At 37.4% G+C, this 144,179-nt stretch overlaps 1 protein-coding gene across 1 annotated transcript; it reads right to left on the bottom strand.

The window, feature by feature from the left end:
* Positions 1-77,121: 77,121 nt before the first annotated feature.
* HSD17B4 (hydroxysteroid 17-beta dehydrogenase 4) lies at positions 77,122-139,492 on the bottom strand. Its single transcript, XM_062513279.1, has 24 exons — positions 139,389-139,492; positions 136,511-136,564; positions 132,314-132,421; positions 131,734-131,793; positions 130,717-130,738; positions 130,565-130,611; positions 129,709-129,793; positions 126,771-126,958; positions 124,275-124,366; positions 123,657-123,681; positions 121,888-122,016; positions 116,028-116,134; positions 115,171-115,404; positions 114,674-114,725; positions 113,305-113,376; positions 111,698-111,801; positions 108,904-108,969; positions 98,786-98,855; positions 94,754-94,860; positions 94,356-94,442; positions 91,911-92,000; positions 89,175-89,313; positions 79,470-79,597; positions 77,122-77,530 (listed from the first exon to the last, which is right to left on the bottom strand). Exons 1-24 carry the CDS (start codon positions 139,441-139,443, stop codon positions 77,441-77,443), a joined length of 2,211 nt encoding a protein of 736 aa, XP_062369263.1. The 5' UTR covers positions 139,444-139,492; the 3' UTR covers positions 77,122-77,440.
* Between the last annotated feature and the right edge of the window lie 4,687 nt (positions 139,493-144,179).

The raw sequence follows: 144,179 nt of genomic DNA, 5'->3' as shown, positions 1-144,179 counted from the left end.
AATAAAAACAAATAACAATGGAGCAGTCTACAGAGATTAAATCCAGTGCATTGCTACAGTCTATAATTTGATAATTCTGTTGGGCATATACATAAATATAAACGTGTTCTAATTCAGGCATCAAGGATGTGGTGACCTCATAAGCATATTTTACCAGCTCACATAGAAGATCACCATTCAGACAGTATTTCCCTCCACAGCTGTCCAAACCAGCAACAGCTGCATTCACTGGAACCACCAAGAAGATGGTGGTTGAATTAGCTTTGAATCCCTACATATAAAAGCCAAATTAGGGGGAAATGAAGAAAATTAATTACTGCAGCTCAATATTCCATAATGGGTTTAGCTCTCTGGAAATTCCCCCCATGGGATAGTTTCCTGTCAGAGAATGATGCTTCTACAGAGTTAAAGCATTTTGCAGGAAAACATAGGTTTCTTCAAAAAGTGCAATGAATAGTCACTGAAATATTTACCTTTCATTACAGCATACTCAATTAAAAATGAAATTATATCAGAACACAATACTGATGACCTATCAGAGGTAAATATTTAACCTCAAAGAAATGGAACATTTTAATATAGTTAAAATTAGTTTTGGTGTATTTTATTTCATCCTGGATATCATAACCTTTCCATTCCTACTGAAGTAGGAATGGAAAAGAACATGTCTCCTTCCAGTCAGCAAAAATCACTCATCAAGGTTGGATGAAATACAGAATAGTAATTAAATTAAATAATAAAGTAATTAAATATGGAATGGTAATTAAAATGGGCAACACTGTGAAGGTTTTTTTAAACAAATGCATGTTTCTCATAGAGCAGGAACATAATAGGCATTTTCTAGGAGTGCTTGTGTAAAGATGTCATAAAAGAACTGAGTTATCTCAGAGAGAACAAGCAACCACTGGGAACAGATTCGGAAATTATGTTACCTGAAGTTGTTCTAGTGTTGGTCTAAAACCCTTACCAAGCTGGTTGTATCAGAGTGCACCAGAAAATTGAAGGTAAAGAAGCAGAATTTCCTCCGAACCAGAAGACAATGGTAAGGAAACAAATTTGTGTTGGAATGCTGCAGATACTGTATAATAAAGTAATGGTTAATTTGAAAACAACAGCGAGGTTGATTTTCAGGAATGAATAAAAATGAATTCTCATTTGTGTGGTGTTGGTTTTTCCCCTTTTCCCTCTGTGGACTTTTCCCCATTGTCATGATAAGATACCTCTTGACGGCCCTGGTGGTAAGGGGGAGGGGAGAGAAGAGGGAAACCCCTCGATATCCAAACATCCAGAAGAGGAACCGGAAGGCCCTTGCTTAGCCCATTTCTCCGTGGAGTTCAGACGAGAAGGACGATCGCCGCCTGTGTCCCATCCCTGCCATCCCAGCGCTGGGAGCCATCCTCACTGCTGTCAGACCCTGCCCTGCTGCCTTCTCGCTGTAACCTGCCACCATCCAGCACTCTGCTGAGCACTGGGACCCACACCATGAGTGGAGGGCTCTCTCCATCTCTCTCTCCCCCTGGGACAGCTCTGCCATCACCCCCAGCCCTCCTGCAGCTCTGCGGGACCCGCCCGCCCTCAGCACTGGGAACTGCAGCTCAGGGAAAAGGTGCCTGCAGCCAGAAAGGGACTGGGACTGAGTTACTGTCCTGTTTGTGGCTAATTTCATAGCTGTTGTTGTTCTTGTTTGTCTTGTTAGATATACTAGTAAAGAACTGTTATTCATATCCCCGTATCTTTGCCTGAGAGCTCCCTTAATTTCAAAATTTTAATAATTTGTAGGGAGGAGGGATCACACTCTTAATTTCAAAGGGAGGCTTCTGCCTTTCTTAGTGAATATCTGTATTTCAAACTAGGACATAATTTTCCTCCACTGCTTTCGTTTGTGTTATCAAGATAGAGGTGGTAATACAGGAGCAAGTAGGAAGAAGATGGAATTGCATACACACTGATATAGGAACTATGTACATAACATTCTGATATCTCTTCAATTATTGTCATAAGACTTCATACAGTGATAAATGGGTGATAAACTCAGAGAAAAAGATATCAGAGACTAGAGGAATCAGAAAAAAAACATGTATAGGGAGTTGGAGAGCAGAGACATAAAGTCAGTACAGAAAGTAATATCAGAGGAGTTTTCCTGATGGAGGGATAGAAGTGCAAAGTTACACTGAAGGACATAAACCATTAGAAGAACCTAGATAAATAAAATAATTGTAGCCCATATACTTCCATGTATAATTCACATGGAAGCTCTTTGGTACTTAGACATTGTATCAAAGTAATATCGATAAAGTGTGAAGGAGTATCAAGCAAAAATTCAAGTATTGACTTTCCTAACCTATTATGATACTACACATATATATAATGCACATAACCATACAATTTTAAGAATTTAATTATATTTTCAGTGAAATATGTGGTTTTTTAGTCTCTCCAAATATGTACTCTGCTGTTATGTGTGGTTTGTGTCAATATTGTTGTGCTGAATCATCAATGAATTGGCTGTGATTGGGAAAATATTGGTATAAGATATATACAAGATATATAAATGACCAGCTCATGAGGTTGCCATAAGTAGTGTTTCAAAGTCTGTGCTCTTGCTCTGAAGCCTTTAGTGACTTTCAGATTTTTTGGTGTCTGTGATGCTGAGTTGGAAAATGGCACTGTCCTCCATGCTCTGATCATCTGGTTACTCCTGACATGAATTTAGGTAATACCCAGGGATTGCCTCAGAGAAGTTCTTGGAGCAAGTTGCTGTGCAGCTCCATAATCTTTACTGCTGTGGTGACTGGGAACTGTAGGATCTGTGCCTCTGTGCAGAAGACAGTTCTGATGTCATTTAGAGTCTCTCCAGGGGCCCCATCTCATTGCCTTCTGTTACAAAACAAACAGTTATGCAATGACACGACTGTGTGTAAATACCTACACAGCACAATTGATTAAAAGTCAGGGTGATGCCTTGGGTTCACTAAAGGCCAATTTGAGTTACAAATCCACCTTAATTTTTGTATCCGCTGTAGTGAAAATCACAGAGCTGATATCCCAAAGAGGCTGCATATTTTTGCCCACATTATGTGTCTTTCCTGCTTGGGGATGGCTCCTTTGTCAGCAGCCCTGTACAAGTTGCAATTGCAGCAACGTGACCCTGATGTACTCTAAAAAGCTGGGGTAAATATTTCACTGATTGGTGGATCCTGGGTTCTATGCAGCTGCTGTTCATTGTCTTAGATCCTTGAACATGCTTTCAGGAAATAATTGCTGAGAATTCTGGGATTTTGTTTTTTCCTACTGATAAACACATGTTGTATGTTGGTGTATACCTCTTTGTTCCTGCCCTAGTAGTTTTTGGTTGAAAGTAATAATTGGAATATACATACAAATCCACAGAAAACTGTTGATAAATTCCTTGCAATCCAATTTCCAAGAAGAGTATTTTAAATTTGTGAAAATAATAATTTAAAAAAGGACAAAATCTAAGAACCAATATAAAGCTATAAATTAAAATTTGTCTCTAGTTATATTTGATTTTTTGCAGATTAAGTTCATATTTCTGCTGCTTTCTTATTATCATGCAAGCTAATAAAATTTGACTTCTACATCTCTCTTTTTAAAAATCTTTTCTGCTTCAATAAAAATGCAACTTCCAAAAAAGGAAGTTGCAGAGTTATAAGAAAAAGAAGCCCCTTCCATGCTAGTGAAAAAAGAATGTGAATCAATCATATAATTTTGTTTAGGCCTGTGACTGTACATTTCATTCATGCTCAGTTTTTTTATTTAGTTCTATGTTTATGTTAACATGTTTTGTAGAAAGTTCTAGATATAAATAGACATAAGTATGTCACACACATATAAATATGTATGCAACCATATTTATAGGCATATGTGCGAATGTGCTTATAGGAGCTTTCTCAAGTACATATTATGACTATTGTGGTTTCATATTCAGATTTAAGGGAGTTCACTTTAACAGAACGAAGTATGGTCAGGTAAAAAACCAATCTCCTGTCCTCGTGTTTGCTTCCCTCTCACTCCTTTCAAAACCTAAGGGAGATAATACAATTATGAGATGCCAGTTACGCACATGAACTTCTATTTTGGGCATGCATGACCAGGTTTTGGTAGTGGAGGTTTTCACAAGGGTTACTTCTGTGAGAACCTGCAGAAGTTACCCCCATGTCCCACAGAGCCAGTGCCAGCCAGTTCCAATATGGCCCTGCTGTCTGAGGCTGAGCCCATCAGCAACAGTAGTGGTAAAGCCTCTGTGATTACAGATTTACAAAGAAAAAAAGCATTACTGCACAGAAATATCCAGAGAAGAGAGAATTAGGCTGAAAGAGATAAAGAGCCCTGCAGACAGCAAGACTGGTGAAGAAAGAAGGGAAGGAGGTTCTCCAGGTGCCAGAGATTCCCCTGAAATCAGTTTCATTTTAACAGAACTTTTCTGAGTTTCTCAGCCTTACCCTGGGTACTGTAAGGAAAGGTAAGGAAAAAAGTAGCTACATGAAAGATCAAGAGGAGTCAAATTGCAGTGAATAGAATAGAGTCAAATAATAGAACTCAAACTTCAACATGAATTTCAGAGCACTGCAAAAGAGAGCAGACTGAAGTTTCTTAATGGGATCTCAAACTAATACTTTAATATGTTAAGGCTTTTCTGTTTAAGCACCTATTTAGGCTAGATTTTCTTGCTAACATGGCTATGGAGATAAAACACCTGCTTTTAAGTTTTCAATATACTGTGAAACACACCTATTCTATGAAAGAGCTAGGATCTGAGGATTCATGAAAGCATTGACCATATGGGGTCAGAAGGACAAAGGAAACAACCCTCTCCTTCCCTTAGGTCCTTTGTCTGGATGTAAGTGAAGATTTGGCACATCTCTTTAAGTTTCCTCCATGTCAGGCAGCTGTCAGAGCAATATTTCCAAACCCAAGTCAAATGCCTGGGAGCGGCATTGTGCCAAGCAGTGGCCCCATCACTCCGCCCCAGGACCTCCCCATTGTCCCTGCAGGGCCCCACATCCCAGGCTGCTCTGCACCCTGGCCTTCCCAAAGCTCTCCTGCAGAGTTTGCATCTTTGGTCCATACCAGATTTTCACCCTGGAACAATCTGAGGCCATCTCAGGGGTTCCATGGGCATGTGGCTCCTTCCTCTCCAATAAGGAACCATGAAAGCTTTCTCTCATCTCTCAGGTATGTGCATTTGACAGGCTAAACTCATCACCATTATCTACCTGTCTCTCTCAGCATATTTTGTCTTCAAGAGGTACTTTGTCCCTCAAATAGTATGTCTATTTATTTAGTCATACAGTAATGTGAAATAATTTGGGGGATTAATTAACAAGATGTAAATAAAATATCAAAGAAAGTTACATACTGTGAGGCTCACTGCTTCTTAAAGAGTATGGGTATTTTTACAAAAAAAGGAAGCAGTAAACAAACCACAAATTCCAGTCAAGTTCTATTTATATCTTTGGTAGACAACTCTGTATGTGTTTTGTTATGTTTTGCAGATAAGACAAAAGTTGTCTTCATTAACTTCATGAAGCTTAATTTCTCAATGGAAAAGCCTAGGGTATTCAGTGTGTATTAAATGAGAAAGTAATTTTCAGTTGCATTATTTTGATTAACTAACTGATGTTGCAAAATAAGTTGCTGCATTTATTAGCATCTAAGACATTGCCTGTCTGCAAATACGCACCTGTGTAAGTGTTTTGCAGAGTCACCACCCTGCCCCAGAACCAGCCTGGAAACATGGTACATGCCTTTCTTTATGCCTTGTCTTTACCACAGCCCCCAAGAGCTGGTAAAACCATGTGGAATCAACATTCACCTGGCTCAGGCCAGGCACTACGTGTGCACTGTGCTCATTATTCCAATTACATCCCTCTGCTTTAGAGACAGAGGGCAATACTTCTGTCCTTGCCCTTGTTTCTGAGAGGAAGCCTAAATGTGTCATACCTTTGCAGAAAAGATTCAGAGATCACAGAATTAAGGAATGGTAAGGGTTGGAAGGGACAGTACAGGTCACCTAGTCCCATCCTCTATTGCCATTGGCAGAGACACCTCCGACTTGACCAGGTTGTTCAAAGCCTTATCCAATCTGGCCTTGAACGCTTCCAGGTATGGGGCATCCACAGCTTCTCTGGGAAACCTGTTCTGGAAAACCTGTCGCACCTCCCTCACTGTAAAGAATTGCTTCCCAATATCTAACCATAATTTCCCCCCTTTCAGTTTGTATCCATTACTCCTTGTCCTGTCACTGCAGTTCCTGATGAAGAATCCCTCTCCAGCTTCCCTACAGGCCCCTTCAGATCCTGCAAGGTTGCCATGAGGTCTCCACACAACCTTCCCTTCTTCTGGCTTTGTAGGGGATGTGCCCCAGTCCCTTTATTGACTTCATGACCCTCCTCTGGACTTGTTCCAACAGTTCTGTGTCCTTCTCATGTTGGGGACCCCAGAGCTGGACACAGCACTGCAGTGGGGTCTCACCAGACCCCAAAGTGGAGAAGTAGAATCACCTCCTTTATTTAACCTGCTGGACTAATTAATGCAGCTATTAATGTGTTTATGAAAAGCACTTACCCATAAGGTTTTTTTATTATTTATTTATTTATATTAAAGACATGTAAATTCTTCAAATTTATCTCTGGATGGAAGTCCACCTTTAGGTTTTGGTGACTTTGTTCAAGAATAATATATTAAGTAGCCTATTTTCATCTGCATAATCGTCCTTGCTTTTTTGCTTTGCTTTTCTGCCCATTCTAGCAAGATACATATTCCAACTATTTCAAAATTCAGTGAAAATGGGCCAGGTGACTCTTTTGGAATGTCTTGAAAATTAGTCTTGGTGAAATAAAAATTTGATTGATGTAGATTCAAAGTGCACATTGTTCAAAGACTTTTAGGTTACTAGCAATGACTTACAGGTTACTAGAAGGCTAGATAAAGATCACTGATACATCCTTATTCCTTTTCTAACATCTTAAAAAAGATACATTCACTGACAACTTTTGCCTTTTTTACCAAACACCCTGAGAGCACAAAACTGGTCATGCTGTCTGAGCTTATCAAATCCAACTCCATTATTAAGGCAAATACATCACAATCTTACATAACAGTTTTTCCGCACTGTTGCCCAGAATATTTGTAGATGTTTGCTGTTTGTGCTTTTTTCTTTTGACCTTCTCCATTTCTCTACTTTTTCTCCTTTCCTTTCTTGGCTTCTGGTCCTTTCCTGTTTTGATAGTAATTTTCTCTTTCTTGATCAGCTTCTGGAAGTTTCAACTCTCCCTTTCCTATTTGAATACAGTTGCCTTATTGTTTGTTCCTCTTAGTTTCTACTCCCTTGATGTGTTCTTCCCTCTGTAAGATGGAAAAATATGTAAGATGTAAGAGTCTTGCTGGCTTCATTCTTTGACATTTTCCCCTGGAAAATGGCCAAAGGGGTTTGGGGGTTTCACCCCCAAACAGCGTTATAAATTGAACACTAGGCATGAGTTCCAGATGATTCCATGAAAGTAATCCAAATAAAAACAAACAAAAATATTAGCTCAGATTCTTTAGCTTCTCCCAAGTAGTATATTTCTGACATGCAAAGGAAGTAATATCACCTCAAACTTGTTTACGTAAAATGTAAGCACATAACACTGCTTTAATAGCAAGCCACCTTCCCTTCGCTTGAAGATTTTAAAGGTTCTCTATTATTATTCATTATATTTGTAGGCTGAACACTTTCACATTAATTCATCTACTAAATTTCATTTTTACTTAATTTTACTGTGAAGGAACATAAATTTTAGAACATTAATAAATACAGTCTACCTGTATTTATTAGTTATTAGAGAAATTTAACTTTTTTTTTTTATTTGGGAGAAGGTCGGGCATAAGACTTAGTTTGCACGTCTTTCACATTTCTGCTAATGTAAAATGACAGAGTCTCATAATCCCACCAAAACATAAATTCTTTAGTCTATTAAAGACTAGAAATTGCATCTGTATAAAAATGACAGAATATATCACACTGAAATTGACAGAAGGACTATAGTGCAAGGGAGATGTGGCTTCCTTAGAACTCTCTGCCTAGCTAGACTATGCTTGCCAGTGCAATTGTAATTATTTTTCTCTACTAAATCTCCAGTCACCTATTTCCTATTACTATTGTTATATATCACATCAGAAAAGTACTCCCTTCAGGAAGGCATTTCCACTTTTAACAAAAAAAGTTACTATGCCACCATGCACTTTCTCTTGTCATTAGAGTTTCTGCCAATGTGTTAAATTAAAAACTATTATCCTGCAGAGTACTGCATCCAACAGTGAAACAGGAATGTTTAACATAAGTAATGTGAAAATATTTGCCTGCTAACTGTTAGAAGTGAAATACCAGACTCTGTAGTCCAGACAAATCTACAACTATCTTTGAAGGAAAAAAAGGTGTTTGCTTATCTTTTTTTCTGACCAGTCTTTTCTCATTCATCATATGGAAGGTGATTAACTTATTTTTCTTTAATTTAGTGAGCCCATTTAAAAATCCTGGGTATCCCTACCTTTTTACAAATTGCAGTTGATTAAGAGGGAAATTAGGAAGAATATGCAGAAAATTTGATTTAAACGTATCTAGGAGTCCTTTTTTGTCCTTGTTTGCTGTTTAATTCTGGTGATCTATAACAGTTTCCATCAGTCTCCCTAAACTAATTAACTAACAACAATTGACTCCTGTGCTTGATAAAAGCTACAGCAGCAGTCTGAAAACTCAGCTTCTCTTTCAACTTCTTTGTCATTACACCTACTAAACCTAGGAAAATGTCGGGTACAGAAAGCACTCGACAGCAAACCAGTTGATTGACTCAGTGGGCTCTTCATGCACCTGTATATACTCTCTCTTACCTCAGTGGTAATACCTTTGTAACAAGAGTCAGCTTTCTGCCCAAGATTTGGAGACACTGTGGTTTCCAGTTAAAACAGAGAATAGTAGCAATAGCTATAATACATGGCCAGCCCAACCCCAGAGACCATATGACTCCTGCTGTGAATGAATGTTCCAAATAGACACAGAGAACTATAAATTACAGAGCAATAAACTGAGCAGAACAGTAAGCTATGTGTAAGTAGGAGATAATTATTCCTACTACAACTCAGATAAAATGATTCTGAATAAATGCAAAAAAAATACCAAGCAATTTTTCAGTCATTACTGCTCACAAAATACATGTTGGGAATGAGAAGTTTTAATTACAAAAAGAAAGCAGAAAAAAAGCATTGTCCTGGAGTCTTACACTCAGTGATAGTAGTTGTTCAACAAGGAAGATAACATGAGAATGAGAAACAGAAAGCAACATGTGAAGGGAAAACATTTTAAAAATAAACTATTTATGGTCCTGTGGGATCATCAGATATCAGACTCACAAAGGCACTGCATTGCTTGCTATACAACTCAGAATTTTTTAGAAAGGGCACAGGTGAAATTATGTGCCTTTAAAATATGTCCTTACCAAAATCCAGGTGCCTTTAGCTACCCCATTTTTTGTATAATTCTGACCTTCTGAATCCATGTTTTTGTTTCCAGGGAAGAGAGAGGAACAGTGTCCTGTGTTTATGTGCACATGTACACCAGGCAGGTGGCTGGTTCTGGAGCTGCTGCTCCATGTGATGAGTTCTCCCATGGACCAGCCAGGGCTCTCCCCTCTTCTCCCTCAGCAGCACAGGTGAGACATATTTGTCTTTCCAAGTCCTATCCTTTGATCAAATATTTCTCCTTCCCAGAAAAAGGCAAGGTCTTGATCTCATATGTTTTGTGGGGAGTGTTCAGTACATAGACAGTAAGACCATGTTAGAATGACTCAACCAAATGTCAGGGAAATCCTTTTTAAAGCACAACCTCAGCTGGAGGAGGGGGTTTAAAATTGAACTCTTGTTAAATATTAGAACATAATATGTGCCAGAATGTTTCAATTCAAGCAATTAATGCTGTAGATATTGTCATATTGTTTTTGTTGATGAACAATGAAAAGAAAACCATGTTTGTTTGCATTGATTGTGTATGCCAAAAAATATTAAATAGTTTGGCAGATGCTGTTCAGGCTTCACTGAGTGTTAGATTATTAGTCATTTAATGAAAGATGAAATTTTAAGCTTTTGCAGTTAGAAGAATAATAGTCTGATTAACATCAACAATAAAGAAATAAAATAAACATAATATCATAAAACATACAAAATATACTGCTGAAAGTTATATAACAAGAAATCAGGATTTTATTAATGGAGACCTGAATAAAAAGTCTGGGAATTCTGCAAAGTAAATAAATAAGGACCACGTAGCATTTGTTAATACAGTTTTGTAACTCTTTGCATTCCACATGCTTACTTTTTTGTTTGTTGGTTTCCACCAATTCAATTACTGTGCAGTGCAACCTGAAATCAATTCCCAGCACCAAATGATACTTGCACAAATAAAAGAAGGCTTTCCCTGCTGCAGAAAGATTTAAACTACTGAATGACTAATAAATACAAGTTCTAATATGAAGCTCAGACAGATTAAATAAATAGATTTTTCAGAGACTATCAACATTCAGTATTAACAATTGAAGTAATGGAAGTTCTCAATAAACATATTTTATGCTACCAGCATTGAGCTTTTTTTTCCCCAAATATCCATGACCATGCATGTTTGACCTCAGCTTCCAGTACTCACAGTCAAAAATTACTTTCACAAGTTAAAGTCCATTTTATTATGGAATGCATTTCCCATAACTAAGATACCGAAGATTGAGTAGGGAGGATGAGTTATTAATTATTTTCCAGATAAACCAATAATTTTAGACAGTATGTCTCCCAGGGAAACAAGATTATACTCCTTCAAATGGAGACTCTCAATATTCCTATAGAAATTGCTCCATTTTTTGTTGATAAAATAGACATTGAAATTCAAGTAAGCACCCTAATCAACCTTTTTATTATTCTCAAACTCTAAAAACCAACTAGTATTTCAATACACTAATTTTTATTAAAAAGAAAAAAAAGAAACTGCTTCAACAATGGAATTCATTATTTCTTCCCAATGCCAGCTAAACATATCCTAAGGGCTAAAAGAGTGGAAACAATGTCAGACTGAGGAGGAAACTTGATCTACTTCTCCATCATCATCTGGAAGCATCTTAAATACAATAATTTCAAAAGCAACACCCCTTCATAGTTTTGCAGTTTCAACCTTTACCCATATTTTCAATTCAATTTATTTTTAAATAGCAGTTTCTATTCAGAGTACAACAATCAAGACCACAGGTTTGTGAGTGTTACTACTTTTTGCAAATTCGGTTAAATCTGAAACTGAAAATACATTATACACACAAAAGAAGTGCTAATTCTAATAAGACTTGGTCATTATAATTAATAAATGCCACGGTGAAACTGTCTCCTTCTGTTGCCAGTAACATTGAAAAATTTGATTTCTTTTTATTTAAAGATATATGAATTCTTTGAGAACGCCTATAACAAGCTGATGAGAAACAACACTGCAAACAGTCAATTAACAGTCTCAGGCACTTCTGCCTCAAGATTGCTCCTGGTCACAGTCCAGCAACAGAGTAGATACTTGGCCAATAATACACCTTAAAGCTGAAACTGTAGACTTCCTTTATCCCTGACTTCAAAAGAACAACCTTAATATGAATCAAGTGAGGCTTTTAAGGTCTCTCTTTAAGAAATACAAACATTACTCCTGATCTAAGTAATAACTGTTAAAACTACTTCCAAACAGTAGCAATAAGAATATATAACTCATAAAGAAGGCTGAGTAAACCAAGGAGTAATATTTTAAGCATCTCACGAAGATTCCACTAAAACTTAAAATTCTACTAATATATTCCACATACTTTTCACATATTCATCTTTTCCCAGTAGTAGTTTGCACTTACCATATTACAATATGTTTTAGCACAAAAAATAGGTAGGGTTTAGCTGCACAGAAAGCATCAAATGATAAATGTCATCTTATTATTTTCACTCAGTATCATTAGTTTCACATTCACTAAATTCAATATGGAAAGCAAAGCCACTCATAGAATCAAAAAATCGTTAATCCAAGTTACTTTGGATAATTTCTTACTGTTATTACCTTGCAATGTGAAACCCGTCAGGGGAAGAGAAATCTGATAGACGTAATAAAAAAAGACTACTTTGTCAAACATATTATTACACTGCATGAAAATTCACCATGCATGGATTAGTATTTCCAGGTGTTTCAAAATCCAGAGTCATTGCAAGACAAACTAAGTGTGTATGCTGTAGTTAAACACCATACTTTTTCCCTGGCATGAGAAGATGGGAAAAGAAGGGCAGAATATGCAACTGAGATTTAAGGCCCAGAAAGTACTTAAAAGCCTTGAAAGGAAGCCATTACATGTACTGAAATGCCAAATAATATTTGCAGTTAGAAGTTCACCACCTTTAGCTAAATCTAGATTTCTGTGAAGGCCTAAAAAGAATTTAGATGCAGAACCTTACGGATGAAGTCATGGTAGGATTTCTGAGTTTCACTGAGTTATACTAATTTTGAAAATTTCTGATTCTAATCTATTTGTGGTTTTAAATCTACAGCTGTTTACTAGGGAGAGCAAGCACTAGTAGAAGATAGTGAAACACAGAGGAAAAAGAGCTGTAAGTTAAAACAGGGAAGTATAATAGCAGTGCAATTAAACTTCCAAATAACACATGCATTGACAAAGCTCCCTCTGCTGCTGTAAAAAAAAAAATTATCTTAAATAAAAAGACTTAGCTATTATTTACAAATACTACATGGTAGTAGGTGATTTACTGCAGACAGTTCATATTTCAAATAATATGAAACTAAAAGAACCTAGATACAATTTTATGCTATCAGCAAATACTGAGTCTTGAGATACTGTCCCCACATTTTTGAACATGCATATTTTCACATGCTCTTGGAGTTTTATTTGCAGAATAAACTGTTCACTTTTATTATCAAGGATTTTTTTTCCTCCCAAACTGCTTAAGGGCACTACAATAATTTTTTTTTTTTTTTGCCAGGGAGAACTAAAGCAAAAGCCTTAGGTGCACAAGGAGAGCACTTTCTTTGCCTGTCCCTGTGTGTGTGTATAGCTCTTACAACCATTCTGAGCCTGTGTGTGTGTCCCTCACTTCTCTGTCTTCTCTTCTACATTTGTCTTAGGTGATTATAGGGCGTGTGTTGCAAAGGTTTAGAGATGGTATTAATCTTCTGTGTCAAGTGGTGATCTGAGGAAGTCTTTAGCACACAAAAACACTGGGACTGATTTTTAAACACTGGGACTAAGCAATGAACCTTTTTACTGGAGAAGTTGCAATTCAAACCTTCAGAAATATAGAAAGATTAATAGCTTAAGTATTCTGTTATCACAATACATTTTTTAAGTCTGGTTCCATACATCTAAAGGTGGTTTCGCATGGAAATGAGGCAGAGAAGAAAAATAAAGCACAATCATTAAAACCAGAACCCTCAGGTACTTCAGCATGAACAAAAAAAAGGACTCTAAAGAACCTTTCAGAACCCACAGCTCACTGGAATTATTTCATTTGCAGCTGCCTACTTCAAATTAAGTTTAATGAAATAAAATTAATAGTTGAATTACAACTGTTGAATTTATATCTATCTCCATCAATCAATAGTTGAATTACACCAGGCAGCAAAAAACACAGCATACTGTGTTCCTCAAGATTTCCTTACTACATTCACAGTGTCTGAGAATTATACAGATTATTTAATGAATCTCAAATATGAAATATACAAAAGCATACTTCACTTCAGAAAAATAGCCAGTGGAGAAATTTGTGTAGAAAAAACTAACTTGAAACCGCTTGCTGGTATTTCTTCTTTTTAGATATTAGATCTCCAAATAAGAGACAATTACCAAAACTGTATATTCTGGGCAAGTAAATTCTAAATTTAAATGCAGACAACTATTAGGGTATATTTTACAAAATTAATTCATGTGCAGATCAGTAGTGGTAGGTTATGGCAAAGAAAAAAAATACAAACACTGTTAATATCATATTTATATGACCAAAAATAATTGGGATCAGAAAGCCACACAGAGAGAAATAATTGTCAGCTTCCTAGTCACCTAATTTTCTGCTTAGCAAATATTATACTTTATTCTTTATTCTTTATTATTCTTTAAAAAAATACATTAAATTATGTGTTGACATTCAGAATTATTCTACAGAATAATTGTAATACTCTTCCTCTGTGATATGGTTCAATGGTGGCTATGTGACATAATTAGTCATAGGAGCATTGAGAATGTTAATTTCAATTTTTTGTTTGTTTGCTTTGAAACTTTGTTCTGTTTGCTACTTAGCTACCAACTTTTCCCAAGGAAGTAAAAATGGGTTTGTTTCTGATTAATTATTGGTTTCTAAAACTGATTTTTTCCTGGAAAGGCACAGTAACACAGGTGATCATTTCATTTCTATTATCTACATGAGTTGAATTGTCAGAGAGGTGGCATAAACTATCAAAAAGTAATGATAAGATGAAATGTGCAGGTAAAACAGTAGTTTCATCTTTCCACATATTTAAATTAAGTAATTATTTGTATCTCATAGAAGTATCTCCTACAAAAATGTAGAAAATATTTAATTAAATGGTCTCTGTACTTGCACAGTATTGTGCAAGGGAGTGCATACTGTTGCACTCTGTGTGCCTGTCAGATATGGTCAACAATTACCTTACACTTTAAAATTGGTTGAAATGGGGTTATTTGTCTCAGATGCAATGCTTATATCATGTACAAATTATAATAAACATGAGAACTAAAATCATGTGAGCATTTGTGCCAAGGACTTCACTCAGAACAAATTCACTGAGATCAGAACTCCATCTAGGTCTGGTATTTGTAGCCAGTTGTTCTTAACTTTGTGGACAGGAAAACACTGAACAAATTGCTTCACAATCTGCTTTGTCTTTCTTTTTTAAAAGCGTAAAACACTGACTAAAATTTTCCAGATCTACTTAATACAAAGTACCTAGTGACATTTCCAGTAGCTTGGAGTTACTAGATTTGATTGAAGGTATGAAAGCGGAGTCACAATTTTTTTGGGTCTGATCTTTTAAATCATCATTTCATCACATGCATAATCCACAGCTGAGCTTTTTCCAATTGAGAACTCAAAGTATTTGCAGATAATATTGTATATAAAGAAAAAAAAATGTGCCGTGCTACATCACATTCTAGCACCAGTAACCTAATAAGCATAGCTGTTAAAATTGGAAGCACAATGCTGGCAGCTGACAGACAGCAGCTACTAATCATTTAGCACATGATGTTGCTGTTAGATGCCTAAAGCAAGAGAACCAGCAAATATAATACACAAATGGAAAAAAAAAACCATCAAATATTAACAAGCTTTATGAAATACACAGTAAATACCTGTAGGCCAGGACTTGAAATTGGATCACTGTAAGGGGAACGGCTAAAAAAGGAATCAGCTGAAGGCATGGCTGCTGCAGGTACATGTGCTGTGGGTGCAGCAGGACTGTGCACACCAGCCAGGCCACTGCCAGGACCATGGGCAGCACAGCCACTGTGCACATGGCCACACTGCTCTGCTAAAGAGGAATGGGAACTATGAACCATCAGTTCACCAAGATAAAAATAGCATGTGCTGTCAGCAACCTGCACCACCAGGGCTGCACAGGGCAGAGCTGTTCAGCCACAGATTTGGCACCACATCAATCCCTCCTCACTGGTTCCAGTCACCGTGCTGGAATGAGTGCTTCTGCCCACACACACAGTCTACCAGTGTATTCCTGCCAGATTGGTTACTGCACCTGGCATCACATGTAGATATATATGATGGATAAGGGTAAACTCTTCCTAACATTCAATCTGACTACAAGACTGTTCAGAAATGTGACAGCAAAAAAGAAGGTGTTTCTGGGGAGTCTATTGGGTGTTGTGGCAAATTCTGAAGTACAGCATACTTAAATATGTCAGTCTGAAGAATAATAACAGATTTTTGGTGTGATGAAGCTCTTAAGATTATATAATGGCTAATGAACACCAGAAGTGCATCATCAACTTGTTGATAGGCATATAAGTGAGACAGCCCTGGCAGCAGGCAGAGATTATGACAGTGTAGTGATAATTCCACCACACCAGACGGCAAAAAAACTGAGGAGAAGATGATGGACACTTGACTGGAATGACTGGCCTTCACTATTAATATCTAATTCTTTAGGTCTGTACCCAAATTTGAAAAATCTATTCTATTTTTATGCAGGAAAGCTGCATACAAGAGTTGGTGTTTCTTGTTTTGTTTTTTTTTTCAGGTCATCCAACCCTGATTTTTCAGAATCTACTGATGTTACAGTTATTATGCACAATTAATATGACATCCTTGTTGTAATACATAGATTTGAAGATTGCCTTGTCTTGTCCCATAGCTTCTAAATCTGGGGAGAAGCAAACAATATTTGTGCAAGTCCTAGACAACAGAAGCATTATGAATATCAGTTTAAAATGCTGCTTTAATTTAAGGACTAAAGAATTAACTTTGATTAAATATCTCTTTTTTTCTCACTTTGTCAGCTTTGCAACTGATTCCTTCCCCAGCCCAGACCTGCAGTCCTTTATGCTGTGGTTTCATGACCAGAACAAAACAGAACAGTAAATCTCTAAACCCTCTACTTGTGGAGGAGGAATGAAGAAATTGCTTTATGTTACTGGCTCAGGTTCAGCTGCCAAGATTGAATTGGGAAGGTGTTATTTTTACAGTGAGTAAAGGAAATTCAAGAAGAAATCTGCTAAAACCAAGAAGGAAATAATATATGCTCTCTGATAATCTGATTTGGAGAATTGTACGCAGGCACACCAGCTGACAAGGAAAGAAACTGTGCAAAAACTCAGTCACTGCAACTGAAAGTCCAAGTTTCAGACAAGGTCAAAAAGAATTAACCCAAGGAGAGATATTAATGACCCAGCCTCTCTGTTCCTGTTTGACAACTTTTTTAAATGAAGGTTTTTATAGCACTTTCCAGTTTGGTTCATTCATTCTTCTTTTAATTCAATGTTTAATAAGTCGATAGGTCAGAAAAATTGACTAATAATTCTGAGAATATTGGAGCAATCTGCCACTTTGCATCCACAGCAATATTGTTGACACCCACATACATTTTCCTGCATATGCACATAATGGGCAGAAATAAAATTAATTTAACCTGGTGAAACTGCACTGAATCTGTTGAACTTAACTGGCTCAGGCCCTCTTGTGAAGCTTATACCCAGGCCTGGCACAAGTGTGTACTGTGTTATCTGAATAGGATACACTCCTGACTCTTGATAGCACTGAGAAGAAAAATGTAAAGATTAAAAAAGGATTTTCATGTTGTGAAGGTGAAAAATCACTAATCTCTACCATGTACCCAGTGACAAAACCTGGTTAACAGCAGGTTATGCTTCATCTCCCTCTAAACAGGACCTTATGGATTCCAACAGAAGAGAAGATTTATGTTGATTTCCCCACTGTTTAAATTTTTAAACAGAAAAGGCCCTGGTGCTAGTACAGATATACCCATTGTTTATTGCATTGCCATGTTTGAGATGCCAGACTTCAGCATACCAGGTTTGCAAGCAGGTGTTCTTCTCCCTCTACCAATTCTGAGGACATACCCAGCATGCAGAGAAAAACTTACCTTCTATTCTTTATTTTAGCAATGATTTTACCTAGTCAGATACTAAATTCTCCAAAGATAGGATGATTACATTTTTTAAAAGTAATCTTGCTTCTGACTAAAATTTGAAGGCTGCATGTGTGCATGTGCACAGCTTTACTTCAGGCAATACCAGAGCCAGGCTTATTATTAATTTTCTAGGGAAGATAAAACCATAAACAATGTAATACCAGAGATTTGATCAGAAAAGCTTTAAATAATGCAAAGTGACAAGAATATGTATCTCATTACATACATTATCATTACAAGGTAAAGAGTGTATCACAAGCCAGTATCACAAAATCACCTTGGCTAAAATCAGTCATTGGTTGTTTCATTTCAACCTTGGGGCAGAGGATATTTTCCAGCTTTCATTTTTAAGGGTATTGCTTCCAAAATTGAGAAAAAAAAATAGTGTTTCTTCATTACTAAAATACAAAATCTCACCAGTTATCATTTTCACAGTGAAGCAATATCTGTCCTCACAGGTCATTAGAGACAAGCACAATTTCTGACTTAACAAATGGCCAAGAACATCAAACTGGGACACCAACTGACAAACTATTACTTAAAAACTAATAATAGTAATAATTATATTATTTAGTATCTAGAATTATTTGCATGCAGAGGTCACATTTTCTTGGTATCTGTGTATATATACAGGATACACATGCACAGCTGACACCTGATTTTAAGAGAAAATTCAAATTTTTCTCCAGCACAGGCATTTTCTAGTGCAATACATGGCTACAGATTCTTTCTTATCACAAAATTATCAGAGGCTGCTAATATTTTCCATCCCAAAATAAATCTGGTAAAGGAACTTCTAGCTTTGCATTTGCATCTTTTGTACTGCTAGAGCAATTAGTGCAGCTTTGCACTGATCAGCAATGTTCCAAGGTGAAAAAGCTGACATTTCACCAGAGACTTCTGGTGACACAACAAAATTCAAAGCAATCATCTCTTAAGAGAACATCTCTACAATTCCTTCCACTCAAGCTGTCAATTAAAACATGGCTTTACTGCATAACCAGCATGAAATTCATAACAAAAGAACTGTCTGACCTTAGAGTCATTGTATATGAAAATTTACTGTGTGACACCTTGACAAAAGAAACATTCTATTACCTCAATACCACTGTCTTCAATATCAAACTGCATAATATTGGCAAAAAGGTGCCAACATTGATTTTAAATAAAACCCAAGAGCTGCTGGTTGCTTAGTTTAGATAGGATCCTAGTGCTCAACAAACATAAATGTGATTAAATAGAATTTGAAAGCCCATGTTCAATACTGATTTCCTCATGATAAACAATAAAGATGGGAAATTGGAAGACTTATCCTACCGCAAATTATACAAATGTCTTGTATGACTCTTCTCTGGGTTAGGAATGCCTCAGTAAGTTCAGCAATGGCTTTGACCTTGGTTTGACACTTGGGTTGAATATGTCAAGAGTTGATTCTTATTTTCCTACCTTGAAAATTCTCTCTGAGCATCCTGTCACGAATGCCAAACATTTTGTCCTATCAGTATTAGTTCCTTCTTTCAAATAAACAAAGCAAAAGAAAACCAAACTCAAAAAAATCCACTCATGATAGATGGCAATTCAGCATTTTAGATAGTGTACCTACCCTGCAATGAGAATATGCTACAACAATACACCACTGAAGAATTATGCTTACGAGAAAACTAACCTAATGCATGAATAGACAAAGAATTTGGTAAATTTGGTGCTCTGCTGCTGTGGTGAAAGGCCTCTAGTGAAAACCTAGTCAGCAGAGACAATTATTCCCTAAAAACATGAAGATTTTGACCTAAATAATAATGAGGAACATCCAGATTCATCATTCATTTCAGTTCAAAATATAAAGGCTTTATTCCAAAATATTGACTCTTGACAACAGAAGGATGAGATCCATATCCTTTATCCTTTAAAAATAAGAAAATCACCATCATTACAAGTCAATAAATATATTATGCAATATGAACTTTACATGTGCCTAATAGTAGAATTTATAATATTAAACTAAATATGTGTGAACAAAGAAGTCTTTCAGTATGCAATGTCATTAGCAAAGCCAGTTATTCCAGTCTCAATTTCTAAAATGAGAAAAGGGTTTCTGGAACATAATCCACTGATGTTTTCTAATAAGAAACCCTAATGAGTGCAAAAGTTGCCTTTAAAATGCATGAACATCTGGACCATGCTAAATGAAAACAATGTTACATAAACAAAAGTTTTCTTTCTTTGTCTGTCTCATGTCCTTACTACAGAGAAATAGATTTTCTTGACACAAGTGCGTTAATGTAATTGATAAAAGGTTTAGCTGGCATATTTCTCCATATGTATAACTTGGAACTGGTGCAGCTTTGCTCTTCCAACCCAAATCATTCGATGATCCTGTGATACTAATATCTATTTCAAGACATTTATATAACTTCTCAAAACCAGAAAATGAGTCGGGTTCAGCAAAACATGTTGACAAGGCAGTCAGCTAAAGATGAGTCAAATATCTACTAGTCATATTTGCATCATGTGACATTCTTGAGAGCACACCAGCTGCCAAGAATTTATTATGCTTTGTACCAAATCTACTTCCCCATGCAGATAACTACAATGCATTCAGAAGCTTGAATGCTGAAAACAATATAAAGTGAAATAAACTTCTAGAAGTTCTACTTCCCTAGCAAATTAAGCAAAACTTCACCAACTTGTTTTAATTCTGAAATAGTAGAATGCATACTCATGGTTAGAAGAGGTTTTCTCTACTGTGAATCAAGAAACAGCACATCTAAGAACAAAATAAAACCTGGTACGGACTTGAAGATACTTTTTAACCACACTACATTGATTTTGATACCAGAATCAATATTAAGCATAGAGAAGAATATTTAAGACAATGAGATTTTAAAATAAAGAGTTCTTTCTTCTGAATCATGACATGCTGATAGAATTGAAAAATTAGCCTTTTCTACATATTTAATGGAAGCTGAACCACATTTTATTTTCATTGTGTCCTATCAATTTAAGTCCTATCCATTTCACTGGGTTACTTACACAGGGACTACAATGTAGTTTTGTTGTCACTCAAAAGCAAATGCTGTGCAATTCATATCTCAGCATGTATTCTGGATAAAATGTTGGTACCCAAAGGAGCCCACTGTGATTCCAAGAGCATCTTCCTACCCCTCCCTCCACTGCAGTTTAGATCTATCATTGGCTGGGGGAGGGAGACAGGAAAGAGATCCACAAGTTGTGTGAAATCTCAGCCACTTTCCCCCATAACTTTGCCAAGGCCTGGCTCAGCAACTATAGGATCTTCCCAAATACAGACATTTCTGGGCTGCTGATAGTGCAATCCAGAGAGGTAAATAACCTCCTTCACCTTGAGAGAGGCAGTGAAATGAAGAAAACCACTGCATATTATTTTTCTAGTGCCCAGGCTAATTTTCATTGGAACAGAGAAAAAAAATCTCTAGAAAAACATTACATTTTAAAATGGGGGGTGGGGGGAGGGAGAAGACATCTGCTTGGGACTTTATACCTTCCGTCTTTGGTTCTGTGTGATCTATTGTATTCTAATTTTATCTTCCTATCCAGTACTGCTATTGTAAAGATGAGCCCCACATTAAAAAAAAATTACCTCCTCTGTTTTCTTGGATAATAAAAGAGAGTAACTGTTCTGGAGCAAAGACTCACCTAGCCTCCTTTAAATAGTGAACGGATTAAGAAAGTTACTAGGATAGCACAAGATATTTCTCCAGACTCCAGCCCTTTGAAGTTTTTGGACTTCCTAACCCAATACTCATACAACATTATCTTTTAAAGCTCTTGAAGAACTGATCAGTAAGTATAAGGGGATTCTCCCTTTATAAATCAGCATAACACAGCAGACTGATCTTACAAAATACCTGGAAAATTTAATCTCACTCAATATCCTAGGATTTCTTAGTATTTCATTCTTTCCTCTATGCGATTTTAAAATAATTTCTGTTGAACAGTATAATTTTGCATCTGAATAAAGATTGAGCCACTAGCAACATACAACAACAATAACAACAAAAAGCCAGGAACCCACACTGCCTACACAGCTTCTTACTCACTCCCCACAAGTAGGAAAGGACAAAAATAGGAATAACAAGAGCAAAAAATCGCATGGATCTTACCATCACAGGAAAACAGACTCTACACTGGGAATTCAACTTAGTATAAAACATTAATTACTAAATTGAGGATTGCGGAACAAAAAAAAAGAAACAATTAAATGCCTAAAGAAGACATCTTTCCTCCACTTTTCCCAGTCCCAGCTTCACTCTAGACACTGTTCTCCTCCGCTCCCAGGTTCCACATCTCCCATGATTCCTGCAGGTTATGCTCAGCCCAGTGAGACAACAGGTAGTGCCACTAGTCTTCCTGAGATCTTCCTATCTCTTGGTCTTAATCACAATTTTTGAAATGTATTTTTGCAGAGGCACCACACATTAGGCTGATGGGCTCAGCTGGGTCCTGTGGTGGGCTTCCTGTGAGGCCAGCTGGAACCATCTGTGTCAGAAAAATGCAGTGTCCCTGTGGAAAACTGTTAAAAACAAAACAAAACAAAACTAATTTTAAAATTCTTGGGTCAGATATCCACAGAGAAAAAGCTGATATGAAGGTTATTACAATGGACTATAAGCCTATTTGTTCCATTAAAAAGAACCCCACAATCCATATTTTCAGTAATTCTGACCCATATTTTTATAGTACATTTTACTTAATTATTATCACAAAATAGCTGAGGTTGGAAAGGGCCTCTGGAACTCATGTGTTCCAACTTGCCTGCTCAAGTGGAGTCACCTGGAGCAGGCTGCTCAGAGCCATGTACAAACATCTTTTAAGCAACTCCAAGGGTAGAGACCCCACAGCCTCTTGGGGCATCTGTGCCAGTGCCTAGTGTCCAAGATTATTCAGAGATATTCAATTGGTTCTCCACACTTATAATATTACCTCTTTCAAAAAACTCTCAAAGGTTTCAATTAATTTAATTAATTTAACTAATGTGATATATTTCTATTTATCGTATCTGCAGTAGCAAAAATTTTCAGCTCTGCAACTCAGAACCTCACACTCTGCAGGCCAACAATAAATCTACACTTCTATCCACTTGGTTTTCTCTCAGCTTGCATTCCAATTGACCTGAAATAATATCTTTCCTTTTTTTGCCTTATACAGCATCTCTTCTCATCAGGTCTACTTGAAGTGCTCAACCCTCCACAAGGAGTGCCCTAGATAATTATTTCTAAGAAGTGTATTATGCTTTTAAGCTTTCAATAGATCATTACATTATATTTTGTCAACATTTGCAAGCCTCTGAAGAGTCAGATGTAATGACAACTGCTGTGTTCCTACATGGCATACAACATTCTGACTGGCAGCAGAATGTCAGCTACTTCTATTCCTCTTGGATTTGTATCAATAGCTGTTCACAAGCACCACTAGTTCTTTTTGACCTGTAAACTTACTTCCTAATGGCTGGCTCCGTGGATACTATATGTATTTTTAATTCAAGTACTTCAAAAGTGTTTACAGCTAAGCAGTTTAACATCATAAACTTTATACTGGCATGCTACATTATCTTAAGCATGTTAGATTAGGAATCAGGAGAAATACTTCCTATATTACAGACTTATATTTCAATATCCTGTCCAAGGGATGGGATGATTTGACAATGTTAGCTAGAAAAAATGGACAGAAGGCAATTATTGTGGCTTACATTAATGAAAAAAATGCTCTGAACAGAACATATAATAATTTTACACAATAGGGTCTGTTTAGCTAAAAGAAAATAAAATAAAACATTGCTTCATACTTTGTCAAGCAAATTTTAATATGTTTCTTCGTCTTTTCTCTGATTTTAGTATAAAAACTAGTATTTATTAAGGTCATGTCTTTGTTTAGAGAATTCCTTGACAGAAAAATCACACTTAGTTAATTCAACCTTGGATGGATTTTTTTTCCATTATGGCAGCATTTTAGCTAGAAGGTCTTCATACCAAAAGTTCTGAACCTTGTCACTAACTTTACCTTCCTGTGTCAGACCAAGAGTCCCAGGTAACCCTCACCAAAATTACAGAAATATTCTCACACAATCATTTTCTGTTTCCCATAGCTATATATTTTAAATTGTGTGATTGAACAAAAAGAAAACAGCAGTGGATTTGATAATAGTACACTTTAAGGCAATCAACCATATAATAGTACATCTTTTTAGGCATGGAAATTGAGAATGTACAAAACATAAAAGACTAATGATAAAGAAATTACATAAACATGTATTTCATCAAAATATTTCAACAAATTCTGGTATAGATGTGTGATGCCAGTTATATGGGATTGATTGTTAGATTTTCTACTCTGTACATGTAAAGAGGTGACAGGAGAAAAACCAAATTTATAACTTGCTATTTCTTGGATCTTTTAAATTAATTTCATCATACTAGCACTCATTTTCATCAATTCAGATTACTAAATAGATAATAGCCCAGTATCTGATGCATCATAAATACCTGACCTGTAGAGGAGATTAATTCCTCTGCAAATACCCTTGTGAGGTACCCTTGGTATTCTCTATGAGATAAGAAAAACTACTTAATTAGAATGACTAATGCTAGAAAAATGTAGACCTTCTCTTATCTTTTTAGAATATTAGTGGTTAGAATTGATTTTTTTATAATTGTTTGTCTTACACAAAGAAACACTAATGTAATTGGCTAAAAGCTTCAATTTTGTACCCTACTGGCTTACTTTTGATCCCCCCAGAACCCTATAAAAGTACCTGTAAGTAACCCACGTATTCGGATTGCTGCTGGACCCCTTCATGGAAGAAATAAAGCCTGTGAAAAAAGTCTGAGCTGCTCTCCCAATCTCTTATGTTGGCTGAAGAAGGACCCTGTAAGTGAAGATGAAACTACAACAGAGCTGATGGCCCAACGAGCCAGCGCTTACAAACCTTGTAGCTGAAACCTGACGGAAAAAAGAGGGGTAGGGGAAAAGTTACAGTGACCTATTAATATCTTATCTAATGCAGGAAGGCTAGGCCTCAGGAAACACAGAGCAAACCACTGAAGGCCCATTTAGAGGACTGAAGTTGGCAATCAATATTTTGAAACAAGTTTAATACTCTTCAATGCAGCAAAAAACTGAGAGTCTGACATCCTTCTCAGTTGTGTTTGGAGGAACTGTATTGTTGTTACTCAAAGGTTAGTACAGTCCAGTATTGGGTTTTATCATGATGTCTTCACTTGTCAGGATAATCATGGTATTTCATGACTCAGTATAGAAACCTTGGATAATAACTCTTATTACGTGTTTTTCCGCACAACATCTCCTCTTGGAAACACAGACAGTTGTGAGTCTCCTCACCTCAAAGACGGTGTGTGCTTTAAAGTACAAAACTGAACAGAATGTTATCAACTGCTGCCACGTATTCTGGAATTTTGTTATACCCTGGACTACCTATTGGATTATTCTAGTAATTTCTTATACTGTGCAGCTCAAAGCTGAAGATAAACTGACTCCATTATCAGGGTATTAAGAAGTCTTTGCACAAAACAAAAGGACACATTCAACTTCTAAGAATGCAGTGTAGTGTATTACCTGTTTTAAATGGAATAGCTACTTTCTCATGAATAAATATTAATCTTAGTGTCAAGTTTATCAAAATTCTACACACAGATAACAGTATTGTAAGAAAATTAAAAATAAGTACAATAAAAAATGAACAGTTAAATGACAGTTTCCCACCAGTTTCTTTAAAAACAGCAAAATGCCATATTTAAATTACTGATAAAACTTATTGTATATAGACATTTAAACTATCATAAGGAGATTGTTTCCCCTTTCCCTGAAGCAAATTTTCCCAGTCTAATAAATTGTTTAACAAATTCTAGCAGAAAAAGACATAGCAAGCCAGTATGTATTTATGGCTTAAAAGATGTCCCAATAGTGGAATGGTAGAATTACTCATTGGGGAAAAAAAAATATCATAAATATAATACTTTAAATTCTACAAAACTAAAAAATTAAAGAATCAAAAATAGAAATCAATGCAAAGCAATGATTTTAAAATTATCTACTTGTCACTAGGAAATTCCTTTACCTCAATTAGTATACAAATCTCATGTCTTACAGAGACTGGTTTTGGAAGTGATGGCAAATGCACACATCCTGCTTACTCACAGCAGGATTATTCAAGAAAGTGGACATCTACAATTTAGAACCATGCAGTTGTCACCATAGTAACATGTCTATCTTTAGAACAAAAATAGTTTTTACAGTGTTTACATTTATCAAAAATCTGATCTCTATGAACCTAATCTTACATCACAGCATCTTTTCTCCATCCTCCATATTTGCTGTTCAAATCTTTTATTTAACGTAGACCCAAATACTATCTTGATACTTATATCTTGCCTATAGCAAGCCCTAGTCTCTTTCAGAATATAAAATTTATTACTTTACTCTTGTTGCACTGGGACCATACTAGACCCTTGTGGGCCAGCACATTGGTTAACATTCTTCACTGAATTGTTCTGAAGGAAAGTATTTATTGTTCTCTTCTCCAATAACAAGCCATTACAAGGATGTCTTAAGTGGGCACCTAATCTGAAGCCCCAAACAGGATTCTAATCTTCCAACTGATATCTTCATGAGCCCTTTTTCATGATGTTTCACCCGTTTTCAAATAAAGCTTTGCTCAGCAAGCCCACCAAAGAAGCTGCCCACAAAACACATAAATCCACAGAGCTGATTGAGTCCAGAATTGGAAAGTAAATCTAAGCAATTTATATCCAAAGTGAGATTATTTATTTTTAAAATCATGATCTCCAAATATACATCTTGCACTTGTCAGTTGTTTTTTTTAAATTATGTATCTTGTGGCACAAACATATCAGTCTCACACAAAGCAAGAAATACCTTTCCACATTCTAATTCATATTTCTTACAGATTTTCCTTAAATTACAATATACTCCCACCTCTCAATTATTTTTGCATGCATCACATTCTTTCAGATCACAATCTCATCCATTGAAGGACCACTCTGTGGCTGTTTTTTGGATTTTTCTTTATTTTGAATGTTTTTGCTGGTTTGTCAGCAGAAAAAATTGTCAAAATACATATTCTTACCAAGATAAATTATATTCTATTTTAGGTTGTAAGATAAACCTTAAATCTAAAAGCAAGGATGAGGCGGGGAAAAAAGTATTTGGAGAAAGAAAAAACAAAAACAAAACAAAACAAAACAATTTTTTTTCATTTTGAAAGTACTAGAGTTATTTTTTTCAGGTAAATAAAATATAGAGATGGATACACATATTTTCATGTGTAATCTATATAATTTAGTTACTACCTACTTTTTTTAATAATTTTGTGAAAGGTATTAGCCTTTACAACTTCATTTTTCTGTTTCATATCAACAAACTTTTTAATTTTAAATGGGGGATAGCTTTTTCATCAGCTGCTTAAATTTTTAATTAGAGTAAATGAGAAAAGGAAGACTTAAACAGTCTGAATAAGCACTTCCTCCTTTCTCTTTTACTAAGTCAGACATGTCAAACTATCAAGGTTCTTAAGTTCAATAGCATCCTCCTTGTTTTTAAATACATTTTCAGTTATAACAACATTTTTTGTCCTTCTGAAGCTATGTGTACTGTCCATAATATCACCATGAAGCAAGGTGGCTAAGCTAGCAAATATGGCCAATAATGAGGTAAAATTAGCAAAATATTATTTTTCGTATCCCTTTAATATATCTATTATGTTGTCCTAAAGTTTCATAAATTTTTCCTGAAAAAAAAACTTCACCCTTCAATGTAATCTTTGCTGATATATACTGTAAGAAACATTCATAAGTGTGAGCTAGTGGGAGAAATGCTAAAGAGGAAACAAACTAAATATATTCAGAGCACATTTCATATTCTCAGGGAAAATCAAATTGTCCTGACAAAACATGAAACATGACCAGAAATCAAAAGAATTATTACATTAACACAGTTCATCAATATCTGGCTTTTAGAGGTGATTACAAGTAATGTAATAGAAAGTTAAAGTAATTTTGTAAAATTAAATTCTCCTTTTCCAAAATATGAGCAACTACATACCAGTGATGTTTAATTTCACAGGCTATAAATCTCAGAGTAAATTGCTCTGCATTGCTTTTCGCACAAGTACTGAGAAAATACATAATATTGAGATTTTGATTACTGATAATGAACTGTCTTTAGACTATAAGCAGCATTTTATTTGCAAAAATTACACTGAACGCTTAAATCTACATCAGCAGTTGGATGCAAGAGCTACTCTGATTTGGTAAGTGTGAATAATTTACAAATACATGACAGAAAGGCATATAAAAAGTTTAAAATTATGAAAGTGTTCATCCAAAATGCATGAAAAGGATAAGAAAACTTTACAGCTATTTATGCTCTCTTTATGTCATGCAAACTTCCTGCATATATTGGAGGTTACAGTGTAAGTCATTTAGAAATCTTACAGAACTTTTCTGTAGTTATATATAGTTTCACTGTACCTTTTAGTCCACTATATCTTAGGTCCATTTGACTAAACCATAATTTCACAGAGCAAAACCATTTCAGATGACCACTAAGTCATGTCTTCAAGATCCCTGTCTCATTTATTATGCTTGCACAGAAAGCCTCAACCTCTATTTTCTGTTGGCCTTCCTGTCAATGCTTCAATCTGCATGCAAAAAAAATTGTACTTTACCACATTTCATTAATCTGTACCATTATGCCAACATGTTACAATCAATTGCTTTAGCAGATAAACATTTTCAGAGCAATATTTAGACATCCATTTAGACATGAAAACATTTAATCACCAACAGTGATTTAGAATGTTGAGATTCAGTGAGAGACAAAAGATGTAGAATTTTCAAAGGAAGACAGACATTGAACTCTACAGGAGGTAATTGTCATTGATTTTGCCCCAAAGTTCAGTTTTCGGTCTCTGGTATACCAGCAAGGGTGAGAGTAAGGCCTTATGAAGGAGATCTACAAATGTGTTGGCAGCATTTTTTAGGTGCTGAATTAGTTAGAAATTACAAGTCTTAAGCCTACTGTGGATATTTCATCAAAAATCTTTCCACAGAAACAGGCGAGGAATTTTATCCCATGTCTCCTGAAATGGTTTTGATATTCTTTTAACCTGTCTTAATAGTTCAATATATTTGGCCATCTTCTTGCATTCAAACTATCTGGGAAATTTGTCTGAATTTTCATAACATTTTACCTACTCTGAAACATCTTTTTCCAAGAGATAACAAATGACAAAAAAGTTCTTCATGCATTATCAACTTCACATGCAAAAACATTGACTATGTAGGACAGAACAGGAATAGATGCCCTTCATTTCATAACCTGATTAGCCACAGAGTGCTAAAGGAATCTGAGATGCATCTTTCCCAGAGGTGTGGTGGATGACATTTCTGAGAACAACGTGGAGAATTGTGCAGAGTGTACACAAGACTTCCTTATGTTTTGTACTGGATGGATGCTCTATCCTTTCCAATAAATGCCAAGTTTAAAAACCCCAATGATTTTTAATGCTCCAAATGTTTATCTTTGAACACAAGTAACCCAAACACATATAACCATGGGTATGCACCACAAGATAGCCTCAGAAATTTTCTGTGATATAACGATCATGTCTTAAAAATGCATATTGTTTTCTTCCTTATCAGTCTCCCTGCTCATTAAGTAGTAAAAATTTTGGGATAGAAAGAGAATGTTTTGATTCAAAAAGTTATTGTTTATGCAAAGATTTGGATTTCATATACCGGTGGCCAAAGAGCCTACATTCCTAAACTTCACCCAGTTTATTTTCTTATATGTGGTTTACTTTAAAATTCAGATTATATTTGAGATTAAAGAAGATACTGAATATTATTTATGAATAAATGGATATTTTCTGTGCACATTTCTCATAAATGCATATGAGCAAAAATAATGTATATGCACTGAGCAATACAAGTTTATAAATTAATATCAACTACAGGGTCTTGATCTTTCTGGGCTTATCTTAGTACAGAAAAGTTGGGAGTCAGATATTAAAGACTAAAACCATGGGTAAGTGATATTGTAAGTGAATAGAAGATTTTAATTTGCTAATAGCTGTGTTAAATCAACCTGATAAACTGACACCCCTCCTAGCATGGGTACCATTGTGTATGTAGTATATGACTAGCATGGATATTACATGAGGCAGTCTGCCTGTTCTCATGACCTAATGGGTAACTCAGCCTGCAGTGTGGCAGTGATCATGACCAGGGTTATGTAACACCTAGGCTCTACCTCCTGTGTTTCTCCACTTTATTAGAAATTACCATGAATACTAAGAAAATCACCATTAGTCAGTATACCTATGTACTGGTTTGAAAAGCAAAACCAGTGAGACTTCAAGTCAGTAATACAATTTTTAATAGGGAAGAGGAAAAAAGAAGAAAAAAAACAAAATACATGCAATAATAAAAATAAAACCACTGACAGAGTCAGAATACAACCTGATACCCTGTCAGTCAGGGTGCTGGTGCAGTTTTCCTCCAAAGGGTCCAGTGATGATGTGGATAAGAACCTGGTTCTTCCTCTGGAATCCAGTGGAGAAGGGCTGCCTTTGGCGTTCTAAACCTCAGTTTTTATCTAGGTAGGAAAGGCTTGGCTCATCCTCCTGGCTGGAGCATCTCCCAATGGGATGAAGTAATCTTATCAGTTCTATAGTAGGACTCAATGGCCCATTAACAGAAGATACTTCCCACAGAGATAAGGATGATCACCCTTATCAGTGATGGCCCATCAACAGAAGACATTTCCCACAGAGATAAGGATGATCACACTTCTCAGATGGTAATAGAATATGTATGTTGTATTGTAAACCAGGACATAATCCACCCCTTATTCTATTACCATCTACATTATACCCAAACCAATACCCTATATATTTACATAAAATACAGAATGAAACCCTACTCACAGTTCTCTCTTAAAATAAGGTTTCCTTGCGGTACACAGCGGGTTTCTCCATCTTTCTGCATTACCCACCAAGTGTAACCAGGTCCTTGAGCAAAAACAATCCCACTGATTGGTTTGCCTTTGCCTGTGGTGGGATTGATCCAAACAGTCTTTCCTAAAATACCTTTCATGTGTACCACAGGGATTTTGTCTCCATCCACTGTGTGCAGGGGTTCAGATTGGGCAGGACCGGCTCGATTGATGGACCCTCTGGTGTTGACCATCCAGGTGGCTTTTGCCAAGTTCATTTCCCAATTTCTGAAGGTTCCCCCACCGAGTGCCTTCAGGGTAGTTTTAAGGAGTCCATTGCACCGTTCAACTTTCCCGGCAGCTGGTGCGTGGTAAGGGATATGATATATCCATTCAATACCATGTTCTCTGGCCCAGGTGTTGATAAGGCTGTTCTTGAAATGGGTTCCGTTGTCTGACTCAATTCTTTCGGGGGTACCATGCCTCCAAAGGACTTGTTTTTCTAGGCCCAAGATGGTGTTGCGGGCAGTAGCATGAGGCACAGGGTAGGTTTCCAACCATCCTGTGGTTGCTTCCACCATGGTCAGTACGTAGCACTTGCCTTGGCGGGTTTGGGGAAGGGTGATGTAGTCAATTTGCCAGGCTTCCCCATACCTGTACTTTGACCATCGTCCACCGTACCACAGAGGCTTCACCCGCTTGGCCTGTTTGATTGTGGCACAGGTCTCACAGTTCTGGATGACCTGTGAGATGCTGTCCATAGTAAGGTCCACCCCTCGGTCACGGGCCCATCGGTATGTTGCATCTCTCCCCTGATGACCAGAGGCATCATGGGCCCAACGAGCTAGGAATAATTCTCCCTTGTGCTGCCAGTCTAGATCCACTTGTGATATTTTTACCTTGGCAGCTCGGTCCACCTGCTCGTTGTTGTGATGCTCTTCATTAGCTCGACTCTTAGGTACATGCGCATCCACATGTCGAACCTTCACGGTTAGCTTCTTTACTCGGGTGGCAATGTCCTGCCAAATCTCAGCAGCCCAGATGGGTTTCCCTCTGCGCTGCCAGTTGGCCTTTTTCCAGCGATCCAACCATCCCCACAGAGCATTAGCTACCATCCATGAGTCAGTGTAGAGATAGAGCTTTGACCACTTCTCCCGTTCGGCAATATCTAAAGCCAGCTGGATGGCTTTTAACTCTGCAACCTGACTCGATCCACCTTGTCCCTCGGTAGCTTGTGCAACTTGTCGTGTGGGGCTCCATACTGCAGCTTTCCATTTTCGGTTAGTGCCTACAACTCGGCAGGAACCATCAGTGAAGAGGGCATATCGTCTTTCAGTCTCCGGTAGCTCATTGTATGGTGGGGCTTCCTCAGCACGTGCCACTTGCTCCTCCTCTTCAGAAGATAACCCAAAAGTCTCACCTTCCGGCCAGTTTGTAATTATTTCCAGAATCCCAGGGCGATTCGGATTTCCAATACGGGCGCGCTGAGTGAGGAGGGCAATCCATTTGCTCCATGTAGTGTCAGTGGCATGATGTGTGGAAGGAACCTTTCCCTTGAACATCCAGCCCAGTACCGGTAGTCGAGGTGCTAGAAGCAGCTGTGTTTCAGTGCCAATTACTTCAGAGGCTGCTTGAACTCCTTCATAGGCAGCCAAAATTTCTTTCTCTGTGGGAGTGTAGTTGTTTTCAGACCCTTTGTAGCTTCTGCTCCAGAATCCCAGTGGTCGACCCCGAGTCTCACCAGGTACCTTCTGCCAAAGGCTCCAGGATAGACCATGATTTCCAGCTGCAGAGTAGAGCACGTTCTTTACCTCTGGTCCTGTCCTGACTGGACCAAGGGCTACCGCATGAGCGATCTCTTGCTTGATCTGGGTGAAGGCTTGCTGCTGCTCAGGGCCCCAGTGGAATTCGTTCTTCTTCCGGGTGACCAGGTAGAGAGGGCTCACAATCTGGCTGTACTCAGGGATGTGCATTCTCCAAAAGCCTATGGCACCTAGGAAAGCTTGTGTTTCCTTCTTGTTGGTTGGTGGAGACATAGCGGTGATCTTGTTAATTACCTCTGTTGGGATCTGACGACGTCCATCTTGCCATTTGACTCCTAGAAACTGAATTTCCTGAGCTGGTCCCTTTACCTTACTTTGCTTAATGGCAAAACCAGCCTTCAGCAGAATCTGAATAATCTTCTCTCCTTTCTCGAAGACTTCCCCTGCTGTGCTCCCCCATACAATGATGTCATCGATATACTGTAGATGTTCAGGAGCCTCACCCTTTTCCAGTGCAGCCTGGATCAGTCCATGGCAGATGGTGGGACTGTGTTTCCACCCCTGGGGCAGTCGGTTCCAGGTGTACTGCACCCCCCTCCAGGTGAAAGCAAACTGAGGCCTGCACTCTGCTGCCAGAGGAATGGAGAAAAATGCATTGGCAATGTCAATGGTGGCGTACCACTTTGCTGCCTTGGACTCCAGCTCGTACTGAAGTTCCAGCATATCTGGCACGGCAGCGCTCAGCGGTGGAGTCACTTCATTCAATGCACGATAGTCCACAGTCAATCTCCATTCTCTGTCAGACTTGCGCACAGGCCAGATGGGGCTGTTGAAGGGTGAGTGGGTTTTGCTGACCACCCCTTGGCTTTCCAGTTTACGAATCATCTCATGGATGGGAGTCACAGAGTCTCTGTCGGTACGGTATTGCCGACGGTGTACTGTTGTTGTGGCGATTGGTACCTGTTGCTCTTCAACTCTCAATAGTCCCACAGCAGAGGGGTCATCTGAGAGACCAGGTAAGGTATTCAGTTTTCTGATGTCTTCTGTCTCTACAGAAGCTATCCCAAAAGCCCAGCGATATCCCTTTGGGTCTTTGAAATACCCATTTCGAAGATAGTCTATGCCGAGGATGCATGGGGCCTCTGGGCCAGTCACGATGGGGTGTTTCTGCCACCCTTTCCCAGTTAAACTCACTTCGGCCTCTACTACAGTCAGCTGCTGGGATCCTCCTGTTACCCCAGAAATAGAGATTGACTCTTCTCCTACATACCTTGATGGCATCAGGGTACATTGGGCGCCGGTGTCAACCAAAGCCTTATGTTTTTGTGGGTCGGATGTGCCAGGCCATCGGATCCACACAGTCCAGTAGATCCGATTGTCCCTCTCCTCTACCTGGCTAGAGGCAGGGCTCCTCTATTCCTGGTCTTGGTACACGTTGCTCTCTTCCTGTAGATAGGTTCTTGAGGTCCCTTCAAGAGGATCAGTCATATCATCGTTCTGATACTGTTTGGAGTTCTGTGCACGAGAGACTGGAGCAGCGTTGACTCTAGGTGAGCTTCTTATGTTCGGTGTCCCTCTTTTCAGTTCACGTACCCGGGCTGCTAAGGAGGAGGTGGGTTTTCTATCCCACTTCCTCATGTCTTCTCCATGCTCCTGAAGGAAAAACCAGAGGTTACCTCGTGGAGTGTGTCCTTTCTCCCTGGCTGGGAAACGCCGGCTCCTAATGGCAGAGACTCTTGTTGGTTCTGGTGAGATCTGGTAGTTTTCTGCCTTAAGTTCTTTTTTAAGCTTCTGATGGCCCTCTTCAATCAAGCTCCGGACTTGCTCAACCAGCCTTGTTTCCACGGTTGAGACATGGGTACGAAATGGGGCAGTGACAGTGTCCTCATAAATTCTTAGTTTATTGGCCAAGACGCCTACCATGTCCTCACCTTCCCTCCATTGCAGCGTTGCCAGGTAACGGGAGTATATCTCTGGTCCAAGCCGTGCGAATCTCAACCACATCTGTGAGGTGCACCGGACACAGTCTGGGCTCTTAGGAAATCTCTCATCTTCTGAGAAAATGATCTCCAGCACAGCCAATTCCCTCAGGCATCGGATACCTTGTTCCATTGTGCTCCATTTTCCTTGGTGCACCTGGAGATCTTCTTTACAAAGGTATCTGTCCTTCACACTTGTCAACAGTCGCCGCCAGAGGCTGAGGGTTTCTTGGGTTTTCCCGATCCCCTGGTCAATGACCACATCCCGGGACAGAGATCCCAGTTGCCTGGCCTCACTTCCATCCAGAACTGTGTCATTGGCTGCAGCGTCCCAGATGCGGAGCAGCCAGGTCAGAATGGACTCGTTTGCCTGGCGGGTGAATTCCCTCCGCAGGTCACGCAGCTCACCCAGGGATAGAGAGCGAGTGATGATTTCTGGCTCTGTCTCTTCTACTGGGTGCGAAGGTCCTGCCACGTCCTCATCAGTGACTATGCGAACTGATTTGCTCTTTGATTTCTTCTTCTGAACGGGGGCAACTGCTACTGGTCTGGGCTGTTCTGGTTCGGTGACAGTTTGTGTGGAGATGCTGGTGGCACTTTTGGTTCCTTCTTCCTGGATAAAAGTCTGTGTAGAGACGGATGCTGTTGCTTTTCTTTTGGCTCTTTTCTCCTTTGTGACAGTCTGTGCAGACATGGACGCAGTAGATTTGTTTCTTTTTCCCTCTTCCTCAAGAATACGCTGCACTATACCATGTAGTGTTTTGTTTCTAAGCATGTTGCAGGCTGTGAAGGCTGTGCAGAGAAGACAAAGCAGAACTAACAACAATATTATGCTGTCCTTGGCATCCAGAGAGAACTCAACATTTCCAAAAACTGCTGTGCCAGGCCTGAAAGATTGGAAAAAATCATCCTTTTCCCCTCCCCCCAGGGGCTGGGTGCGATTGTTGAGACCCCAGATGTAGCAGCCTAGACTAGGACAAACAAACAAAGTTGAGTATATATTCCGAATGATGTTCATTGCCTCAGAGGTTATCATGCAATAGACATAATAGACCAATAAAGCAATTTTTATACCATACCCTGGTCTACACAGGAGCATTACAACCGGCAGATAGTTCCCCATGTGCGGAAAAATATAGAGAGTAAGATATAAAACCCACGTAAGCATGTTGAGAATCATGGTGAATAGGTGGCTGGCAAAATTCAAAATTGTAATGCTGACTTTTTTCTCAGTACCTTCTTGCCCCACGTTGGGCGCCAATAAATGTACTGGTTTGAAAAGCAAAACCAGTGAGACTTCAAGTCAGTAATACAATTTTTAATAGGGAAGAGGAAAAAAGAAGAAAAAAAACAAAATACATGCAATAATAAAAATAAAACCACTGACAGAGTCAGAATACAACCTGATACCCTGTCAGTCAGGGTGCTGGTGCAGTTTTCCTCCAAAGGGTCCAGTGATGATGTGGATAAGAACCTGGTTCTTCCTCTGGAATCCAGTGGAGAAGGGCTGCCTTTGGCGTTCTAAACCTCAGTTTTTATCTAGGTAGGAAAGGCTTGGCTCATCCTCCTGGCTGGAGCATCTCCCAATGGGATGAAGTAATCTTATCAGTTCTATAGTAGGACTCAATGGCCCATTAACAGAAGATACTTCCCACAGAGATAAGGATGATCACCCTTATCAGTGATGGCCCATCAACAGAAGACATTTCCCACAGAGATAAGGATGATCACACTTCTCAGATGGTAATAGAATATGTATGTTGTATTGTAAACCAGGACAACCTATGATTAATAAAGTGAATATATATATATATATATATATATATCTCAAACTACTACAAATTATATGTACTTACTGGTACAGCAACAATAAATAACAGCAGCACTCAATAATAGCATCAACCAGCACATCTATAAAAGAACAGGTTGCTGCAAAATTGCCACCATTACAAAAATTTTATCAATAGTATGAGAGCAGATATACTCAAAATACTTTTATGTATGTATATGCTACCAGGCACAGAATAGAATCCAGATGGGCCCAAAGCATCTGAAAAGGAAGGATAAATCAAACTGACCCCAGAAATGGACCCAGAGGAGGACAAATAAATAAAATTGTCTCACTTCAAGGTGATTTGATTCACAGAGTTTGGAGTCAGACAGGCACCCATAGCAAGTGTCCAGAATTTCAGAAGGGAGGTTATGCAGAGAGCTCAGCCTGTGGGAGAGGAGGAAAACTGCATGTTCTAGGAGAAGTTGTCAGAGAGATAAACACTATTCTGAATAAAAAATTGGTCATTTTTTATCATAGAAGTATAAAAGGGTTCAGGACAATGCTATCTAAAGGCATCCAATAGATGTTTTTAATTTAACCTGGGACATCAACAGATAATGATTTCTTTCTAAACTCTGGGACAAGGTTTTGAATTTCAAGACTGTTTTTCTAATTTTGCTGTTTAGAATAGGCAATGTTAGCTGCTGCTTTGTTTTTAGGACACTTTTACCTTTTCAGATCATAAGTAGCCATTATGGTTCTTATCCACAGTGTCTCATAATGTGTGCAGTTTGTGGCAGATAATTGATAGAAACTGAAAAACAGGACTAAATTGTTGGTGAAGTACAAATGGGTTAGAATAAAACTTAGCTTTCTCCCAGCTGTGCTCACTCTGCCTTGTTAGGTAGAGTAAATGAAGCTTTTAAAAATCTTATTTATATAACTGAGTTCAGCAGATATGTTACTGAATACACAAAAATAAGTCTCTGTTTTACAATCACTTTTCACAGTAGTGGCACGTTTTAAGCACAGAAACAGAATTTACAGGGTTTCTAGTGAAAATCAGCCATGAATAGCACTGAACTTCAAGGGTGTGTCAGGAAACTCAAAGGCAGTACGTACAGGACTCAGGAACAGTCTGGGACTTTTAGAGCTGAACCCAAAGCAAAACCTGTTTTTTGACATTTCTCTTTTGTCTATGCCTCTCATTTGTTCCTCGTATAAATGAATGCACTAAGAGAGGGTTTCTCAGCATGGAAGTCTTCCAGGTAGGCCACAAAACGCAATTCTGCTTCTCCACAGCAAGTTCCCATTATGGAAAATGCAACAGTGGAAAATGAAAAACTGCCGTCTAGAATAGGACTAATACATAAAGGAACAACCAGTGAAACTAGAGAAAATCAGCTATGCTGAAAGAATGAGACTGTATCAGGAAAATGGCCAGCAATAAATCAGTAACAGGTGCTGCAACTGGAATTAAAAGTGCAGCCCTCTATGCAATCTGTCAACAACCAGACAGCCAAATTTGGCAGCTTAGACCACATGATCCATTGTAGTCCCTTCCAACCTTGCCCATTCTGCGACTGTGATTCAGGAGCTACTAAGACTCCTGTTTGCAAGCAGGAAAACCAAGCATGACTTGAGCCCGAAAAAGACTTTCTGGGTGTAGCAAATAAACAAGAATAAATCACTGCATAAGACGTGAAAAGTTCATTATTATATTCCACTAATTACAGGCAGAGAAGGAAAGCATCTGTTTCAATACAACTCTACCAGTAGCTTTTTCTTTGTTTGTAAATACTGGGTTGGGAAATCAATTGAGCATTTGAAGATGTGAAAATGGCTGTAGCTGTTACAAGTACAGCTACCTGACTTGCTGATAAAGCCCCTTCCTTCATCATTGTCATGTAAAGGAAAAGGAATAATGAACTGCCTCTCAAATAATTTGTCTCACAGCTGCATGCATTTTCTTTAAACTTCTGTGTTTTACACAGTACTTAATTGAAAAAAAAAATCACAAGGATCAAGAGAGTTTTAAGTATACACAGATTAGTTCCCTGAACACCAAAGTTTCCTTAAATGATACACAGAAAAGCAGAATTTAGGAAAGAAAAATAGTACTTAATACAGATTACAATGATTTAAAGACTCGGCAAAATTCTAGTAGAAGGGCTGGAGTTCTTCAAGAAAGTCGACTTTCTTCCTCTGCACACCTACCAAGCAAATAATCAATGGAGAAATACCATGCCAATGCAGTTTCCCTCATGTAATTATATATTTTGAGGACATTTTCACTGTCTCAAAATAGCGATTCTTATATTTCCTTAATAAATACTCCTATGCCATATGGTCTGATCAATTATTCTTGCAGTTTCAAAGAACGCTACATCCATAATACTATATTCTTCTCTAAGTCCCACTTTTATGAATATTATGTGTGTCTAGAGATAAAGGGCACGCATGTATATGTATCTGCCTCCATATTAAAAAACACCTGTTAGGTGTGTAATGTAAAATGAAACAAAAAGCTCAAATATTAATAACAATCCATATAACCCATAAGAATGGTGCTGTCATGATTTTTATGTATGAAAGAAAATTTTATTACAAATGAAATGTTTTTCCTTATACTGCGAAGACAACCAAAACAACTGATGTTGCATCCTATTTTCAGCAGATGAAAGAAAATAGACAAGCCATTTGAACTCATTTCCTGCAGTGCCTGAAGGAAATTTCCTGGAATCTTTAAAGACTTTTTGCTTATGCAGCAAAGAACAGATTCCTGTTGCAGCTAAATTTTGGTGTCAAATCCTAGCAAGAAACTGGATTTTTTTTTTTTTTGCATGCCCCTGTTCCTAGAGGTTTTGGTGAAAGGGGCAGGAGAGGGAGTTTCATACATAGTATTAAATTCAGCCAAATAGCAAAAGTAAATAATTACAATGTTCTTGAATTTATCTTAATCAATTCCTCCAGAAACTTTTACGTGCCTAGTTCACCACCTATTAGAATTCCTGTCAAATTTAAAACTAATTGAAGTAAGCCTTGCTACAAACACAACTGACTGGCATATTCAGACATTTCAGACTTTCTACTTCCAATTGCCTTTCATTTCAACAAACAAAAAAAAATAAAAAAGACAAAGCCAACCAAAAAGAAAAAGGTTCCTATATTTTGCTGAATTTTCCCATTTTCCATAATGGCAACTTTGTCACTACGTTTTATATTTCAATAAGCATCATAAATTAAATAACAAGTACATTCTTGTGTGGAAAAGGCTATGGATTAGATCCATCATATTTTAATTTAAATACATATTGTGAGAATTTAAGTCAATTGTCAAAGGAATTTGGCACTCCCTCAAGTAAATATCTGTTTCCCTAAAACTGTTGATCTCAAAACAATGAAGTAAAGCCACTCATGCCAGTAAACTTATTTCTTAAACCTCCAGGGGAAGAAAAACTGAAAAGTGTTTTCCAGCAGAATAAATGTGACTGACCCTGTAAATTTAGGATTCATCCCTACAGACTTTGGTTCTGTTTTTTTGTTTAGTTACACACAAAACTGAAATATATTTGCCTTTCATATGCTTATCAGATTTGAGCATCACACTGAAATTCCGTGATGTTTACTGTAAAAAAGGCCCCATCTCCCTATTGTTTTTTAAGGCTATCAATCTTTTAAAACACAGTCCATCAACATGCCTCAAATGAAATAAAATCATTCTACTGAATGTTGCTCTGTGCATCTGGTTAAAATTTACCGTCCTTTCTGTGAGAAAGAAAGGAGCAATAAGATTATATATGGAAAAGCAGTGGAAAAAAACCAGAAAGCTAGAGAATGCAAAAGAAAAAAAGAAGGTATCTTATCATCCCAAAAGAAGACAATATTTAGTGGTGAAAAGAAACTGCCTTAGCTAAATATTTTGTCCATATCAAATGAAAAAATGGGATTTTAACCATTATTTTTATTTAAGAGAATCAGTTTATGAGCACAGTGTGATTGTTACTAGAAGTTTCTAACATATCAACAGCTGCTGTCCATAATTTCAGGGGAGATGTTACCATACCACAAATGCAGATGAGGTAACAGCATGTCCATGATTTCATGCCACCACCAACAAATAGTCATCCTTATGACTAATAAGGCTCTTAGCCCCACACTGCATGCAGATTCAGAACATTCACACAATTGACAAAACCTCACATTTTCACTGAAAGACCAATTTGTTTCCCATCCAGGCATACCATATTACTTCTGTTTCTCAACAGCCTCTGTTTTTCCAAATGGCAGAGTGGAGAAGATGGCACAACTGTGTCTGGTCCTGAGCAGCCTTCAGTATTCAGTATGAATACAGATTTCATCAAAACCTGCAGTAGAAAGCAACAAGACTAACGACTTCCAAAGTTATAGAATTTTAAAAAAAAAAAAAAACAAACATTTTCTTCAATTCTTCAAATGGGTAAATGGAAAAAAAAATAGTAACACTATAGAATAAAAACATCTACCTATGAAAATAGTATCACAACAAAGGAATAGCAAAAACATTTGAAAAATATAATTATGGGCAAGTTGTCAACACAGGAACGGTACCATCACAGTTTTCTATTAGGAGGTTAGTCTTTGATGATACAGATTATTTTAAATCTGGATTAAGCAAAAATGAAGAGTAGCAAGAATTTTTTTGTGTAACTGTGATAGCCAGTGGGAAAAAAAAAAAGCTAGCACAAGTTAAAATGTGAAGATAAATTACTGTAAAGCTTTGGGATGCCTCAAAGAATTTTAAATAAATGTACATAAAAAAGGTCATCACACTTTTCAAAGATGAATGGAACTTTAAAGAGAAAATAGAGAAAGCGTTAAGATGCAAAATATTACTTCCCCCCCCCTTTTTTTTTTGCTGCAAGGCAGTGAATTACAAGCCTGGGCTTTTGCAAACAGAAGCCAGGCTTACAATAACAGCAGCTGAGTACTTGGGAAATATTGACATCACACCTATGAATGTTTTTGAAAGGTTACAGAACATTGCACTTTATAAGGTTTCGAAACCAGACAACATAAAATGAAGAGTGCTAAATGCCACAGAGGCTATATGGACTTTAGCAGATATTTCATTACATAGTAGGTGTGGGAGATCTCCAGTAGTGAGATCTCCAAAGAGTAGTAAGAAGATACCATTTGCCTTTGCTTCATCTGTCTTCTTAACCTTTCTGCTCCAAAAGATCAGACAGGATTTTATCTAGGATGTATTGGTTGGTCAGTCGGTTTTAATCTCTGTTCAAAATCGTGACTGAGAGAGCAAAACTTAACTTGATTTATAACTAAAACTAGTTCCACAAGTTTCCATACTAATCAGGTATAACCATGTCAGCATTTAAAGCAAGTAGTTATATGCATATTATTTTGGTTACATGGCATGTAAATTGCCATTATTTTTACTTTGTGAATTAGATAAGAATTTTGAAAATGCCTACTTCTATATTTCCTAACAAAACCACAGTTTTCTAACTAAAAGAGAAACCCAATAAAAAAAGAAACCAACCAACCAACAAACAAACAAATATCTAGTTTGATAAAAGTTTAAATTAAAAATTAACATTTTATTATGCCTCAAGGAAACCAAGTATATTCTAACTTCCTTTAAAGCAAGAATATCCTAACACTACTCTACCCAGGATGAAATTAATAATTCCTGAACAAAGAAGTTTGTCCAGACATAATTTCAGTGAAGGCATGGCTAGATAAAGAGGCAAAAGTTTAAAATACATCTACTTATAGACACCACAGTATTATTAAGTATTGTAGAAACTTGAGCAAGGAAGTAAATATCTCGATGTTGATGTCTTTTCCTACATCTGAAGATTTAGAGGATTTCTGTATGACACAGTTTTGAAGTCAGCATAGATGTTACAAAGCCAGATTATGGTACTTTTTGTGCAGAAATATCAGGTGTCTAAAATAACTTTGCTCCCTACTTGTCTCTGGGATATCACCTCGGATAGCTTGAGCTTCTTTATGCCTTTGTGCTTCTTTATGAGCACCAGCTGAGCCAGCTGGATTTTATGAATCATCAGCTGACAGCATCCTTCCACTTTGATCCTGTACTGGCAAAACTGTGCCTGAGTGTTTTCCAGGATAAAGCAATTTTTTAGTTTAACAGCAACAAAAATGTGTCTAGCTGCAGTCAAGTCTACACAGGGGAGAGTGGCTGAAACTGCCTGACAAGTGGAAGAACTGCATGTGACTGCTTTAAACAAGTCTCAGCAGACAAACCAACCCACTTGCTAAAGATAATGAATGGTTACCAAGGAGTCAGGCTGATGAAGATATTTAAGTGTGTTTCTTAGAGCTGCAGCTAACCAGGGAAATTTTCCAAAGGCAGTTTGAAATTAAGGAAAGGTGTCAGAGGCAAATGTCAAATGCCTGCCTGATCCATCAACAGCAGTATGTTCTCAGCTTAGCCTGAACTTTCTCAAAATTACAGAAACACATGAAAGATATCAAAGCATGACACTGGACTACTCTGATGTCAGGAGAAAGAGAGAGATATGGAAGGACACATGCTAATGTAAAATAATGAGCTACAATGAGAAGTTAACCTGGTCTTGTGCCTTTCACCTGGACAAAATGGGTTTGTTTGTTTTTCTTTGGTCTTATTTGTTTTTTAGTAATGATAAAAAGAAGAAACTGCCTTTTACAGAATTGTGAGACCAGGATGCACAAAATGAAAATTACTAACAAAATTATTAACTCCTTAGTATTTTATTTGCAAAGAACATAAGTCATCTGTTTTCAAATTAAATTTCTACTGAAAGAAAAGGTAAAGAAGAGGACAAACATGCCATACACAGATTTACTGTTCAGTACTGACTAACTTACACAATCAGGTGTGAATTCTCTCTCAATGTAATCATCCTTGTGTTATCAAACCAAAAAACAGTGGAGAATTTATTTACTTCAGAATATTAACAGTACACAAGCTGTGAGCTTGTGTAGGCTGCCCTCAGGACAGCAACAAAATTATGCAGTTCATCCTCTTAGGCAAAAGCAAGAGTGGGAATGAAGGCCAAGGGCAGGAATGATATTCTGAGGGCACAAACCTAGATAATAAATGACCTGCAGAGAGCGTGGGCTGCATCACCCTGCAGCCCTACTGAAGTCAAAGAGGGCATCCATGAGGGATTAGGGATTGGGACCAGGGCCTGCCCTATGGCTTGGAGACATTGATCACAGACAGGATTTTCTCTCTTGCTCACTGTACATAATTTCTTTACTACAGTTATAGTGATACAGTGAGGAGGATTCCCTCAGTAAATGTGCCTATTGCTCATAGCACAAACTTCTAATATATATATATATATATATATATACATGTCTATATATATGAGAGAAATTATAGTGTAAGAACTGCTGTTTCTGTTTCAATTGCCTATTTCCTATAAGATGTTTTCAAAACATAATCTATTATTAGAATGGGGAAAGTGATAGTATGAAGAAATGAATGAAAAAGTGAACAAATTTGCTTTTTCAGTAAATTTTAAGAGCATGTTAAACACATGTACAAACGGTCCAATGGTCACATGTTCAAATCAGTATTAAGAAAAAAGGCAGAATCACTTGATAATTTCATGTCCTGAAATTATCCTGAAAGGTCCTTAGGAAGAAAACAAAGTCCATTGCTCTAAAAGCAACCATAAAGAGGTATATATACACTTGACTTATTGAAATAGCATAAATGAAAGTGTAATGCTTTGTTTCCCAGTAAATACAATACTGGGAATACAATAAAAAGCTCAGTTCAGTTTCCAACCCTTTTGGTTTCACTATAAGGGAAAAGATCACTTTCCACAGAATCATCACAGAATCACAGAATAACGTGACTTGGAAAGGACCACAAGGTTCACTGAGTCCATGTTCTGTCCTGGCACAGCACCATTCCTGAGAGTCACACGACGTGCCCAAGAGCATTGTCCAAACACCTCTTGAGCTCTGTCAGTCTGGGGCTGTGCCCAACCAACCTCTGAGTGAACAACATTATTCTAATATCCAACCTAAATCTTCCCTGACGCAACCCTTTATTGAAAAACTAACTCTTCATGTTTTCCATCAAGACTGATTTGATGGATATATTGTTTTACCAAGTTTCTCCTGTCCTTCTTGGGTGCACCCATGTTGAAGTCTGTGGCATTCTCAGCCTGGTTAAAGAAGAGCCAACAATTATCACCTCATAAGAAGATAATTTTTGCCAAAGAAATTCTAAGTATATCCATCATTCATTTTTAGATAAATTTTTCAAACTATATTTCTTTAAAACTATGCCTCTTTTCCCAAATCACTCATTTAGATTGAGAAGCATCAAAATTTCAACTATTAAGATTCAAACTATTAAGATTTGTACTAAACATTTAGATTCTCTGAATGACATACTAGTGGTATGCAATAAATTATTTTTACAGATTTGGTTTGGTTTGGTTTTCTTAATCTTAATATATACAAAAATATTTAAACTCTTATATTCAGTGTTGCTGAGAATGATGCATAATGAAAGAAAGTAGCTAAACATATCTTCATCTTCCTGAAACCTAAATGTTTATGAAATTGTGTAGTACAGGTTTTATTATGCTTTGACAATGTAACATAAAAAATAATGTGGAGGGTATGGAAGCAATTTCATAGGGCAAGAAACAAGAATGTCATTAAAAGAGGCAATGAACAATTGCTAAAAATTGTAGTTTAAAAATATTAAATTGATTAATTGTTTAGACTGGTTCAATTGTGAGCAAGTCTCTTTATATATCTAGTATTTCACTTGCATTTATAACTCAAAACAGACAAATGTCAAGTAAAAGCTGCCATATGGAAAGCAGAAATTATTTTTTTAAGAGCTACAAGGAAAAATTTGCAAAAAAAGGGGCACATTAAACATTTGTCCAAGGACACAACAAGGTCCAAAAGAAGCCATTCACCCATCCTTTTTGTAGAGTACATAAGGGTAAATTTCACTTAGCTCTTGATATGAAGAAAAGGTAATGAGATGCCAATTATTATCTCAGACTATATAGGACAGGGTGAAGATTTATTGAGGTTCTCAGACATGATGAAAATGATCTGAACTGCCCAGAATGTTGATACTCAAGTTTCCTTCTTGAATCCAGTCATTCCCTGCCAGAAAAAAAAAATCCAATTTCAGTAGAGAAATGCAGTATAATCACAGGTGAAAAATTCTAAGCCACATCTCAGAGCACATATATCACATCCTCATTTTAGAAGTAGTAGAGCAAAATCCAATTACATATAGATTGTATAGCACAGTAAGTACCTTTGCCATAATAACTAACCTTTTAATTGCATGATGGTTGTATATTTGATCTTTGCTCACAAAATGATAAATTATTTCAGATCCAAGTAACAGGCTACATATATTAATTCCTAAAATTCGTACAAATCCATTCTCAGCTGAGTTGACATAAAGTGAATTAAATGTCAATTCATGGATGTTAATGTATTCTTTGTTTTTCTGGACTTGTTTTTAAATTCATATGCATGAAATAAAAGGCTTTTTTCTAGCAAGTGCCTTATTAACTGGACTAGGGTTTTCAGTGCTTCAAAAATATGAGCTAGCATGCTACACACAATGGTTTTTCAGTCTAGGCACTTTTGACATAAAACAATATAATTGCTTAGTTCTATCAATTAAGCACAAGTAGCTTTATCTATCAGCATAACAAGATTACAAGGTTTTTTGTAATGCAAATGAGCTAGAGCCTTTTAAATATACCACTAAAATTTTCATTGAAAGACATGACAGTGACCAGGGAACACAAGTCTGTGGTTTTCTACACCCGTTCAAGAGCAGAGACTAAGACTAGAAAATTCTTTCAAACTGACAAATTCTTTCACTGGTTTAAAACTTTTTTCTGGTAAAAGGCTGCATCTTCCCTGGGGGCAAGTATTTTCTTCAAAAGGCACAGGGACATACAGTGCCTTGTAGAGCACCATGCTCAGGACTGCAAGCTCCTCCCCTTGAAATGCACTCAAGCTTTTATTTACCTCTTTTGACACCAAAACAGCCAGGTATGGCAGAGCCCTGCAAATGATTGACTGGAAATATACGGTAATCAAGTTGTTATTGATATTTAGTTCCTGCATATCATCCTATAAAAGAGCCCAGAAGGTCCTCTCAGTCAATGCCGGGTGCCAGCTTTGCCTGTATACTCTACTTCATGCTTCTCCTCCAGCCCTCGTATCTGCTGAAAAACAATTGTAACTGGCTTTTTAATTTCCTCTGTTTCAATGGTTAAGTGATAAATTGTCCATCTTGGAAGAGTTTTCTAACCCCATAAACTTACTGACTCATCTCTTGAAGCAAAATATTTTTTAGAATGTCAAGGGGAAAAAAAAAACAAACCTGAAAGGCTTACAATGCCGATAAACATATTTTTAAAAATAAAGGTAAAAATAATTTAAAAAGAACATAAACTCCCTGTTGTGTAAAACAATAAATTGAAGTAAATAATTTCAAATATCAACATGCAAAAGTAACTCCAAATTTATTTTCTTCTTCCTGTCTTTAGACAGAACTCATCTCAGACCATTTTCCTATGAAAGAAGCCTGCCACAAGAGAGAAATTTGGTCTTACTTGTGTTAGACATTGTGTCCCTCCAAAAGCCAAGGAGTTAAATCATGCTTAGGAGAGCCCTCTAGTGAAGTTTCATGTTAGTAAAGGACTACCAGGGTGTAGAGCATCTTTTTTAAAAATCCTCATGGCCCACTGGACATGAGTATAACAAAACAGACGTAACCATGCTACAGAGCACTGCTCAATACAGCTCATATTAGGTAAGTCAAAACAGAGCTAGTTCTAGCATCAAATATATTTTAGTGTCTTGCCAAGTCCTGGCTATTTGGTGATATTCCAGCCTCAGCTTTCAGCAGGCAAGTCCAAATGCCATACATTTGGTGTGTGTCTCAGATCCCTCCATAAACACAGTGACCACAAGCAGTATCTAGCCCTGTGTTCGCCATACTGTTGCCAGGATATCTCTGCATTGTTGGTGAGATGCATTTTACAATGGCTAGGTTTTCCTCCATTTGAAAACCCACAATTCAGACAAGCAGTCCAAGCCTCTTTCCCCATCAAATCTCAGGACATTCTACCAGTCAGCTCAGTTTTCCTTCCAATTACCCTAAGTATCCTCTAACTTAGACCAAGAGTTTTTTACCTTCCCACCCCAGCTGACATCTCACTAGATTCTTTTCCCCTAACCTTCTTCTCTCTAAGTTTCTTCCTAAATTTTATTCCCTTTCCTTTGCTCTCCTTGAGCCTGGATGCTGAACATAATGCAGTAAGAAAGGAGTCATGATTAAACTGCCAAATTCACTCTAGTAACATTTTAAAGAAAATCATCTTACTCATATGCAGTCACTGATAAAAGTAAACTGACTTTCTGGAAAATACTCAGAACTAAGAAAAACCTCCAGTGAACACAGTAAGTCAAGTCTCTCTTAAAAATACCCATTTGTGGCACTTAAAAAGACAAATCTGGACAGATTTTTAAAGTTATACCTGTTTATGACCTGACAAAGTCATACTGATAGAGTTCAGGTTCCCAGCTCAAAGCCTGGAGATGTGGTAGCATTTTCAGAAAAGACACCATAAATGTCTTATTTAACTTAAAGTACAAGCAGTATTTTCCCCTGTTCTCATGATCAGAAACAGTTCAGCCATTTGGGGTTACCAGAAAAAAGAAGGTCAAAACACTTATGTATCACAGAAACCCCACAGCCTAACTGTGGCAGACATGTAAATAATAAGTAACCTGGAGCAGTCCTGTGAGAGGTTAGACAGCTACAGCAATTTACAGAGTTTGATTTCCAAACAGAAAATGCAGCAAGCCACATGGCAGAGGCCAGCGAGGCTGAAACCTGTCCGAGCCCCTTGACCAAGCAGGATACAGCCACGCAAGGACAGGTGGAACAGGTTCTGAGCACAGCAAAACATCTGAATCAATGAAGTGCTCTCAGTATTTTCTGCTCAGCCCCTGCACAGCTGTTCCACAAGTCACACAATTCACTGAGGTGTCCCCAGGCAGGGCCACAAGCACACCCCAGCAGAGCCTTCCACCTCACCCAGATTCTGATACACTTCTCTATGTTCTGCAGAGTAGGGATGAGACAAGATTATTACTTGCCCCAAGTGCTCAGGAGACTGTAGGCAGAAAGGCAGGCAGTGCCAGCCTGCCAGTGATGACCCTCCTGGTGTGGGCACAGAGACACAGAGATCATCCTTGCCTTGGGCGGCCAAGCTCTCTTGGCTGTCAGCTGCACCAGCCCCTCTACACTGCCATGCTTTTCATCAGTCTCTTTATCAATCTTCATAACCTTTAACAGTCTTTTCTTCTTATAACTAGAGTGTCCTCCACCCACTGTTCAGCCTGCTTATTCCCAGGAAACAGCTCTCAGCCTTCTTCCTTGTGGTGTTTACAAGCTCAGGCTCTCTCCAGGGTACACTACCATGGCCTCAGTGCCCCATGTGAGAGAATGAATCTGCTCCTGGCTCCAGAAACTCTCAGTGACAGCCAGCCTCCCATTCCAGCATGACACAGCAGGCCAGAAGGGTTTTCTCAAGTCCACCCGCTCATTAATGGTGACAGCCATGTAAGACCAGAAGAAATTCTTCCACTAATCATCCTGCCTTCCCAATTACATTTATATATATATATATTTGAATATTTAGAGTTGTTTCACATATTTTGTGCATATACCAGATCAGCTGTAATTTGCATTATAAAACTAGACTTTCCATTACTAAGAAACAATGGGAATAAAATATTAATAAACTTTTTGGGTTTGTTTTTTTTTTTTTTTTTTTTTGTTAATAACGAGCACTAAAACAAATGTGGAAGCAAATGAGGTAACAGATTAAAGCAGCACATTATGTTGACTAATTTAAGTTCTTGGACAATAAAGAAAATTAAAGACAGCTTGACATTTTAGTAATTTTTTATAAAATAATTTCATTAGCATTTTAAAGGATGGTAAAATGATTGCCTTAATAGAAGCCTTATTAGAGTAAAAGAAGATATGTTAATAATAGAAAAAATATGATTTCACATTGCTTTCAAGGTTTTCAACAAACTGTGACAGCCCTGCAAGACACTATATTCTTCATGCTATGCCCCTGGGCTTTAAAAAGTAACAGAATTCGTGTTTGTAAGGATATCCTAGTTGTATCTTTGTACTAATAAGGATGAAGTGTTGTGGCTACTGTGCTGCCTCTGTTAATCTTGCTTAAGCACAGCAGTACAAAACAGGTGCATTTATCCAAGGGCAGTGCAAAGTAACCTACAGTTACCCAATTTTTTTCAGAATTATTTTCAGCATACAGTTAATCACTGAGATAAGCTTCTATTGCAGAAAGAGAATAGAGAAACAATACACTTTACATTAATTCCTCCAGGGTGAAGCACAAATTATTTATTGCATACACTGTTAGGATTGTTGTTTGATTGTTCAGTAAATACATAAAATACTAGATGCCATTAGGTCACCAGATTTATGATACATAAATCCTACTGCATGATATGTAAATTAGAATATTATAGTATAATTAGAATGTGAGTTGTGCAGAAATATCATGTAGGACTACAAAATTTAAGTTCATATGTGGAGTTTAACAGGAAAGTTTTACTAGTAATATCACAGTTGAGCTCATCTGAGAGCTAAACTTCTTTCTGTAGTTTCAGTTTCATTCTTAGTTATTCAGAATATCACTTCTTCCCCATTAAATTTTGCTCTTGTATTATTAGCTAAGTTTTTATAGTTTTTCAACTATACAAAATAACTTGTCCTCTTTGATTTATTGCTCTGGGGCTTAGGAAAGCTTAAAGGAATAGAGAGGTGTTTTTACCCAATAAGTCCTTTTCCATTCTTAAAACTCTTGCACACACATTTCCTTACTTTTTTCTTTCCTCAGTACCTATGTAACCAGCACTGACAGTTCAATTCTCAGTCTTCAATTTTATAAACTATGGAAAATATTAATTATGGCCTGAGAGAAACTAGACCGAAACCAGCAAACTAAAACACCTTTCATCTCAAGCCCAAGGGAACAGTGAAATGTCCCTTTGACTAGAGAGGCTGAAAAAATAAAAGCCATCACCCAAACCACAAGTCACACTGGAAGTTCTTCAGGAATTTTAATTATATGGGCTGATGTTAAATGTCAAAATAGGAGGACTGACTTGTTGCAGTTTTCACATTTGTGCATGTGTAGAGAAACTACCTAAGAAAAGAAAAGAATAAGGCATAGGATATGTCAGCATAGACAGGTGGACTAACTGAGAAAAGCAAGCAAAGAGTTCTCGTGCTGAATACTGCTTGACTTAAGACATGGAACATGAGAATAACTAAACTATTAATTAAATGTTTCCTTGTGTTTGATTCCTGCCTGCTTAGAGGTCCTTGACTGTATTTATTTTTCAAATTAATGAGGTTTCTTTTAATACCTGAGTACATCACCAATTCCTCTTAGCTGATGTACTTGATCACATCTTCTCTGCTAAGTGTGAGATCAAATTTTTAAGTTTTCTATCCTCATCACCTTTAAGACCCTCTCTGGAACAAAGTGAAGGTCAAGTCACAGAAAACAACATCTGATAAGCACTTTCCCCACTCTCTGATGTCCGTAAACCAGAAGTAAAGGTGTGAAGAACACAGAATAAAGTGTCAGTGCAGAAAGGACTACCTCCTCAGAGAGCAAAGCACGGGTCTGCAAGAGATGTCCAGAACTGACAAACCAGAAATAACAGGATGTGAGATTTCACATTTTCACATCTTCACAAACCCAAAGCATGAAATCACCCCATTATAGAAAAGAGTGCTGTGAAACCCAAAGTAAAAAGGAAAAAAAATCCATTTTGGGTATCACAGTTAATGACATAGTCTGCCATTAACTCTGATGCAGAATCTTTTAGGAATTTGACATACCATTTGGAAAATATATTGCAAATTTTCAACTGTTTAAAAAATTCAAGATTTGAGTCAGATTTTCCTTAGATAGACACAATGCAGTCCAAAATATTACACCAATGGATTGCGTTTTGTGACTAGAAATTTCCAAAGTTTCTGTGCATTCTGTCATGACACAAAGAATTACAGCAAAGTAAGCAAAGGCATCCACCTACTTGATCTTCATTTTTTACTCCTGCAAAATCCAATAGATCTCATTCCTTGACAGAAGTCTCAATGTGTGTACTGTCTCCTTCCTCATGGTGACTTTCTGAGCCCAGCATTTATTACAGGGAAAAGAGTTTGGACATTACCAGGCTTGGTCTGAACTCCATAAAATTGCAGCCAGTTTACCCTGTGGCACATGGTCTTTGTGGTCTATTTCTAATCTCTCCTGCAAGTCTTCTTACTCAAACCCTCTCCAACTTTTCATCACAGTTTGAGTTTTTTTGTTAACCTGCCTTTTCAACATGCAGTCATCACTTCAGTAAGCCCCAGAACAACTCCTTTACTTTTTTCTCCCTTTTGCCTGCATCTTTCCCTCCCTAGGAACTCCTACACCCTGATGCTGATTTCCAACCATCTTTCTCCCACAAACCAGCATATACTTTTCCAGAAAATGACAGTGATATGATACAAATAGCCTCCTCCTGGTCAGTATTTCCTTTTCAAAAAATAACCTGCTGGGTAGTCTTGCTAAAAAGCCCAAAGAAGCCTAGGCTGATAGCTCTTCACTATATGAAGAAAATAGTTGTAGAAATGTCAGTTTGATTTTCTACAAACTCTGACCATGTCTAATATTAAAAGCAGATGATCCCTTGCAATCACATTCACATGTTTTAACACGGCTGTTATTCCATAAAAAACATAAGACATTGACCTAGGCAACCCAAATTAAATACTAAATCAGCATGATCTCAGTTTATCCAAACTTGTCCAGAACATTTTGAAAGATTTTTTGGCAAAACGATTGCTTGACAAGTTCTTTCTTCCAGCACATGTTGCCTATTCTCCCACAAGCATCATGGTGCTACTTGCATTTTTGCATAACTTACAGGAAAGCTGCCATGGGCTTATGACTGATATAATAATAATAGTGAAATCAGGTGATCTACTAATGCCCAGACATGGCATGACTAAATATGGAATAGTGGCCTGTGCCTGTGTCACACCAAAATGTGGTGACAAAGTTTTGCCTACTATTGCGCATTGTAATACAGCCAAAACCAAACTAAATTAGTGGCAGGAACTGCTTGTGCCATTAAATTAAACTCAGAACTGTTTTAAAACAGTATAAGAAAATGTTGTTACTTTTTTAATTTACAGCTTGGGGTTTTTTTTGTTTTTAGGCCAAAGCTGGAGCACCAATAAGAAGAAACCCACAAACATTTCTTGGAACTATGTATAAGTTTTATTAGTATTTTGTGTAGAACATGAATTTCAAACATTTTTCATTAGATCAATTCTGTCAAAATGTAAACACATCTTACCTTGTAATATTACATATACAAGTCATAAAATCACAGAATGGGTTGGGTTGGGTTGGGTTGGGTTGGGTTGAAAGAGGCCCTAAAGTTTATCTGGTTCCAACTCCCAGGAACACCTGTCACCAGACCGGATTTCTCAGAGGCTAGCCTTCAACACTTCCAGGGATAGGGCAGACCCAGCTTCGCTGTTCCAGCTCCTCATCAACCTCAGAATAAAGAATTTCTTCCTAAGATCTAATCTAAAAGCGTTGTCCTTTAGTTTGAATCCATTTCACCTCATCCTATCACTATCTGCCTGTGTTAATAGTCTCTGTCTTGAAGGCTCCTTTCAGGTACTAAAACACCACAATGGGGTCACCCTAAAGCTTTCTTCTCTTTTTCTCAATGAATAAACCAAATTCTCTTAGCCTTTCTTCATAAGAATGGTGCTCCATCCCCCTAAAGATCTTCGTGTCCCTTCTCCCTATTCCTATCTTGACCCATGAGTCATATATTTTGTCATCTTTTTCATCATATTTTTCTGCCTTTTGCTTTTGATGAGGGGGTAGTGACAGAACGGCTTGCTGGGAATTTGCAGCTAGTCAACATTAACCCACCACAAAGTATTCAATGCATTATTGTTCACATCTTTATAAAACATTAAACATAACATAAATTATAAACTAGATGGCTACAAAATACAATAACAGAAATTAAATAGATGAAAGCAAATAATCACAGCTCATAATCAGACAGAGAAAACAACATCCTGTAGGAATGCCTCACCTTGGATCGCATGAAATCAGAGACTCTTTTTCTGCTGCCACGGAGAGCACAGCTACAGTGTGTATTTTCTGTCAACCCAAACTGGAGCAATATGAGAGTGAAATACATATTTACAAAATGGGAAATTATACGGGGAAGTTGCAACTCCAAACAAGACATAAAAATCACAGCTAGTGGAAAGCTGAACATCAGTTCCCAGGTCAAGAGGGTAGGTGCTCTACCTGACTGGATAATCAGATAAATTCTGAGGACTTCAATCACCCACCATAAGCACTGTACAGCTACATTCCAAGATGGTGTCAATGCTTTAGGATGGAAGTTGGTAAATCAAAGTAAAATTGAAAAATCCACCAAAAATAATAAAGTTGCAAAGCATGCTTTGAGAAACTGCAGAATTTCAGTTCTGCTTTACCTCTCAAACAGAAGGGTAAAGCATAGTAAGTACCTAACAAAACTTTTAAAATTTCCACATATCCTAAGTAACATAAACATAACATTGTCAAGTGAATAGAAGCTGAAGCTTTTTAAAGTCAGTACAAAAATGCATTACAGGTCATAAGAGAATCTCCGTGGCTGGCCATTTGACTGGCCATATTCTCCCCTAATAACTGAATTCAAGTTCATAAAATGACTTTAGTCTTCTGCCCTTCAGACTAGATGATCACATTTTCCAAGGTCTTAGAAGATGTAAGTTTACAAAATTAACCATGTGTCAGTGTGGGTAGCTTTGAGTTTTCAATATGCTAACATTTAGGATCCCCCCAAAAGTGGAAAAATGTGCTAAGGAAACAGCTATTTATTTCAAGACATTTTCATATAACCTTTTCTCAAGGACGTTACATGCAGGTTTGACAAAATATATCTTCCAGTTAGGTTTTTTTACACAGACTTTCACATCTTAAATATCCTCCATCTTATTTACTGTTTTTTTCTCATCTTAGAGCATAAAAATCTCCAAAGACTTTATCTCTAGAAAGAGGTTTATTAAAATTCCAGTGTACAATATTGCACTCATTTTCTTTTCCCTTTTTTTCCCCTTCTTTTTCTGTGGTTATTGCCCCCTGAAATTAACAGTTTGAGTGAGCACTTGAAGGTGACAGTTTCTAAACCGGCAATATGCAGCGAGCAAAGACCTTGAAATGAGGGAGAAATGTGCCAGTTTCAGGCTGCTCTGAGAAAGAGCAGAGATTACCAAAACTCAAGTCTGCTAAGCTGCTGCTTGGCACCTCCAGTTGCTGCTCTGGCTGGACAGAATCTGGCACCAGCAAAGTGACCAAAACACTGGAGAAGATAAAATACATGGAGCTCATATGGAAAGAACGTCAATTTAACCATATGCACGTTCAGATTCTGCCAAAGTATGAATGAGTCTTCTCTGCCCAGCAAGTATCTTTACTGATTTTTAAAGAAAGCTTGACAGAATAATGTGGTTTTATTTATATGCTTTTAAATGTGTTTAAATTCTCAACATAAGCTTGGAGGGCAAGAGAATTATTACAGGAATTTGGTGCTGCTAAGGCAGCAAGTAAAAAGCTAACTTAGAACTCTCCCATAGTGAAAGGTAGCATACAAAATAAATCTGACTCTGCTTGTTCTCAGGAGCTGAAAACAGAAATCTGACAGGAAAAAAAAAAAACAGTTGCAGGTTAGATCTTTTTGCTCAGTTTCAACCATCTCCTAAACCCCTGCAGTTTCTTAGATGGATAATCTTCAAAGCTCTGCAAGGTCTTTAGAAGACAATATTTTCATGGGCAGCACATCTTAAACAGATTTTTTTCCTGACTTCTTAGTTGATGAGGATATAATCTGGAAGTAATAATTCTAACACCACTAAAGCTAATAAATCAATGAAGATATTTACATGAGTGATAATATTCAGAAGCACTACCTACGAGACAGAAAATCAACACAGAAAAGGCTGCTCAAGTTGGTCAAGGATACTGCTCTTAAAGGCAAGCCAGACTATAGTACAGATTACAGATAGAGAAGGGGAACGAAAGGTGAAAACTTCAATCCTTTACAAGAAAGTGATTGCAGTAAATTTTTAAGTTCCCCCCAAGAGCCAATAAAGAGCCCCACAAAAATATCTGGAAGGAGACCAAGTTTAATTTACAAGTCAATGAAGCCAAATTTAAAAATGCAAAATAACTGGAGGCTCTACATGCTTAAAATATTTTCCATGGTTCAAGGAGCTTCTTCCCAAAGCAGTCATGTCTGCCATTGATTTAAAGTTGTACACACATCTGCTAATAATCTCAGTAACAGGCTACTGGGCTATCCAATTGATTGATATTCTTCACTCTCTCCTGCAAAAAACTGATGTCCTCAGAAAAGAGATCGCTGACATTTAAAATATACACATACTGTGGTATTTACTAAGGTTTTAAACAGTTGTGAGTCTCAAATTATGAGGAGTTGCCTTTTTTTTTTTTCTGAAAGCCTGATTAGCATAGAGAGGAAAAACCATATTCTGAGAACTTTTAAACACACTTAAGGTATGTCAGGCCTCACATACTATGCAAAGGAAACCTAATTGCTGCACCATTTAAGTTCAAAGCTGTAACTTTCCCCTTCTGCACATCAGTCTAAAGGGCAGATGTTGAGAAGCATTTCTCCCCCCCGGTACTTGGTTTTCACATCTAACATTTGGAATGGAGCCAGAGGTAAAATTGGAAGACACTTTTCCTTCATGTGGCTTTGGACAGCTCTCCTGACAGAGGAAAGCAGTAGAAAGGTCAGATTTTTTTTTTCCCAACAGCATTGGCATTCAAAAAAGAAGAGTCAGACACAGATTTATTTTTCTTCAGTGGCTGCAAAGCTATTTAATGTAGCTTAGGAAGTATTTTCAATCTATTTAAAGAAAGCTTTCAATATAAAGATCTCTTAAACTCCACAAATGGTTATGCAGTATTGCAAAATGAAGCCTCATGAGTCTGGAGTCTTTTAATTGTAAAACTGTAATGTCCAGGACTGGAATATCATCAGTGAGCCACAGGCTGAGATGCAAAGTTGGCTTTCCTAAGTGCAGACGATGGGAGTTCCTGAGCCATCTTCTTTCTCCCATTCATATTTCTCCAAGCACAGTCCCACAGTGAGAGTTAATGACAGTCACAGCTAACAGAGAAGTAGCATGTCATGAAGAAACAGGTTTGAGAGGGAAGGGAAAAGAGAAAGAAAACAGATGCATACTGTATCCAGACTTCACCATCTGAGGGAGATAGATTTCAGGTCATGAGATAGCTAAAGTAATCAAAATTTTTCTCCAAACTGCTCCTTAGAACTTGATCATACAATTTATCAGTTTTTCTCCTTTTTTCCCATTGGATTTTTCTATTCTTTAAACATTCTTTTGATTCCATTGTCTTTAATCTTGTTTCCTGTTTACTTATTCCAATTACTTTATTTTGGTTTATTAAAACAAAAGACTCTCATTGCAGCAAAACACCCATTTAAAAAGTGCAGACTAAAATAAACCTAATTTTCAACTTTCTAAACCTAAGGAGAAATTACATTTAAAATTCCCAGATAGTTATATCAGAATTTCAGAGAATAACATTCTGGTAATTTATAGTTCAAAACTGATCAAGAGAAAATTAAAATTTGAACTTTGTTTCTGGTTTACAGTACTTTTTAAGTTCTACTGAATTTTCTCTCTTTCAGCTGTGGCTTAGCAACAGAGCATGATCGTTTATAGGGAATACAAGGACAGAGACATCTTGTGGTAGGAAGGCATTTGCAAACAAATGCACTATTGTATACTCAAAATTCGGTTTTGATACAAGAAATAAGCTGAGTATGCTACTTTTCAAAACAAAAACTTTCAAATTAAAATACCAAAATGCTTCACTGATAAAAATGTTTATTATTTTAAAGAATTGTTTGGAGGTTTTATTGACAAAGCAACATTGTTGAAATTGTACACCTGTTGAAAGAAAAACTGTCAAAAAAGACTCGGGTCTAATTTCAGTAAACACATGCAGCTGCTGTGAGTTCCAAGTACCTAGAAAAGAAATTTAACCAAACAAATATAACCAAAATCATTGTCTCCTTATAGAGGAATACTGAAAAACTCTGGAGTTGTGGGGAAATTAAATGGTGCATCCAAATTGCAACAAGGAAAAGTCAGGACAGATGCTTCTTTCCATGGTGGTCACTAAAAAAGACTTTAGAAGTAATGGCTGGAAGTGGCACAGGTATGTCAAGAGAGTGAGGACTTCCCTCCTGTGGTCAGTCTACAAGCTGGACTTCCTTCACTCTGTTTCTTCACTATGAAAAGAAAGATACCTCTTATCACTTACATTAAACAGTTGGAGATTCTGCTGGATGCATTATGCTCTATTTTCAACACAAATGAGAGCCAGATCAATATAACAAATATCTTTTCACTGTTAAGAGGCTTCATAGAGGTTTATCATGCAAAAATGGCTACATTAAGAAAGAAATTATTGTTACTGACCCATGTCAATATTAAATGCACTAGAAATGGGAATGATTACAGCATTTGTAAATTTTCAGGAATATTGATGAGTCTATCCTGTTGTTAAATAAATGCCATTGATCAATATTTTTTACAATGAAAGGGGGGAAGAAGCAAATTTTAAGGATTACAGGAAAAAAAAATAAGTCCTACAAAATAGTGCCTAATGCTGCATAACTGAGGGGTCATGAGGTTCAGAGAGATTAAACACTTCAGCTATGACTACAGATCAAGGTCAGACACCAGCTTTGGAAAAACGCCTCACACCCCAAGCTGCAGCTTTTAGCAGCAGCTGACACAGTCTTATATAGGCATATTATCCTTCAGTTTACTGGCATAAAAGCAGCCATGCATGAGATACTAATCATTACAAGCTACCATAAAAAAAGAGAGAACTCTCTCCTAAAATATTTGAAACAGATGTTGAGAGCAACATTAGATATAGGTCTGTGTTGCCCTCTGGAATATGAGAACAGATATGCTAGTATTTTCAAGTAGAGAATTAAATTCCTGTGAGTGGATTTACCTCACTGCATCAGAACAAGGTCCAGGTTAAAGACACCAGGTTAAAGAAGAGCAGTTTGGGTCTGAAATGCTAAATGAGTTTGCAGAGTGACAATTGAGATTCCTATTAACCGACCTGGAAGACATCACAGGCTGTTTTGCCAGACATGTATAAAGTCAGACATTTATGGAAGAGAGAGCATTCAGTCCAGGAAGTGTGTTGCTGCTATTGCCATTGTTTTTTGTTAATATTATATCCTGTCTTCTGAAGACTACATATATTGTCCTAATGCAGATTTCCAAAGATTTCAGAGGAGGGAGAGAGTAGATACAGGCAAGATTACTCACTTGTGCTTTCACAAAGATGTACCACAGCTATTTCAAATGTTTAAAATACTGTTAAAAATATTTGGTTCACCTTTTAGCAGGAGACAGACATTTTTCATGTCAACAGCAAGATAACAGTTTTACCAAATTATGAGTACAGCTTCAAGTCAGAACACACTGATTATTTTTAAATCAAATGTAACATCTTTTAAAAAGATGAAACTTAAGAAAGAGAAGGCAAGCATCCTGTCACATACTTCAGGCTGTAAACTATGATAACCAGGAATAAAGAAATATGACAAAAAGTTCTGGGACCCCTCACTGAAGAGATAATTAGTAAGGAAACAAAGCCAAATTAAATACTGCACTTGGCAACACAAGCAATTTTTGAAGTTATGGTTTCCTCTCTCACAATTGTTTTCAGCTCAACTACAGCCTTCACATTAATTGTAAACCAAAGCAATAGTGCCTGGGAAAAATAAAGAATATGGAATAAGAAAAAAAATAAATGCTTAATTAAGGGATTAGGGAAGTCAAAAGCTCCCGAGGACCTGACTGCCACTGCTGTCCACAGCCAAGGAAGCTAGAAGAATTCAAATTTTTTTCCAGGAGGCACTGAGGAGATGCCTGGTGACAATTAGCTCACCTGGCTTGTATCCAAGTAAATACAGTTTCACATAAATGGGGTAAGAATAATGATGCTGCTGTTAGGGACAGAGACATTACAGGCCTGTGAGTCTGAAAGTTCAGAATACAGTAATACAGTCCCACAAGAGAGATAAAACAGTGACTAGAAAGTCAGACACATTGAGATGATGGAATTGGGGTGTTCTTGCTTTGTACTTTCCTCCTGCAGAGATAATTAAGGAGAGGAAACTAGCTCACCATTTCTTCAAGGTGACAGAATTATTTACTTGTGTCATAGAACACACAGTGTGCACAGTGGAAGACAGTGTAACTTAGATGAGATCCAGATGTGCACACCTGAACACAGGGATACACACACAGCCACTCAACCTTCATCATGAGGTGGCTGTGACCTGTAAGTGATTCCCTGGGGGCATCTAGAGTGTGAAACAGTCTCTAACATCACCTTGCTCATCAAAATCATTATTTTCTTTGCCTTTAAGAAACAAAGTGGCTTCCTCAGGAGGGTGGAAAGTGACCCAAAGAATAGAAACCCATTTACTGCTCTTTGAAGCAGTGTCCTGGCACTGCCTGTGTTGTACTCCCCATTCAAACCACGCTGTGTCTCTCAAGCATTTTGTTCATCCACCTCCTAGAAATGTTGAGTTTCTCTTTGCTTGTGAATTACATTCTAAATTACTGTATCTCAGGTTAGCAGTCTCTTTCCTACACTTGCACCAAGAGAAATACAGAGGGACTTAGTTCTTGCTTCTGCAAGATTTCAGACCAGATGATCTGTGTTCTTTCACTACTCTCCTCTCTTCAAAAGAAATAATTCACAGTAACAGGCCAGCATATTTTTCAGATCAGCAGGGGGAATAGCATTATGCTGTGAGAACTGGACTTAGAGGATTCAGAGAAAAGTCAACTTAAAAGGCTGTTCAATCAGAATTGATTACATTCACACTTTTCTGTAGATATAAAATACCTCCTTTCACATAATCTCTCAGAAATAACTAAAACATAAGGAAAAAACATAACCTGAATAAGCATAATAGGGCCATCCTTACACTTCTGCAATGGCTGTAGAGGAACATGAGAGTATACAGTATACAGGTCTGCAGCTGGACCTATACTGAAAGAAAGCTTTCCATTCTGCTACTTTTTGCTGTCACAGATGTGCTACTGAAAACAGAATATTTTAAATGAAACTGCAGCAATTTTTATGTGTACTCATCTTTCTTAAGTACACCTAATAAAATACTTACAGGGACCTCTTGCAGGGGAAGGAAAAAAAATCTGAAATATGATTATGGGTCTCAAGAGTGTACTACTTAGGTAAGTATTAATAGTGCTATTTCCCTCAGAACTGGAGATCAGTTCATAAAAAATAAACCCCTAGCATTTCAACAAATGCATACATAGAACATCAGAGCACTGTCAAGGCAGAAGCAAGTAAGAGAAAATTGAGGGGAAAATGGTTTAGGCAAGAGAGAAAAGCAGAAGATATGAAAAATAATAACTGGTTAAAATAAACAATGCTGACATGAGAAAATACATTTCCCCAAATGTGCTCATTGCTATTGATCTTCAGGGAATGTGTCAATATTAAAAGTAACCTACTAATATCTCCTCACAGCAGTATTTTATCATCTATGCACCTGCTGCAAATATTGTTCGATATATAATAACTTTGCTAAGCTTTTCATTAAAATACTGTCCATTCAGGGTGGAATGACATGTTTCCTGTCACTAGACATCACCTATCATATTGTCTGCAAATCTTTGACTACTGAAGTGCTGCTCATTTTGAAAGTACAGAGAAAACTACAACTGTAAAAACTGCCTATCCCATTGTAAAATCCAAATTTTCAAGAAATTGAAAGGATTTTTGAGAAATTTAAACTTCTTTTTTTCCCCCAAGCACTTAAGTTGTTGAGCCATTCCCATTATCTAGGAACACTTAAGTGGTAGTTTATGTCACATATCACTCCAAATTCCTTTTTAAATTGTTTTGTAACCTTCAACTGCTTAACATGTGTTTCTGCTTTGTAAACAATTACCACAGTGGAGGTAATTCTTAAGTATTTCTGACAGACAGAGCAGCAAAATGCCTGTATCAATCTACACACTTTCACAGGCCTTTTATAATCAAGACCCTGTGTTTAAATGCTGTCTAAAACTTACACTGTTAAAAAGCATGATCTCATTGTAGTAGGCACAACACAGATAAGCATCAAATTGCAATCCCTCAATGCATTCATTTAATTTTAAGTGGGTAAATAAAGGGGATACATGACTTAACTCTTCTCTCTTCTCAGAAACTGTTCACATTGCTCTTCACATACCATTGACATAACTGCTACATGTTCTATGTTATTTCATGAGGTAAACTATTGCACAGGACTACTCAAATAAATGCAGCTAATTTGCAAGACTTAAAACTCCATTAATTATTCTAAATAATGTTTATTTTCATTTAACTTCAAGAGCAAAGGTCTACACCCTCAAGTATTCACATAAACTGCTCTCAAATAAACAAAAAAGAGACATTTTTGGATAGAACTAGTTTTAAGGCCAGAAAGAAAAAATTCCAGCCTGAAACAGGAGATGCCATTATATCACTCTTTTTGGATACATTTGGTTTCTTGCAATCCCCAGGTATGCAGTAATCATGGAAGTTCAGATGTCTCTGCATCACAAGCCTTAGATCAAAAGCAACAGGACACACATGGACAAGAACAAATGCTATAACCACACCTTGTATTTAGTCACAAGGTTCAGCTGGACTAAGTTGAAAGCATGAAGGTGGGATCACACAGACATAGGAAGCATACAGATACAGGAAAAGCAAGGGAGAGTAGGTGGCAGTCCTGAGAACGTGTGTGTCACTAACCATAGCTGCTAGCAACTGCTCTGCTTCTCTGGGGTCTAAGGGGCCAGTGTTTTTTCAGCCGTGTTTATTCTCAGGGCAGGAGTCTGATCATAAATTTAGAGGCTACTTAGATGGTCACTTTGCTCTCTGGGTCCCTGAGCAAGTACAGTGCAGTTCACTTTGCTAATAGTGCATATCAATTAAGAACTGCAATATATGCTGTATAGCATTGCTACTGCTGCAGGAAATATTTCTGATTTATTCTAAATTAAAAGATGTTTTCTCGGTTTACAAAAAGCAGTACAAGTACATTCAACTTATTATTAATCCCCTCCAGCCTAGAATTACTATGAATTCACTGTGCTATCTTTTATTTAGAGAAAATACATTGTCAACATTTTTGTCACCAAAGTGCACTAACCTGGGCTATATTCAAACATGAATATGCCCAAAATGACCAATGCTGAGCTAGTCATTACATCAGTTTGGCTTAGCTCAAATGTTTTGACAATTTCATCAACACCTCCCAGAGTACAATGTCATTGTTAACCACTCTAGACATTGTTCAAGATTTGTACAAATTACCTCAGCAGCAGTGCTGCTGGAATGTTTCACACCTGCTGCTCCCAAAGAAGCAATATTTCCCACTCCATTGTTTAAAGATCAGAGGACCAAAAGAGACCTTTACATTCATCGGCTCAGCAGAAGGCAGCCAGGGAATTTTCCCCAGTAGAATGATCCTACCAAAGGCTTCCTCCTTAATGGTTAACATCAAGCAAATCACTAAGAACAAACTTGAATAGTTAAAACATTATGACAAGTAACACAAAGAGCATAATGAAAGCAAATTTATTTTTCCCATTTTCAGATCTTTTAACAAAACACGAACTGCCAGATGCCTTGTTCACTATTCTGTCCTCCAAGCAGCAAGTAGCAAGCATAACCCAGTTATCAGGTGAAAGCCTTGGATTAGTTCACAGATACATAGGTAGTATCACATGCATCAAAGCTGAATGGATGAAACAGCAGTTTTTATGTCAAGCAGGAGAGCAGACCCAAACCACTCAGCTAATGCACATAAATCTCACTGTCTCCACAGAGAAAAGCTTCATCAAGTCTTCAGAACAAGCCTTCATCAAAGACAGGATAGTGACCACAGACTGGCAAAACCACACCAGGTTATCTTTGCCTGGGCTGCTGCAGGTGCCAGCAGGACAAGAGAGGTCAGCACAAGCTGCACGGTCCACGATGGGCTCTGCTTCCCAGCAGCTCCCTCACACCACTCTGAAGTCCCTGGACATCCCTCTGCCAAGCAGCCCTGGGGCTGAAAATGAAATATGGTCTTCCCACATGCCTAGTAGTTAAAAAGGAAAATGCAGAATAAAAGGTTGCTCTGAATGAAAGGTATTAAGAGATATAAGGAGGTCTGGGGCAGTGAACACCATTTTCACTAAGGCTCCCTCCCAGTATCAAATAGCATTAAAATTTCAGAGAGATTTTCTACAAATTCCCTAACTTCAGTTTCACAGTTTCCCCCTCTCTAGCAAATTGACCAATCCAATCTCTTTTAATAACAAGGTTATGCACTTAGTAGGTGAGGGAAAGGCTGGTAAACACCTTTACACCATTTCCCACAGTATTCTTCAGGAGAAACTGTCTTCCCATGGTGTGGACAGGTGTACACTTTGCTGGGTAAAAAACTGGGTGGCTGGTCAGGCCCAGAGAGTGGTGGTGAATGGAGCTGCATCTAGTTGGCAGGTGGCCACTAGTGGTGTTCCCCAGGGCTCAGTGCTGGGGCCAGGTCTCTTTAATGATCTTTACTGATGTTCTGGACATGTGTAGATTGAGTGTACCCTCAGCAAGTTCAAAGATGACAATGAGTTGGGTGGGGAGGCTGATCAGCTGGAGGGGTAGCAAAGCCCTGCAGAAGGACCTGGACAGACTGGATTGGTCAGCATAGGCCAGCTGGATGAGATTGAACAAGCTGAAATGTGGAGCCCTGCACTGGGTCTCAACAACCTCATTTGGTGCTACAGGCTGGGACAAGAGTGGCTGGAAAGCTGCACAGTGGGAAAGGATTTGAGAATTTTAATGGACAATTGGCAGCATATCAGCTAGCATATGCACAGGTAGCCAAGAAAGCCAGTGGCATCCTGGCTTGGATCAGCAAAAGTGTGTCCAGCAGGGCCAGAGCAACATGCCCCTGGCATTTGGCACTGGGGAGGTCACACAAAGAGCCCTGTGTTGAGTTTCAGGCACCTCACAACATGAAAGATATTGAGGTGCTGGAGCAAGCCCAGAGAACAGCAACAGAGCTGGGGAAGTGTCTGAAGCACAAACCTCTCAACACCCTCTACACAAATATCTCAAGGGAGGTTATAATGAGGTGGGGTCTCAGGTTCTTCTTCCACGCAGAAAGTGATAGTATGAGAAGAAATAGCCACAAGTTGCACCAGAGGAGGTTTAGGCTGGATGGAAAATTTTTCCATCAAATGGTTGTCTATCTCTGGAACAGGCTGCCCAGGGAAGTGACTGAGTCCTCATCCCTGGAGATATTTAAAATTTGTGTAGATGTGTTCCTTAAAGGCAAGTTCTAGTGGAACTTGTCCCTTAAAGGCAAGTTCTAGGTGTGCAGCTGGACTTGATGATCTGAAAGTTTTTAGAAAACCTAAATGGTTCTGTGATTATCTTCTTATAAAAAAATACCAAAGAATTAATAAATGCTAAAAATGAGTCATTAAAAATTGATTTGTAATACAGATCAATATGTTAAAAAAATTTCTAGTGGCTTCCAAATTTTTCACCAAATGATTGCAGAGACACTGGAAACACCTCACTGCATTTGAAAAGGATTAATTAATAAAAATCACTATTCTATAAGACCTAATATTTATTAAAAATCCTGCAATGAATACTGAAAATCCACTATACAAAATGTTTGAAATGGCAGAGTAGAAAATCATGCACAATACTGCTATAAAAATATGCCTGTCATATAAAGACTTCAAGGCCTTCTCATGGCTGCTTGGATTTTCACAGCAGCAAATTGTTCACATTCTCCAAAACCAAAACCAGACAATCTTCCCTTCACAGCTAAGAGCTCTGACAGGTATAATTTAATCATACCACTCAGCCCGTGACACAGAGCAGAACAAATGTGACCATGTCCAGTATAGAAATGTTCATCATGCCCAGCCAGTGTTCAGGCTTCAGATGAAAAATACAATTCCCTAATGGAACTATTTCAAATATGAAAGAGAAAGGCATTGTAAGAGAGCATATTAATCTCATGGCTTCTAACTCCTTCAGATAAGCACCTTTCAAACAATAATGATCCAAGTAATTTAACAGTTAATATAAAAGTAATGTTAATATAAAAGTAATGTTCTATGAATCAAATTTATGGCAAATATAACTGTTTCTTCATCCTCTGATATGGGCAGCTATGGGAACAGTAGTGCCTTTAGGAAATGTGAGTATAGCAAAACAGAGGATGATAATAGCACAGATATTGTCAACATAAAGCCACACAACAGTTTCAACTTGATTGTTTCCATTTGCCCAGTACATAAGTCAATTAAATTGATTTTACTGGAGTCAGGGAATATTAATAATTGTCATGTTAGAAGAACAGCACAGTGCAGATAACACCAATATGATGTGGCTGCACCTAGCAACTAAAAACCATCTCACGGCAGCTCATATTGTTATATACTCTTCTAGTTTGTTCTTGGGGTTTCATAATTTAATCAGATTTTTGATTTTTCTCTCCTTAAAGCAAAATACTGTGTCAATACAGTTCTCTGGAAACCACAAACTTTCAATGACTTCAAAGTCATCAACATATTTCTTAATCTCTGACTTTTATCATGATGAGAGGAGTCTTCCATCAGAATTTATCAATGAGAAAAGCAATTATTCAAAAAATTACTTGCAACTTCATATGTTTGAGAATCACCAACCTGGATTTGCTCTGAAGACATCTCAACAGGACAAAAAAGTGCATCATTTTTTCCCTGTTATCAGAAAAAATATCGTTACAAGAGGGCAGAGATAAATGTTGGCAAAATACCTTTAGAACTTATTGGGATAGCTTCTTTGGGAGAGGTGAAGCACCAGATCACATGATTTACAGTGTTCACCCTTGGAATAACAGAGGTATACTTGCAAGTTTTCCTTGTCAGGAGATAAAAGGGAAGCAAAACCCAGTCCCTTTTGGAGATCTAGACACTGTGGTATTTAATACAGCAGGAACTTAATATAATATTAAATATTTTGCAGCAGAAAGGATTGCTGCTATTAACAAAGGATATTTGAAAAAGCATAAGGTTACACGTTTGTTTTCAGAGCAAGATTACTCATTCGCTAGTGCAGCTTCTACTGCGGTCAGTTAAGTGCAACAAAATTACAGACTGGTTATCAGCAGATTTCTCTCACACATGCACTGAATCTTAAACAGAAGAAACCAGATATCTATGAACACAAGACAGAAATGCCATGGGATTTGTAAAAGACATTAGATCTGTGAAAATCTTCTCTCTGATGACAAAATGTGTAAGTTGTGGCTATTGAAATTTTACCTAGATCTAACAGGGAATTTTTCTAAACTCAGCAACGTACCAACTACACTTTGACCAGATTATCTGAATTTTATTTTCTTCTTGTGAATACATATAGTCTTAATATACTGCTACTGTTCTCTGAAGTCCAATGAACAGTGACACGGGTTGTATTTCCTGCTGATACACAGAACTACTTCCTAAAACGTCAGTAAAATTTTCATAAAGTACACATCTCAGTGAACCATTTTAACAATTGTAAAATTGAAGAAGAAAGTAATAATCAATAGCTGCTTCGCTGAGAAACCACCAAAATTGGTATTACAACCCACCCATGGCATCTATGATACCAGAGAGAATCCAAGAATTATATATGCATCAGGAAGAAATCTTGCAGCACTTCAGCACAAAGACAAAACAGTCATCCTGACTAATACATGTGGATTCTTGCATGTCAATCTTTCATTGAAATTACTCCCAAATTGTTAACAAATCAGTCTTTCCAACAATGTAGGTATCATCTTTGCTAAATAAATACTACATTTATATCTAACAGGGCAATTTTCATTCTATCTCTTGCAGGAGATTGAATGCATTCACACTACTAATGATTAATAAACTTTCCCTCAGATTTCACTCCTTCTGCTGCTGAAGATTCTTTTTTAAATTAGTTCTTCTGTGACAGATATCTATACATCACTTAAAAGAGACATTTATGCAGGGCACTGTCATCAGCATACTGGGGAAATACATATTTAAGAGATTATTACTAATGCAACAAAGAATATCAGAGTAATAAATTAAGAAATACAGCATTGGAACCAAAGCCTATTTTTTCATTATTAGAAAGAAACTCCAGTTCATGCATCCCTGAACTTTTCAGATGTTCTAGACCCAGTTTTATAGAACTTAATACATACCTTTAGTCTTAAAAAGACTAAAATTCTTACACACTTCTTGTTTCAGCATCTTTAGACCATGGCTCTCCTGAGGAAATGGGAAACTGAAAGATAAAAAAAACTTCCAGTTCTTGGCAAAACAGAGCAGAATTTTGGAAATTTCATTTAAGAACTTGCTCCACTCATCACTTGGCCATGAGCAAGTCAGGTAGATTCCATGTACCAAATTTTTTTCCCTTACTATGATGAATTTAAAAGTTGAGAAAATTGAGACTATATAAATAATACCAGTAGGAAGATAAATACAGAGCAAGCACTGGCCAAGGGAATTATTAGCACCAAATCAACACCTGAATTCCCATAGAAGACCTTTTTAAAAGCTCTAATTAAAAAAAGAATAGACATCACTCCTTTTATCTAAGATCTCCTGAAACCAGATAATCAGAAAATTAAGGATACAAAATAACTGTTTTAATCAGTAGTAATTTAAACCTAGAAAAATAATACTGTAATTACTCCAAGTTAAGAAGTATGCATATGGAACCTTTTTATTCTTAAACTTTTATCTTGTTGTGCATGAATGAAAATGAAATTTGGCATAATCACAGACAGAGGTACTGGAGGAAAGCATTAATGTCTGAGCCCCCAAGGAAAGCTTTCCATCTGAGTGTATTGTCAGAATGGAGTTAATATTCACCTATGAATCTGTAAAAAGCATCCTATAGCAGTGCTCATGAGTTCTTTCAGTCTGGCTGGATTTTTAATTATACAAAAACTTCCAAGGAACTTCTTATCAGAGTCTATTCTTCTGGTTCTGTGTAACAATTGATTAGCATTCATCCACTCTTATTTTGTAACAGTACTAGCAATCAATGAAAGCAGTTATGTTCATAATAGAATACACATAGAAACACAAGATTTGATGACCCTTTAAAACTTCAATTATCCCATTAGCTAAATAATATTGCTAAAACACTCCATCTATATTAATGATTTACACTGCTGACCAGTCCTACTGCACTTAACCACTTGCTGCACTAATTAGACAGGTTACCTAGAGTTTCTGTCTTTTCACTCATTTTTGGATAAAAGAACATTGCCTTCACAGGTTTTTAGTGGGTAACAGGTAGCCTTGTGCCCATCGTGTTTTTATCAGAACAATGCTTTCATTTTTAGCCATAAAAATACCATTAAAGCAATATTGATATTCCAATTGCCCAAGACACAAACATCATTTCTGGACAAGAAACATATTTTCCATCATCATTTAATTGTTAAGAAGTGGTTACACAGAAGGCAGCACTGAAATGTGTGTCCAGATGAAAGACCTGTACCCATCTTTATGGTGGATTTTACCACATGGGTTTCAATTTATTTAATACTTTCCATACATCATGAAGAGGTACATAGCAGAGACAATTAATTTAACAAAGACAGTAGAACTGTGCCTGAAATAACTGAAACTTTGGCTTCATCTGCCTACCCTTGTTCTCTCCAGCTCCTTTACCATGCCTTGAATGCCCAGATGAGCTCCCAGATTGCTGAACAGATGAATCAGAACGGGTTTTAACTGGCAGCCTCAAGACTGCCATCTGAGATCAGCAGGACTCCCTCTATATATATATTTGAATACCACTTCAAGCATTAAAGAAGGAATTGGCAGTTTCAACATGCAGGGTACACATGCATGTTGTGTAGTTAATGAATATTTTAATTAATTCCAATCTACATAGCAATGCCTGTTAATCAGATCAGAATTCCAAACTGTATACATTTGCATAGTCTTTCATGACCACCAAAAAAGGCATAAAAGTAGATTGTTTAAAGATGCATTGCTGCTTGGAGTTAAAGAGTGACAATACAGTGTTTTCAATGAGCAAACTAAGCATTATATATAGCTCTGAGTTTACTAATTACTGATAACATCCATCTTTGTATCAGCAGAATTTCACCAAATAGTAATTGCAGAACGGTCACTGAGAAGTTCTGATGCTTTCCAAAGTGGTTTGTAGTGCCATGATGACTTCAGTTATTTGACAACATTTGCCTTGCTTCAAAATAACCCTTAAAATGCACTTAAAAGCTAAAACTGCAGGTAAGAAGTATTAGAATAAAATGTGAAAAGTACTGTCTGCCTGAGGTCTCTTCTCTGGTAAGTGAACCAAGGAGCCAGGAACCCCACAGGTGGTTTGAAGACAGAATTTTCTTCAGTCCATTATCAGCCCTCTGCAAATTCACTAGAATTTATGACATTTTGTCATCTGCTTTTACTTTGCCTTCAAACAACATCTCTAAGGCAATCAAATCTGACTACACCATCCAAGTACAGACTGGCTCTTTCAGGAATTACTTAAAAGCGAAAATAACATAATGTAGCATGTCTTTCAGTTGTATCTGTCAATCACCTAGCAACAGAGTGACAGAGTGCTCCATAAAGTATGTAGGTTAAACCTCTTGGAGCAGAGACCATAGCAAAGATGTTTACAGACAGACAATTTTCACGATGGCTAAATTTGTAAGTAAAGCAGGCTTTGCACCTACCACCTAGAAGTGTTTCAAAACCCAGGACCCCATTGTGCCTTTCATTTTTGGTCTTTTCTGAGGGGGAAAGAACAAACTGTGTGGGAGTACTGTTAGTTTGGTATGGGTTAAATGTCTCTATTTTCATCTACTTAAAATAGTATGTTATCAGCCCCCAAAACCAATGTTTTATGTAATTTTCACGCTAGCTAAAAAATCTCAGAAACCATGAAAGCTTCTGACGGACTTCTGAAATTGAGAAGGCACATAACAAAAATTACTGTCTAACTAACTGGCTGTAGCAATACATTTACTATTGGAGCTTAGAGCTGATACACACATATATTGCCTTACAATCGTATGAGTCTGCAGCTGTTATGGGAGAGCTGTTGCATGGAGAGCTATGAAGATACATTACAGCCTCAGGTGTCTGAACCACTGGGGAAAAAAAATTCCTTAGCTCTCCTAGTCCTTCACTAGAAAGCATACACCCCAAGGGCTGCAAACTCTCAAAGCCTATCTTAGTAAGGCTGTGTACTATGGTTACAGAAACCGCCATAAATAAGTGAAAATCCCTTCACTAATCATAGTCCTGCTAGGAAACAGCAAGAGGTCCTCACATGATCTCACACCACCAAGCAGGGATTTGAATAACTGAGTGCTTAACCTCTGATGAGTGGTTTCAGCAGCTCTTTTTAGAATACTGGAAAATTAAACAAAAACATGCCATTACGACTATAAATTAGTATCTCCTTACAAAGTAAGGTATTTTGATAATAAACACCACTGGCCTCAGAGTCTGACAATGAAAACTACTGAAACTGCAGGCTCATTAAGTGGCCTGGAATTAATCACCACACTTCAAGTTGCATAAAGCATGCAGATAAACATATTTGAAAATTAAAGAACATAAATATGTTTTCTATCAAATATGATAAACATATTTGAAAACCTTTGAAAACAGAACAAAAAACCCCAAAATCCCACACTAACTTTGAATGACCAGTTGAAAGTGCTCAATTGTTTTATTTTCCTCCAGATATGAGTAAGATCAGTCACCAGAAGAATTCTGTAAAGTGAAACTGGACCTTAGTCAGCATTGACCTGACTCAGAGACATGATTTCTGGGCATTCGCTTAGGCCATCTGAATCAGTGCTGTGAATCACAGACCACAAAGGGAACATATTTCCCCATTTAAAACACTTATTTTTTAATTCAGAAAAAGGAAAATGACAAGTGGTTTTGTTAGTTTCTTTTCCTTCTTCTTTTCTACATTTATAGTTTTTCTTATTGTCCTTGGTCACATATGTAAAAAATGGACTGAAAAAATAACCAGAAATTAATATAAGGTATGTTTTGAGCTGGGAAAGTTGTATTTTCCCTTAAACAGTCCTCAGGTGGACTCATTTTGTCTTCATGAAAAAAGAAACACCTAAAAACCCATACGTATTACATTCAGTCAGAAACTGCTACCTTTCATCATCATTTCCTAACTGGATTACAGTGCTCTCAGAACCAGAGCTATTATGAGCTTGGATAAGGTTACAGCAGATATCCATTTCATTTCCCATTGTTCATGAAAATCAGGCTGAGATTCACACAGGAGAAGGCTGAACTGTGCAGAGCACAGACCAGGTCAGGCCAGAAGAGAAGCAGACACTGGGGAGCTGGTAACAGATAGGTCAGGCAGCTTCACAAACCTCATGTGCTTCTCCTCAATGGAGAAACTACAAGTAAGAACAGCACACAAAGAGCAATGTAAGAGCAGAATACTTGTGTAATATTTTTGAAATGTAGCTTTCAAATCTAACATAGGCACATTGACTGAAAGAGACAGCAACTCAATTTCTATTTTCTATGTGTACTTGCAGTCCTAATAATTTTGGAAACACTAACCAGATTGTAGACTTTCCAACTCTAGGATGAGATGAGTACATTCCTTTCTTTTCCTTAGCAAAAGTACAGGAAGAGGAAACTATTTCACTAGAGAATGCAATGAAACCTCAGCAACTCACTACAATTGCTTTTCAGTGTCTATAGTAACACACTTTTTACTGTGTGTGGGCTGCAGTAAGAAACAGACTTAGCTAGGAACACAAACTCACATCTACTTATTGCATATTTTACTTAGTTCACAGTAGTGCTGGAATCGTAACTGTTAGACTTTTATGGCTGCTTCACTTGTCATGACCCAACATTGAGTGAGATCCAGATGAAATCTAGATTACCACAATGGACTATTCTTTCCCGTTCCAAATCTAAGTCTTCAGAAACTACTGACTGCTACATTAACCTATGTCCATATTTCTTCTGATGTGGCTTTTAAAGAGAACTGGCAAAATGCAAGAGAACATAGGCAGGAAAATGGAAACAGGAAGTAACTGGCTAAAAAGGAATAACAAATTCACTGCATCAACTTGCTGAAATTTTTTTGAAAACTATTTTATGACTGTATGAGATTATCTGCTTCTATAATTAGAAATTCAGAAAAATTTAACCTAAATTATATATTTATTTAAATGTGGGTACTCTCAGTTGTTCTTTCAGCTTATATGATGTACGTTTTTCATTCCAGCGGAAAACAAAAAAAGACATTTGACATCATCAGGGCAAATGTAGCATAGGGAAATACAAGGAAATTAGTATTCAAAAATGGCTCCTAGAAAGATGCACACATCATTACACCATATAATTCAGACAATTTCACATATTATTATACCTTGCTTCATTCTATCTTTGAGGCACAGTGACTTTTCAATATGTGATTTAAGTTAGCAGACAATGGGAACTTTGATAGTAGTTACTGAGACACACAAACAGATGCACCTCTTAGAGAGCTCAGCCTACCCATTCACCTAAGATCTTATCATGCCAGTTCAGTGAACTGATTTTTAGACAGATGAAACATTTGAATTGTATCATGAGGGTAGTATTGAAGTCATACAAATGATACCACATTCACCTCCTACTTTATTTTCCCTAATTGGCTTCGTATCTGCTGATGTCTGATGATTTTTAGGTCAGTCTGCTGGAGAAACAGCCAGCAGCTGAAATGACAAAATTTCTTACTGCAGATGAATTTTGGAGAACTCATTCTCACGCATGCAGGAAGATATGTGCACCAACGGAAGTAGAATTAAAAAAACACTGCAGGAACACGGAGATATTAGTATTTCGTTTTCTCCCTTTAACCTTTCAAAGATTATGATCAGAAAGAAGATACTGAAGCTACACTTATCCTTTCTTTACACAGGTTTTTGTTCATGTTAGAAGGATGCTGCCTTATGTAAAAACAAAGTCATCACCTTCTGAATGCTGCTTTGCGCCCAAGGGTTGTGGAAGGAAATAGAAGACATAACTTCAGAAACATTAATCTCTGCTAGGGTATATTGCATCGAAACAACCTTTTGCATATTGGAGAGCCTTTTTTTTTAAAGTATATTAAGCTATTTTAAAATGCCTGTTTATCCAACTTATAATACTTCATTTATCATATTACTGAATCCTTCCATTTCATAAAGCTTTTTAATTTAACAAAGTGACTCCTGAGTGATGAAGAACCTTTTACAGGGAATGTTGCCCAATGAACTACAATACAAATAACCACTAGGAGCGAGCTCCTCAAAGGGGGATGGGAATAAACCTTAGAGGAGACAGCATCCAAGTTCCCCTGCCTGAAGCTGCTCAAGTCTACCACTCTCTCACACCTCTGCTCCTCCCCACTTCTACTCATTTTAATATTCTCTGATGAATGTACTTGTCAACTTTGAAAGAGCTGTTGACTGTAATTATTGATGATAGCTGGAAGGTGTTTTGAACTCCTCTGAAATAAACTAATTAAGAACAATTCCACTAACTAGAAAGCACAAACTTTCCCCATCCATTTTCACTTAAAGGAGCTTCCCTCCTTTAATTAGAAAGCCCATAAATGACTGAAGAGAACATTTGTCAGTGGAACCACAATTTAGTTTTTGCAAGTAAAGTACTTCCTGTTGGAGAATTGAGAGCCAGCAGGAAGACTGTAATGAATGTAAAGAAAAGGAGAAAGAGAAATAAAATGATACTGTGCCATGTGTAGAAGTTATGCAGTTATTCCAGAAAGATGAACAACTGTATTCTTATCTCAATGTCATGAAATCTGATGTCCAGACTTTACATTCATGGCCAGATGTCACCTTTTACACTATTAATCAAAACACTGTAAGGCACATATGGTAACTAAAGACTGACAATCTTCTACTCTACATTGAAGAGATTATATATGCACTGCTAAGAATCTTACTGCTAAAATGCTTGCAAAAGCCTCCTTATTTTCTACTAAATTTTGCAGTGTCACTGAAGAGTTACCCAAGCTCCTTGGTAAACAAATATGGCTTTGCAATCCAATCTACCCTGAAAGAATAGGATGTTTTGTTGTTGTGTGTCGTTAGGACCTGCCACTACACAGGTATTGCTGCAGGTGTATGACAAGAAAGGTCTCCAAAACCACTCCAGACAAGAGAGACATGGACAGGTTTGAAACACAGTACCCTGAAATAAGAAGACTGTTCCAGATAAAAGCTGAGAATCATTCACATTCAAAAAACCAGCTTCCAAACTGGCTAACATTCCTGTCCATGGATTCTTGTAAAAATACTGCGTTTACTACTTGTTCTTAAGAATATTACTCCTAAAAGCTAGCAACCATAAACAGGAGGTTTCCAAGTACTAGGAACAAAACAAAAGCTTAAACTGCTAAACCACATCATTTATATATTCAACACAGTAAACTGACCTTACCTTCAACAGTATGCAGGTCAAGTTACTAATTGGCATCAGCTAACTAGAACTTTCTTAGGGTAAATACATTGGAAATAAAATCAACATGCCAAAATAATCAACAATGGCTATTGAAGCCATAAAACAGAAAATAATTAAAGAATTAAAACACCTGAGTTATGCTCTATCACAATACTGAGAGGTTTGCCCAGGTAGCCTGGGTTTGGGAGGCAAAAGGAAGAAAAGGACTTTCTGTTCCACTCAATGCTAACATCTATGGCCAATTCACTGGGTGGGAGAAAGCTGAAGCCAGAGTGAAGATTTTGTGTCCAGCTGAAACTATGCAGGTAGAAATCACAAGAGTAGCTATAAATGGGTTATTTTTTCATCCTCAACCAACACACAGCAAAACATTTAGTAAAATTATGTTCTTTAATAGCCTCCAACCTGCTAAATCACAACAGATTTCAATAATAACAATTTCCCCCACCAATTTCTGATTCTCAGTTAAATAGAGGAACTATTTAACTTAGTAGAGGAACTAATTACTAGCAGTCTGTTCCCTCACTGTGAAGCAGTACTTTCAGATTTCAGGCTATTTATGGAGTTGAGAAAAAAAAGAACACCTGCTGTGAATTATCAAGACCACCTAACTTACCACAAATATCATCCATTCTTATATGGATGTATTGATAATTGCTTTCCTAGTCTCACAGTTAGTTAGTTACAGTTCCTTTTTTCTTAATACACATTTTTTCTTGGCAGTATATATAGATTTATAGGCAGGAAAGATATATGTAAAAAAATGGAGGATTCGGTGTACCAGGTACATGAATAAAATTACAAAGCTGGAATGAAGCTCTCTCATACAGTTTCTGGAGAGAAACTAATAGAAGATACCTCTACCTATTTGACACAAACCTGCTCAATAAATAGAAGCTGGGCAGTATGCATAGGCAATCATTAAGTCCTATTATATATGAAAATATGAAAATAACTGCTTTGGAAAAAGTAAACAGTAAGTCGTAAAAGGACATTTCTTCAATAATTTCTACTTGATGGTCTTTTTAAGAGGGCAAACTTCTTACTTGTTCAAGTTTCCCATCTATTCATGACGTGAATTACACGAGAAAATTGTTGGCATACTTAAGATTCATGTTTCTCTGCCTGAACCAAAGCATGGTTAATAGTACAGCTGTGAGCAAATAAATTTGTTGAGAATATGAGTATTAGCATTAGAACATGTACAATTTATTCTCAAGCTCTCAAGCTCATCTGCAGCCCTACAAGGTTCTTTAATGGCTACAGTCTACTCACAAAGTCATGGAATAGAAGTACCTTCCAGTTTTGGGACAAAAAACCACGAAATTCCATCATCTAAAATAAGATCTCCTCTGATCAAGAAGAAAGCCCTCAGATGGCATGCATTCTTCCATCTTCAAAAAGTAACATCACAGAACACGTCAGAAGGTGAAAGATAGATAATTGAGCACAAAAATGTTGGACACTTGGATGAAATCAAATTTCCAGGTGTTCATGTGACAATCAGTGATTAAGAGCATACTTTCTTTAGGAAAACATATCACCACAGCAGCTAACTCAATTCTGGCATAGGTTCAAAATGAGGAATTTACTTCCTTCTTTCCCTGCTGCCTGCCATGATGCTGCCCCTCATGAGAATGAATCTACATGAAGAACAGTTTGGCTCTAGTGACAGCCTTTGGTGTTAATGCCTCTCATATGTAAAAGTTTTCCCTAAAGAATTAACATTAACCACTTTGTAAGTAATTTATGAGAGTAACATATGAAAATGGCTAATCAGTATGTGTTCCAAAGTTCCAAGAGGTTTTTTCTGGTGCAGAATAAACCCCACATAATGACAAGATGCAAATAAATGGAATTTACTTCCATCTTCCAGTTATTTTCATAGATTCGTGAGAGCTTGAGACAAAAGACATTAGTTTTAATAATAAACCAGACAGACTCATAGAAGCTAAATCTAAGAAAACATGAATGAAGACTGACAAACGCATATAAGGAGATATTGAAGAAGTCTATTGGTTTAATTTTCTTCAGAATTAACATAGAAATATATGCTTCTTTGTAAGAACTAAATACATTTTATTTAGATAAAGATGTTCAATCAGAAAGAATGATTCTCTACCATTGCTGAGAAACTAAAAAGAGATAATAGTAACAGTTATGTTCATTTCATAACTTCTGTCTACAGCAATTAAATCAGCTTGTGCATTAGCCATATAATGAATCAGTACATTGATGTTAACTAGCCTGCAAATCATTCGTTCTGAACTAATTGAGTTTCTATCTTCTACAGTTCTTCACCGCTGTGGTAGATGATCAAGTATTTCAGAGTTTGGCGTAGTCTTTCAGGATCATTTCCAGTTTCTGGCTCAGCATGATGTTCCCCTTCACTTTAAGTTTACCAGAAAAGAATGCCTGAAAAGAACAGAAGAGGGGAAAAAAAAAAAACAAAAAACATGTATTCAACTGTTTACTCACAAACCAAAGAGTTGCTAGAAGGAGAAAGCCTTCAGTGCACAACACCTAATGGTTATCAGTTATTAACAAAAAGTATTCAATTCTAATACCATCCAGAACCAGATTTTTTTATCTATACCACAGACAAGGCCAAACTGTTACTCATGGGAAAAAATAAAATAAAATAAATACAAAGCAACTTCAGTGGCCTCTGTTCCCTTTCCACATATAGCACAGACTACTTCTCCAGGTGTAAGACAAATGCCTTCACAGGATCTGGTGGCAGAACTTCAGCAGGGCACAAAAATAAAGCTCCCAGCATCACCCCCTCAAACTATAGATACCCATATATCATTATAAAAAAATGAATAAATGGAATTAAAAGGCCATATAAGAAAAAATTAAAGGTCTAATGAAAATGTAAGCTACACACTCAAATTCGTAACAAATACAAACATAAACTTGTACAATGTATTACAAACATAGGCCAAAGAAATGCAATGGCTTTATACATAGCATATTACAATAAACAGGAAATAAGAAAGATTTTGTTGCATTTGCAAAGTCATAAATCAATCAGTATTTTCACTTCAGTACTGGTATATTTTTTATTGTCCCTACTTCAAAGAGCTGTATACTCTGTTTCAATCTAGCTTGTATTTTTTTAGAACTAGTTTTGCTTTGCTATGGCTTTGCATTTTGAAAGCAGTTTGAAAGTTCTTTAAATGTTCTTTCCCATAGTTCCATTAGCTTGAAATACATTCAAATAAAGAATAGAGAAAGCCAGCAGAAAAGAATTTGAATAGATGCTTTGAGCTTCTTTAGATGGAAAACTTCACAGAAACTCAAAGGAAACACTAATGCCTAAGCACAGATTATGTTCCTGAATTGCAATCACTGCTCTTTAGCATTCTGATGATTACACATCAACATCTTGTTTGTTTATGCTTTATGCCTGTGGTATACAGAGAGTCACAAAGGATTTTACTCATGTGATATGTTAAGACTTATAACAAACATTCACTGTGATCATTAGTCTCCAATTTACAATCAAAGTGTCCAACAACTTCTGCTCAGGATCAAAGAAAAAGAACTGTTTGATATATGATGAGCTTAATTAACATTTCCATTTGCTAAAGCTTTAATCTGTAAGCTGACATACTAAATTTGTGACAGTATAATTTACTTTTACACAAGGCATTTTATTAGTAAAATTAGTAGTTTTAAGCAGTTGATTACTCCAAGAAGCTAAAAGTGCAAACCCAGATTACAGACCTTCCTTGAATCTCTATTTCCCTGAAAAATATCCTGGTTTGGGTGAATTCTGACCATCTACATGCATGAATTGTCTTGACATTCTCTTTGCTGCAGTACAAGTGATAAATCAGACCACTGCCACAAACATCAACTGCCTGCAACATGACAAGCAAAACAGCCTGAATGATCAAACTGACAAACCTAAACTTGCAAATTGTATACTGTGAAGTACCAGGAAGCAAACAAACTCCTAACTTTGTACTGCCAGGCTTTATGCCACAGAATCATAGTATAGTCTGAGTTGGAAGGGACCCAGAAAGATCATCCAGTCCAACTCTAAAGTGTATGGGTCATAAAGGTATTAAACCCACGACCCTGGCCCCCTTAAAACCAGGGCTTTGCTTCAGCCCTTTGTGATCATCTTTGTCTCAAGATGATAAAGATGGCATAAATGCCACCTTTCTGGCTAATTCAGTTTAAGATCCTGATGTGCTTATACCTCATCTGACTCTGGTCTCCACTGCCAAAACATCCCAGGATTTAGGATTTCAGACTGCAAACAGTCACAAACCACAGCTTGACTTAAGGCAAATAATATGCCTACATACAAGAGAATATGCCTGTGACACCCAGGCTTTACCTTTTGGGGGTTGATCTTTTGTTGTACCACATCCATGAAATCCTCGTCCGAGAGAGTGAAGGTAGTATCAGCAGAACTTCTTGCAGGTCCTTGATACACTGCTCCAGAGCCATTCTTTAAGTCAATTGCTGAGAAGTAAGAGCAAAGACAATTAAATTTCAAAATAAAGATAAAATTTTCAGACGTAAAACCAGTACTTTCCTTACCTATCATTATAAAGCATCCAGTCTAAACATAAATCTTGAGCTATCAGCCACTTAGAAAAATAAATGAGGTTTAATTCTTCTTCATCAATGAAAGAAAATAAAAAATTATTCCTGTACTAAAAGGGAAGGTGCTTACAGCAAGGACTTTAAAATTCTTGCAGCAACGGTAAAAACTATTTTCAAATGACATTGACGATGCACAAGGTATTAATTAGTGTACTTACTGCAAAAATGTTCAAGTTAGTAATTAAACTCTGAAGTTCAAAACCAGCATCCTGTAGTCAGACAAGGCAAATGTAGTGGTGTTCAAACATATTTATATGTTTTCCCTGGTCCCCCAAGCAATATAATATAGCCTATTCTGTTTCATGCAAGGAATGTTTAAAGCCTTGTCAATTATCTGTCTTACCTTTCTGGAAAGACAAAAGTTCCTCCAAGTATCTGTAGCTTCAGAACATTCTTTTCCCACGCCAAATGATCCGCCAAAATAATCTATTACAAAACTAACACTATCAGGTATTTTGTCATTTGCTTAGAAGAGTACTTTGACAGGCTGTGCTCTGCTGAGTAATTCTCATATTTTGTGAATTCCTGTTTTTCCTTTACACCTTTGCCTCTTGATCCATTATGTCCCCATCCCACACATTGTTCCTGTGGATATTCCCGTAAGGACATGGCATCTCAAGTAACAGAATCATGGATGACAGTTGGTTGCTCTTCATGGACAAATTTAAAGGCCCTCTCCTACCCATGGAGCCTTATTTCTATATAAGCTACCTTATGTGCAACTTTTTTCCAAAAAAATTTTTTGAGAGGGTAAGGGAAGCTATAAAGATAGGGAGTAGCTATTTAAGTCTTTTATTTTCTGAAATCTGCTTTAAGTAATATTTATCCAGTTACAACAGAAGGGGACTTAAGTATACAATGTCACTCACTGAGAAGTGGCATATTGGATCATTATTTTCCAATTGATTTCAAGGTAAATTATGATTTCTGGAACAGATGTAATGCATATCACTTCAAGCAATATGGGAAGAAATTAAAAAAGGTTACTGAGCACCTGATCAATTATCTGTACATTAGCTTTTGTGGGTAGGGGCTGCATAACATCCTTGTGACCCAAATCAGCTACTATACAGTCTAACACACCTGAGCCTTCAACACTGCTCCTGTAGGTTATGCAGGTACAGACTATTATTAGGAAAACAGAAATCAAAAAAAATCATCTACTGAATCACGAAATGCAAGCTACACACACAAACAAAATCTGAGAGTGGATACCAACTCTCAGACTAATTTAACCAAGCCTAACTGTTCACATGCTTTTAAAATACACCTCTGTCCAAATGCTGCCATTGCTAAGCACCATACCAGTGTAGCCAAACTGCTTCCTTTGAGACGAACAGCAAGATCAGCAAGCCAAACAGATTTATTCACAAAACACAGACATGGTGCCTAGGATGCCTGCAATTCCTAACCAACTGTTTTGAATTACTTCTGGACCTTAGAAATCACTTTTTGTACTTCGCTCTTCTGACATTACAATTTTTTTCCTGTCTCTACCATTGCTACACTGCTCCAGAAGGGAACCAGATATTGAAAACCTGACATAACATCTCCCAAGACACAACTTCTCCGTCTTTACTAAGTACTAGTTGAAAAGTAATTTTTATATACTTTATTGATAATACTCATCCATCAGTCTCACCAGTGTCAAATTCAGATGACAAAAACAATTAAATAGATGTAGTGACTCAGAAAAGTTTTCATGACCCCTAAGGTTAATTTGAATATAGTACATAATTAACAGTTGTTATATTGTTGTACATTAAGATATTACCTAACATTATTACAGTCTTTGTTCTCCTTCTCCACCTAGCCAAATCCCAAGGCCATAATTTACCAGTCACTATCTACAATTAATACTAACCGCACAACCACACCTTTAACATGCATAATCATGGCACCCATAACCAAGGTAAATATTTCATGTTTATAGAACTACAGAATTACTAAATCTGGAAAAGACCTCCAAGATCATTGAGTTCAACCTTTGAGTGATCACTGGATCATCTTAACAACTAGACCACAGCATTAAACGCCACATCCAGTAATTTCTTGAACACTTCCAAGGATGGTGACTCCATTTCTGTTAAAAAATTTCTCTTGAAGTTCAACATGAACCTCCTGTGGTGCAGCCTGAGGTGATTTCTTCTTGTCCTGTCAATGGCTGTGGAAGCAGCAGGAGAAGCCAACCCGCACCTGACTACAGCCTCCTTTCAGGCACTTGGACAGAGCAACAAAGTCTCCCTTTTCTCTAGGGTAAATACCCCTAGCTCCCTCAGCTGCTTCTCACAGGGCTGGTACTCCAGACCCTGCATCAGCTCCACCACCCTTCTCAGGACTTGCTCCAGCCTCTCAAAGTCTCTCTCATTGTGAGGGGCCCAAAACTGGAACACCCCACTTGAGATGTGACCTCACCAGTGTCCAGTGCAGTGAGACAATCACTGCCCTGGTCATGATGGCTTCTTCTGGTACAGGCGAGGATGCCACTGGCCTTCTTGGCAGCTTGTGCACACATTGGCTCATGTCCAGCCAGTTGACATTTAAAACCTCAGATACTTTTCCACTGGGCAGATTGCAGCTTTCCAGCCACTCTGCCCAGCCTGTGTCACTGCCTGGGGTTGTTGTGACCCAAGGGCAGGACCTGGCTCTTGACCTTGTATAACCTCATTGAATTAGCCTTGGCCTATTGATTCAGCCTGCCCAGATCCCTCTGCAGAGCTTTCCTACCAGATCAACACTCCCACACAAACCGGAGTCATTTGTGAACTGACTGAGGGGACATTCAATCCCCTCATCCAGACCAACAACAATGATATTAAGCAGGTCTGGCCCCATTACTGAGCCTTGGGGAGCGCTACTTATGACTGGCTCCACCACTCCCCAGGCCTGGCAATCCAGCCAGTTTTTCACCCAGCAAAGATAATGCCTGTCCAACTGCAGACCACCAGCTTTCCCAGGAGAATACTGTGGGAGACAGTGCCAAAGGCTTTGCTGAGGCAGACACATACACCAGGTGAGTCACCAGGTCATGAGACCAGGTTGTTCAGGCAGGACCTGCCTTTCCTAAACCCATGCTGGCTTTGATGCTGGTCACTTGGTTCCCAGATGTGCTGAGTGATCACAATCAAGATTATCTGCTCCACAACCTTGCTGGGCACGAAGTTCAACCTGATCACCTCAAATCTTTAATTTCACTTCAAGTAAATCCTTACTAGAAATTCTAAGTTAAAAAAACAAAAAAAAACAAACAAAGGAAGGGAAGGGAACCTCCCTAACACAAGTAGTTATAAGAAACAAAAAGGTGCCACTGTGGAAAAATAGAGAAAGAGTGATCCAAAATATATCAAATGTTAGTCTTTAGAGAAGGAAAGTAACTCCCTGCCTTATAAAGAATGAAAAACTACCACAAAAACTTGCTAATTCAATTTTTTTTGCATGGAAAAAAAACCAGAAGGATTAGAAACATACATAATCCACTTTCTTCCCTCCTGACCTATACCTAAGCTAGAACACTGCAAAGACAAAATTGAGATTAAATTAGAGCACCAGCTCATAGACAAATAAACCAGCAATGAAAGAAATAAGCTGAATCAGGTTTCAAGCATCAGAGCAGAAAAATCCTAGCTTTCCAATGACCAGAATGTCCACCTGTATGCCTTCCAGAATATATTGTATTACACATCTGGCAGAAAAGTAGAATCAAGAGGTTCAAGTGAACGCAATGCTAGTTTTCCTTCAAATTTCTGCACTTTAACAGACTTTTTTATGGTTTGGTTTAGGTTTTATTCTGCTTTACAGTAGGTAAGCAAAGGCAATACAATACTCAACCTCTAAGCAAATAAAAAAAACTATCCCACACTCTCCATTGCCTGAAGTCATATTGCTTCATAAATCATTGAGCAAATTTCACCTTAATTTGTCAGCTGTTCAAAACCAACTACATGTAACAATTTCTTCCCAATTCTCGTAACAAAGTTTTGTTCTTCTGAGAACTGGAAAGGAACAGAAACATCTTCTGCCTTCAGCACCATAAAGAAAAGCAACAGATGGGAAAACTCTTCTGAGTACTGTTCCAGAGTGCCATTAACTATCAGCCAACAGATCTCAACTGCATTACCTTTTCTCTACAGAAAGTTGAAATTAAACTCTAAAAACTAAAAAATTAAAAAAAAAAAATTTATAATGCCTAAAAAAAGGCAATTGTTATATACTAAAATATACATAGGAGAGAGCAAAGCATACTTTAGTAGTGAAGCAAACTGGAAAAAGCTGGGGTGGGTTATCAATTAAGGATTTTGTTAAAAAAGTGCAGGTAGTTTCAGTACCAATACACTTATTTCCTAGGTTTTGATACTTGCTTTATCTCTTTTAAAGGGATTTTCAGCCTCCTCTTGAATTAGAACACCTTGCTTTTGTACAGAAATACCACTAATTAAGGCCAATTGTCAAGGGTTACAGTTCAACATTGTTTACAGAGCAGATGAGCCGTCCAAAATTTCACATACTCAGCGCAGAGTCAATTGCACAACACCTTCTCATGGCTTCACACCATCCACAGAGAACTACATAAAAGGAAAAGCCACTGCTGGTTAAACATAGTACTAGTTATAATACTAGTGCCTCCATAACAAAGTCTCTCTGTAACAACAAAAGCCAAATTCAATTCACAAATTTCACTTTACTTTCTTTTCCTGACATAAAGTAGAGATCAGAAGGTCACAGTTGGAGTTAGAACACCATAAATAAATGAAAAAAAAAATCCTTAAAAAAATAAAAGCAAGTTTTTTCGTTCCTTAAAGTTTGAAAAATGCCAGATTGATTGCATACACAAGAACAAATTTCACAGAATCAGAGAATCATTAATGTTGGAAAAGACCTCTGAGATCACTGGGTCCAAGTTTTAACTGATCAGTACAGTGGCAACTAGACCATGGCACTGAGTGCCACACCTTTGAATTTGAACTTTTTGAACACCTCAGGGATAGCGACAGCATCTCCCAGGGCAGCCCATTCTTTCCATGAAGAAATTCTTCCTGATGTCCAACATGAACATCCAGGTCCATTGAGGTCCATTTTTGCTGTCCTGTGATTTCTTACCTGGGAGAAGAGACTGACCCTCATTTGGTTACAACCTCTTTGCAGGAAGTTTTAGAGAGTGGTAAGGTCCCCACTGAGCCTCCTATTCCCCAAGGTAAATACCCCAAGCACCCACAGCTACTCCTTATTGGATTTGTGCTCCAGACCCTTCCCAGCTCCACTGCCCTTCTCTGAACACACTCCAGCATCTCAAAGTCTTTCCTGAACTGAGGAGCCCAGAGATGGACACAGCACTGGAGCTGCAGCTGCTGCCTTCTCTCATCTGCTTCCTTCCCAGAAGTGAAGAGGCTGAAGAACATCAGCAGAAGGTGTTGGAGCTACAATCTCTGAGTAAGGCAGCAATGGGCTGCAGGGCCAGGATTGTTTCCAGCACTGTCAGCTGCTGCCCTATCACAACAGCACAAAGCTGTGTAAAAGTGACAAGTCAAAAAATTAAAACACAAGACACAGCAATTATGTATCCAATTAAATAAGAGAGAGAGGCCTACCAGGCAGCCCAAAAGAACCAGAAACTGTTTTTAAAGGCCTTACAAAGAGAGACCTAAAAAATGATAGATAATTAATTAATTAACATCAAGTCCAGCTTAAAACAAAACAAAAAACTCAGCCAAAGTAATATTCTTCCTCACATGCCAGTTGTTTCAGTGATAACTTGTCAAGAATTTTGACCACACACTGAAATAGTATGCAATATTCAGCTACATGAATCAAATAATGAATTAATTTTAATGTTGGGTTTTCCTTTTTGCATTCTTGTAACTATGTACATCATACGATTGACCCTCCAAAATGGCAAATTTACTTAGAATTCTAAGGTAGAAAGATAGTTCAGAATTGATCTAATCTAGCAGCATAACATTTACAAAAATTATTTAAAATTCCTGTGCACAGAAGATCAACTAATAACCACCAGGCCAAATTTAAATGTGTGGTAAAGAAGTGCAGTTCTACTGACTGAGTTGAGAAAGATTAAAATCTGAAGCACCTTGGAAAATGAGTCTAAATAGTGACACAGAAGTAAATTCAAGCTATAGAAGAGGCAACACTATACTGTCATCTTTAAAGTAAAAATTAATTTGTCAAAGGCTAAAATTTCTAATTGTGTACAGAAGTTTACATTACATTAACAACTGAAAAGTCAAGCATTCAAGTAAGCAAATGGCATTGTCAATGTTATGTATTCTGAGCTGTCATTGCTCATCTGCATTATGAAAGTCTTGCTGATGACCATACAAAGATCTTGCAAAGATCACAAAGTCAGAATCTTTTTGTAATATTTAGAATATCCTAACTGCAAGAAAGAGGGCTTCCTTTGAATGTAAACTCAAAAACTACCATCTTACTTTGCAATTACCATGGAAAATGAAAATGTATTGTACCAGCATCTTGTAGATGAGACAGTACAAGATCATGCCTTGAATATTGGATAATAATGTAACATATGCAAATACACAAAATTAATTAAAGTTGGCGATTGTTTATAAATCTCAAGACCTTGCCCCTGGAAGGTCTTTTGCTTTGTGTTTGTTTGGGTGTATGCTTTTTAATGCCTGGAAAGCATTTTAAAATATTCCCCAAGTAAAAACTTAATCATGCAGATACATATATATACCTTGCCATTAAAAATGTACCATTGGAATTAAATAGACACCAAAACCAGAAGGTTCTTGGTCCATAAGGACAAACTGTCAACGTTGACACTACAGTTGTCATAACTCCTAAAATTCTGCTAGTGAGTTTCTGCTAGTGAGTTCATAACAATTTTCATATTGACAATGTGAAACTTTAGTAATTAGATGATTTGTAGCAGCTTAACTATTTTATTACTAACCGAGTTTTCTTCATCCAGTAAGTACTTGAAATCTAAAGGCACATAAAAATATTCTGAAAACATAAACAAATACAGAAATAGGATGATACAGAAAGTTCTTTTTAAAAAGTGATATAAAAAGGAAGCACTAGTATTGCAATGCTCCCAAAAGGAAAAGTAATCAACATTTTCTACAGGTACCTAGCTGGCTCACTGAGATATTTAAATTCAGCCCTACATATTTACTACATCACAGACACTAAAGTAATTCCTAAGCTTTAAGGAACTGACCATACTGTAAAAATATTCGCAGTAACTTTTCCAAGATTCTGGAAATGTTTCACTTCATCTCTTAATAGCTCCTCCAGCTTCTATCCCACAGGGGCCTTTAATTTTTTTCCAAATTCATATCATAGTGGAGGAATTTTTCACTGCAACAGAAGCAGAGGAAACAGGACAAACAAAACCTATGTCTATTCAATCCCTTTCAGCTAGAGATATATGAACAGGAAGAGAGCAGTAACTTCCTTCTACTGCTTCAGTAGGAGAAGCAGGAGAGGACAAAAGGCTGACTTGACTTTATTTAAGCAGGAGAACCCTCTTGATCTGAATACAATAGCAAAAGCATTCACCTGTTTTCCCTCAAATAAAATATGGTCTCATGAAGCAGGTAAGGGCACTGCTCAGGCTGTATCTTTAAGTGTGCTTGTTCTGCATTTAGCAGTTTGCAGTTTCAGAACTTCCTAAATAAGCAATTTTATTCATATCTTGAGGCACCTCTCAGCAGATATCTCCTCCATTGACTTGTCCCTCTATTCTCTGGACATACATAATACTGAATTTAGGTGATCAGTAAAGCAGTTCCAAAGTTAAAGTCAATGATCAATCAACCTGAAATAGTTTTCTAGTTATTATTATAAACGTGCTCATCACTTATATCAAATTTAGTTGCACATGAAACAATAGACAGGACTCATGTGGAGTACAGAGTGATTGTCCAACAGACACAAGTTTCCACTTTAAGCACTCATGAGTTTAACCAATGCACTTCTAATTATCATCTAAAAATGTAAGCAAGAACACAAGCAAAACTTTGTAAGTATTTTCTCAAAATTCTAACCATGTCCAGAATTTAAATTACTTTCATGTAGATAGTAGAAATGACTAAGAGCAGTAATGAATGTTTAGACAGAACGTCCGAGTTGGATTATTCAGTATTTCCCGTATCTCATTTTGATGTACAGGCAATCAGCTTGGATAATCTACACAGGTATATTCAGAATATTTATTAACTTCTATCCAAATGGGAATACTCTTTATCCCTCAAAAAAAGAGGTAAGTAGAATACAACTATCCTGGATCAATCTATGTGCAATATTTTTCCTGAAACTTAGCAGCAGTCTTTCCACTCAGAATCTCTGCTGGTTAACATTAGAAAAGGAGTAAGTGAAATTATAGGCTTCTAAATTGCTCAACAGTAGTTTAAAGAAAGTTACAGTGTACAAAAAAAAACATAATGCAGACCTGATCTGACCTATTGTGAGTTTCCCCACACAGCCTGTCAAAGGGCACCCTTCCACCTGTATTGTCACAAAACTCCTTTGACTACATCCTTGCAAAGAGAAGAAGTCTAGGCAACAGACCTGACCCAAAGACTTGCATTTTTCCACAAAAAGGCCTGGAAGTTACAACCTCACTAAGCTTTTCCTCTTTGGAAAAACTACACTCTACCAATAGAGCAGTAGACATGTCAACTAAAAAACAAAAATAAAAAAATTTTCCAATTATAATAAAATCTATCCAATTAATAAAATTATATTTGGGGCTGTTTTCAAAAATACATATCTTTATAAAGAGACCAAAGGAGAATTTAAGAAAAAAAGGTTTTAGAGGAAGTAGTTTTGCCCCCATCAGACCACTTCACATAATTCTATTATTCATTTAATCAGGAATAAGTTCTGCTGTGACCTATTGCTATTACAGGCTTTAGTTTCTTGTCATCAACCAGTCCCATGCTCAAATGATGCAAAATCATGACTATGCCTCCATTAAACCTTGATCTCAGAAACTTTAAATGGAAACAAACTGGGCTACATTTCCACTGAAGTGACAAGAACAATGCCGTGGAAATAATTTGTTTTAGATCAGTTAGCATGTACATCACCAGCAGACTAATTACTGTAACATTCCTACAAGAATAATTTAGCATGCTTTCCTAAGTGCAGTGGCAATCCAATCTGGAAAATGTAAATAGAAATGCACTGAAGTTCTAAAGGATGATGCAGACTATGCCTACATCTAAATAGGCAAGTTAAAGATATATGTTCCTAGAAAGTGTAGTAACTGCCAGCTTTATCTGACCTCTATCAGTTGTGCACCCAGAATGCATTAAGACCCATAGGTCCCACTGCATATTCATCTACTACATTATGATTAGTTCTAAGCTATCAAGTTTAATTAAAATTACTATAATCAATCCCACTTCATAGCAAAAATGTATTGGGATATTATATAAATACAACTTACTCCACTGCATAGCTGTTTTTCCATCTTTAGTGATGTCCCACTGGAATATGGCATTTACTTTCTTTACCAATTCATTTCCCATTTCTTTTACACGACGACCAATTTCTTCAAACACAAGGTTACTCTGCAGCCCTTCAGTCTTAAAAAAAAAAAAAAAAAAAAAAAAAAAAAGAGTATGAAGAATTTAAAATTGAAACTCTGTTAAAATTGAAACTCTGTTAAAACTCTGTTTACTTTCCAGCACCCAATACTTCAACTATCTACAGCAGAATATAGCAGAATTATAAAATGAAATTGAGATTTCCTCTACCACAAAATAATCACCTCTGGCAACCATCAGCACTAAAGAGTATATTCAAGCAGAAAATGCCTAATTTGAAATTTTCATTTGACATTATTTCAAATCTTGCTTTTATAGCTTTTGTCATTTACCATTACAATTTAAGACATGTTTTTTAATTAGTGCTCTAAGACTTTCCAACTTGCCCTTTTTTTCCTTTGGAGGATAACCACTGTCACTTTTGCCACAATGAATGTTATATTAGTTTTCAGGACAAAAAAAAAAAAAAAGAGATTTCACCAGTACATTATTTTAACTTGATATGAAAGATTTTGACAACATACTGCACCATGAACACAGTCAAAACTCCAAGGCAGACAAAGTTTAAGAGTGGGATTAGCTACATTTACATTTCCAACTTTTTCAAACACATTATTTTGCAAGCCTTTCACTGTCTTTCTTTTAAGAAATATTTCTTCTGGATAAAAGACTACACTTTAGGAAGCTACTTCAGTGACATTTTTCACTAACTGGAACTGGAGCAAAGAAGGTCTCAGAACTTTAGTTGTTTACTGTATCTACCTCTACAGCATAACACAAGACTCCTCACTCAGGCTGCTGTTTTGTCAGCTCTTTGGTTAAGCCTAACATTTTCCCTTACATAAGAAGGGTTCCCAATGGCATTTAAATTTGCCAATCTTCACTCAGGCTGGTTTCCCCTGCTGGGTGTCTGACCCTGTCAGCAAATTTCTGCCAAAGTATCCTAATTTCTCAGAGTAAGCTTAAAGAAAGACATCTGTTCTGCCCAAGTTACAAAAAAAAAAAAAAAACAAAACAAAAAAAAAAAAAAAAAAACCCTAAGAAGTTCAGAAAAGTTCTGATTTATGAACTTCTTCCAACAATTCAGAATGTGTCAGAAGATTAAACACAAGCAGCAAAAATAAACAGGTTCCTGGATAAATCATAGAATGGCCTGAATTGGAATGAATCCTAAAGATAATCTAGTTCTAACCTCCCTACTGGGGGCAGGGATACTTTTCACTAGATCAAGGTGCTCCAACCCCATTCAGCTGCCTGGCTTTGAATACTTCCAGGGATGAGGCAGCTAGATTCTCTGAGAAACCTGTTCCAATGCCTCACCAGCCCCACAGTAAAGAATTTCTTAACATCTCATATAAACCAATCTTCTTTTAGTTTGAATCCATTCCCACTTATCCTGTCAAAAAAAAAAAAAATCCTTTATCCTTTGTAAAAAGCTCCTCTTCATCTCCCTTCAGGTAATAAAAGGCCAGAACCAGGTCACCCTGAAGACTTCTCTTTTCCAGGCTGAACAAGCCCCATTTTCTGAGCCTTTTCTCAGGGAAGAGGTGCTTAATTCCCCTAATTTTTCTGATGTCCTTCCTCTGGACTTACTCCAACAGGTCAATGCCCTTCCTGTGCTGGGGACCCCAGAGCTGGATGCAGTGTTTCAGGTCTCACCAGAGCAGAGAAGAGGGTAGAGAATCTCCTCCCTTGCCTTGATGTCCATGCTGGTTTGGATAAAGCCCAAGTATCACCCAATATTCCCCATTCTGTGATCACAAGCTTTATATGAATGTCACTATCTCAATATTTCATAAAATTCCAAGTATTAAAGTGTCATTGTTTGCATGCAGGAATCAATAGGAAAAAAAATAACAAGATATTAAGGCAACACCTTATGCATTGCCTTAAGCAACTTTTAGACCACATTAGGAACCCAGGCCATCCTTACTACTGCATCCACAATTCTGTGTTTTGTGGCAAGTACAGTTCCCAAGGCTTAAGGCATGCATGCATACAAGCAAGGGATTTTTAAAAATAAACACAGTATAAAGAGCATATTGTTTGCTAGAACTAACCACATGTACAAACAGATCTCAGAGTTTTATTTCAAAATCATTCAATGACAAAACTTCTTTTCTGTGAGTACATTATCTCATTTTCACTTACGCTAATGCCTTCCTGCCACTCTCCTTATGCCTCTGAAAAAATGGAGGAAGTTCACACACTTTCACATCCTACACAGAGTTTGTGTGAAAGAAAATCATTGTTCTACAGGTACACATCTAATTTACATGAAATAGTTTCTATTTTGAGCTATGCAAGTGATCAAAATATGTGGTCCTCACTGGTACATTCCCTTCTTTGTTTTGTAACATATAGCACAATTCTTAGCCTGAGAGTTCAATTAGCATCAAGCACATCAAACATCAGCCATCCTGTGTATCTCAGAACAACTGGAATTTTCCTCTCAAACAGATCAATTAACATCTGTATGCTAAACAACATGCATGTTAACATCTCTGAACTCATAACTCTTCTGAATACTACAAGTAAGATTAATAAGAGACTTAAGTATTTTTCCTGTGTTTTTCACCAAAATAAAGCCTAACTACGCTTCTTTGCAAGCTACGACTTCCATTGCTTCCACTTACCATCAGATGTTCTCGAGCAGAAGGTTTTTCCAAGGCTGGTACCATATCCACATAGCCCCCTGCAATGGCAAGTTCCCCAGTCTCCTTGATCTGTATTGGGGGGGAAGTACAATAAAGAAGTGATTTATTCGTAGAAAGTCACAAAAGATATTTAAAAATCAGAGATGAAAAGATGAAAAATGAAAACATAGAAGTTACAGAGCGAAAAAAAACCTCATAAATGTACTGTAGTCTTGAGGCAAGTTGTTATGATGTTTTTCAAACAGCTCTTCAAGCAAAATAATTCTTTGACTCTAGAGAAACTGTGACAAAATATATTGCTGGTGTTCTATTCACAAAACAGCTGAAAAACCTTATTTACCTCCAGTGTTACAAGTTGCTGTCAATATTTCTTCATAAATAGTTCTTAGAAAGACATTGTTCTAAAATGTTTTTCCTTGAGGTAGATATTCAGTTGTCAAGAGTCCATTTAGACAATTTTACTATCTCCACATGCCTTATACCACAACTTGCACTAGAAACAGCGTTTTAAGCATTGCAAACAAGAAAGATTACAAAAAGAATGATGGAAAATATCTGAACTCCCTCCTGGTTTAATTTTTTGAAGTAGTTAATTCAGAGAAGAAAATGGGTTTCAATTTGGCATTGTCTCTTTGAGGGATGTGATAAACCATACTGACCTACGGCAGCTAACAGAAGATGGCAATTTGATTCACTGAAAATGCATATAGAGGTGTATGATAAATAGCCAAGCTGAAGAAATATCAAATATCAAGTATCACAGCCTAGTTTATTGCTCTACATTAACTATTACTCAAATCATGCCTAACTTGTCACCTGCTGCCACTGAACTTCAGGTAATGGTGAAAATGGATTCAAACTACACTCTCAAGTTGAATGTTCACTTGTAGTTTGATTTAACCAGTTTATTTCAGCACAAAGATGGCTTTAGTTAACACAAATTCTTCATGCAATAAGTAACAAAATTCTGCACAACTCATAACTGTTTAAGATGGTTTATTATAATCCTGTTAAACATTGCAATTTCTATCCAAAATCAATTACTCCAAAGTTGCGGAAGAAAAAAACGTTAGCAAAATTCACCAAAACTCTACATATTAGCATATCAGCATATTACTAAACCAAACACAATTCAAAATTTTGTCTTTAACCACAATGGAACAACTCGCCATGTTTACAAATTTGGAAGGGCTTTGAAGCATATTATGAACTCAATTAACATGGTATATGGAAACCATCAAAAGCAAACATACGAATTCTAGAAATTCTGTCAGGACTGGGTGACAGTATCTTTTAAATATAGCTACAGTAATCTCCAAAGCTCACTTGAGGTACCAAACTACCTTACTTACTACTAGTTATTAGAAATTAAGTGTTTGTACACAGTAGTCCCTACATTGTTGCCATTCTGAAATTCTGTAGCTGCTAATGCCCTTCAGGTCTGCAAATAAAATTTGCCTCCTTCAACATATACCCCAGAAAGCTGTACGAATATAGCAATCCTCTGTTACTATGATGACTCTCCCTGTTTGATTCTGCCTGCCCAATCCTCACTGCAGCTGCAACTATACCTGCTGCCCTAATCAATAATCAAGAGCTGGCTACATTTTGACAGAGATGAGGCTGCAATACTTTGGCCAGCAAAGCAATGTAACTCACACTGCATAAGCAAAAGTAAACATTGACAAATACCAGTATCAAAGCATAGGTTAAGAAAGCGGAAATGGCATATGATGCTACAGAAGTGATGAATATTTACGTTTGGCCCTTCTACCCTTAGCTCCCACTACGTACCCTATGATATAGAGATGAGGATTACAGGATAGCCACATAAAATGCTAATATCAAGCCAAAGCAAACAGAATAAAGCAAATCCAGATTTCATAAAAGTGTAAACTCTGCTTTACTGTAGTTACTGTGTTCAACTGCTATGAAATTTCCATTTGTAGGAAGTTGCTCTGTGTATCTGGAGCTTAAGTTTAACTCAATATATGATAAACCTGATCTGCAGCACACTTACATGCATAAACTGTTAAGAGCCAATTTAGATAAATAAATGTAAATTTAAAAAAAGGTTAATACACTAAATTATGAGTAACTCCAGAAAACAAGTACACTACAATGACCTGAGGATGACTGCTTTTTTTATCTAGTCCAGTGGACAAACACAAAAAATGCAACAAAATGAAAAGAGTTCTCATTTAATATGAGGATATTAGGTCCTATGATTATAATGATACTTCCATTACAATCCTAATGACACCATAAAATAAGACTAGTTCATTCTGTTTACTTCATTTCTTTACAAAGCCTTTGCCACTGGTGTACTGCTTAATGAGTCATCTTTCTTGCTCTCCCTCATATCCCCAGTCTTTTAACCAATACATCTCTCTCTGAAGACCACAATGAAGAGATTGTTCTGACCTTGGTCTGAAAATGGATTCTATTTCCTTCCTTCCACATTTCTGTTTGCAAAGTTTGCCCCGGATAGACTGGGTTTGCAAAGCGAACCTAAAAGCAAAAAAAGAAAAAAAGAAGTTGGGTTGAGAAGATTTGTTGGTCATATGTAAATGCAAAGCTTAAACACACTGAATCCACTGAAATGATAAAAAGAAAAGAGGAAAATTGTCAGCTATCAATGTAGAAAGCCTAAATATTTAAGTAAACATACAAGACAGAGGCATTAAAATGCAGGCAGCTGTAAGTAAAAGTAATTCTGGCAGTTAAGACATTGTGAAAGACGTCCCCCACACTGAGGATTTATTTTGGCACTAAAAGCGGAAATATCAAGAAAATTTACTGCAAAGAATGAATACACAGACCTTGATTGCCTTGAATCTGTTCACATCATTATTTGCAAACTGCTTCAAAACGTTCCTAGCAGCAAACCCAAAGGTGCATAGTCCATGAAGAATAGGCTTCTCAAATCCTATTTAAAGAGGTTACATTTTAGCACTTTTAATATTAGGACCTCAAATGCAGCTTCTATTAATATTCATATTAATACTTACACTTAATACACTTTATTAATAATATTCTTCTCCACTAGTTTTCTTAATCCTTTTTCTTTTTATCCTAATTTATCTCAATGAAAAAGTGCCTGTTAACTATTAATTATTTTCTCTACTTTTCGGCAAAGTAGAGCAAACAAGTGACACTTGCACTGCCTCTGTTCTGTGAGACTCAGAAATAGAATTAGTCCCTGTCTGTAGCGGTGCAAAAATTAAAAAGAAGATTATTTGTTTTAGTACACATGCGTAAGCCCACAAGACATGCCATTAAAATAGAAGTATATACTTTAAGAGTAAGAAGTACTGTAATAATAAAAAAGTGGCAATACTAAGACTCTTTGATACTTCCTGTATTGAATTCCTATTCATGATTGGCCAAAGTCCTCTAATACAACGCCTGGTTTAGGATTAATTTACCTTTATTTACAAATTAAAAAAAAAAAATGAAAAGAAAATTTGCAGTGTTTTTCTCTTTTTCTTATATTGACATTTTTGTCAAATTTCCTCACATTCCTATGTTTTGAAACAGTAGCTCAACCTTGGCAGAGGATAAGCTTTATATTAGAGTTGTGTCTTTTTCCAGTACTGTCAAAATCTGACAAAATAAACCTTTGACAACTGGCCTCAGATTTGTTAAAGTTCAACAGCTAATTTATAAAGATGCTGCCTGTATATACTGATTCCTTTAACAGGTTGTTCTGACCTGACAAGGCAGGTAAACAGTAACTGGTCACACTTGCAGCAGCCCATGGAATCCAGACAGATCTGTGCAGCTCTGGCACTGAAACCAGTTGCTTTGCCCAGAACTCATACACTACTCTTGTCTGCCAGAGTCTGTTTTTCTTGAGCTCTAAACAACTTCATATAGCATCTACACAGCACAAAATGTTCTCACAAGGGACAACAGCTGGGAGGAAAACCAAAAGCCAAATGAAACAAACCAAAAAGAGGAGACAGGAGAAAGTTTAGCCAGCAGAGAAATGGAAGATGTAAAAAGAAGCCACCATCAAGACAGAGGGGAAAAAAAAGCCTTAAGAACTCCATCCTAGCTTTGGCTGGGCTATAATTAATTTTCTTCTCTAGTAGGTTGTACAGTGCTGTGCTCTGAATTTAGTGTGACAGTAGTGCTGATAACACACTGATGTTTCAGCTGTTGCTAAGAAGTGTCTAACATAGGCCAAACACTCTTCAGTGACCTATGATCTGCCATCAAGCAGGTGCACAAGAAGCTGTGAGGGAGCATGACTGGAACTGCTGACTTGAACTGGCAAAAAGGACATTCTGTACAAAAGAACTTCATGTCCAGGATATACACTGGGGGAAGCTGGCCAGAAGCCACTGATCATGGCTTGGGGATGGGTTGGGCATCAGTCAGCAGGTGATAAGTGAAGTGTTGTACATTTCTTTCACTTGGGTTTTACTCCTCACTTTTTCTTTGTCATTTTCATTATTACTTGTAGTAGTAGCAGCAGCATTAGTATTATTGGTATAATATTTAACTTTGTTTCAGTTATTAAAGTGTTTTTATATCAACCCACAAGTTTGACCTTTTTTCCTCTCCAACTCTACTCTCCATCCCACTAGGAGTGGGGATAAGAGAGGAAAGAGAAGTGAAGGGAAAAACAGGGAGGAGAGAGATAAGGAATGAACAAGTGGCTGTGTGGTAATTAGTTGCAAGCTGAAGTTAAACCATGGAAGATTCAATGCTGGGAAAGATGGGAATTATGAGACCGAAGAAAAAACAAGGCTAGCAGAACAGGTGAGAAAGAGAAATTTTGACACATTAGGTTAGAAGACATGACAGAAAGACAGGCTTAAAAGAATATGAGTCTGTTTTCTCACTGTAAGTATTCCAGCCTGATCATTCTGTCATTTCTTTCCCTTAAATATTTGGGTATGCACACTTTTAACACCACCATATTTTGTGTACAACGGCACTGTTCTGAAAGCTCAAAGTTACCATGTAGTCAGATTGCTGCACATTATTGTAACATCATGTTTTCAGTATCTCTCATTCAGAATGTTACAGTGACATCTATCTCCTTAAAAACTCAGTTCAATTCACCATGAAAATACCGGAAACCATCTACTCTATTCAGAACGCAGAAACAGCCAAGTATACCCAATCCTATTTTTCCCAGTATCTTCTTTATAAAACCAATGTATATACAAAGAAAAATTCGGTAAACTAATCAAATTACTTTGTATCTAGACTGAAACAAAACCAAAGTAAATGTTGGTTTCCCCTTCTAGTATCCAGAAATACAAGACACAGGAATAAAGGCATAAGGTGTTTTCATTTAGTATATGTCTTCTGAAACATTACCCATGGGAAGTCTTAACAATAATCCTGGAAGGACATGAATGCATTATGCTGAATGCTTGCTTCCCATGCACACTGGTGAGAACCAGTGTGAATATTTCAGAAGAAAAAAAAAAGCATTTGAACACCCAGAAAAAAAGATTTGTGGAATATCTCTACAGCCATTTCTTCTTTGATAGTACTTGCATTTAGCATAGGTAGGGTACTGTCAGAATTCCAAAATCCTGTGTGCAGCAGTTTTATGTTGAGACAAAGGGACATCTCATCTACAGTATCAATTGATTTTTCCCTAAGTGCCAGTGCTCTTTGTGTGAACAGGTAGAAGATTACTATTTCTCTTCTTTTGTAAAGTTTTTAAAGTATTATCATCATTATTATTATTATTCCAAACACTGGGTTTTCAGTTACAAACATTTATTTTTCATCTCCATCACCATCATTAACAAACCAACATCAACAAACAGAATGCTTTAATAAACTGGGGAAATCTCTTCTTGGACTCTAGTATTCGACAATCTTTACTTATGAACACCAATTTACATAGAATTATACAAAATTGAGCTAAAAACCAATTACTACGCATTCAGGAAAGGAGATAATTTGCAAAAGTATGTTAAGTGTGATCTGAACAAGGAAGCATAGCTCTGCTCTATTTATCTTGAGAAGAACACCATACATTGATACTTGCATAATAAAAAGAAATCTATCAGAAAACTGCAGACTAATTGCTACAGACTAGTAGTTTCATGTAATGTTTATGATGATACTGTATGTATTCAGGAAAATTTCTTAGGTAAATCAAATTGCTATCTGCCTGGAGGAATCAAAATATACTACTTGCAAGGCCTGAAAGTAAGTCTAAAAAATAATTTTACAACAAGATTTCAAGAAAACATCCTTTTTCATTTATTATACCTCTTCAAGAATTCGTTAGTGCAGCCTCAGACCTGGTGGTTTGGCATGTAGAATTATGTCAATTAACAAGCTAATGTGCTAGCAAGAGGTGTAGTTAAGCAATTTTATAAGAAGTGCTAACAAGCTCCCTCTCTCCTCCCCTCCTGGATTTATTGGGATTGAGAAGACTACACTGAAGAACAAAAAGTTCCACTGAGACCCACATAACCTCAAAATTATTTAGATGGAAAGAACTATGCATCAGAGAATTTATAGGATTGTTTCAGAAGCTCTGATAGGCAATTATTTCTGCTTATGAAGCAGATCTTGTAAAAACAGGATAGTGGCAATAAAAAAGATCTAAAGTAGAATAGATTAGAAAGTATGTTTCCATTGTAAGTAAAGTTCAAACACCGTTCCCCTTTTATAGCTACAAGAATCAATGCTTCAAACTGAAGTGTCAGGCAGAATTTAAAGATATTTAATTGGTGATTTTAAGAACAGCTATAGAACAAGTACTGCTTTTTCCATGTTGTTAAAGATGTACATAATGAAACATACATTAAAAATGCATTTACATTATCCTTCATTCAAATATTAACACAATGGTATCCCCATAAGCTCACCTCCAAGAGCAGCAAAACTTGGATCCAGATGTAAAGGATTCCAATCCCCACTCAGTCGATATAAGGCAGCCTGCAGAAACAGAGGAGGAATCAGAACAAGCAGGAGTAACACAGAAATTAATGACAGATTAAGAAACAATCTATTTTACCAGTCCTTACATAATACACCCTACAACAAGGCAGGTAAAATGGAAACTAATTTTTACTGTTTTGTCTGATACATTTATCCACAGTGTAAAACAATTATAGAAATGACATTTTTTTAATAACATACACACACAGTATCATGTTTTTCCAACAACAGATTCATCTTATAGGGATCAGAAATATCATTAATTTTTTTCCTTTTAAATTATGATACATTTCTCATAGCATATTCATGGGTAGCTGATCCCACTATCAAAAACAATCAAAGCCCCAAAGTAACACTCCAAGCTTTCTAGAAGACTTTTGCTTCATGTTAAATATTCTATTTCATTACTAAAAAAGTAGAGAAGGACAGATTTAGTGTGTTTTATATACTGCGAATGTGAATAAACCTGAGAAGCTATGAACAATATGGCTACTGTACTTCAGGTTTCTCTCCCTGTGTAGCTTCAGTGTTTTCGTTATTAAATCTTGTATTTGCTGTACATGCAGAGCAGCCAGCATTCCATATTATGAGAGATATCAAAAGCTAACCCGTGCATATTTGTGAAATAAAACCTTTTTCTCTGGTCAAGAGATTTCTATGAAATCCAGTGACTAAATGACAGTGGAGTACTCTCTAACAAAAATTTCCCAGAAGTACTGTGAAAATCAGTACATCACATTAAGTAATAAAGATTCCAAGAATTTAGCAGTTTAATTATTATGACATATACAAATTGAACACAGATTTAATTGAAAAAAGCTTTTAAACTGAAAACAAATTGTATTTTAGTCAAGCATAGTATTGGCCTTTGGCATCTATTGTCAGTAAAAAATTTTCTTCCCAGCATTTTGAACTAGAACAATAAAAAAATACTATGTGTTATTTGAGTGAGGGTAAACTGTACTAAATTCCATTTGGAGGAAAGAAGATAGCAAATTTCTCAAAGGGAAGGCTGAAAAAAAAGATTCCCAAAAGGAAGAATTTTCCAATATATGTCTAATGCCATTTTTCCATCAAGTCTGAAGCAGATAGTGTAACTAGAGAGGTTCTGAACTCTTGTTATCATTTTAAACTATAATCCATCTGTTTTCTTTTTTAATCCATGAATATTCAGGTCATTTCTCCACTGATCTACAGCTTTAACACTAAGCTCTACCTCTCTCATTTCTCACAGCAATTTTCTTGCTATGAGCAATACAGCCGGAACCAGACACTAAAAAAAGCCAAGAAGAAAATCCTAAACTGCACCATAGCATAAGCATGGAAATCATAGAAAGGCAAACAGTAAACTAATACCTGTGTGTGGCTGTTTACATATGCATTTACTGTTTTTGAAACACTTTTCCCTTTAGAAAAAACAAAGACAACAGTGGATCTGAAATTTCTAACTGTAGTTTTACTTTTGCCAAAAAGGTGTATTTATCATAACATTTTTTAAAATTAATCTTCTGATTAATCCTATAATTTCTTAGGAAAATAGTGAAGACTGGAAATTTAATACTAGTGTAAGACTGAAGTTCAGCTGGGTCTGTGTTTGAGATTCTGAAAAGGACTAAAGAGAGGGCAAATAATTTGCTGAATATGTAAAAGCTATAACACCATGAAAGATTTTTAGTGACCAGTACTTTTTTTTCAAACATGCAAATTTAAATCTGACAATCTAAAGAGAATTCTTCAACAGAATTCTATGAAGTAGGTTATCCCTCTTCATTATTCAGGTTTTGTTTCAAAAGAGTCTGAAATCTAACAGCAAATTGCTACTTAAGGACTAGAAAAAAAAATTTCCAGGTATTAAATTATTAAAAAATTAAGTAAATTCATAGCTAAATTAAAATTCTAGGGTCTTACTGTAATTCTTCAATTAATTTGAATTTTTACAAAAGCTATCAGGAGGTTGTTTTTACAAAAGAGCTGTTGCAATAAATTTTAATTCTAGCTAAATAACATTTAGGTGCAGTACTGTAAAATTCAATTTATGGATCATAAAAAAAATACAAATTTCTGTGTTAAGTCCAAAACTCAAATCTAGCTATGCAGTTGCTCCTTACTAAAACTGTAATAAGAACTAATCATTTATTTCGAGTGATCATAACAAAATAAATGTAGCAGTTAGAAAACAACTGGGTTCAGAGAATTAAATGCATCAATGTATTTAACTAAAAGTCCAACATACAAGTCTGGGAAATGTCTTTTCATATTTTCAGTAACTACAGTGACACTGGTCACAGCTAGAAAAAACACATGCAGAACTGAATAATAGTTACAGTAGTTTTTTTTCAGATTCAGTGCAACCAAACCAGGCTTGCCAACAGATTTCATTTACGACACTCTTTGGTAAATCTTCATTATATAAACTACAGTCAACATGCAAATGGAACTGCTTTAATGCCTTGTTGGCTCTCCTTTCTGTATTCCTCCAGTAAGGACATTTCATAAGTGACAGCATTCAGGAGGGGGAGGAGGGTGGGGAAATTATGCAACCAATCCAAGATGCAACCTTGGAGGATTACAAGAATCAATTGATGTAGAGCATTAGATTGAAGTCAGTAATAATATGGTTAAATTGTTCTCCAATTAATAACACAAACTGTCAAGTCTCATTTCCTAACAATTTAAGAGTTCAACCAGACTACAAAAGAAAAGGCACTATCAAACCTGTCTGTGCCAATTTTTCAGTCTTCCTGCAGACTGTAATAAAGCTCAGTGGCAAAGATAATGAAAAAGGAAACCAACTATCCACGCATTTTCCCTGCAAACTGGGCTGAAAAATACCTTTACCCAAAAGCTTACCTTACCAAGTAAATGTGTGTATATATGAATACACACACAGATGGACATGACATGTAAGCATGTATGCTTTTACAGCTTATTTAAGAGAAAAAGTAGTTAAGCCACCTTGTGAAGAAAACATCCACAGTCTCATCAGTGTGTGCCAATGAGCTCTCATTCACATTAAGAACAGTGAAAATTTCCAGTTTAAGTGGCAGTGTTGATGCTTCAAGGGTTCAAATTTAGCACAGTACTTAAGCAATTCACTGTACATGAAACTTCCCCACCCTGCACTATTCATGCATTTTCTGTTTGTCCATATCAAATGTTTTTCAAATTTAGTATCAACTTACATATTCTGACAGAGACTTCACACAACATTAGTCATCTTTCAGTAGCATGACAAATATGCAAGAAGCCTTTCCCTTAACAATGCCTCTCTTAATTAAAAATTATGAATTACTTAATTTTGGGGAACTTCAAATGGAATAAAAATTTTTATAGCCTTTACTGAAACATGTATAGACGAGGGGAAAAAACTGAGTCGGTAAGGAATACCATCTTGTCTAAACAAATTGATTGCCAGACTAATACATTTTCTTCTTTTATCACCTTAATACACAAAATTCTACCTCAATCCAAGCCCTCAACTATTTGTCAAAATAGGCATGATTAAAAAATTATATTCTGATCTCCCCAACAAGAATAAACACAAAGGACTGCGGGTTACGTAAAACTTGACATTAATAACAAACTTTCAAAGTAATTACCATTAAAAGCACTTACTATACAACACATTTCTGCACACTAAAACTTCTAAACAAATGACAGAAAGGTTACCAAATCTTAGCAGAGGCTTCACATCCCTTTGTTTGGTTTCTATCATCCATTCTTGTTTAGTACCTTCTCTCCTGTCATGCTCTCCATATTTGTGAAACTGCATAACATCATTTTCTCTATCATGAAACAAATTATTTATGCTACAAATAGAAAAAAAAAACCCACCTGAATCTCTCAGGAGGCTCTTTTGTGCTATTGCCTGAAGTTCACTTAAATTTACACACTTCTAGGCAACGCTGTACTAGGCAACGCTGTACTACAGCCTTTACAGAAGAGAATATAAATTAGAATTTTTTTTTACAACCATATCTTGATGAGAACCGTCACACCTTTCCTGTTGCACAATGGCTTCCAGTTTCTCCTGTTTGTTGCCCATGCTGCATGCGTTGGTGTGGATGCACTTCAGTTGGGCTACTGATCCCACCACCTTTCTGTAGGTAAGAAGACAATTCCTACACTATGGTCTCAAGTGCTTGCATGTTTTCTAACACATCAATAACTCTTCTGTCTCTGCTGACACATGGATTCCATCTCCACTGAGATATCTTCCCTCAAATACTTGAATGCCCTCATGCTTATCTCTAGTGAGCCTGGTTTTTCTGCTTTCCTGCTTCAACTTCTAGTTTAAAACCCATTTAATGAGCCCTGATAACTCCTGTCTATAGATCTTTTCATGCCTTTGAAACAGGTGCACTCCATCTGCTGACAGCAAGCCTGCTGTCACGCAAACTGACCCATGATCAAAAAAAACAAAATTCTGCCACTGACACCAGGCTCACAGCCAGCTATAGATCTTTTGGGTCTTCCTGTTTCTTCCCTCACCATTCCCTAAATTCTCTAAAAACCTAAATATTTACATATGCTTAGGATTAAAATACATATGAAGACTGTAGAACAAAAGATGGCTTTCCACAGGTAAGGATTTACATTCCAACTACATAGAAGTTTGGAAGGGTCTTATCATGCCATCTGCAGAGGTAAAGTAAAGCCTCATAATAAAGAGCCTACTGGCAACAGGCAGAAAACATCTCACAGTAGATTTTAGATCAATAATTCATTAAGCATTCATTAAATCTTCCTATGCCCCTTTCATCCCGAGAATTCTTTTTAGGATGTTTTTATTGTAAATTTCACCCTTTTACAACAAACTAGATTTCTGCTTAATTGTCTTTACAATTGTTTCCAGTTACAATAAGAACTGTAATTTTAGCCAAATTAGACACACTGAAAAATTAAACTTGGGTAGCTGCAGTATGAGAAGGACTGCAGGACTGAGAATGACTCAGGAAGGGAAGGTGACTCCTGCAGTGTTAGTCACAGGATGCTGATAACACTACTTCAAACAGGACAGGGACCAATTATTTCCTCCTCTTTCAGAGAAAACAAAAAGTAACTGTATGTTTGAAAAAAACCAACAAAACCACTAAACACCAGCAATTTCTTCACATCCTGTCAATCAGTGCTAGACTTATACCTTGAACAGAAGGCTTTACATTGTTTTTTTAGATTAGTCTAGGTATAATTCACTGAATTTCTTTCAAAACCTCCAAATGAGTAAAGAATCATATTTACTTGTATAGTGTATATATATAGCTGTCTCTTTTTTATGCTGCTAATTGTATCACACCCAGAAAAATCACCATCCAATGCTGTACACCACTCCTTTAAACATTCTCTGTACAATTACAATGCCTCAAACATTTATAAATGTTCCTGCTTTATAGATGAGAAACTACAAGGAGAAAAGGTTGTAAATGTCAGCAGAAGAAACAAATTCCAGCTCTCTAATGGAAAATGTGAAGGCCTAGTTTTTTAAAGCACCTCACATTTTTGATATACAATTTACAAGCTCAGAACATAAGTCTCTGCGGATTTCAGTTTCAGCCTGTTATGCTCAGACATCCCTCAGCTAGTCCTACTCTCATATTCTATTTTCCAAATTCTATGTCTAATTCTAATGTTCAAATGTCTAATTTTCTCCTACCAGTTAGTGGTTAAGGAGCATCCAAAGTCTTATCTGGGCAACAATGGCTCACAGACCCAAGCACAGAAATTCCATTGTCAAACAATTGCAGTTCCAACCAGTCTCTAACCATGAGGTAATTTTCCTCTCACTACTCCTCAGAATTTAACTTCTTGCAACAAATAACACAGGAAAACTGACTTCCTACACTGTCTCAGTTCATTCCTACAGCTTTTTCCTTGCATGTGGAAGAAGAGGGAAACAAGCACACCATTCATACCTGCATCACAGAAAACTGTATCATTAAACATTGCACACTAAACAGATTAAGACTACAAAACCCATAACATTTACTTGGAATTTTTATCATTTTAGATATCTGTAACACTTAAAACACTATCATAGTTTCCCAAATTAAAGCAACTTTAAAACGACAGCCTATAAATAAGCTCCTTCAACCAACCACTATCAGGCTCAGCTTCATCAGCTCTGAAGAAGTATTTAAAAATTCTTGAAAGCAAGAATGGCCTAACCGCATGACCCTGGAAGCCTCACAGCAGAAGTACTGTGCACTTGAGATCTCCAAACTGCATGGAAAAGTAGCTTTGGCAGAAATCTACATGTGATAGCTCACATGACACCGCACTGCAGAGTCTTAAAGGGTTCACAGCATGTACACAGCTGGTTCAAAAGCATTACAGGTTGAGACACCATGTTATTCAAAACCTGTCTAAAATGTTCTTTTTCCAAAAATCATCTAAATGTTCCTTTTTACTTTTTTGTCATGTCTACTTCTCCCTACTGATAAAAATGAAAAGCACACAGAGTCAGAATTCAGTGTGGTAGAATGCTTTAGAGAAATATATGATACTGCTGCGAGCAAAGAGAATTTTTCTACCAGCAAACATTTTGTAAAATTAGTAGATGCTCTACTGAGATGAGTTTACATTAACAAAAACTTGGAAGTCCCGCAAACTCCACATACTACAGCTCTAGTTTTGCCATACCACAAACAAAACATGTAGCTTTCAGAAAAAAAAAATAAAAAAAAAAGGAAGAAAAAGAAAAAAGAAAGAAAACAGACAACAGTAAAACTAAAATGACTTGGTAAAAATTTTCATTCTATGCACTACTGTTAAGCTGTTTATTTGTTGTCACTACACTATGTATTCTGAATACTATTTCTAATACTTGAAGATAGGGAACAGTTTTTTGGAAGGAAACTTGTAGAATATCAGAACACTGTGAGTTTTTCCAGGAGCAAACAAACAAGCCATAGAAAGTCCACAACAAATTCAAGACACCTTACTTTTTTCCGCAAAAGCGACTTGCATTAGCATTATCCACTTTAAAGTATTATCCACCTTTAAAGGTATTATCCACTTTAAATAAGCACTCTAGCTTACCTTATATGTCATCAGAAAATGAATTCCCAAGAAAACAATGCATTTAGGAAGAGCATGAAGGCTACATGCAGACAAAATTCTCCAGAGATACAGGTCATTCCCTGTGTGCTATCTTTCATTGCATTAATAACCACTCAGCAAAATCAATTTGATTGATTAATTTAAGCCTCCAGCTTGAAAACTGTCAGGACGAAAGCTCTGTAACTGCATTAAACATTCCCTATAGAGTCAAAATTGAATGATTCATTCCTTGCTAATGGCTAATAGTCAAACACCCTCTAGACATCTTCATCTTCTGTCAGAAGGTCTACTTTATTCAAAAGATTTATGGCAGTGTGTCTAGTAAAGTGAAGTTCAGGTTACAGAGAGAGAACAAGATAGAAAAATACCACCCCACATCTCTACAGGGCAAGATGAAAAAAAACTGTCATCTTGCTCTTTGCAGAAGAATTCATGAATGCAGAAGAAATATTTAATGTCCTTCTTCAGCAAGATGCAATTTTAAACTTTAAAGGCTTTTAGGAGATCAGATACTTCCAAATTTTTCTTAGCCTTTTACCTTTAAGCAGGTTACATCATGGTACTGCAACTCACTCATAAGCACTGGCTGGAATTTAAAGAACTTCTCAGACATGGGTACAGAGTGGAGAGGGATAAACATATATTATACCTCCTGCTATTAACACTAACCAAAAGGATTACTTTGTTCTGTCAATGCTCAGCACAAAAATTTCTCCAGGAACTGTAGGTGGCTGTACACTCTCTTCTGCTGAAATCACTGTGAGGGGCAGAAACAATTTAGCCCTCCTCAGTTATTCCAGCTTCCTCCTCACTAAACAGTGATTCATCTGGTCTGCAACATTCTTCCTCTTGGAAAAAACCCATTGCAGCAGAGTTAGAACTGAATAAACTTTCAAGGTAACCACAGTCATTAACTTCAGTGAAAGACAGGTGTGTAAATGTTTCTAAAATATGCATGGAAATCTTTTTATCAGATGGTTTACTACATGATCATGATATGAAAAGGGGAAAAATGCTAATTAAGAAGAGCAGTTTAGCCATGTAATTATGGTAACACAAAAACTGTGTCAAAAACTACCACTGGACATTAGTGCAGTTTAAGTTAACTCAAATGCCACCTGCAAACTGACTCTTCCAGTCTGTCCTACACTCTGTACCAATTCAATAGATGAATGGCAACACTTATTTCTGCCAACACACTTTATATTTAAACACTAAGACATTCAGAAATTTTGAAGCAATTTGAGTGCCAGCCTCCATTTTTAAAGAGGATTTGGGGCATTTATGTGTCATTCCATAGACACATAAACGTACAATCTTGGTAAATGCAAACTACTTTCCCAAGCTGTCCTTCCCATGAAAGTCTGTATCTGCACGTAAAGTTCTACACATTCCCCCCTCCTGCAAGCCCCTCCTGTCATCATCACTGAAACACAAATGCTACTGAAGGTACAGAAGCCTTCTTGTGATTATTGAAGTCCACTGGCTGTGGCTCCTCTAACTTCTAGCTAGAAAATAATTCTCTTCATATATCCACCTGTCAGAGTAGATCTAAAAACAAAACAAAACAAAACAAAAAAAATCCACAAAAAACCAAACACCACACAAAAAAGTGAAGTAGCTACTCTCTGCCACTTCTTTTATTTCCAAGAATCAATTTTGCAATAGCAAGTTTCCCAACTTCTGTGTTACACTGTCATTACTATCTTTTATCTCATTAATTTTGAGCATTTTATGCACACTAACAATTCTAGACATACAGATTTAAGGCTCAGAAACTAAAATTACCATATGAACAAGGCAATCATAAATGCCATATGAAAACTGATGAGTCAGGAATCAATTCCAATATAATCATACAGTGGAGAATCTTTCCAACATTATTCAAAATAAATACTTTTAAATACTAGACCTTTAGAGACGTTGTATCTCATCTAATAAAGGCTGATAGCAAACACCTTCTACTACATTCAGCCAACTGCCAGGGGAAAAGTACTCCCTCATCATTCCCTGCTCCTTGCTCACCTTGCCAATTTTCAAAAAGCCTATTGAGAAGAATTAGACACTTTTATCTCCTAGACCAATGCTGTCAATTTTAGGATGCAGCCTAAATCAGTGACATAAACAAAAATGCTCATCTTGGCTCTCTTTCCCAGTTGAAGTGCGTAGGGCTAATTTGGACTTCAAACACAAGAATCAGCTGGAGAGACTTGGTTACTCCATACAAAATCAGAGAGATGCTCAGCAGACATTGCAATTGCCACAGTTCAGCTAATGGTCAACATTTTAATTCCATCTTCAAATGCTACAGCCACCTGCCATGGATAAGCTGCTTTTGGAAACATCACTTAGTGTTCTAATGTTGGTAGTTCCAGACTTTCCTTTCTTGTTTGTCGGATGCCTGCATGTTTACCTTGAAAGGAGGTTATATCTCTTTGTACAGGTTTCTGCATGGGTAAAGCAGATGCCTGTGAATCAGTGGGAATGTGGACAAACAGAAACATACCTGGACAGGCGTCCCTTTTTCAGGTTTCCCTTGTCTCCTCCTAATAAACAAATTTAACTTTTTCAAAACTGTGAGTCACAAGCACATTTTTTTTCTTTTGCCACAACATTGTTTGTTGGCACCATGTGGTGTAAATTTCAGGAAACCTGAACCTTTTTTTCAAAGGTACAACAGAATACAAACATTTATCTCCCTGTTCTATGCAAAATTTGTAATAAGCAACTATAAAATTTCATCAGCCTTAAGAAAAGAATGTTTTACACAGTACACTGAACACACTGTCATAAGTTAGAAGAAATTTTAGCTTTATACATACATACACACACACACACATATATATATGTATATATATATATATATATATATAAACATAAATACCTGAGGTACATCTGTAAACCTGAACTATTAGTTAACATCATTTAACACTCCTTCCTCCAAACAGAACAAAGATTTCCACACCTAAAGAATACAAGACTTCACCTGATCAACTGTTGTAACATCAGAAATTACAGCATCAGGGGGTCTCCTGGGTGGAACTGCTGTTGGCTAAAGCAAAAGTAATAGTATTATTAATATTTCACAGTGAAAAATTTTTATCCATACATCCATAATTCCAGAATATACCAGTTATATATAAAAAGAGTCAATATTTACCATTTGATAAGCTTCCTCCTATCCTTTCTACATTTATGGACAAATAAAAATATATGGTCCAGAAAAGGTCTCTTATCAAGGTTGGCCTTATAAAGATAGTGATTCTGAGGCATCAGATCCTGCCTACAGTTACATGATTCGCCTGATGAGTTTGGTAATATTTATTCCAAGTTATCCAAAAAAAGACAAGCAAGAATTATTCACTCAGAAAAAATAGTTGTATCACAGAATATTTAAATGTTTTGAAATGCAGAAACAAAAGTGAAGCTTTTAAAATAGTACTTTTAAAGGCATAATGAAGAATTACTACCTCACCTGTGGACTGTTTCATTACTTTTCATTTTTACACACTTCCAGCACCTTTTTGTATTACACTCTTTTCTTTTGTTTTCTGCAATTACATGCTGCATATTAAGCCCCATGTTACTGCAAAAAAGCTGCTCTTTGTGCAATCTACAGCTTCATTTTCAGCTACAGTTCAGTTTCAATGACATAAATCTTACCAACAGACTGACAGAGAACATCCTAGATCATGACAAACAAAGTACACCATAACCAATTCAAGCTATTAAAGTAAGTGAAATATTGTTTTCTCCTCTACTCCTTGTGTTACAAAATAAACAAAAGAGCCCAGAAAGAAACTGGCATAAGCTCTAAAATGAAAGAAAGCAAACTGATTCTCACCTGAAGTAATTTTACTTACCTTATCTAAATTTACTTATCTTAATTTTTATTTATCTTAAATTTACATATCTTAATTGTTTTAATTTACTTTTACTTATACTCATTACCAAAGAAAAGAGAAATAATAAGAAACCAAGAGCTGTATAGTTTCATGTCTAATAAATGGCTCTTCCCTGTTTACTAATACAGAGCAAGATCACAGTTCTTTGGGTGGAAGACTTGATAACAGCACTCCTCTTTTTAAGTCTGAGAATCATAGTGGACCTACACAATCAGCTTCATGAAAAGAACCTTACCTAAACATACTTTCAAAACAAGCATGACTTGCCAATCTATTTCCAGCTGGTTTAAAGAAACTCAACTTGACCTCAGGAGCCATTAAAACTAGCCATCATGTGACTAATCAATGAAACCCCTCTACCCACACATCAAGAAACCCTCAACTAAAGAAAAGACATATGACACAAGTCATATGTCATGTCGCTTAAACATGTTACTCACCACAGACATCAACTTGGAAATGTGTTCCTCGACTCACAATACAATTTTCAAATACAACAAAAATGTTAAGTGACAAAAAGACACACTATAACATATGTCTGTTCAGACTGGGATTTCTTTTTACATAGAGGGGCATAAAACTCATTTTAATTGGGAAGGTCTGCAAGGAAAAAGCAGGAAAATTCACCATAGGAAACTGGCCTCTAGCATGCTGATACCTCTGTTGAAACTGCTGTATTATTGTGTTGTCTTAATGAGACTACATTTGAGGGATTTTTTTTTTTTATCATGGAAAGGAGCTGCCTGAAACAGGTATTCTTCATATTTTAAAATGTAAAATAATGTATATAACATTCTCACATTTCACTAAACAGAGTGAAGAAATTGCACTTGTCTAAAGTCCAATGTTTAACCAGCCAAAGCACTACACTGGACTCACCAATGTCACAACTATAGGTTAGCCTTGAACCACAGAGTTTTTCATGTGCACTGCCTACAAAATTTGATTACAGAAGAATTAAGGTTCCTTCAAAGACCTCAATGCACGGTCTATAACAATTTCCTGTGAATTTTTTTATACAACACAGAGGGTCTTTGAAGCAGCAGGCATTTCACCACCTGATTTGTAAAGTTTATATATATGGTAAAACTTCCATATAATTGATTAAGATTTAAGTAAAAAAAACGTGTAAGTTTGCATACAAAACTGCCAAAGAATATCACCTACAGTATTTCAGATATATGAAACCTAGGTATTTCATTATAAATGTTCAAAAATACTGAGCTTAACATACCCTCTATGCAACTGTTTATTATGGTAGTGCCTCAGGGCTCTAGTTCACACTAGCAACATCCAGTCACAGCTGACACTGCATTCAAACACAGCACTGAAGAGGGACAATGTCAGGTACCCAAAAAGCTACTTCAAGCATTTCAACATAAACACTCTGTGCTCAGATTATAATGTTTGCTACTTGCTAACTCTTTGAAAACAGAAAAATTCAGCTCCAAACTATAACACTACTTCTCTTTTCCTCTTTATGCTTAGCAAGCCTCTTCCATACAAACACATAGATTTAGAAAGAGCTACACCTAGAAATCTTCTCTAGAAACTGCAAGCTCAACCCGAATACTGCTTTGCGTTAGGGTATTCTATAATTTCAAATATTTCAGGGTTAGGAATGTCTAATGTTTATCAACCCACTTTTCTCCCTAACTCTCAAAACTCTCACTGGTTTTCCAAGACCTGAACAGTACCTTTTCACTCAGGCTCTGCAGTGAACAGAAGTATTTAAATTCCATCTGAGTTTACACAGCCACACTGCTTAAATACTATTTTATACTTCCTAGTTCATCTAGAAAATATTTTTATTGCAGTGCTGACAGAAGTCTGTATGCACTTGGTGATTTTTAAATACAGTATGTGTGGATTTACCTTGGCCTTTTCTGATGTTCGTTTTCCACCAAATCTTCCAGCTCCAATAAAAAACAAAGAAAACTGATTGTAACATACTAGGTCCTTTCCACAATAGGTATTCACTGAAAGACAAAGAAGAGGAAGGTCATATACTGTCTTCAATGTCCTTCTTCATACAACCATCATGTGTTGTTACAAGAGACAAGTTCAGCTGGAAACTTGACAAAGCTCATTTTAACAACTCAGGACAGTGGTCACACTTTTACACTGCACTGTTGCAAGTCATTTCCCCAGTAGAGAAGACTAATGCTCTGTTTCAAATACTATTATGAATTTTATCTATATTAAAGCATTAAAATTAAAAAATGACCCATTAAAATGGTGACAGCATTCAAGGTGCTAAAAATATCTGACAACACAAAACTGAAATTAGATTTGTTTCAGCATCTCAGATTGTATTAACAATTTACTTAAATACAGAATTGTACAATAAAATATGATGTATTAAAAGCTATTGAGAATACCCAGTGTGTGAAGTAGATTTTGAACTCATACAAAAAGTGGTACTACCACCTTGTATGAGAAGAGTTCAGAGTTTAAGGTCATCTGTTTCTTCTTTTGATGAAGTTAGACTTGTTACACTGAACTGAGATTCAGCTTCCTATTTCAGTTCAAACCTGTTTCACTCCTTTACACCTTAGACTGGAACTCACAGCACTGTTTAGTTAATAATGTTAACTTACAGTTCCATCCAGAAGAAATTTAAAAACCACTGAGACTCTGTTCACAAAAAGAACTTTTTCATGTTGCAGGATTAGATAGGGTTCATATTAGGCCAGTATGAAAGTAAAACACGGCTATGAGGACTGGTCAGTGAAAACCTTTTTAATTTTATCTGACCACTAAAGGAATAAAAGGTCAACAGTGTTCAGAGATACACAGTCTATAAACCAATTATTGTTATCCAATTTCCCAAAGGACCTTGCCATAATCACATGTAATGAGAGTAAGATTCCAAAAACTACAGGTTATCAGTTTCTGGAGACATTCTCATCCTCTAACCTGGATACAAGAGGAAGGAAATGGTTTTTGTATAGAATAAAATAATGTAGAGACAAAAACGGAATGCAGGACATGCTGTTAAAGACCAGTGCTTTGCAGATGGGTCTACACAACATAACTATATGACTAACCTTCCCTAAACCACCCACAAAACACACGCGTGCCTGCAGACACAGACCCCTTACTGCGGGGTGGCAGAATATAAACTGACTGCCTTCAGGTAGGGAAAAGTATTATTACTGTTAAGAACTTTGATCAGTTTGCATATTCCATCATTCTACCTACGCAGGAAGAAAGTGTTCTTATTTCAGTACGCTAACTACTCAAGAACAATTACACTCTGATTAGTTTGCATGGTGCATTGTTCTACCTACACAGGAACAAAGTGTTTCTATTTCAGTATGTTAACTGACCAAGAACAATTACACAGCCACATCTCACTGAGATTTAATAAGCTAAAAGTCTTCTCTGTGGAAGGGCTGGCAGTTACTGGTACAGCTAGTTTAAAAATTAAGCCTAATAAATATAACTGCACCTCCATCAAAAGCCATGAACTACTTTACCATCTATTAGCAAGACTGCTCCTGATCCTTTGTCCAGAATATCAGCAACAGTTGCAACTGAATTTAATTCTCCTGTAAGAAAAGAAGAATATGTACACATTTGTAAGGTTTTGCTTCAGGAACGAAGCCCACAGGTAGCTCTTTACTCTTCCTTACTATCATACTTACTGACTTCCTTACCTACTACTACCACTATAGTGTGCTGCTATTGTTATTATTATCATCATCATAAGTATTGTAATAATCATATTAATTACAATCATCCTGACTACAACAGTGTCTGGGAATCTTTGTAAATCTTGGTTTGAAGATCTAAGTGTTGTTTTGTTTGGGATATTTTTATTACTTCTGGAATTTTGCTACAGTTCATGTACTCAGAGCTAGACACATCACTTTTTAGACTCTAACACATTGCGCTATCTTCAAAGATAGCTCAAATTATTTAAGGATTGTCCACAGGTTTGAGGAGGGCTGAGGCAACCACAGCCTTACAGAAGAGAAGCTCAGCTCAGAGTCTGGGCACAGGTGTCCTTGAATTTTGTCATCGAGGTCACTGCTTTAGAGACACCATGCATTTATAAATCAGCCTATAAAATGCAAAACCAAAAACTTAATAATTAAGTCCTGGCAATCCATTACTAATCAGTCTTCTCTGTAGTAAATGTAATTTTCAGATATCTCTTTTGTTTCAACAAGAAATTCTGCCATTTATTTGTGGCTTGCATTTCTTTTTTCTACACTCTCAAAAACTTAATTTTTAAAAACTACTAATGAAGAAATCCAGACACATGCATATTCTGAATTAATGTAACATGCAACTCTCACATTTTGTAATCAGGGAAAACTCAGCCATCTCTGAGAAGAATATGCTACTGCAGTAATTAATACCTTGAAGATTTTGACAGGAAGAAAAGCAATTGTTTTTTGGCCTCCTCATTGGGATGTCCATTTTTTTTATATTCATAATTTAAGTGTTATCCTCTTACAGGGAGACAGATACAATCAATGTTAAACCATTCTTAGGTAAATGTCCCAAAAGTTTTATGATACAGCCCTACTGAAATATTGCAAAGTTCTGGTAATTAGGATCAAATTAAATTAATAATCCATAGGTATATAGCATATTTTCTTACTGTATCAAAGATTATGCATATTTTACTAAGTATACTGTAGAAAAGCAATACCTGATCTAAAAAACACAGTTTCAGAATTCCTTCAAGAACTGAACAGCTTACCTCTCTTCTCCCCCACTCCTTGTAAAAAGGATATGCAGTACTACAGTCTGCAAACTTCCCTATTTCCATTTACAATATGGCTACAGGAACTGTTGTCATAGTGAAAAACAAATCAGCAGCACAGAACGACTGACCTGAGGTTGGTAATGGCTTATAAAGCTCCAGATATTGCTCACCATGCAGCATCTATGTAAAGGAAGACAGTGCTGTAACAATTATCAATAGCTTGCTTTCCCTCCCAAATCAATACACAGCTATTTTAGAAAGTGTTCAGAGAAAAAAAACTTTAAAACCCCAAGTTTTATTCCTTATTATTTTATTCTTTTTATTCTAGTTTTTCTAACTTCATCCCCAAAATGTTTTCAAATAAATTTTAAAGTTTTATGGTTTTAAAAAAAGTGTAGTGAACAAAAAGTAAACCTGAATATCAAATTCATCATACACCTCATCATAGGAAGACACATTAAATAACTGAAGTAAATTAATCATTTCTTAGGATGTAAGAATGCAAACCACTGAATTTTTCCTTTCTAGAATAAAAGGCACCTAACAATATTACAAAAATACTAATTGAAGTCACCTTTCAATTACATGACACACAAGCAAAATCAGCTACTTTATTCTTCCATACCCTTGCAAGATCAATATTTAGTCCTGGAAGAGAAGGAACACCATCAAACATTGACATCTGAGCAGGAATTACTCCAAAGCTGGGTAAACAGCAGAATTCTTCACTTCCTTCAAAGAGAAATTTTAGGTGGTCTGGATCCTTAGTTGACATTCCCACACCAAGTGCATATAGAATAGGTTCCAAGTGAGTGTATTTGTACACATTGGTACTCAATTCACGGCCAACAATTCTTGCCTGGAAATAAGAAGTCAGCATAAAAAAAATCAAAACCAGTTAATATTGAACCTGCCTTCTTTCTGTAATTCTTCTATCAAACCTGATGCTTGAGCATTTTCTTTACAGTCACATGTACACATAAAGTATGAGTAATAAATATACCATAAAATATTAGCGTATTCATTGCAATACAAGCAATCCAAATGCAAGGCATTAAGAATAAATAAGACAGTTACCCTCTCAGCAGTGCGTAAGATTTTTTCTAAAACAAACCACAACTGAATAAATTAGCACCATAATAAGACTGAAACAAGGAAAAATTATCTACAGAGAAGGAGCCAGAGCAAAATGATATTGCACAACAACACCCAAGCTCTGCTGCTTTTCTGAATAATACCCTAATTAAATAGGCTTAACAGAACTTACAAACATTTAGATTCGGCATTATCCAGTCTGTTCAGCTGTAAGTTTTCCTATCATCAATAGGAAAAATAGAGACTGGAGTCTGGAGATGTTTTTCATTCTGCTTCCTGACTTCACAGTTTAAATCCCACCTTTCTTTTTGCACACAGCAAGCCAGAGTACAAGCTGGGCAGCAACACAAGTCTCCTTGAGTGCATCTGGTAGACAGATGTACTTACCGTGTCAACAGAAGAAGAGACCACTGATCCAGAGCTTGTTGAATTCATAGAAACATTCCCTTGAGATTCTATCTGACTCAGAGCATCACTCAATACACTTATGGACTCTAGAGAAAGGAATTGAGAAGAACTCACTTTTAGATAACCATACTTGACACACTTCAGTTACAGACACACAACACACACATCAATCAGCAAATGAGTAATAGCCTGGTATTTCTCAGTTCACCTTTAAATAGAGTAAATATACATCTGCAAATTGAGCATGGTGCTGCATTTTACAAGCATCCACACAAAAGTAGAGGAAAAGTGATTTCTACACAGGTTCCATCAGTTCTGCATCCACCAGTCAACCACTACACCCATCTCAATGTGTTAAAGAGAAGATAATGAGTACTATGTGTTTCAACTGTCTGAGAAGCAAGCATCTGAAAATTACTACTGATTTTCTTATCATGAAAATTATTTGCAATACAAGTCACAGGTCTAACCTCCTGACTTACCCTCTTTCCTGAATCAAACATAGATAGAAGAGCAAGTAAGTCGAAGACTGAACAATGACAAAATTATTAATCAGATGATGCATGGCTGAATTCAGCTATAGTAAAGGCCATCACAAACAGCTTGTTCCTTAAAGCTTAACAGGGCTAAAATCAATATTAAACATTAAAAAAAAATCAAACAAAAGGTCATGAGAATCTTCCATAGAAAAATTAAAATGTGTTTAAATTAGAGGAGTGCAAAATCATTACTTAACTACCTTAACCCAGAGTCACACCCCTCCACTTCACACCCCTCCTCCCTGGGCCCATACTGACTTGCATTAACACAGTGCTGCTCTGTCACACTACACTGCTCTAATCAACCTCTAAGGTAAACTGCATGCCCTCTTACAGAATCCTGTTTTCCTAAACTATCTCTTGCTTACCACTCTCAATGCCAAAATCATTGCAACATGTGTTTGTGGCCTGAATCTTGTGAAAAGGAACATATAAGAAACAAACATATGTTGTCTCCTCTTCTGCCAAAGACAAGCTTCCTCTTTGGATACAAGCTGTGTCACAATATGACATGAGATTAAAACATTTACATAATGTGAAAACGTGCAAAACAAGAGTTGCAATTTATAAGAATCTTTTAAAAGGTAATCTCTTTTATCCCTCTGATCATTCATTAAATAAATAAAAGAAAAGCAGTATGGAGTTACTGGGAAAAGTAACAAACTGTTTCTACTTTTTCTGCATAAACCAAAGGAAGGTTTCACATTGCTTTAAAATCTTCACAGGAGAATACAGGTTTGACCTCCAAACAAATCTGAGAGTTTCCTCAACTTAGCATGGCCACAAACTACTTACATGCAGGAACAAAAAGATCACTGTTAATGGTGAGACCTAAAGATGAACAAAATGCATTTTTGACAAAATAATTTATCATAATTAAGACCAACAGTATAAAGGTAACCTGTAAGTTAACAATGGTGCAAAATACTACAATCTCCTCTTCTAGGAGTCTTTCTTCCAGAACGTATGACATGAGTGGACTATAAAATTGGTGAGCTGGCTAGTGCCTGGCTGAACACAAAGGAGATCTCAGAGTCATAGAATACTTTGGGTTGGAGGTGACACTTAGAGGTCAGCTAGTTCAACTCTGCAATGATGAGACACATCTTCAACTAGACCAGGTACTTCAGAGCCCTGTCATATCTGACCCTGAATATTTACAGGATGGGGCATCTACTGCCTGTCTATGAAAAACCCGTTCCAGCATTTAACCATCTTCCTTACAGCTCATCTAAATCAACCCTTAGTTTAAAGCCATTACCTCTCATCCTATTGCAACGGGCCCTGCCAAAAGGTTAATACTGGAACACTACAAAAAGGTGTCACTGAAGCCTTCTCTTCTCCAGATCAAGCAAACCCAGCACCTTTCCCTTTAGAAGGGGAGTTTCATCATTTGATCATCAAATTATTATTTTGATTATTTTTGTGGCCCTCCTCTTGCCTTGCTCCAAAGCTGGTCTATATCCTTCCTGTGTTGAAGACTGCAGAGCTGGATGTCATATTCCAAGAGGAGAGCAGAATCACCTTGGGGTCAATCTGGAGGGGAAATCACTTCCCACAGCCCACTGGAGATATTTCTTTTGATGCACCCCAGGACAGAAATTACCTTCTGGGCTGCACACGCATATTGCCAACTTTTATCCAACTTTTCATCCACCAGCATCTCCAAGTATTTCTCCACAGGGATGTTTCTGATGCCTTCATCCCATATTGATACTGGGACTTGCCCCAGCCTAGGTGCAACAGCTTGTATTTGGCATAGTTGAAGCTCATGAGGTTCCCATGGGTTCACTTCTCAAGCTTATCCAGGTCCCGCTGGATGGCATCCCATCTCTCAGGTATGTCACCACACCACTCAGCAAGTTTGCAGAGGATGCACTCAATCCCTTACTTATGTCATTGATTAAGCTATTACACAGTAATGCTCACAATACAGGCCCCTGAGGGACACCATTCATTATCGATCTCCATGTGGACATGGAGACATCGACCATCCAACCAACACTCCATCCTCCTCCACTCCATTCATCACATCCATATCTCATAAATTTAGACAAATGTTATGGGGGGCTGTGTCAAAGGCCTTAGACAAGTTCAGAGAGATGATATTCATAGGCCTTCCCTTGTCACTGATGGAGTCACTCCCTCACAGAAGGCCACTGAATTAGTTAGGCGGGACTCACTCTTGGCAAACCTGTCCTGGCTGTCTCAAATCACATCCCTGCTCTCCATGACCTTCCCACATAAAGAGTTGAGGCTGACAGGATAGGATGGTAATTCCCAACCTTCTAACTTTCTTTTAAGACCCATGAAATAAACAATTATACCAAAGAGTATAATTTTGGCAGAAACAAAACAAGCAGGAAACTTCTTATTTAACACAATTATTTTATCATTGGAATAAGGGTATTTTTTAAATTGTTGTACTGTCAGGGAACTCTAAAATCTTAAATGTTCACCACTTCAAAATGGCCTGCTATTATACAGCAAATCATTAGCAGACAGAAGGAAAAGATTAATCTGGAGAACAAAGGTGGAAAATAATCACAACAAAGGGTGTCTCTTTCCAAAAGTATTTGTTTTCTAATAAGGGGACATCGCACACGAACCATTATCTCTTAACAACAGATGAAACAGGACATGTGTTTAAACTGTTTTTAAATACATATAAGGAATGCTGACACTGAAGTTGGAACTCTTCTCCTTCATATATACACAAAGTGTTCATACATACATACACACACATGCCTTTGATGTGTTTTACATTAATTTGCTGTTATGTCAAACAAATTTTTCAAACGTGCCGGAAGTCAGACAATACGAATAATCAAATTATTTTCTATAAATATATAGCTTCTAAGAGAATTTAAAATGCACAAAAATTTCTAATAGACAATTACAGACCTTTAGCTGAAAATGGTTCACATTTTCCCAACTGAATCTTGAGACTGAGTGCCTCACACAGGTCACAGACACAATAAATTCTGCTTCCCTATATAACAGAACCATACACTAACTCATGCAATAGATACTACAGAATGCTGTGTACAATATACAGTCTGCAAGAAAGGGATGGCTGTCCTCTACCACTACCACAACACAGTCTGATTCCCTTTCCACAACAGGAAGAACTGGACAATGACACAAGGGCAAGCAGTACACTATGCAGGCAAGGGGAAAACACGCTAACATACAGCGCACGGTGCAACTGTGACCTACTGCACCCTGCACCACACATTCACACTTAATGTGGACTTTCTGCTTTATGTACAGAATACAAAGTCATAAAGTCAAGCCTCTCTTATCAGTATTACTAAAACAAGAAACAAGATTAGCATCTTGGATTACAGGGTCTTCTACTACACTAAAAGCAAATACCTTATCTAATTGCTTTTTTTGGGGTTTTTTCCTACCACACACAATGCTTAGTACACAAATGCTCTTCACAACATCATACTACTCAAATTAAGGAAATCTGCAAGAAAAGTTTTAACTTGTAGTTGTTAGGTATTGTGCCTTTTTATTTTTAATGCAAGTACTCTAATTAGTTTCCTTTATTTGACAGTCAAATACCTTCAAGCAATAAAGTGGAGAATTTGACAGTAGAAGAAACTTCTAATAGAACAAAAAATTCTCCTCAGCTAATGAAAATTTTCCTCAACCCTTAAGCTGATTCTCACAAATACACAACACAACAATTAACGCACATGTTTTTATTTAGTATCTGCGGCTTGATGGCACCGGAAGGAAAAAGCTGTATCTTGACTAAGTTCACAACAAAACAAAAGCTAAGGTGGGGAACCTTGCCAATGTAACATTTATGATTTCCTGACAGTAAATATCAGCCATATTGTATTGTAAGCACTTTTACTTGAAGTCCAAAATTATCTTCAGTTTTTTCTCCTCATCAACTGGCAGATGTGAAATACCATATATAATGTTGAAGCAATCTTGAAAAGAAATCCTCATCTACAACACTTTTCTGCTAGCAACCCATAAAAGTAACATAGTACATGTGACAGGTCCTAGAACAGATCAGAAGCAATAAAGCTGGAATTACGTTGTTATAAATACCATGCCATAGCAGAACAGAGAACATGTATAAACTTGCATACCTTTGGAAACAGGATGCCTGTAAGTCAAAGATCAGTATGGTGACCCAGAACTACAGTTTGGATGGTTACATTCCCCTGCATGCCAAGATGCAAGGGAAAGAACAAAGCGTTTACTATTCTGGTTCTGCTATAGGGATCTAAAAACATATCTTCAAAGGTTTCTAACAAAATGTCCTAATGGATTTCTGAACCAACAGCTTAAACATCTACTATTTAAGTATCTTTGAAATTCAACTGACATTGTACATAAGGATGTTTTTTCCCCTCCTGCCCTGCACTCTTAAAAGCTGGCAAGGAACCTGAAAAGTAAATAAAGCACTGAAAGAGAAAATCATTTTGGTCACCAGCCAAGGAGGTGATGTGACCGAAGAATACAAGGCACAATAAGAACTGCCTTGCTGTGATATATCCCACGACTTAACCAGAGTTTGGTAGTGAAATGTTCACCAAAAAACAAGATTCAGGACTGAAAAGAAAACACAATCTCTCTATTACACTATGCTGTCTGCATGTATATGCAATCAAATAAAACACTGTCATCAGTCTGACTCTAATGCTTACAATGACAATGATGTCACTTCTCTAGAAACTGTTAAGATAAATCATGTCTTAATGCTATAGGTAAGAACATAGCAGTTGCTTTAGAAAGATCTAACCATATTGAAACAATAAATAATTAATGTAACATACTTACAAGAAAATTCACTTGTTCTGTAGATTTTGAAGTTTCAGCAACTGTTTGAAAGAAAGCCTTGTCTTCTAAGCTTTGCGTACCCATACTCTCCACATAAACAGAATCAAAGTATAGTTTGGGTTGGAAGGGACCTTTAGAGGTCAGCTAGTCAAACCCCCTCAGCAACTCCCAAGAAGGAACATCTTCAAGTATATCAGTTTGCTGACCAGACCTTGACTATTTCCAGGCATGGGGCATCTACGACCTCTCTGGGCAACTTACGCCAGCGTTTCACCACCCTCAGTGTAAAAACCTTCCCTCTTACATCTAATCTAAATTGATCCTTTTTTAGTTTAAAAACATTACCCCTTGTCCTAGTGCAGCAGTATACATTTGTCCCATCTTTCCACATTTCTCAGAGGCCTCCATAAAGTACTGAAAGGCTACAATAAGGTCTCCAAAAACAGTCTCTTCCACAGGCTGAATGGCCCCAACCTAAAAGTGTCCCTTACCTTGGATGGTTCTGGGTTTGCTGGCATTATCAAAGTCACACACCTTCTCCCATTTATCTCTCACTGCTTCAGGTGTCATTGGCTGATTCTTTCCTCTGACAATGGCACCCAAGGATCGCTCCCAGCGCACTAATGGAAACAGCCAGAGAGTTCCAGTAACAAAAAAAGCTTTTCACTCCTTTAGATAACTTTCATATAGGCCACTACCTTCAAGATTCTTCAAGATGGTACAGTAAGGGAAATGTTTTAAGTACTCCAGTGTAACTCAACAATATAACTTCCAGCTGGACTAAAAGGTCTAACTACTTTAACTTGCATTTAGAAAGGGAATAGCACTGGTTTTAAGTTTCACTGATGCTACAGAAGACCTATTATTCTCCAGAAATACTAGTTTTAGGATTCTGTCAACTGAAATTCTGTAGCTAGTATGTATCTACAGGCTTTCTTTTCCAACATTACTTTGACTATTGATGCTTAGGAATCTTCTGAAAGCATGAAAAAACTACAGGGAAAAAGTGAAAACCACTTGTTAGCAATAAAAGGACCTTAATACCAGTAGCCAGCACCTCTAAATGGTCTCTGAAGTTGTATTTCAATACTCTAACCTGAGAGAAACTGGTTAGGCCAATGTGAAATCAGTTCCATAAAAATACAGACTTATGGACTGTAATTCTAAAACTTAATCAGTCATGTTGGCTTTGCCATTAATTAGCAGATGTCAATGAATCAAACCATTCTGACCCCTCATCAACAATCTGGTTTCATTTCAGTAACTTCAACAATAGCCATCATAATGATGAAAAATTATATTTTCTCTTGATCAAAGTGCAGAATTTCAGGTGTATTGAAACCTAACTGCTTGTGAAGGGCAGCAAGACATTTTGTGCTGCTGCCCTGATTCTTTTAGTCTGTTTACCACACTTCTTGGAAACATTATTTCAGTTACACAGAACACTTGAAGCTGAAATGGACAAAATGGTTATCAAGTTTGGAAAAAAAAATTAAAAGAAAGCCAAATAACTTCCTGAATTAACATCCCTACTTCCAGCTCACTGATGATACTCATGTAGGCTGAAAAGTTGTACAGTTTATGAAACCAATGCTTGTACTAGGTTCAAAGGATTTGGGAAACAAGTAACTTTATACACTGAATTTTATTTCTTCTTATAAGTGCTCAGTACTAGCACTAGTAGTAGTACTTGTTCTCCTTACATTATTATTTAAGTTAGTTACTGGAATCACTAAGGAAAATACATGGGTAGCATAGCTACTGGTCATTTAAGAAGACTAATTGTCTCAACATGCAAGTTATACACAAGTATTTTAACAGAAGCATAAGTAGAGATGGAAACCAATGAAAAAGGATTAAATTGAAAAAGAAAAACATGCCTGTTTATCAGCATGTGATACTTGTATGTCATGAAAAATTAAAGTTATCAAGAAAAGGCAGCAATGTATACTTAACACCACAAATTCTACTTCAAATTATGCCCAGGATCCAAGAGTTAAAGTTACTTAGGCAGATCTTCAGTTACAGTCAGTTCAAAAGCATAACAATGCACATACCTAAATTACCAGTTTTTCCCACATGAAGCTAAATTTTTGACTTTTACTGAATATAAGTAGTTTCCTCAGAACCTTAGGCTTTTATTCATCTTCTTGTCTGAGTAAAAAATGCCTTGAGCATACAGGTTAAATCTAAAGAAAATTTGCACAGTCTGGATGTAAATTGCAAAAACAAGATCAATCCTGCAACATGAAGTACTTACATTTTCCAATCCACCCAGCTCCCACCTGCCAAGAAAAAAAAGAATATCATCAGCTTATAACATGCCACAAAGCAAAGCTTTAGTAATGTTGGGAAACAAAACTATACTCCAGAACAAACTCAATATATTATGAATTTCTGAACTACTGCTAGTTGTATTTAACAGTTTAGTTGCACCTGAATGTGATCAACACAAAACAGTTTCCATCCAATATATGAGTTAGCAGTCTGATGCCAATACTTATAATGAATATCATAATTAAATAATTACTCCTTCCTGCAAGCTACTTTCTGTGTTTGAATGATTTTGAGAATAAAAATGTATTTTGAATGTTGGTATCTTTTTAACCTTAAAAGAGTACAATAAGAATTGTAACAATCAAATTGGTAGCAATTTGAGCACTGAACAGAACTTGATAAGGCAGCTACTGCCTGAAGTACTTGTCAAATACTGCATAAACAAATCAGTACTTCTTCTGTCTATGCTGGGTATGTAGTTCACACACAGTAATTTAGTTTCAATGAAAAGTTTAAGGCTGGACAAAATAAAAAAAACTGATTTTGGGGAAAGTAGCAAAAGGAGGGAAGGAGAGAAAAAAAAGGAAAAATAAAAAATTACCTCAAACAGACTGCCATTTTCAGCACAGCTCTCGTGACAAAGCCAAACTACTAAAGGAGCAACATATTCTGGTTTGAAAGCATCAACCAGATCTAGAGCAAATCAGAGGGAGGAATCATGAAATAGAAATACTCTACAGTTTCACCATAATATTTAATCTAACATCCTCTTATCAACAGCAGAACCAGGATAATTTTATCAATAGTGTTCTGTGATGAAAAGAAAGACAAACTAAATTAAACATTTGAAGATTCAATAAATACGAATATCTAGTGAGATATGTATATGCTGCCAAACCCAAGACATGGCTTCTTAGCCAGAGAGATGAAAGTGTGTTTAACTGTTGGGAACAATGTTACATGCAGACTGCAAAGCCAGATGACCTTTCTAAATTTCCATCTGATAGGCAGCCTGAAACAAGGACAAGACAGCTATTCATAATCTTGACAGAGATATACCGTAGCAATTTCTCTTTTAGCATGCTAGTCAACTATATAGATAAGACATTATGAAAATAATTGCAGCTGCTGATTGTTTAAGAATTATCTCATTCAGAAATGCTGATTTTTCCAAATAATATAGAGAATTATCAGCCCTGCTAAATCTACATATGAATCCTGTTTTGGGATTTTCATTGACATCTAGCACAATAGGAAGCTATCTGAAATTTGAGACATTTTCATGGAACAGTGTGGTTGCCCAGGCAGCTCTTATCACATATTCTATCCTCTTTCTGAATAACAACTTTGTTTAATTTCCTTTTTCAGCTTTTAGAATATCATTCTTTCAACAGCAGTAGGTATATAGGTATTCCTCAGCTAAAGGTCATCAAGCACTTTCCATTATAGCCAGATTTTCCCACATGAAGAGCTAGGAAAGCATATCATTACAAGTAATTCTTTAATAGCAAAACTAAGGTAAATAGAAGTTCATTTTTAGAAGTTACACAGAAGTAGAAAAAAGCTGAATTCCATATAATATGGCATGCTGTAAATGCATATCAAACCCCTTAACGTTTTTCCAAAGAATTCCACTTCATGTCACACAAAAATTAGTCTCAAAATCCAGCCCTATACTATTATCATTAATGTAATCCACTCCTAAAATATTTTTAAAGTAGGTAGTAGAAGTTTAAAAGAAAACAACCATACAAAAGATGCAAACTGCATTTAAGAGTTCTTAGCAAGAACAAGAATATGTGGGTCAAGTAGAACATACATAACAATGTATGGCAATAAAAAAGTATAGGTGCCTGCAGACATCTGAAGACACATAGGAAAGTCCTACATGTTTGGACAATTTGATAAGACATCAGAAAATGTTTTTGAAGTTATGGTGTTCAAATATTTTAAGAGTATTTGAAAAACTGGACAGGGATGGAATGAACAAGATAACAAATAAATCATCAGAACTGTATCTTACAGTGAGACCAAAGGATCTCACTCTTCTTAAAAAGACTAAGAAAGAAAATTATGAGGTATATTTTATCATCCTATGTAGATTAGTCATCTTCAGAACTTGCCAGCTACTGTAATCCATTTTACATTGCATGTTTCATGTATTTGGATCTTCTATAAACAACTGCAATAAATCACTGGAACGTACAACCTGTAAGACTGTAGAGTCACGACCACCTGGATTATTTAGATCTAAACCAGGCTACTTCAGTCAAACAGAAGCAAGCATTCAATCTGTGCATAACGTACAAAATATATTACTCTCCAATACCCTGTCTATCAGTCTGACAAATGTGAGGATCTTCTGGGCTTTGAACTATGCCCATCATAAGGGAAAAGAAGGTCAGGAGTGAAATGAAATAGGCTGATTCTAGAAGATTTTCTGAGAGCAATTTCCTTTAACAGACCTTTTTCTTCCCAAATTATTTTTCTTTCTTCTGGTCATTTGCCATAGTAGCTAGTCAGTGTATTTATCCTGAATTTACGCTTACACACAACTGTTTCCTAATACATTCCTTACTGAACTTCCCAATGCAGTACTCTGTTAAACCTGTTCAAACTTTCAAAGATCAGCAGCTGTGCAATAAAGAAAAATTGAGCAACTCAGTTCACTATCATCTCCTGCTGATCATGGAACCACTAAGTAAACACAACACGTTATGCAAAAATCCAGTATTTTGCAATAAGGCAATATTGGTACAAGTGCAGACACCTGACCCACATACTTAAGGTCACATGTGATGAAACAAACAAGCCTTTCCACTAGTGTAGGAGGATCTTGGAAAAGATTTCAATAAAGAGCCTTACCCTATGAAATTGCTTTTGCAAATGAGAAAACTTGCTTCATATCTTGTGGCAGAAAGTAAGAATTCCTCACAACAGACAAAGCAAGCAAGTTGACAGTTAAAAAAAGATAGTAGGAAAAATTAATTGGTAGTACATGAAGTGTGAAGGACTTGCATTTTCTAAGAGGTGAAAAAGTTTGTTGTGCTTCAATTCGCTGAAAAATATCAGTGCATGTAGACCTTAAATTATTCACCTTGTGGCATGACGGTCTGGGTCAGCCTGGATCCCGCAGTGGGAGCAATTGTGTTGCAGTGGATGTTATACTTCCTGCCTTCAATTGCAATTGTGTTTGAAAGACCCAAAAGGCCAAGTTTTGCAGCGCTGTAGTTTGCTTGACCAAAGTTTCCATATATTCCAGCAGCTGAGGATGTCATAATTATTCTTAGGGGAGAAGAAAGGAAAAAATATTAAATTATTTCTTAAAGTTATTTGATTCTACACAACAGCATTTTCCAGTTTTGGCATTATAGTCTCCATATACCACAAAACAAAGTATGCAAATAAGAAAGTACTGGTTTTTTGTTTTGCTAACCATCAGGTAACTATTTAATGTCTGATGGACACCAAACATCTCACAAATCCTGACACATTGTCAGAGTAGCGGAAAACTAAAAGTCATGATGTTTTCTGTGTGATATTGCAACACTAGGACAGACATGCTGTGACACTGGGTCCTGTATAGAGAAAAGTAAATTCTTCTCATTTCTATCTGCATTTCAGGTGGTATTATTCTTACAACTAATAAAAGCTTTCAGCACTCACAAGAAAATTACTTTACTGAAGATTACTTTCCCTAATATTATCTACCTGGTAATTTCTGAAGATCTATTCTCACAGAATTCACATTCAAAGAATTATAGTACGCATTAAATGCAGGATAGAAGACATGAAAGGAAAGTCTTGTTCTTTGCTGTCCCCGTTATTGCTTTGGAGGTAACTGAACTGCTCACACTAGAGCTCTAAAACTGATACAGTTCACAGCTGGTTTTAGGCAAGAAAGCATTGTGCTGCAGGTCGTCTCAATTCAAAAGAAATGGATCTACATGTTCACTTTTAAAGGAAGCCTGTCGTGGTTTAATACTGGCCAAATGCCAGACACCCACAAAAGCCACTTGCTCACCCTCCCCTGCCAGAGCTGGGCAGAGGAGAGAAAAAAATTAACAAACGGTTCATGTGTTGAGATAAGGACCAGGAGAAAACACTCCATGGCAAAACAGGCTCAACTTAAAGGTACCAAGTGAATTTATTTCTAACAGAGACAGAGAAGGATAATAAGAAGCAAAATAAGCCCTTTCTACCCTCAACCCCTCCCTCCTTCCCAGCCATAGCGCAGGGACACAGGGAGCGGGAGTTTTGGTCAGTTCACCACTGATATTTTCTTCTGCTGCTCTGGGAGAGGAGTCCTTCCCCTCTGAGGACATGGGATCCCTCCCACGGGGCACAGGTCTCCGTGACCTTCTCTGGAGTGGGTCCACTCTCAAGAGCAGCAGTCCTGCCAAAACTGCTGCAATGCTGAGTCCCTCCCACAGGCACACAGCCCTCCCAAAACTGCTTCGACATGGGTCTCTCTTCCACGGGGTGCAGTCCTCCAAGGACAGGCTGCTCCAGCCTGGAAGCGGGGACCCTCTCTCGTTACCAGGTCTCCCACAGGATCAAACACCCTCAAGGCATCCACCTGCTCCAGCATGGCCAGCTCCTCCATGGGCTGCAGGTGGATCTCTGCATCCCTGTGTATCCCCATGGCTGAGGGGCATAGCTGCTTCACCACAGTCTCACCAGAGCCTGCAGAGGCTCTGGTGCCTGGAGCACCTCCTCTCTCTCCTTCTTCACTGACCCTGATGTATCCATTGTGTTTTCCTCACATGTTCTCACCTCCTCCTCTTCTCTAGGTAGAAAAAATTATGTGTCCTTTTGATTTTCTTGTTAAATCTGTTATCACAAAGGCATGATGATCAGCTCTAACTGGCCCAGCCTTGGCCAGCAGCATGTCCATCTTCAGAGCCATCAGGGACTGGCTCTGTTGGACACAGTGGAAGCTTCTAGCAGCTTCTCACAGAAGCCACCTCTGTGATACCCCTGCTACCAAAAACCAGGACATGCAAAACCAATATAAAGCCTTGCATCTGTTCAAATCTACTTGTAAACATACTGCATAGCTGGGATCAACATATACTTCATTTTTTTTATCTGCCTTACTGCCAGCAATCTAATGTTTTTAATCTAAGTAAAGAGATGTGTTGCAAGTACTGGTTCAACATGATGAAGAAAAGATACAAAATCTATGTAAAGCAGGGATTTTGCAGATGGCACAAGTCTATCCATAAACTGCAGAAGCACTCACTACTACTCTTATCTGAGCAAATACAGAAAAGAAGACAAGGGAAGCATGATTCTAAATGGATGCAACTATAGAATTTTAAACTCCCGGATTTAACTTTCGCTATCCTCACAGTTCACTTCCCTGGATGAGAATGAATGTTATTTAGGTCACAGGATGAGGAAACAGCTCACACAGTTTTCAACATGTGGGTACAGTTAAGATTTATACAGTCAGTGTTTTGATAGGGTTTTTTGATAAAATCACAAAAATGAAAAAAAAGATCTGATTTCACTGCACTCTTTTTGAGTTAATAGTAATACATACCAAAACAGACCAAGTACTGCCATAACTTTTAAGACAAGTACATTTGTCCAAAGGGTTAAAACTGACAGAGAAAACTCATGACTACCAAACACCAAACAAAACAACACTCAACCTACAAGCAGAATTGCATGTACCAGACATTTGAATAAGAAGGAGCAGAACAAGAGTCCCTCAAACTTGTAGTAACATACAAGTAACAAACATTTCTAACCAGCCCTCAGTAATAGACATGGTCTTTTTGCATTGTAAAACTTCTGTTTGGGAAATTCAGAAAAATAACATTTAAATGTATTGAAAGAAAAAACCTTTACACATTTGGCTGAGGAAGTTGAGAGGAGGGATCAGAACTGAAAAGGCTTTTGAACTGAGTTTGCTTCACCCCTGAGAAAGTGAAAGAGAAGAATGCAAGACGCCTCCTTCACTGTTCGGCTATGCATCAGTCTGTTATACCCTACTGAAAAATGCAAAACAGAACAAATATTTTTACCTGCCAAACTTCTGATTTTTCATATGGTTCCATGCAGCTCGTGTGACCAGGAACGATCCCCGCAAATGAATTCTGTGAATTATATCTAGGAACAAATTGATGTCAGTTTAGTAATTCCAAGATTTGCCTCCCAACTTGAAATGAATTGAACCATGTTTCTTCTTCATGACAAAAATGCACTCTCTTCATACTCTGAAACTATTACTAAAAGAATGATGGGCTATTTTTTTTTTTTTGGTCTTGACAGACCATTTCTCAGTACTTGCCTGAACATACACTGATCATGAAGGGGTTGCCCACATACACTGCCCCTTGGATGGGGCTCTCCTATACAGAATTCAAAAGCATTCAAAATTCTTGCACTAAGCAGACTCAGACAAGAAATACAGAAGATAGACTGTCTTTGTAAAAGTCTTCTCCATTGGCTTATCACCATCTACCATCTCACTTGCTTTCTCTTCTGTCCTTTGGCACATCAGTTTGCTTCCCTCTCTTTTAAGAGAGGAAAGAGTTTGCTTTTCCTCTCTCTTTGGTCTTTTAAGCCTGTTTAGTATTCAGCCACTCAGTGCTGGCCCTAGGAATGTTCTGCTCACAAAAACTATTGTGTGTAATTCACACGTTGCATGGCTCTTTTTCTTATTACATTTGGCAGCCAGGAGTGGGAAGAAAAGCCTTTCTTCCCCTTTGGAAGCACAGACCTGGTTTGCACACTGAACACAAACAGCTTGCCACAAAGCTTGAAGAGCAAAAGGTAAGCCTTCTGTGCCTTCTATTCCTTCTTGTTCCCATGGGAGTGATGTACATGTCACCTTTTACACAGACAGTACATTTGGAAGTCATTTTGAAATCAACTCACCCCAATCTTCATCACTTATCCGAACAAAGGAACGGTCTCTCAGGATTCTAAAATGCAACATTAGGAAAACAAAACAAACACAGGATCAACATCTTTTTACACAAACTGGACAGCCCACACTCAAACAGGACAAAACCCTCAGGTATACTTACCCAGCATTGTTTATAACAATATCTGAAATTAAAAGAGGAAACTACTTCAATGCGCTGATAAAATACAAGCTTGTTTCTATTTTTCTCCCACTTCCAATATATACAGACAAGACCACTGGATATATACCTGATATTACATATATTCTATAGCTCCTTGTCCTGATTTATGAATTCTACCCTTGGGCAATAACTATAACATAATACTTCAGGACAGACAAGTCTCAACTCAACAGGGACCTCAATGGGACAAAACCTGAAAGGGATAGCTATGAAGTGCTGGCTGCCTAGGAATCCAATACCTGCAGGATACAGCCATCCTGTACAGTTTCATAGCCTGCTTTGAATTTCAGAATACCCCAATTAGGCAGTTTGCACCACCATCTTTGTTGCAGTAGCCCAGATAAAAACTAGTGAAACCACAGAATCACAAAGTTGATAAAGCGACCTGGATCATAACAATTTCTTGTCAGATATTTAATCAGGTTCCTGTTGGTTTGGATTAAGTGTACTTTTAGCCATTTAACCCTGAGTGGCAATCACATGGTTAAAAAGAACTTTAATTGTTAGATAAAATACCTCAGGGCTTTCTTTTTTCAAATCTATTAATCCATTTTGTTGACCTTATGTAAGCAGAAGAGCTTCCAAAACATGAAATGTTGCCTTCAGCAACATTATTTATGCTAATTCTATGCAGCTAATTATAACACTCCATAGACTCTGTGCTTTGTGACAGAAATTGTTAACCATTAATCAAGTTCCAAAAATATGAAGGGCAGGAAAATAAGAGTCATATATTAAGTTTTAAACTTCTGCTAAACCCACCAAAAAACCCAGAAAAGTTGGCCATTCAGATTAAAAGCTGAAAGCCCCTTATTCAGATTTCACTGACTACAGGCATCAAAGGTTGGTGAGTACCAAACTTCATCAAAATGTATTTCATACACATGTTGTTAATTGCACTGCTTATAATGGCTTTGAACTTGCAAACAAGTTTCAACACAAATTAAGCAATTGTACCTATCCTCCCAAAAGTCTCAAGTGCTGTCTTCACAAGCTTTTCACCATCTTCCACAGAATCTGCAAGAAAAAAGTACAAATTTTCAAATAAAATTAACTGGATACACTGCACTTCCAGGATATTAATAACTAATTCTACTAAGAGCTAAGAAAAATTAATCGTGTACAGCCCCATTGAAAACTAAATTCAAATCCAGCCATTATCTGCATGCAGCCTAAAGCAAATCCCACACAGAAGTCTAAATGGCACAATATTTGCCATTCCAAGAGAAACACAAAGCATAGCAAGCAAGAAGTATCCATTCTCATTTTGCCTCTGAAAACTGCAGATGGACAACTGCTTCATAATTCAATATGAAAAAAAACAGATAAAAGGGCATTAGTAGACAAAACAATTAAAAGAAGCAATGCACTTGCTTTTAGTATCTGTCTCCCCACTCCACATGACATTACACCTGTTTAATGTATATGTTATTGGTAAACTGGCAGTAGCCTTTCACTAAGCAGCATCAACTTTTCATTTAACATGTCCACTATTCCTACAGATAAAGCATTACATTCATCTAGAAAAATAACATACCATAATTGGGTACTGCCTTCCCTCCTTTTGCTCTGATTTCATCAACAACTTTGTCAGCAGCTGAGGAGCTTTTGCCATATCCCTTAAAATCACCTCCAAGATCATTCACTGTGCATGACAAAGAAATGAAACTTTTGTTGTTAACACTTAGACTTCATGGTCTGTCCTTACCTTATTGTCACACTGGAGGTTATAAGGAGTATTAATAAAGTCTGCTGCATCTGGATCTTACTGAAAACCATAGATGACCAGAGAAAAACAGCAGGACATAAGATTAGTTTTTTTAAGTAATGCAACATACATCATCCCTTTTTCCTCCTAAAAAACATGGAAAACAGAAACTTTTCCCCCCTCTACCATGTATTCAACTCACTTGCTCTGCCCACATTACCTTTGTAACTGTGTTGCAGTTCAGAGATTAAGATCTAGATTACACCCCAACCACAGGCAACTTTATTCCAGTCTCTAAGTATTGCATGAACCCTTAGCAAAACTGGCATGACTTTGTTCCTGTTTAATAGAGTAGCTAAATGTTACCAGTCGACACCACCATAAAAGAGATCCAGCGGTCAGAACAAAGTGAGAAGTGCCTGATCTGGAGCTTCAGATCCTGCTCCTGTGGCATAAGAGGTCTGCCTGACACACAGAGCTACTCCAGGCTGCTCTCCGCGCTGGGGCACGAGTCACTAATGGCAGCTGGAACACACCATCGCCACACTCGGCTGCACTCCTGCATTTGCACATCCCACAGCTTCACAGCATTACCAGGGGAACAGAAACACTACCAAAAAATCCCACACAAACATTGTATTTGGACAAAGAACTTCAAAAAATAGTAAGAAGTTGTTTAAATGGCTTCAAAACAGAATTGTAAGAAAGCCATAATTGACTGAATTTACATCCAGCACTGGTATTCTGCTAAACAGTCTTATAAATTCCAGCTTTCTGCTTCCAACCTCAAGAAGCCAAACACAGTGAAATCCACAAAACATGCAGGATATTCTTGCTGGTCTTGATGAAAACCAGCAGTGTCAGGTCTGTTGTATCATCGCAAAATGAAATAGACCCATTTTGTGGTTTTGTTTTTTTTTTTTAATTCTACGTAAACAGGACCATGGGTTGCCGGATACATCACAAAAATCACTCTGCATTATCCAGATAAAGAAGTCTCATCTGGAATTCCACATTCAACTTTGTGTGCAGCACTTCAAGAGAAATGTAGAACCATGGCAGAAAATTTTTTGATTAAATAAAAATGCCAAAGTCCAGAAGAAGTGAGTATCAAAAGGGGAGGGATATGACATGTCAAAAAAAGACAAACAACCATCAACAAACCAAACCAAATCCAAAAAATGCCCAGCCAGAAGCAGGAAGTACAAGTACTTTTACAGACTGATGCAGAAAACAAAGGAGACAAAGATCAATATCTAACAACCCAAACATGCAGCTAACACAACTCAAGTGAGGCATTAAGGAAAATTTCTAAGTGTAATGATGTGTTAAGATAGGCAACACAGGCAGACTGCTCAGTCTGCAACATCCATGACACTAAAGGAAAGCAAGTCAGGAATAACACCTGGGAAAGAAGAGTGAACAATCTGGGTGGTAAACATATACAAACCATTAACTCTTTTTAAGACCTTGCAACTCTCTACCACAGACAAGTTTATATATGCTTGTGCCACATTTCAATAGTAATTTGCTGACAAAACCTTAATTAAATATTTGGTAAAATTTTCAGAGGCGGTAAAGTACCTTAGGCCAAGCACAGGCACTAACTGAGTTGAAACAAAAATAAGTATGCAAGAAAGAGTTGAGCTATCCTAGGCTTTGAAAATAGTAACTCTACGAGTGTGACAGAGCAATGAAAAAAACCCTAACAGCAAAACAGACAAATAACATTACTTTAAGCCCAAGCTTTACATCACGTAATTCTCAGTTGAAAATACGCAGCCAAAAAGAGCCAAAGACTGCAGTAGTTTTGGCAGAGCATAGTTATAGTCTGAATCTTGGGAAGAATTCCTCTAAGGCTATGAGCATGTCATTAGCAGAGAAGCAGAAGCAAATGTGAAGGGTGAAACAGTTGGTGCAGAGCACCTGACATCTACAGTTCAAGTTTTTAAACAATAAGCCAGCTGATTTCTTTGCGGTATTCTGGTGTCACAGACCAAATACAGATGAACAATGTAAGTGTGCTGATAGATTGTATCTTCTGGTTTGTACTTTAAAGGATTCATGCAATTCAATACCATTTCACTATGCAAACAAAAATACAAATAGGATACACACCATGAGAGATGCTTCAAAAGCATGACTCTAAACTAAACTAAAACAGCATCACAAGAAACCTCAGACAGACCAGAAGAAGTAGTAGATCTGGACATAACACAGGATGCTAGACAAAAGCAAATCATCCCTTTTTTCTGCTTTCAACTTTTCCGGACAAGAGGCACGAAAGAGATAAAGAATGACAAAAAACAGTGGCAGCAGGCAGCCTTTGGGTGATGAGAATAGGGAGTTTTCCACCTAGGTTGTTCTTGCCAATCCAACCACACCAACAGCAATTCACTCAACAGAGATGCAGGACTGGACAAAGGTGTCATGCTGGGGCTTACTGTTATTCTTTCAATATCTCAAAATACTCCCCCAGAGTACTTGATCATTGTTCTTACACCTTCATTCCCATAACTTATAAAAGGGAACTTGTTTTAAAGAGATAAGGTAGATATGAGCGTCATACCTGATTGAGTTTTAAAAAACTTAAATGTTTATATAAGTAACTTCTCAACTCTTTGAAGACAGAATGTTAAGAGAAGAAGAGAAACAAATGCAAGCATGAAGAGGTAATACTGCAAGACAAGATGAAGTGTGGTGAAGTTTCCAAAGGGAAACAAGGGGTTGTCCTTACAGTCAATTCTTAACGTATTGTTTAGTTATTACACAATAAGGCCAAGAGACAAAGAAGCATTAGGCGTGATCAGGAAACAGAATACATTTTCTTTCTGATCATTCTGGAAAGTCAGACCACCACCATCTATAGAGAGTCAGTTGGACTCTTTATATGGACTGCTTTAGTGTCATAATTTTTGCTAACTAAGAACTCAGTGTGAGTTATTCACATCAATAGTAAATACAGCAAGTGTCATAGATGGCAATTAACAGAAAAAAAGAAGAAAAAACAACCTCAATTTTTTTAAGTTGTCTATACACATACTCATTTTTAATGAAGGAAGTAAACCCAAACAATTTTTATGAAATTTTTGTAAACTGAGATTGTGATTGTCATTAGAAAACAATAAAAAAATGCGAGCAATTTCTTGTCCTTAATCTCTTTAAACACTTAATCTTGAACTCATCAACAATACCTACAAATTCATTCCTATGCAGCAAAATCATAAAATCACAGAATTGTTAAGGCTGGAAACATCTTGTAAGGCCAAGTCCAAACATTAATCTAACACTGCTAAGTCCAGGAGTAAGCCATGTCCCTATGTGCCGCATCTACACATCATCTAAATACCTCCAGTGGTGGTAACTCAACCACTTCCTTGGCCTGTTCCAGTGCCTGAAAAACCTCACAGTCAATAAAATTTTCCTAAGAGCCAATCTAAAAACGGCAATACCAACTGCTGGTGAGTACCCAAAATACAATTTAACCTTCAGAATTGCCTTGTGATACAGCATTTTTCACACCTAAATATGCCCTGCTAAGGTTCAACCAAGGAACTGCAAAACCACCAGAAATCCTTTACTGACAGCTATTTGGCACTGAGCCACAGAAAGAAACAATGTTATTGAGTTACATTTCAGTAACTTCTTTCTTGGGAAAAGGCACTGTAAGATAACATATTCACATATTTAAATGGTCATACTGGAAGCCTTCTGAGCCGTATTTACCTAAGACAACATACTCTCTGGCCACAGATTGCAGTAAAGACTTGTAAGCACAGATGAAAGAAATCTAGGAAACTATGTGAACCAAACTGGCCTTCCAGCTAAAGTGAGCCCTTGGACAAACTTGGGCAACTTGTTTCATAAGAAAATAAAGCTTAGAGGCAAAATCAAACAGCAAAAGATAAGACAGAAAACCATTAATTAACAAAGGTTACTGTAAAAAAGGGCATGGACTGCTGAATGCAATCTATGTGAAAAGACAAAGGTTACTGTCTAAATCAAGTTAGTTAAGATAAAACTTACCAACTACTGAAGCTCCTCTTTCAGCAAAAGCCAGAGCATATGCTCTGCCCAAACCTAGTTTAAAAAAGAGAAAAAGTTAAAAACAGGAGTGAATTTGTTTTCTGGATCACAATTCAGACAAAAGCTACACAAAAAGTAATTACATCAAGAAAAATGCATCAATTCAACACAAACACCTCGCAGGTTCAAAAAGAGACATTATTTCCCCCAGCAGCTCAAAATTTTTATAAGAACAAAATATAAAAGTAAGCAAACAGAAAAATAGTAAACAAAGCTTCCAGTCAAGAGGAAATAAAAAAAGCCACGCTCACTCTTTGTTATTGTATTCAACAGAAGCATCTGGGAAAGCTGTATGCTGCTGAGTTTGTGCTTGTGATAGAAAAATACACTTGAAAGGAAGAACTTTTAATGTCCTGAAGAAGGAGGGGATGTTTCAAGTTAATTAATTACGCTCTGAGTGAATAATATACTTTCCTAGTTAAAGTAAGGATTTGAAAAATAAACTGAACAAAATTTAACTGAAGATATATTGACAAAATCATTTGGATACAAAGGAATGCCTAATACCTCAGTTAACCAAACAGATACATAGTTTGCCTATCCTAAGAGAAGACTGTCATCTCTGCATCACATACAAAAGCAAGGGTCTTGAATCTTCACTCTGGCTTAAATTCTAGTTGTGTTTGGCATTCATTACAGTAAATTATTTACAGATATATTATCCACTGTACCAGTCAAAAGTTGTTGGGATTAATGGCACTGATCCTTTTTTTATTCATTTCAAAAAAAAGGAGATTGCAATGATCAAAAAGTGATCAGACAGAAAAGAGTTTCTCAGAATGCTAACAGATCTCTTTGCACCTCACCAGGACATTCAAAGCCAGTTCCCAAAATAAAACAAAAAAATAACTGTATAGAATGTTTTGAAACACACTAATCTCACAGAAACAAGTTGAAAATTTCCTTAAGATTCCCTCAGGCCTCTGCAATGGAGAGTATCACATGTGAAATGCATACACATCCACTGCTCATCTACCCAAGTCCAAGAAAACCTCTCTTGGTTTTGTTTTGAAAAGCCACTGAGAAGCACAAAAAACCCAGACTACATTATACATACTGGCCTTCTCAACTCCTAAGCAAGGATTAAACACTTGACAATCAAAACTAATCTTAATAAAAAACAAGATAGGTTGCATAAACTATGTCCAACACAGTAATTCACAAAGAATCTGCCCAAAGTGAAAAGAAATACTTTTTAGATATGTGTGTATGTGAAAACACGTATCATTTTAACACAAATTAGTGATACAGATGTCTAATTAAATTCCCAACTCTGATCTGTTCACCAGCATCCAAAAAAGATCAATGCTGAAAAAACAATGCTATTAGTAATGCAGCCTAACTGCCGTGATGTAAATTAAATAAAAATAAAATGAGAACTAATTTGTAGATAACAGGACCTCCTTTAATCTTGGCTTGAATTTAATCAACTCTTACTAAAACGCTGTTTTGAAATAAAACACATGAGGTATTTTCTCTATTAACAAGCCATTTTTAAGCAGTCTAACCCTAAGAGTACAAGGGTCACTGTACACACACTTATGACATGCAACTTTTACTCAGTGCAATACCTTCTAGAAGCCTTGTTACTGCCACAGCGACCTTGTTTAGCTATTATGCAAGGTCTTAACCTGCTCCTCAGTGAAATTTATATAGGGAAAAGGCCACAAATATAGATCCGGTAAAAGGAGAAAAGGATCATTAAAAAAACTGGTCCCAATTACTATCAGGTTGGTCACCTTAATATGATGTACATGGATTTTGTTCAGTGCTTTCTAAAACATCTTCACAAGACATTACTTAACCTAGGGCCCCAAGATGACTCCTCTGGCTATGTACAGCACCACAAAATGGGAGCAAAACTCCACTGTGGGGAGGGCAGAATCTTTTCAGAGTATGGCTGAACAAGTTTCCTAAAGAGCTCATCACAAACACAGACTTTGCCTCTCACTCATCCACAACGACAGCTCATATTTCCACTAAACCATCAGACTAGGCAAAGGTCAAACTATGGACGCAGAGGAAGAAAAAAAAAAATAAATAAAATGAGGAAGAAACAAGCAACAAAAAAACCCCAACCAACCACCCCCACGCCATAACAACAAATACAAAAACATTTCCTGGCAAAGCCAAGCATTCCACTGCAGACCGCGCTCCCTGGAGGGATCAAGCCTGCAGACCACCAACAGCGCAGGCCAGCCCCGCTGCTGACAGGATCTCTCCCTGCCGCTCCCGCCTGCCTGCAGGCCGGCTCCCGGGAGCAGCGCGGGCCGGGAAGGCAGCAGCAGGTGGGCGGCTGCTCTCCGCAGCACGGACGGCACACCCGGAACCCCGGCTGGGGCAGCGCCGCGCCAAGACACACGGGTCACGCGCCAAAGACACCAGCTCCAAGGCTCAGCGGAAAGGAATTAGGATACCAGGACAGCGTTCGGAGGAGGACACCCGTTTCTGAGCGGGGCGCAGGGGCGCTGCTGCCCGCGTGTGTTCGAACAGCGGGAGTCCCCCACGTTCGGAGGGATTACCAACGTGGGCCGTGTCCGGCCGGCCTCGGACGGCAGCAACTCCCGAGGGCAGCAGGAGGCACGGCCCTGACCCCTGCACAGCCTTGGCACGGCCGGGGCCGGCACCGACAGCGCCTCCCCCTTCTCTCCTCTGCGGAAACAACTCGCTTGTCCCCCTCGAAGCCGGACCGGCCGCCAGCGGGGCACCTGCCAGCGCCGCGGGCACCGGCGGCTGCACGGAGCCCGCACCGCCCGGGCTTTTCCCCGAGCAGCTCCGCCGCCTACCCGCGGGTGCGGAAGCCGCGGACGGCGCTCACCTCCTCCAGCGCCGGTCACCAGCACCACCCGGCCGTCAAACCTCAGCCCAGCCATAGCTCTGCACCGCCCGGTCCCGGTCCCGGTCCCGGTCCCACTGCCCGTGCTCGGCCTCGCCGCCGGCCCGCGGGAGGGACAACGCGGGGCGGAGCTGGGCGGGGCGCCGTACAGCGCATGCGCCAGCAGCGCTGCCCGCTGGGAACTGTAGTGTGGGATGGGACGTCATGGGATGGGCAGAGGGAGGGATGGGGAGGAGAAAGGAAAAGAAGGATTGTGGAAAGAAGGGAGAAGTTATGACGGGCTAGGATGGGATGAGGAGAGGAAGGGAAAGGAAGAAATGGGAAAGGAAGGGGAGAGGATGGGCAGGGGGAAATGATAGGGAGGATGTGTGCTAATGTCTTTAGGAACGGTTCGATGGGTGAAAGTCTGGGTGTTAACGTCTTTGAAATAGGTCTTAATGTCGGTATTGACTGCAAGCAGCAGGTTTGTTGCAGAGCCCAGACAGCTTGGCTCCTGGAATGGACAAGGTATGCACAAGTTTGGGTTTCTGGCCTTTGGGGTGAAATGCCAGGTTCAAGGGGGGATGTGCAGCTCGGGAAGGCTGTGCTTTCCTAATACCTCACCCCACGGGGAAAGTAAGAGGGCATCATACGACCAGGAGTTTAGGATAGAAGGTGGTTGCGTCCTCCAAAACCTTGGGACGTGAAACCCTGTGGGCATGTGCCCCAGTGAACTCCTTCCCTTTACTGGAATAAAGTTACGGGATTTCTCTGTCTCCTTGATGGACATCGGCTTTTCACAGCGTGATTTTCCATACAAAAGGAAGGAATGGGAAATGGAGGGGAGGGAAGGAAAAAGGACAGGTTAGGGTTGGGGGAAGGAAAGGATATGATGGGATGAAGAGAGTAAGGGATGAGAAGGGTAAGGAAGAGCTGCAGAGGACAAGGAGAGTCTCGGGAGGGAGGCAGTCGTGCCCAGGATCAGCCCTGCCCGGCCCTGCTTTCCCAGGCTGGCTGTGAAATGTGGGAAGGAGCGGCTGGTCCATCTTGTCTGCATGTCCAACATTGCTGGGCTGGATTGCAAGACCAGGCTGCCCTAATGTAAGACATCATGCTTCCATTTAAAGTTAATCCACAGTTACTAATTTAGTGTTAATATTACAGTTCATGGTGTGCAATTTTTTTCTTCCTCTATTTACTATTTCCCGATGGAAAGCACTGCTTTCAGCCCTGGGAACTCTCCGTACTGAGCAATGGAAGTGCAATACACTGCCCTTCCTTTGCCCCATGGATTTTGGCTGCCCATGTGCAGAGGGTGGTGCTGGGTGCAGGCACCTGGCATGCTAGTGCCCAGCATGGCATTCCCACCAGATCCAAAGGAGCTTAGAGGGGGCGCTGGTGGTGTGGGAACGTGTCTAAGAAAATATAAAATGTGTTTTACAGCAATTGTGGAATAGTGGTGAAGCTGAAGGAGAAACAGCCCTACAGACACCCAGGTAAAGAAGGAGTGAGAGCAGGTCCAGCTGCAGGAGCAGATTCCCTGGAACCCATAGGGAAGACCATGGTGAGGCAGCCCACGGAGGTTCACACTAGAAAAGGTTTGCTGGCAGGATTTGTGACTCCATGGGTGACTGGAGTAGCCTGCTCCTGAAGGAATACACCCTGTGGGAGGGACCCATGCTGGAGCAGCTCATGAAGAGCTGCAGCCTGTGGGAGTGACCCCATGGTGAAGCAGAGGAACAGAGTGGGGCACAAAGACTAGCAGAGTGCATTGTGTTTAGTTGAACCAGCCAGTGAGTTAAATATGAATGTACACAATCATTACATTATTGCAGGTGTTGTGCGAGACAGCATTATTCAGAATGTAATTGTTCTGGCATTTCATAGGGCCAATTCTTAAATCTAGTGGGTGCTCAGGGAACAGAGGTTTATGTAAGGAATGCGCAGAAATACATTTTGGGGAAATCATCTACGTATTCCCTCTGCACAGGTGCACTTTAATTCATTATTAAACTTTTGTATAAACTTTGGATTATTTCTGGAGCTAACAGAGAGAAAAAAATGGTTTTGCTGCCTGGTTATCTTCTTGTCTGTAAATGCTTTATTGTCTACACTGAAGAAAGGTGATTGTTTCCTGAGCGACAGCTATTTGGACAGAATAGAATAAACAGAATATTTATTCCATTCAAAAATAGAATAAATTATCATTTCTGACCTCCAGTCATCTGTGGCATTCATTTCTTTAGAAACAGTGGGAGCAGAGACGAATGGTCTATGATTTTACGACACAGTTGGGCTCGCAGGGGTTTGGAAGCTTCAACTGCAGCTTACACTGCGGGCACTAGAGCGAGCTCGTGGTACGGTAGGATTGCCCAAAGTGCCGCACTCCTAGTGCCACCCACAGGGAAACTACTGGAAACCAGAGGAAAACAAACATTTCTGAAGGCAGCCAGCGGAACGTGCATCAGATGAATAGTCTACAATCAATGACAAGTTTTAAGCGTGGGAAATATTTTTGACTGTAAGCAGAAACAACCCGTTGCACTGGAGGTGTGTTACTCTGTCACGGCATTAAATACCCTCACAACTAATTAAACTTCCGAAGTTTGTCTATGTCCTTTGAGTGCAGCTCAGTAGAAGAACGAATTGTCCATCGGTGAGAGGCCCGGTGCAGCTGGGTGTGTTTGCAGAGAACTTCACTGACTGTGGTTTGGCTGTGCTGTGCGGGGCGGCAGGAGCCTCTTTCCTGGGGGGGGGAGGAGGGCAGAGCGGTGAGTCACATTGCAACTGCTCTTCCTCAGGAAGTAAAAGATTGAGCCCTTAACATCTGTGAGCTTTGGGTCAGCCTCAACACTCAATATTTTATTGTTGCTACAGTGTGGGATTGGGCTCCCACCTGGGAAAAGAAAGGGAAGTCTCCAGGATGCTGTGAGAGCAGCATCTAATTAAGGCAGGAAATGCCCACAAGGATTGAGTGGTCATCTTTTCAGTACCAATTTTATTTGCATAATCCCCTATGTAACTGTATTAATCTAGAGCAGATCAGACCTATGGGTGCTTCTATAAACAAGTCATAAGAGAACTGGGTTCATTTTCAGTGCTGGTTTTGTCCAGCACCAGATCTTTCATGATCTTGAACAAACTATTTTAGCTCTAGTCTTTCACATTCCACAGTCTTCCATCTCCTGGTTTTTTTTAATAGATGATGGGCTACTCAAGAACAGGACTTACTCTTGAATTTGCTTAGAAGTTAGTGGTTACATGGTCCAAATAAAATCTGTCCCTGAGGTACTTGTATAGCAGAATTAGTTGTTTAGATAACAAATAAACAGGCTTTGTTAACAAATCAAGAACTTTTGCAGCTATTTTTAGATTATTTTATTATATAAAATAATATTAAAATATTATTTATTATTTTAGTATTAGCTTATTTTTGTGCATAGACTGGGATTAGAATCAAGGGAGAGCTCACACTTTGAAACAATTAAAAGTTTCCTCAACAGATTGGTGTTTTTTCCCATAAAACACAAAGTAAAGTGCACTGGAGAGACAGTACGTCACTTCTATATTTTATGTTTTTAAAGTTAAACTTGTATTAAAAAGACACAAAATACAAAAGAACCACTCTGTATGGACAGGTGTTTGATGGGTTCCCTTAGCAGTCAGAAGACCTTTATTTCAAAGTCATACAGCTGTCAGAAAATATCTGTATCAGTTTGAAAAAAGGTATGAGGGTAGTGGTTCTGCTTACCAAAGTGAGGTGTTGGTGCTGGAAACATGAGCAGAAGAGGTGTCAAGCCACAAACCAAGATCAGGTGCCACCGTGAGTTTTCAGTGATTGAGTCATAGTGCGAGAGTAATAGCAGGATATACACATTCCAAACACAGCCAGACAGGGTTTAACAAAATAAGTCAGTTCAAAAAAGGAGGACCAAGTTTGCTTTTAGTGAGCGATGTGCACTAGCATATATTTGTCATTAATATTTATACTGACATTTCTGACATTTTTTACCAGGAAAAATTTGCCCAAAATCCCGCACAATACCTTGTAATACTGAATGTGATGATGTTTCTTTTCTGTTACATTTCAATGACTACAGCATGTAAATTCTTTTCATTACCAGTAAATTTTTGTGCTGTGCACTGAAACGAATTTGGTGTTCTGGTGTTTTGGTGTTCTGACATCTTTTGGCTAACAGGTTAGATAATGGGGTGGAGCTTCTTTTCTTTTTCAAGTCTTACAAACTTGCCTGTGATGTGATTACTGTGAGAGTCTTAATCCCATTGGAAATGGTTTCTACTGTCTGCTGCTGGAGATGGTGAGCACCTTGGAAACTTTCATTTGGGGAAATAAAAGAATTTACTGACTTGCTTTTACTCTGTATTTTTTTAACATTGCTATATTAGCTTTTTGGATTAAAAAGATAATTTTCAAGTTCTTCATTTGCTTGCTAAATGGTTTTACTCATGGAGATTTGCAGAAGCCTATTCACTGGGAACAAAGACTTCTCTACAAACATGATTGAAAGGGAAGATATTTCTTTCCATGACCAGGAACTAGATACTGAATCTATGTAAAAAACTGTAGCACCTTCCACTGAATGCTGCAAAAGCCTGGCCTCCAACAGATGGTGTCTCCCAATATCCTTAGTGCTTTAAATGTCCCTGGGGTTTTGATCACAGGTGTTTTTTGCTGTGACCAAAGACACCTTGCTTGCAGGCAGGTCATCCTCCCCATTCCCCCTCTCCCTCTCTGCAGCCCTTCTCTGGCTGCGGGTGCAGAGAGGTCACTGA

Source organism: Cinclus cinclus, chromosome Z (assembly GCF_963662255.1).
Source record: "Cinclus cinclus chromosome Z, bCinCin1.1, whole genome shotgun sequence".
Taxonomy (NCBI): domain Eukaryota; kingdom Metazoa; phylum Chordata; class Aves; order Passeriformes; family Cinclidae; genus Cinclus; species Cinclus cinclus.
Note: the sequence above shows the minus strand (reverse complement) of the source record. Positions and strands in the feature narration are given on the sequence as shown.

Bases quoted from the DNA above. Each gene is read 5' to 3' on its own strand.
- HSD17B4 (XM_062513279.1), bottom strand. From the start codon at position 139,443: ATGGCTGGGCTGAGGTTTGACGGCCGGGTGGTGCTGGTGACCGGCGCT. The intron at 123,682-124,274 runs GTAATTTTTTAT...TTTTCTTGGCAG, and splicing joins AAAATGGCAGTCTGTTTGAG to GTGGGAGCTGGGTGGATTGG. The intron at 113,377-114,673 runs GTCAGTCGTTCT...CTTTTCTTACAG, and splicing joins TAAGCCATTACCAACCTCAG to GAGAATTAAATTCAGTTGCA.